Source organism: Mastigoproctus giganteus, chromosome 5, assembly GCF_048544385.1.
Source record: "Mastigoproctus giganteus isolate SK-2022 chromosome 5, ASM4854438v1, whole genome shotgun sequence".
NCBI classification, from domain to species: Eukaryota; Metazoa; Arthropoda; class Arachnida; order Uropygi; family Thelyphonidae; genus Mastigoproctus; species Mastigoproctus giganteus.
Genome location: NC_143579.1, coordinates 231,449,148 through 231,571,612, shown reverse-complemented (window position 1 = coordinate 231,571,612; position 122,465 = coordinate 231,449,148). Strand labels below are relative to the sequence as shown.

At 38.6% G+C, this 122,465-nt stretch overlaps 2 protein-coding genes across 5 annotated transcripts; both read left to right on the top strand.

The window, feature by feature from the left end:
* Positions 1-1,114: 1,114 nt before the first annotated feature.
* On the top strand, positions 1,115-39,622 carry LOC150086268 (uncharacterized). 4 transcript variants are annotated; one of them, XM_090373796.1, is made up of 3 exons: positions 1,115-1,244; positions 13,878-14,010; positions 38,675-39,622. In XM_090373796.1, the coding sequence occupies exon 3, from the start codon at positions 38,697-38,699 to the stop codon at positions 39,528-39,530; it is 834 nt and encodes a 277-aa protein (XP_090229922.1). In that variant the 5' UTR covers positions 1,115-1,244; positions 13,878-14,010; positions 38,675-38,696; the 3' UTR covers positions 39,531-39,622. The 4 variants fall into 4 exon arrangements, with proteins under 4 accessions (XP_090229922.1, XP_090229921.1, XP_090229924.1 ...); XM_090373795.1 differs by lacking the exons at positions 1,115-1,244; positions 13,878-14,010 and adding an exon at positions 18,277-18,400; XM_090373798.1 differs by lacking the exons at positions 1,115-1,244; positions 13,878-14,010 and adding an exon at positions 31,781-31,922.
* Positions 39,623-56,609: 16,987 nt separating this feature from the next.
* LOC150086267 (dual specificity protein phosphatase 3-like) lies at positions 56,610-63,414 on the top strand. Its single transcript, XM_090374843.1, has 3 exons — positions 56,610-56,763; positions 56,872-57,101; positions 63,209-63,414. Exons 1-3 carry the CDS (start codon positions 56,618-56,620, stop codon positions 63,412-63,414), a joined length of 582 nt encoding a protein of 193 aa, XP_090230969.1. The 5' UTR covers positions 56,610-56,617.
* The last annotated feature ends 59,051 nt before the right edge of the window (positions 63,415-122,465 follow it).

The window sequence follows — 122,465 nt, the reverse complement described above, 5'->3', positions numbered from 1 at the left end:
GAGGCATTTGATGCAAGAAAGCAAGTTATGCAGCATCAGCCAAAAAATAAAAATAAAAATAAAAATAAATAAAAAATAACCACTTCCACTTCACCCCTCTGTTCGTTCGAAATACCTGTTCAGCTGAGCCTTAAACTTATTTAGGCTATCAACTTCCACGACAAGGGATGGAAGTTTATTCCACCAACCAACCACCCGCTGGCTAAAGTCAAATTTCCTCACGTCTATCCTATATCTGTCTTTTCTCAATTTGAATTTATGCCCCCTCAGGTGATTATTCTGAGCAAGAGGAAGAATCCCATCAGCATTGAGCATGCTCAAACCATTCAAGGCTTTATACATCTCTATCAGATCACCTCGCAGATGCCTAGTCTCCAAACACTGTAATTTGCTAAAATTAAGAGAACCCCTTTGTTCCATTCACTAATCTTCTTGCCCTTCTCTGTACTCGTTCCAGCATCTCTACATCCTTCTTGAAATGAGGCCTCCAGACCTGTATACAGTACTCTAGGTGTGGTCTGACCATTGCCTTATACAAGGTAATAATCACCTCCTTATCCCTGCTAGAAAAATTCCTATATATCATCGACAATATACCATGAGTTACTCTTGCAGCCCATCTGCACTGCCCAGAAAACTTCATATCTGCCTGCACAACCCCCCCCCCCCAGGTCCCTTTCATTCTCTACCACTGTCAGTGTAGTACCACAGAGTTGATACGTTGCTCTGGGGTTGCTGTTTCCCATATGTAATACTTTACATTTGTCATTGTTAAACTTCATTTTTGTTTAGTTGTTCCGGGAAAGCTCAGCATGGTCAACGTGTTTTCTGTACTGTGTAGATGATACTTCTCTATACGTCTACGCTGGTCCGGCACTTTGTCCAGAATGCCTTTTGGACAAACCTGCAGCCACTGGCTTGTCTAGAGCTGTTGTCTCTCTGCATTGTATGAACTCGTGATCTAAGGCTAATAAACGGAATTTAATAAGAAAGATTAGAAAGAAATTATGCAATTATTATGATTACAGCTCCACCTGGCGATTAGTAACTTTGTTGGTTTTGGTTGATAACGATGTTTGTTGACTTCAGTTCACATTTCTGTTGCAATTATGGAGTAACACGATGTTTTGTGGTTTGATCTCTTTGCCTGTTGCTACTTTTCTTACTTCTGTATTCCCACTCGTGTAATGCATTTCACAGCAATGTTTGTTTTTAACTTGTTCGTGCTAATGACAGTTGATTCGGTGAGTATAGAGATTTCCAACATTTAAAGTCGCGACATAAATCTGATGTATTAGAGTTTCTTGACAAATTGATAAACTTTAATACCAGATTTGTGACACAAATGTGTTTGTCGGATTTATGCAATTATATTTAAAGAAGAGAGCAAGACAAGTTACTAGATTTTGATTTTAGTCAGATAAGAGATATGTAAATGTGTTTGCTTTATAAACATGGTCCCATGGGTGGAATGTTAACCAAATTAACCACCAGTGAGGATTGCATTAGATCGTTTTATTTTTCAGGGAAGTATTTATTTAGGAAGGGGGTGAGGTCTGAATATCCAAAAATTCAGTAGTTACCCCAGCATGGCAATATCATATTTGTATAACCATATTTTAAAATATTGTAATGATTATCCAATTTTTCGACATTAGTAGTAGTAGTGGCATGTGATGCAAGAAAGCAAATGTAAGAGCTTATGCAGCATCAGCCAAAAAAAAAAAAAAATCACACCATACCCTCCAAATGCCTGTCCAGTTCCTCCTTAAATTTATTCAACCTATCAACTTCCACAACGACAGATGGAAGTTTGTTCCAGCAAAAGCTAAGAATAGAAACAGGTGCATGTATACCTGCGTGTACACCAATGCTAGGAGTTTAGTAAATAAATTTGATGAATTTGAGGTATTGCTCAAAACATCAAAGGCAGATATTGTTGGGATATCAGAGACGTGGTGTCACACAGATATAAGTAATGCGGAACTGGAATTTGGGGAATACAATGTGTATAGAAAGGATAGACAGGACAGGAGGGGAGGAGGGGTTATGCTATTAATTAAGAAACACATAAAGTCCAAGGAAGTGAAGCCAGTCGACATCGATGGACAGGGCAGTGTCGAGTCAGTTTGGTGTGACATAAGCATAGGGAAATCAAAATTGAGAGTAGGAGTGTGCTATAGGCCTAATGACTCTGATGAGTATAATAAGATATTGTACAGGGAAATAGAGTGGGCCAGTAAATCAGAGAGTCTTATAATGGGGGACTTTAATTTCCCAGATATTGACTGGAATTTGTGGGTTGGTCACTCGCACACTAGCAAGGCTTTTGTGGATTTATTGGATGATTGTTTTCTACATCAGCATGTTCGTGAGGCAACAAGAGGGAGCAATACTCTTGATCTGATTATCAGTAGTGATTCTTCATGCATTAAGAACCTGCAGATAAATGAACCACTAGGTGGCAGTGATCACAGTGTGTTGAAGTGGGATTTACTCAAGGAGGTAACTACCATCAGAGGTAAAGGGAAGGGTTTTTGTTTTCGTAAAGGCGACTATGATGGTCTGAGACAGTATTTAAATTCTATACAGTGGGACCAACTGATGATGTTACCAACAGCAAACTCAAAATGGGAAGCATTCAAGGAACTAATCTTGGAGGCTACCAGGCTTTACATACCAACTAAGAAATATTGTTCAAGGTTTAGGCCTAAATGGTTGTCAGATGAACTAATGAGACATGTGGCAGAGAAGAAAAATGCATGGGATACATACAAATTAATGGGTGACATGGAAGCCTATGATAGATATAAGTTGGTCTGTAACCAAGTCACAAAGGAGATTAGGCAGGCAAAGGCAGACTATGAAAAATCCTTGGCAAAGGATGCAAAGAAAAACAGAAAAGAGTTCTTTACATACTTGAACTCGAAAAGGAAAGGGATGAATCAGATTGGTCCACTGGATATTGATGGTTCAACAGTTGAGGATCCTGCTCAGGTGGCTAACAATCTAAACGAGTATTTTGCATCTACATTCACGCATGAGGAGTTATTCAGGAAGGAGAATGATGTAGGTAAAGTAAACATTGGCAGTGAGCTGGATGATTTTGTAATAACTGAGAGGAAAGTGGAGGAGAGATTGTTGAGGATAAACATAAAAAAGGCACCTGGGGTGGATGGGATCTATCCAGTTATATTAAAGGAGGCAGCAAAGGAAGTATGCAAACCCCTAGCCATAATTATGAGAGCTTCTTTGGACTCAGGGGAGGTACCCATAGACTGGAGATGTGCAAATGTAACCCCAATTCACAAAGGAGGATCAAAGGCTGACACAAGTAATTATAGACCTGTTAGTTTAACTTCTGTTCCAGGTAAATTAATGGAGGCACTGGTTAAAGAAGCACTGCAGGATCATCTAGACAAGAATTCAGTTATAGCTCAGACGCAGCATGGTTTTGTTAAGGGCAGGTCTTGCCTGACCAATTTGATTGGATACTATGATGTAGTCACAAAAGAACTGGATGCAGGGAATAACTTTGATATTATATATTTGGATCTTAGAAAGGCTTTTGATACTGTTGCACATGGAAGACTGCTGCACAAATTGGAGCAGTGTGGCATTGGAGGCAAATTGCTGCTATGGATAAGGGGATGGTTGAGTAGCAGAAGACAGAGAGTGGTAATCAATGGACACTGCTCAACGTGGACTAATGTTATTAGTGGAGTTCCTCAAGGTTCAGTGTTGGGTCCGTTGTTGTTTTCGGTGTTTATGAATGATATTGATGATGGGATATCAAGTTTAATGTCCAAGTTTGCAGATGATACAAAGGTTGGCAGGGTCGTTAAGGACAATACTGACGCTATGCTGCTGCAACAGGATCTGGAAAGGTTGAACAGATGGGCTGAGAGGTGGCAAATGAGATTTAACATCGACAAATGTAAAGTGCTGCATATGGGAAACAGTAACCCCAGAGCAACGTATCAACTCTGCGGTACTACACTGACAGTGGCGGAGAATGAAAAGGACCTGGGGGTAATTTTGCAGGCAGATATGAAGTTCTCTGAGCAGTGCAGACGAGCTGCAAGAGTAGCTCATGGTGTCTTGTCAATGATATACAGGAATTTTTCTAGCAGGGATAAGGAGGTGATTATTCCCTTGTATAAGGCAATGGTAAGGCCACATCTTGAGTACTGTATACAGGTCTGGAGGCCTCATTTCAAGAAGGATGTAGAGCTGCTGGAACGGGTACAGAGAAGGGCAACAAGATTAGTAAATGGAACAAAGGGTTGCTCTTACGAAGAAAGGCTTAAGTTTTGCAAATTACAGAGTTTGGAGACTAGGCACCGGCGAGGTGATCTGATAGAGGTGTATAAGGCTTTGAATGGTTTGAGCATGCTCAATGCCAATGGGATTCTTCATCTTTCTCAGAATAATCACCTCAGAGGGCATAAATTCAAATTGAGGAAGGACGGATGTCGGATAGATGTGCGGAAATTTGCCTTTGGCCAGCGGGTGGTTGGTTGGTGGAACCGACTTCCATCACTTGTTGTTGAAGTTGATAGCCTAAACAAATTTAAAGCTCAACTGGACAGGTATTTCGAACGAACGGAGGGGTGAAATGGGAGTGGGTTTTTTTTTTTTTTTTTGGCTGATGCTGAATAAGCTTGCTTTCTTGCATCATATGCCTCTGCTAATGCTAATGCTAATGCTAATGCTAATTAACCACCCGCTGGCTAAAGGCAAATTTCCGCACATCTAATCTACATCTGTCTTTTCTTAATTTGAATTTATGCCCCCTTAGGTTCGTAATCTGAACAAGTGGAAGGATCCCATCAGAATTCAGCGTGCTGAACCCATTCATTATTAATTAAGTTTTAATAACAACATTACTAATAATATTTAATAATGTTGTTATTGATATCTGGCCAGTAAAGTTAAACAGGGATCAAGATTTCATAATAGGCTAAATCATATTATGAAAAGACTAAAGAAAGGCTAAGAATCGTGGCAAAGAATTCATAGCATATACTGTATAACACCTGAAGGGAAAGGTATACAGTATATGCTATGAATATACTGTATAATACCTGAAGGGAAAGGTATGTTAATATTGAGTAATGCATATTCTGCTGGTTTTAGCAGCAGAATATGCTTCTACATTTGTTTTGTGCAATTTTTAAACACCATGTTTAAATCAATGTATCAAATGTCATAACTAAAAATGACATGTGGATGTTCATCAAGACTCAACAAATGGCTTTGTCATTCATATTTCAATCTCTAACATGCAATAGCTTTTACTAACTGTCATTAATGTCTAGTAATTTAAGTTGGTTGGAATGAAGCAAAGAAAAACGATTCAGTAGGGAAAAACTTTGTATATTATTTCCATGTTAGTTAGACTGTAAGAAAATGTGTTAACATTTTGGCATGATGGTACACACTTGTTTTCCTGGTAATAGTGGCAGCCTAGGCAGAGTGTTGCCACAATACGGAATTAGTATTAGTAGTGGAAAATGATGCGAATAAAAACATAGATATTAAGCCTGATAGTCCTGCATTAATATCATTAATATTATTGTGGATTATTGAGTGACACGCAATAATCCACAATAATAATAATGTATCCAGAGCGCACAGGCTTCTTTAATCATAATATCATTAATAAATATAGAAAACAACAATGGGGCTATCACCGAACCCTGGAGGCCTCCACTGATAATGTTAGTCCATGAAGAGCAGTGTCCATTGATTACCACTCTGTCTTCTCCCACTCAACCATCCTTTTATCCATCGTAGCAATGCAACTTGTCCGTAATGCCACACTACTCCAATTTGTACAGCAGGCTTTTATGCGCAACAGTATCAGAAGCTTTCCTGAAATCCAAGTATATGATATCAAAATTATTTTTTGCGTCCAGTTCCTTTGTTACTGCATCATAATAACTAAAAATATTGGTCAGACAAGATCACTCCTTGACAAATCCATGCTGTGACTGAAGTATAACTGCGCTCATGTCAAGATGGTCCTGCATTACTTCTTTAACTGGCAATCCATTATTTTCCCTGGAAGAGAAGTTAAGCTAACAGGTCTGTAATTACTCATGTCACTCTTTGATCCTCTTTTTGAATTGAGGACACATTACACATCTCTAGTCCATGTGGTCTTGAATCCAAGGATGGTCTTATGATTGTGGCTAAGTGTCTGCTTACCTTCTGTGCTGCCTCCCTTAATATAATTCGATAGATACTATCTACCCCAAGTGCTTTTCTTACATTTAACTTAAGCAATTTCTCTTCCACTCTCCTCTCGGTTATTACAACATTTTTAGCTTTCTGATAGAGTTTGATAAATTTCTGGCATCCACTCCCTTAAAGAATTCCTCAAGTGTGAATGTAGATGCAAAGTACTTATTCAGCTTTCAGCAACCTGAGTAGTAGTAGTAGTAGTAGTGGCACTTGATGCAAGAAAGCAAGTGTAGGAGCTTATGCAGCATCAGCCAAAAAAAAAAAAAAAAAAAAATCACACCATACCCTCCAATTGCCTGTCCAGTTCCTCCTTAAATTTATTTAACCTATCAACTTCCACAACGACAGATGAAAGTTTGTTCAGGCAATTAACCACCCGCTGGCTAAAGGCAAATTTCCGCACATCTATTCTACATCTATCCTTTCTTAATTTGAACTTATGTCCCCGTAGGTTCGTATTCTGAACAAGTGGGAGGATCCCATCAGAATTCAGCGTGCTCAACCCATTCAAGGCCTTATAGACCTCAATCAGATCACCGCGCAGGTGCCTAGTCTCCAGCCACTGCAATTTGCAGAACTTAAGCCTCTCTTGGTAAGAGGATCCCTTCATTCCCCTCACCAATCGTGTTGCTCTTCTCTGTACACGCTCAAGCAAATCTACATCCTTCCTAAAATGAGGCCTCCAGACCTGTACGCAGTACTCAAGGCGTGGCCTGACCATTGCCTTATACAGAGGGACAATCACCTCCTTTTCCCTGCTAGCAAAATTCCTATATATCATTGACAAAACCCCATGACCTGCCCTAGCAGCCTGTCTACATTGCTCAGAAAACTTCATATCTGACTGCACAATTACTCCCAGGTCTTTTTCATTTTCTACCACCTTAAGTGTAGTACCACACAGTTGGTACGTTTCTCTGGGGTTACTTCTACCCATATGCAGTACTTTGCATTTGTCAAGGTTAAACTTCAGTTGCCACTTCTTAGCCCATCTGCCCAAATTATCTAGATCCTGTTGCAGTAGCACACTGCCATTACTGTCATTAACAACCCTGCCAACCTTCGTGTCATCTGCAAACTTCGACATTAAGCCTGATATACCTTCATCAATATCATTGATAAATATACAAAACAACAGTGGACCCAACACCGAACCCTGTGGGACTCCACTAATAACATTAGTCCACGAAGAGCAGCACCCATTGATTACCACCCTCTGTCTTCTCCCACTTAACCATCCTTTTATCCATTGTAGCAACTTACCCTTAATACCATTCTGCTCCAATTTGTACAGTAGTCTTCCATGCGCAACAGTGTCAAAAGCTTTCCTGAAATCCAAGTATATGATATCAAAATTATTTTTTGCATCCAGTTCCTTTGTGACCACATCATAATAACCAATCAAATTTGTCAGACAAGACTTTCCCTTAACAAACCCATGCTGTGTCTGAATTATTGCTGCAGTCTTGTCTAGATGATCCTGCAATGCATCTTTAACCAGTGACTCCATTATTTTACCCGGAACAGAAGTTAAACTAACTGGTCTGTAATTATTCGTGTCACCCTTCGAACCTCCTTTGTGAATTGGGGATACATTTGCACATCTCCAGTCCGTGGGAACCTCCCCTGAATCCAAGGATGCTCTCATAATTATGGCTAAGGGTTTGCTTAGTTGCTTTGCTGCCTCCTTTAATATAACTGGATAGATCCCATCCGCCCCAGGTGCCTTTCTTATGTTTAACTTCAACAATTTCTCCTCCACTTTGCTCTCAGTTATTACAGAATCATTAAGCACACTGCTACAATTTGATGACCTTCTTCCATTTTCAAACTGTAATGATTCCTCACGTGTGAATGTAGATGCAAAATACTCATTCAGTTTGTTTGCTATCTGAGCAGGATCATCAACAGTCGAACCATCGATGTCAAGTGGACCAATCATATTGAGCCCCTTCCTTTTAGAGTTTATATAAGTAAAGAAATCCTTGCTGTTTTTCTTAGCATCTTTTGCCAAAGATTTCTCATAATCCGCCTTTGCCTGCCGAACCTCCTTTGTGACCTGATTACAGACTAGCTTATATCTGCTACAGGCTTCTGCGTTGCCTGATAATTTATATGCATATCATGCATTTTTCTTCTCTGTCACGAGTCTCATTAGTTCATTTGATAACCATTTAGGCCTAAACCTTGAACAATATTTCTTCATCGGTATGAAAAGTCTAGTAGCTTCCACGATTAATTCCTTGAATGCTTCCCACTTAGAATTTACTGTTTGTAACATCGTCAGTCGATCCCACTGTACAGAATTTAAAAACTGTCTGAGACCACTGTACTCCCCTTTACGGAAGCAAAAACCCTTTCCTTTACCCCTGATGGTAGTTACCTCTTTGAGTAAATCCCACTTCAGCACACTGTGATCACTGCCACCTAGTGGTTCCTTTATCTGCAAATTCTTAATACACGAATGATCACTGCTGATAACTAGATCAAGAGTATTACTTTCTCTGGTTGCCTCTCGAACATGCTGCTGCAGAAAACAATCATCCAATAAATCCACAAAAGTCTGACTAGTGTGTGAGTGCCCAACCCACAAGTTCCAGTCAATATCTGGGAAGTTAAAATCCCCCATTATAAGACATTCTGATTTACTGGCCCACTCTATTTCTCTTTTCAATTGTTCATTGTACTCATTCGAGTCATTAGGCCTATAACACACTCCTACTCTTATTTTTGCTTTTGCAGTGCTTATGTCACACCAAACTGACTCAACAGTGCACTGTCCATCTATATCAACTGGATGCACTTCTTTTGATTTTATGTTTTTCTTAATTAACAGCATAACACCTCCTCCCTTTCTGTCCTGTCTATCCTTTCTGTACACATTGTTCTCCCCAAATTCCAGTTCTGCATTCCTTATATCTTTGTGACACCACGTCTCTGCTATCCCAACAATATCCGCCTTTGATGTCTTGACCAACACTTCAAATTCATCAAATTTATTTACTATACTTCTAGCATTGGTATACATGCAAGCATACATGCTCCTATGCCTATTCCTTGTTACCCTAACACATCCCATATACCCAACTATTCCAGGATGACTGCCATCCGTCCCTGAAACCCCCAACACCCCTCGCTCCAGATCGCTTCTTATTCTAATAGAAGTTGTGCAAGAATCACCTTCACCTCTGCCTGCGGTTACTGTTAAACTATTAGTCTTTGTATCCCCCCAAGCTAGCAGTTTTCCGACCCACCTAACACTGCCTCGATAGCATCAGCAAATATTCTTGCACCCTTTCTATTTAAGTGTATCCCATCCCTGTAGAAGCAATCTCTCCTGTTAAGAAGTACAGTCCAGGCTGAAAAAAATTCTACCCCTTGAGCCTTGCACAATCTTTCCAGGGCCGAATTGATCGACAAGGCTCTCACCATATACTCCCTCCTATCGTGTCTGGGCAGAATTGCAGACACTTTCAAATTCAACCCTAATTCTCGGCTTTTTTTCAACAGTGACCTGTACTTGTTGAGTAATTCTGCCGGTCTCCTTGTTGAGTAAGGTCTGCCGGTCTGAGTAGGATCATCAACGGTTGAACCGTCGATATCAAGTGAACCTATATGATTCATCCCTTCCTTCTAGTTTTTACATAAGAAAATAAGTTTGATATTTTTATTTTTGCATCTTTTGCCAGAGATTTTTCATAAACTGCCTTAACGTACCTAACATCCTCTGTGACTTGATTGCAGACTAGTTTATATCTACCATAGGCTTCTGTGTCGCACAATAATTTATATGTATCCGTGCATTTTTCTTCTTTGCTACAAGATTCATTAGTTCATCTGACATTCATTTATGCCTATACCTTGAAGAGTATTTCTTGGTTGGTATGAAAAGCCTAGCAACTTCTATGATTAATTCCTTGAATGCTTCCCATTTAGAATTTGCTGATGGTAACATAAGTTAGTTGCATTATATAGAATTTAAAAACTGCCTAAAACTACCATAGTTACTTTTACTAAAGCAAAAACCCCTCGCTTTACCCTTGATGGTAGTTACATCTTTAAGTAAATCCGAAATAAATACACTGATCACTGCCACCTAGTGGTTCTTTTATCTGCAGATTCTTAATGCATGACTAATCGTTGCTCATAATCAGAACAAGAGCATTACTCCCTTTTGTTGCCTCTCTAACATGCTGGTGTTGAAAACAGTCATCCAGTAAATCTGCAAATGTCCTGCTAGTGTGTGAGTGGCCGACCCACAAGTTCCAGTGAATATCTCTGAAGTTATACTCTTCCATTATAAGACATTCTGATTTACTGGCCTGCTCTGTTTGTACAGTTTGTTGTACACTCCTTAGAGTCATTAGGCCTATAACACACTCCTCTCATTATTGCATTTGTGCTTATGTCACACCAAACTGACTCAACAATGCACTGGCCACCCATGTCAGCTGGATGTGCTTCCTTAGATTTTGTGTGTTTCTTAACTAACAGCGTAACTCCCCCCCTCCTAAAGGGAGTTGTTGTTGTTGATTGGGTTTTATTGGTGCATTAGCGACTAAGGCTATAATGCACCAACCTATAGGGAGTACACATTGTACTCCCTATATTCAAATTCTGCATTCCTTATATCTGAGTGATACCATGTTTCTGATATCCCCAAAATGTCTGCATTTGATGGCTTGGCCAGCACTTCATCAATTTTTTTTCCCTGTGCTCCGAGCATTGGTGTACGTACAAGTATATATGCACCTGTTCTTACTCTTAGTTACCCTAACACAGGTAATGTTTTTACTTGTTCCACGGCCGACCGGGCTAGCCAGGTGGGTAAAGTGCCTGCCTGGCAACCCAAAGGTCGTGGGTTCGAATCCCGCCTCGGGCTTGGATCAAAGTACTGCAAAAACCTTGGGAGGTGCATTATGGCCGCAGAAGCCGATGCGCCAACAACTACCAAAAAAAAAAAAAAAAAAACTTGTTCCACGATAACTCCCAGTGGTTCTCGAAATCCCCACTACCTTGCTTTCCAGGCTGCTGCACACTGCAATAGAAACAGTGTAAGAATTGCTTTCACTTCTGCCTGCAGTTATTGCTAATCTATTAGTCCGTGTATGCCCCCAAACTTGCAGTTTTCTGACCCATCTAATGCTGCCCCGACAGCATTACAGATATTCTGCCATCCTTTCTATTTCAGCGTATCTCATCCCCGTAGAAGTAGTCTCTTCTGTTAAGCACAGATCACACTGAGAAAAATTCTATCCCACGAGACTTGTGCAATCTCTCCAGGCCCAAATTGATTGGCCAGATTCTCATCATATACTCCCTCCTAGCATACCTGGGCAGAATTGCAGATACTTTCAAATTCAAACCTAATGTGTAGCTTTTCCACAACATTGCCTTATATTTGTAGCAGATCTCCTACTCTTAATGTCTGTAGTGCCAACATGTTCAATATTATCACCTTTTGTGCCCTTGAAGGATGATATATGCTCTACAACATCTTCAACTTTTACTGCTAGCAGACATGCCCTACTCCTATTCACCTATCTTTTTGCTCAATATATTTCCAATTTCCTTGACAATAGAGTCACCAACAGTAACTACCTTTTGATGCACTAAGTGGCAAGTGAGGAATGTGGTGTGCCACTTAGTGCATCAAATCTTCTATCTGACTATTGCATCTGTAGTATTGCATGCAGATCTAAAATTTCCAATTTTGGGTTGGATTTAGACTTTTTGGAATGGCTATAATGAAGAACAAATATAGAACCCCATTGTGTCAATAATGACACAATGGGGTCTGCTTACAGCAAAAACTCATTTTATGTTGAAGTATGAATCTGATATTTAAGGGTTTAAAAGTTGAAGAAACTTTTTTAGGTGACACAAACATATGTATTTAGTTTACAAAAGGACAACTGAAGACGTAATAAATTAAATTTTCTTTTAGCAAAGGATCATTAGCTGTGGATGAAAGGTTACAGGTTGTGTATGCTATAATAGTAATTATTGTATTTGGTATACATGCATATGTGTTTTATTTATTTTTTAAGGCTTAATGTATCATAAGTTCAGCTTCATTATATAGTTTTGTCTAGTCTAATGCTAAATATAAGGAATGATAAGAACTGATTGACTGAACTGGGCAGAAGTCAAAGTTCATTCAGTTAGTTTCATGCATTAGCATGAAAAGAATTAATTGTGTTCATCTGCTTATACCTTGCTGTGCTCCTGAAGTATCACATGTGGATGCAAATTGCAAGATTGAACTTGTATGCCACCAAAAATTGCACAGCCCATTGTTAGCTGCTGTGCTGTTATGTTGGCTGCAGTTAAACAGTTACAATGAAGTAGTAAACTCTTCTGGCTTAGGCCATCTAGATTATAAACAGAAATTTATTTTATAAAGAAATAAATTATCCTTACTGCTGCTAAGTACAGTACACAGTACTAGAAACAATAATACTCATCACAGCGATGGGGCCAGGAGTTTTACATTTAGATAGAATATGATAAATGTGATTAAATATATTGGGACAAGGGTAAGAGTTACATAAGATATTATTAGTTACAAAGTATGAAAAAATGCAAATAAAAAATAGAAGAGAACGAATATGTTGTTGTTATTTGGTTTTTAGGAGCATTAGCAACTAACGTTATATTGCACCCAGGATATGCGGTGGTAATTTCCTGACATTTCCACATCCTCCGTATTTGGTGGTCACGGGTTCGAACCCCAGTCTAATCAAGAAGTGTGTGCTATGCACTGTTGCTTCTGCCCACCTGGCTACGGAGGCGCCCAGAGAACGAATATGGATATAGTTGCATGTTACAACTGAAAACGATGGCAAGGTAAGTGAATCAAAATCAAACTAAGGATTTTGATCTAACAAACAACATGTTAGAAAACAGTTGTTGCTGCAGCTCAAAATCATAGCACAGTATGAATAGGTGATGTGGATGGCTGATTTCATCATTTTGGTAATCTGGCACAGTTTGCACCACAAGATATTAGGAAAGAATTTTTCAGTTGAACAGATGTGATCCAATCTAGGAGAGTGTGGTGGTATTTCTTATCACCAGCCATCTTCTTCAGGTTAATTCCAAGATGCAGGAGTGCCTATATTTTTGGAAGTGCCTGGGCAGGTAAGGAACTATCACATAGTTTCAGACGGTTGTATTTCAGGATTAGTGTGAGTTTAGACCTCAAGGAAGGCAGATAGTCGTGCCACTGGCCGAAATCCCAGATGTTTGGGGCATTTATCACTCCTATGAATGTTTTTACAGTAGTCATTAAATGTCTGATATCAGGGAGCCTGGGTACATTTAACTCTTTAGCTATGTCTGGTTCTCGATTGAATAGGTTAGCAATTCTTATTAGTGGGTCAAGTATTCATATGTGAACACCGGTTTCTGTAATGAATACTGTTATCTGGTTAATAATGTTAAACTAGTCAATAGTTATCTGTTTATCAGTGATTTTAATGGGTAGCATAATTCAGTGATTGTAGTCATATGTTAAATATGGACTGTCATATAGACAGTGAGTATTATTCTTCTGAATTTTGAAAATTTTTATATTATTTTTGGTTATTTTATTTTTATTAATTGTACATTTTCGGTTTTTATAGCTACAGCCACTTTCCACAAATTTTGAAGCACCTTGATTATTGGTTCACAGCCAGTGACATCATGAATTCTTGGCTCATCCTGGACAGTACTAGATGGTTGGCAGACCTACTTCGCTTTTTCATCTCTGTTCAGGTTGGCATAGTTTCCAGTTATGATTCACAATAATTATTTGCTTTTGTTACAGTTTTTATATATCCAGTTTTATATCCTTTTGTTTAATTTTCTTTTTTTTTTTTAAACTTTATTATGATCAGCAATGTTTGTGTAATGTGCATGTTTTGTGACCGGCTGAATATGTATACTGTATCTTGTATATGTACGATCATTTGCAACTCTCCTTCTAAAATTCAGGAATGTGGTGGAAAATCAGTAATAACAAAAGCTCATAAACATGGATCTGAAATTGCCAATTTGTTTAGTTATAATGTGCAGAAATTTTGTTTGTAAAATAAACACTCAAAGAATGTTTTATTTATTGCATTTTATTATTAATAAATTTTTTTAATAAAGTTTGTAACAGGTGCTCAAAATGTTCAAAATTCCATCCTGGATTGTCCTTTAACCAAGTTATTTTGGCATATGGAGTAACAGCTGTGGAATGCAGCGTACCTCTTCAGCATTCTTTATGCAGCTTCCTGAAATCCATTAAATTTTTCCTTGTGGAAAAATAACACCCAAAACAACTAAAATATACACAAATGCATCAAACTTAGGATGAGTTACTTCGTTGTATTTAACATGCTGCTGAATAAGTGTGCCACAGTGGTCCCTGTTATTTGTTAATGCGAGACATGCATTCAGGCTATAAGGTGTTATTTTTTATTACAAAAAAATGATTAATGAAGAAATATAATGAATAAATAAATGTTTGATTGTTTCTTATTTTACTGTAAAAATTTCCAGATAATTAACTCAGAAGTTCATAAAAAATATTTCCTTATTGAACTCTTAAAAAACAAACTTCTAGGTTTAGAAGGAGAGATGTAAATCACTTTGTATAGGAGAGCACACATATGTAATCCTTTTCAAAGTATGCATGTACATATACTGATGAGCCAAAACATTATGACCACCTACCTAATATGATTTTGGTCCTCCACGTGCAGCCAAAACAGCTTGTATCCAGCAAGGCATGGACGCTACAAGATTTCTAAATGTGTCTTGATACCACAAGTTAATACTTGTGGTATCAACACGCAACAGGTTCCTCCGTAGCCAGGTGGGCAGGAGCAGCAGTGTGTAGCACACGCTTCTTGATTAGACCGGAGTTCGAGCCCGTGACCACCAAATATGGAGGATGTGGAAAGGTCAGGGAATGACCACAGCATATCCCCGGAGCAATAAGGCCTTAGTTGCTAATGCTCCTAAAAAACCAAATAACAACAACAACCAACACATAACCAGCAGATTCTTTAACTTCTGTAAGGTCCGTGGTTGAGACACTGCAAATCGCTATTCCAACACAAACCACAGATGCTCGATAAAATTGATGTCTGGGGAATTTGGAGACCAGGGCAATACTCCAGGTATTGCCCTGTTCTGTGAACCAGTTTTGAACAAGCCGGGCAGTGTGGCATGGTGCATTATCCTGCCGAAAGACGGCACTGCCAGAGGGGAAGGCCGTTGCTATGAAAGGGTGTGCCTGGTCAGCAATGATGTTTAGGTAGGTGGTAGATGTCAGAGTGCCTGGCACATGGATGACTGGACCAAGATTATCACAGCATGACATCGCCGCCACTGGCTTGTTTTCGTCCCACGGTGCATCCAGGTGCCATCACCTCCCCAGGTAAATGACGCACATGTACCCGACCGTCCACATGGTGCAACAGGAAATGTGATTCACCAGACGACCTTCTTCCAATCATTCAAGGTCCAGTTTCGATGCTCGTGTGCCCATTGTAGGCGCAATCGCTGGTGAACTGTGGTTAGGATGGGCACTCGGAGCAGCCTGTGGCTACGCAGCCTCATTTTCAGCAGGGTTCAATATACTGTGTGTTGTGACACATTACTCCTGTCACCAGCATTCCAATTACTGACGAGTTGCACCACAGTCGCCCTTCTGTTGCCGTGTACCATCCGGGAGAGCCTTTGCTCACCTGTAGCATCGATGAGCCGTGGTCATCCATCACTTCACTGGCAATTTGTGGGTTCCTCCTCCTCAGACTGCTTTCGGTAGGTACTAACCACGGCTGACTGTGAGCATCCCACCAGCCATGCTGTTTCGGGTATGCTCTGTTCCAGTTGTCTGGCCAGTACAATTTGGACTTTGTCAAACTCGCTTAAGTGCTCTGCCTTTCCCATCTGAAGAACAGGAGTAACACTGATTAACGGAGCTCAGTATCAGGTGTTTTTTATACCGTGTTTTGACCTGCGCATGTGCCGTAGTTCACCTGCAGTTGCTTTGATTTGCATAACGACTCGCTGGTCATAATGTTTTGGCTCATTGGTGTATATGTTTTTTATGTGTGGTCTCAATGTGGTATGTATGTACCACACTCCACTCATGCATAAGACCTAAAATAATTAGTGCTACAGTGGTTACTTCACTGTATTCAATACATTTAACTTACCAGTTAATAAGAAACAGAATGGAAGGTGTAAGATGTTGCAGACGAGAATACTTCAGTGGATACTTGAAATGGTTGTAATCAAGCAGTAGCAAGTTGGGATTATAGGCATTGCAAGCACCAGTAAAGAGGTCTGATGACACTATGTGATGTCATAAAAATTATTGCATAGTTTGAGAAAACAGGAGGTCTAGGAGTAAAGCCAGGAAGAAGATGTGATCTCCCCTCAACAAGAGCAAGTTGAGATATTGCTACTGCAATTACAGAAAGCCCCACAGACAGTAGGGTACTGGTTTTGGCACCTGAAGGCAGAATTAATGCTCATGTGGCAGCAAGACTGGTGGATATCCCATATGTGATAATGTGAAAGATGTGTGGTGTGAAGTTTTGTGAATGGTTAATGTTAAAAGTGAAGTTGACAGCAAATACCGACTGACATTTGCTCTCAGTTTCAGTCAAGTTTTGGCATTACCCACTTGAGTGGCCATGGAATATCCTCTGCAGACACAGGGCCCATTCCCACTTGAATGGGACTGTGAACACCCAAAGCTCCAGGATTTTAGCTATAGAATCAACTCGTGCAATAAAGGAAATCTCTTACATGCACCCGAATCACTGTATAGTGTGGTTTCATAACTGCTTTCATTGTCAGCCTGTTCTCTGAAGAAAACTCTCTTACTGGACTTGTAATATGTTTATTTACTACCCAAAGATGCTGAAACATGTTAGCAGTTATTGTCATTCCATAATTTCAATGGTGAGGAGGTCTGGAAATAATTTTTATGCAAGGTGGAACACCTCCACCTATCAGGTCTGTACAAGAACTGCTGCTGCAGCAGCATTTTATCATTCAAGGGGTAATCAGCTGCTCATTTCCCTCATTATGGCTCTCCCAATCACCCGACTTTACTCCTTGTGCCTTTTTTTGGCTCAGGGGATTACCTGAAGGAGAGTATGTGTCATGTTAACAAACCTGACCTAGCAGCCTTAAAGGATAGCATCACACAACACATGAGAAATATCACACCTGACATTTCATGTTTTGCAGTTGACCATGCTGTCATCCAATTTGTGGTTCTGCTAACCTACAGTGGTAATCATGTGCAATAGGCCTAGCACTGAACCCTGGAAGACTCTGCTGATAACATTAGTCCTCAAAGAACAGTGCCCATTGATAACCACTCTCTGTTTCCATTTAACCATCCCTTTATCCAAAGCAGTAACGTTCCCTTATTGCCACTTTGCTCCAGTTTATACAGCAGTCTTTTATATGCAAATTTATCAAAAGCCTTCCTGAAATCCAAATATATGATATCAGAATTATTTTTTGCATCCAGTTCCTTGGTTACTGCATCATAGTAACCTATCTGGGTACAAGGTTATTACTGTTTGGGCCAAGATTTTTGCAGCTCCGGCGAATGCTAAGTTTTTATATATATTTAGTCATTTTATTGACTTAATTGTTATACTAAATTATTTTCTATAAGTAACTTTATAGTCCTAGTCAAGCTTTTTGGTTTATTTGAATTTAGATAAAGATTTTGAAAGTTAATACTTAGTGTCTGTAGATCTTACCATTTCTAACTTGCTGCCATTGTTATATGATACAGAATAGTGTAACGTAAACACCGAACTTCATAGCGTAGGGTTTAATGTAAATCCTGAACTTCATAGTGTAAGGTTTAACGTAAAACTAATAGTGAAATACGTAGCACTATTAGAAATGTGTTAGATTAGTATAGTATTATCAATTAATCATTAAAATTTATTTTATTTATTTATTTTTTTTAAGGAGCATTAGCAACTAAGGCCGTATTGCTCCAGGGATATGCGGTGGTTATTCCCTGACCTTTCCACATTCTCCATATTTGGTGGCTCATGGGCTCAAATCCCAGTCTAATCAAGAAGCGTGTGCTATGCACTGCTGCTCCTGCCCACCTAGCTATGGAGGTGCCGTACGTAAAATTTATTAATCTTATTAAATTTCATTATTAATTAAATTATACTTAAACGGAATCATGACCCAGACTAAAGCAGCAAGCACAAAGTAGTGGTAGTACTCGGGAGTGGTAGTGCTCACGGGAGAACTGAAGGGGGTGATTCTCCAAAGCATCATAGTCTAAAAAAAATGTGCAAAATGTGAAATGTTTGCAGACCTGTCTAGAACAGAACATGATCTACCCAAGGAGGATGTCTTTGCGTATGTTAGGTATAGAGTTTGTTTGTTTGTTACTTGGTTTTTAGGAGCATTAGCAACTAAGGCCATATTGCTCCGGGGATATGCGGTGGTCATTCCCTGACCTTTCCGCATCCTCCGTATTTGGTGGTCATGGGCTCGAACCCCGGTCTAATCAAGAAGCGTGTGCTACGCACTTAGATATAGAGACTGTGAAGAAATTAGGCCCCAACTTAGTGTTCTGATGGTCATCCATGAGAGTTTGAGGTGTAGGGTATATGCCCTCGAAGAAATTAATATGAGGGACCCATCAAGCTCTTAGCTGCCCAACTCAATGCCAGAGCTCATTCTTTTGCGTCAGGCAACACAGCGGCAATTTCCAAGGCAGAATGTGCTGGTCCCACAGGAAGTAGTTATTGTTAGTGACTCTATTATCAGGGAGATGGGGAATATATTATGCAAAAGGGATAGTTGGAATAGGACCAGGTTATGTCTGCCAGGGGCAGAAGCTGATGATGTAGGGCAGATATCATCTTTTAAGGGCACAAAAAGTGATATTGTTGTACACGCTGGCACTAATGACCTTAAGAGCAAGAGATCTGCAGATTTACTTAACAAAAACAGGTCATTATTCATTTAAAAAAAATTGTGAAAAAAAGTTGAGTTAGGGTTAAATTTGAAAGTGTCTGCAATTCTGCCCAGACACGATAGGAGGGAGTATGATGAGAGCCTTGTCAATGAATTCGGCCCTGGAGAGATTATGCAAGGCTCACGGGGTAGAATTTTTTTCAGCATGGTCTGTGCTTGCTAACAGGAGAGACTGCTTCTATAAGGATGGGATACACTTAAATAGAAAGGGTGCAAGAATATTTGTTGATGCTGTCGAGACAGTGTTGGGTGGATTCACAGGCTAAAAGATTAACAGTAGCCACAGGCAGAGGCGAAAGTGATTCTTGCACTGCTTCAATTGTAATGAGCAGCAGCCTAGAGAGCAAGTTGCTGGGGATTTCAAGAGCTGCTGGGAGTCATCATGGAACAAGTAAATACATGGGCTGTGTTAGGGTAACTAAGAGTAAGAACAAGTGCATGTATACTTCATATACACCAATGCTAGAAGTATAGTAAATAAATTTGATGAATTTGAAGTGTTGATTAAGGCATCAAAGGCAGATATTATTGGGATATCAGAGATGTGGTGTCACACGGATATGAGCAATATAGAATTGGAATTTGGGAAGTACAATGTGTACAGCAAGGATAAACAGGGTAGGAGGGGAGGAGGGGTTATGCTGTTAGTTAAGAAACACATAAAATCTAAGGAAGTGCATTCAGTTGACATGGGTGGACAGTGCAATGTTGAGTCTGTTTGGTGTGACATAATTATTGGGAAAGGGAAAAGGAAAAAGGTAGGAGTGTGTTATAGGCCTAATGACTCTGATGAGTGCATCGAACTGTTGTGGAGAGAAATAGTGAGCCAGTAAATCAGAATGTCTAGTAATGGGGGATTTTAACTTTCCAGATATTGACTGGAACTTGTGGATTGGTCACTCGCACGCTAGTAAGACTTTTGTGGATTTATTGGAGGTTTGTTTTCTACATTAACATGTTTGTGGGGAAACAAGGAGGAGTAATACTCTTGATCTGATTATCAGTATTAATTATTCATGCATTAAGAATTTGCAGATAAAGAAACCACTAGGTGACAGTGATCACAGTGTACTGATGTGGGATTTACTTAAAGATGTAACTACCATCAAGGTTAAAGGGAAGGGTTTTTGCTTTTGTAAAGGTGACTACAGTGATCTCAGATAGGTTTTAAATTCTATACAGTGGGACCAACTGATGATGTTACCAACGTTGAATTCTAAATGGGAAGCCTTCAGGGACTTAATCTTGGAGGCTACGAGGCTTTTCATACCAACTAAGAAATACTGTTCAAGGTTCAGGTCTAAATGGATTCAGATGAATTAATGAGGCTTATGGCAGAGAAGGAAAATACATGGGATGCATATAAATTATCAGGCTACACAGAAGCCTACGACAGATATAAGCTAGTCTGTAATCAAGTCGCAAAGGAGGTTAGGCAGGCAAAGGCAGATTACGAGAAATCTTTGGCAAAGGATGCAAAGGAAAACAGCAAAGAGTTCTTTACTTATGTAAACTCTAGAAGGATGGGGATGAATCAGATTGGTCCACTTAACATAGATGGTTTGACTATTGATGATTCTGCTCAAGTAGCTGATAAATTGAATGAGTATTTTGCATCTACATTCACACATGAGGAGTTATTCAAGGAGGGGAATGCCAGAAGTTTATCAATCCCTAACATGGAGCTAAGTGATTTTGTAATAACAGAGCAAAGTGAAGGAGAAATTGTAGAAGTTAAACGTAAAAAAGGCACCTGGGGTGGATGGAATCTATCCACTTATATTGAAGGAGGCATTGAGGGAAGTTAGCAAACCCTTAGTCATTATTATGAGAGCATTCTTATATTCAAGGGTGGTCCTCATGGACTGGAGATGTGCAAATGCATCCCCAATTCACAAAAGGGGTTCAAAGGGTGACAAATAATTATAGACCTCTTAGTTTAACTTCTGTTCCATGGAAAATAATGGAGTCACTGGTTAAAGAAGTAATGCAGGATCATCTAGAGAAGACTGTAGTAATAGTTCAGACACAGCATGGGTTTGTTAAGGGAAAGTCTTATATGGGTAGCAGTAATCCAAGAGAAATTTAACAACTGTATGGTACTACACTCAGGGAGGTGGAGAATGAAAAAGACCTGGGGATAATTGTGCAGTCAGATATGAAGTTCTCTGAGCAGTGCAGACAGGCCACTGGAGCAGGTCATGGAGTTTTGTCAATGATATATAGGAATTTTGTTAGCAGAGACAAGGAGGTGATTATCCCTTTGTATAAGGTAATGGTCAGGGCACGCTTTGGGTACTCCGTAGAGGGCTGGAGGCCTCATTTCAAGAAGGATGTAGAGTTGCTAGAACGAGCACAGAGAAGAGCAACAAGATTGGTGAGAGGAACAAATTAGTGTGCTTATGAAGAAAGGCTTAAGTTCTGCAAGTTGCAGCATCTGGAGACTAGGCACCTGTGAAGTGATCTGATTGAGGTGTATAAGACTTTGCATGGTTTGAGCAGGCTCAATGCTGATGGGATACTTCTGCTTGCTCGGACCAAGAACCTGAGGGGGTATAGATTCAAATTGAGGAAAGATAGTTGTAGAATAGATGTGCGGAAATTTGCCTTCAGCCAGTGGGTAGTTGATTGCTGGAACAGACTTCCATCTGTTGTTGTGCAAGTTTGATAGCTTAAATAAATTAAAGGCTCAACTAGACAAACATTTGTAGTGACCAGATGGGCAAAATGGGAGGTTTTTTTTTTGTCTTTCTTTTGGCTGATAGTGTATAAGCTTGCTTTCTTGCATCATATGCCTTAACTAATGTTAATGCTATCAGATTGTTTAGACAAGATTGCTTTTTAACAAATCTATGCTGTGACTGCAGTATAATTGCAATCTCGTCCAGATGGTCCTGCATTACTTCGTTAACCAGTAACCCCATAATTTTCCTTAGAACAGATGTGAAGCTCAGAGGTCTGTAATTAATCATGTCGCCTTTTGATTCCCCCTTTATAAATTGGGGATATATATGCACAGCTCCAGTTCATAGGATCTCCCCTGAATCCAAGGATGCTCTCATAATTATGGCTAAAGACTTACCTGTTTTGCTGCCCCTGTTAATATGATTGTATAGATTCCATCAACCCAAGGCGCCTTTTTTATGTTCAGCTTCAACAATTCCTCTTCCACTTTCCTTTCAGTTATGACAAAGTCATTTAGTTCCCCATTGGAGTTTGATAAACTTCTGGCATCTCCTACCCTAAAGAATTCCTCATGTCTGAATGTAGATGCAAGATATCTTAAATAGATTCAAGGCAGAACTTGACAAACATTTGGAACGAGTGGATGGGTGAAATAAGGGGTTTTTTTTTTTGGGTTTTTTTTTGGCTGATGCTATATAAGCTTGCTTTCTTGCATCATGTGCCTGTGCTAATGCTGTATATTCAGTTTGTCAGCAATCTAATTGAAATCATCAACAGTTAATTCATTAACAATAAAGTGGCCCTATATGATTCAATCCCTTCCTTCTACTGTTAATACGAGCATGGAATTCTTTGCTGCTTTTCTGTGCATTCTTTGCCAGAGACTTCTCATAATCTGCCTTTGCTTGCCTAACCTCTGCTGTGACTTGATTACAGACTATATCTACCATAGGCTTCTAAATCACCCGATATGCATTCTATGCACTTTTTTTTCTCTACCACTTGTCTCAAAAGTAGCCCCCTCCAAAGTTTATGCATCGATCCCAGTCTCCCATTGTTAAAAGCATCTCTGGGACTCCTGTTTCACGATGCTGTCTGACACTTTATGTATCTGAGCTGTGATTCAGCTTGAATCTATGATGTCTTCAACTCTTAAATAGATAGGAAGAAATCACGGGAGGGGGATTAGGTTGGAAGAATAGGGAGCTTGTGGGACCATCACCGTTTTGGTCTTGATTAAAAACTTCTGAAATGACAAAGCCTTCTGAACAGATGAATTGTTGTGACCAGAAGGCAATCCTGAGTGCATCGTTTTTCTGGGTATTTTCTCTTGCCATCCTCCCTCAAACACCTTAGTACCCCAATATGGAATTGGTGATTTACAGTTTGGCCTAGCAGAAGGAATGCCTGATGAACAATTCCCTCATTATTGAAGAAAATAAATAGCATGCTCTTGATGTTTTGTTTCACTTACCTTGCCTTTTTTGGATGTGGAAATGAAACTTTTCCATTGGGAGGACTGCTGCATTTCTGCATTATAACCATAAGCACAACTTCCTTCCACTGTTATGGCATTGGAAAGGAAGTTTCTGTCCTATGTTTGCAGGCTGCTGCACATGGAAAGCTGGTTCTGTTTCTGTCTGTCACTGCAAACAGGACACAAATTTTGCCGCACTGCACATGTTTAAAATTTCAATTAAAATGCATTTTCATGTATCACCCGACAGTCATATAATGTCACAAAAAATGTTAATTGTATTCCGTCTGTTCTCATGGATGACTTAATAACTTTCACAACATACTCAGCAGTGTGACTTGATGATGGACAACCTGAGTGCTCAAAATTCTCAATCGAAGTTTGGTTGCCTTGGAAACTTGAATGACATTGAAAAGTTTGTGTTCTACCCATAGCATCACCAAAATGCTATGGGCGAAACACAAAGTTTTTTAAGTCTGAAACTGCTTTTCCAAGTTCGTGACAAATTTTGATGCAAATTTGCTGTTCCTTAACATTCCTCGTCTTACTTGGCCACAAAAATTGCAAGATACTCAACAAAAACACACTTAAACACCAATTGCATGAAAGCATAATATCCCATTGTTATGAAACTCACTACACTAACTCAATGAATTAATTGAGGTGTACGTAATTGTGCATTGCTATGCTATGTGTTTAGTGCTCCATGCAGCTAGTCCAAAATCTTTGGGCTTGCACCTACCATGAGCTTGCCAAGTATGGAATGCATACATAATACAAAATTATACAAATCACCCCTGAATACTTAGGTTACATGCAAAATCTGGCATGTCATGTCCGAGGATATGTCCATATTTATTAGCTTCTTTTTCATGTAATTCTCTTTCATATCCACAAAAGGATATATTAGCCAAGTATTGCTGCATTTTTTCTATTAGACTGCACTCCAGACAGATACTTTGATAGGGATACTTCAATTGTGGCCACCAGTATGATTTTAAGGTCATTTCAAATAATGTGTCCATTAAATATATGAATAGACTTGAAATCATCTGGTACGTGCTGCCAGGGCTGTGCTGAGCCATTTTAGAACCTGAGGTAAGAATGAAAAATTGCGCCCTACTGTTAATGATGGCAACATTGGCAATTAGTTAATCTTTCTTTTGTGCCCCTTTCAGCTTTTCATGTGTGGCAAGAGCCTCATTTGCTTCACCCTCAGCACAGCTCTGTGTGCTGCCATTTCTAGTTGTGTTTCCAAATAATAGTAGCTGCAGTTCATAATAGATAGCAGCATGAAGATATTTTTATGCTGATGGAGGTGGGGAGGTATGAGATTGCAATTGTCAGCCTCAGTTGTTCTGTTTGGACTTATGCAAGGCAGAAATTAAAGGAATTTCTGCCTTGCATAAAGGAATTCTCTGGAATTCCAATCCAAAAATTGAATTAAGCAGTACATAAATCAATATAGATGATGTTATTGCATCAAATAAAGGTATTTTTTTTTTTTTTATATTTTCTTTATATTCTAAAATTTGATTTTGAACAGTAATTTCACTATAACATTGGGCAATCAATTAAGTAAGAACAAATTAATGTTTGAAAGCATTTATATGCAAACTTTTCCTTTTAAAAAATTTTCAGAATTATATGAAGAACAGTCTACCACTATCAGAAACCTACTTCAAATTCCATGTACAGGGACTTCCCGACTTACGTAATACTCGACTTTACGTAAGTTTTTGTGCAAACTTAAAAAAATCGTGGAAATGTATTTTGCATCCCGTAGGAATAAATGGAGGTATCGGTAAAATATCGTAATGTGAACCCAATAACAGATTTTTTTTTTGTAATTTGCTCCAGGTCGTTGGAAGTTGAAAATTTCGCTATATTACTAGCGAAATTTTCAACAAAGCTATTTATCTCTCTAAAAGGTCATTGTTATAATGGAAATTGCACTACCCTATCATTGTTATCATATGTTCCTGTTATAAGAATCAATTTTGAACATCTTTGTGATATTTTTCTAAAGCACGTTTCTGGAGGTCACGACCATAAAACAAAAACAATTTGCACTTTCCGGTTTATTGGGCTTTTCTGTTAGTGCACCTAATTATAAATGAGTAGTAAACACAATCTTATTGCATTTGCAATAATACCGATAACTGCAATTGTGTGGGTTTTTACATTATTATGGTGAAATGTGTTCCCCCTCACTGAAATCTTCAATCATATAAAAAACAAATTTTCAGAAACTTCTCTTCATTCCTATTTACATATTACAATGATGGAGGGAAAGTGACCAACGAAAAGTGCAAGTGGTGGTAATGCCAGGAAATGAAACAAAATTGATTTAGAAATGAAGATGAAAATGATTAAGAAGTACGAAGCAGGACAAAGTTTGTCATCTATTGCAAGGGAATTAGGTCTCGCTGCTTCAACAATGAATACTATTTTAAAGGACAGTGCACGTATAAAAGAACATGTCAAAGGATCAATGCACTTAAGATCAACAGTGATCACAAAACAGCGTTCAGATGCTGTATTGAAGGTGGAACAGCTGTTAATAAAATTGATGAAAAATTAGATTCAGAAGCAAGTGCCCCTGAGTCTAATGACTATTCAAGCAAAAGCAACAAGTATTTATAAAGATATTAAGGATAAGTACGACAAACCCCAAGCCAAGTTTGTGGTAAGCAATGGGTGGTTTAATAGGCTCAAGCATTACGCTGAAGTATGCAGTGAAGTCGCCAGTGCCGATTCTGCAGCAGCAGAGAAATTTTGTGATGTGTTAGAAAAAATTATTGAAGAAGGCAGCTATTCAATGCAGCAAATTTTTAACGTTGACGAGACTGCTCTGTATTGAAAAAAAAAAAAAAATGTCAGAACAAACATACATCGCCAAAGAGGAAAAGACAGTGCCAGATTTCAAGGCATCAAAAGATAGGGCCACGCTCTTGCTTGGGGTTAATGCAGCTTACAGAGTAAAACCACTGCTTGTGTACCATTCTGGAAATCCTTGTGCATTTAAGGGCATCAATAAAGTCATCCTACCCATCTTATGCATCTAGATGATTTCAATTCAAACATGAGTCATATTCCTACTGCCAAACACAACTTCACTCATCCAACCTATGGATCAGGGTGTTATTTTGAATTTAAAAGCATACTATTTACGCACAACATTTGCTCAAGCATTGTCTGCAGTAGACGAGAAAAATTATATGTTAAGAGACTTGGAAATCTTACAGTATTTACCACGCCATCTTAAACATTAAATAAGGCCTGGGCGAAAATTACTTAAAGTTTTTTAAATGGCGCATGGAAGAAAATATGCCCATGGCACGTAAAAGGCTTCAAAGGATTTGAAAAAGACAAATCATATGAAGAGGTTACAGATAAGATTGTAAAGGTTGCAGAGCTACTTCAGTTGGACGTTGATGCCAAAGACGTGGAGGAGTTAATAGAGGAAGAAGAGAAGGTATTATCTAATGAAGAACTTATTGCAGACTGGGCTAGCCGGGTGGGTAAAGTGCCTGCCTAGCAACCCAAAGGTCGCGGGTTCGAATCCCGCCTAGGGCTTGGATCAAAGTACTGCAAAAACCTTGGGAGGTGCATTATGGCCACAGAAGCCAATGTGCCAACAACTACTAAAAAAAAAAAAAAAAAAACTTATTGACTTGCAGGCAGCAATAGTGAAAGAAGAAATGCCGACGAAGCTCAAGATGAACCAAATGAGGAGCTGAGACGCTTTATCTCCAGAGAGATGGCAATGGCATTTTGTGAAATTGCATCAGCAATGGCAAGGTTTGAGAAGATAGATCCTGACAGCGAACGATTCTTAAAAGTTAACAGAGGGGTGGATGATATGCTTGCTTGCTACAAAGAAATCTATGATGAAAAGAAAAATGCCACCGTCCAGTCATCCATTAATGTTCTTTCGTAAGGTTGAGTGGCCGACCCCTTCTAAATCTCCACAGGCCTCACGTCCATAGCGGCATACTTACCAGCTGAAGACGTCGATTCTGGCAATGATGCTCAAGAGGTAAAACTTACTGATGTTATGCCTGTCTTCTCTCTTTTTTTGTAATATTATAATTTTGAAATTTTTTTAAATTGCATGCTTTTGTAATTTTTCTTGCACATGAGATAAAAAATTGAATAAATACAATAAATAATTCTATTTACATATTTGTCAAACATTTTTTGATAAAGTGAGCACAGTTGCGAGTGCTGCGCAAGCATGGGGAAATTCTGATTTACGTAGCTTTCCGCGGAATGCAACCCTTATGTAAGTCAGGGAGTTCCTGTATGCTTCTAAAACTTGCTTATGGAAGAGCTAAGTTTCCTTGCTATAAAAATGTTTCATAAATTTTGTTTGTATCCTTGTATCAAGTAACACATAAATAATTTCTTTTAAATTTTCTGTATTTCACTGGTAAGGAAGCCAGTTCTGAAATGTATGGCCAGCTTTATAATATAACCCATTATACGTTATCGTGCTGTTCTTAACCTTTCACATCCTCCAGAGGACATACCTACCAAAAGTAGTAGTGGCAAATGATGCAAGAAAGCAAGCTTATACAGCATCAGCCAAAAAAAAAAAAAAAATCCAACTGTACAATTCACTCATCTATATCCTCCAAGAATTTGTCTAGATCTTCTTTCAGTTTATTCAAACCACCACTTCCATAACAACAGATGGAAGCCTCTTTCAACAATCAACTACTTGCTGGCTGAAAGCAAACTTTCACACATCTAACCTGCAACCTTTCTTCCTCAACTTGAATCTGTGCTCTCTAATGTGTGTAGGCGCAGCAACAGGAAGGACCATAAACATTTATCTTACTCAATCCATTCAAGGCTTCAAGCACCTCAATCAGATCACCTAGCAGGTGCCTAATCTCCAGATGCTGTAATTTGCAAAACTAAAGTCTTTCTTGGTAATAACACCCTTTTGTAAAAGTGAAGATGGATCCCGATGCTTCCAAACCTATATACAGTACTCAATATGTGGCCTAATCATGGCCTTATACAAAGGGATAACCACATACTTATCCCTGCTAAAAGTTTCTGTATATCATTGACAAAACCCCATCAGATGTCCTTGTAACACATCTGCATTGCTCAGAGAATTTCATGTCTGAACTGCACAATTACTCCAAGGTCTTTTTCATGACTCTGAGTATAATACCACACAGTTGATAAGTTATTCTGGGATTACTGCTACCCATATACAGTACCTTGTGTTTGTCAATGTTAAACTTCAGATGCCATTTCTCAGCCCACTGACCTAATTTACCTAGGTCTTGTTGCAGTAGCTCACCCTGATTACTGCCATCTTTGTATCATCTGCAGACTTAAGCATTAAGCCTATACCTTCATCAATATCATTAATAAATATTGAAAACAACAATGGGCCCAGCACTGAATCCTGGGGAACACTACTAATAACATTAGTCCATGAAGAGCGGTGCCCATTGATAACCACTCTCTGTCCTCTTCCACTTAACCATCCCTTTATCTAAAGCAGTAAATTTCCCTCATTGCCACAGTTTGTACAGCAGTCTTTTATGTGCAACAGTATCAAAAGCCTTCGTGATATCCAAGTATATATCAAAATTGTTTTTTGCATTCAGTTCCTTGGTCATTGCATCATAGTATACAATCAGATTTATTAGAAAAGACCACCCCTTAATAAATCTGTTCTCTGACTGAGGTATAATTATATTCCTGTCTAGATGGGCCTGTTTAACCAGTGACTCCATTATTTTCCCTGGAAGTGTCATTAAGCTAAGAGATCTATAATTATTTGTCACCATTTGATCTCCCTTTATGAATTTGGGGATACAATTGCATATATCCAGTATATAGGGACCTCCCCTAAATCCAAGAATGATTCATAATTATGGCTAAGGGTATGCGTTACCTTCTTTGCTGCCTTCCTTAATATAATTGGATAGATTGCAAACATTCCAGGAGGCCTTTTTACATTTAGCTTGAACAAATTCTCTTCCACTTTCCTTTCAGTTATCATAAAATCATTTACCTCCCCATTAGGGTTTAATGAACTTTGGGTATTCCCTCGCCTAGAGAATTTTTCATTCACGAATATAGATGCAAAATGCCTATTCAATTTCTCAGCAGCCTGAGCAGTCATCTATTAGTCTTTGTATCCCCACAAATTAGTAGTTTTCCAACCCACATATTACTGCCTCAATAGCATTGGCAAATATTCTTGCACTCCATCTATTCGAGTGTATCCCATCCCTGTATAAACAGCCTCTCCTGTTAAGAAGCATGGACTATGCTGCGAAAAATTCTACCCCATGAGCCTTGCACATTCTCTCCAAGGCTGAATTAATTGACAAGGCTCTGAACATATACTCCCTCCTATCATGTATGGGCAGAATTGTAGATACTTTCAAATTCAATCCTAACATGCAACTTTTTCCAACATTGACCAGTACTTGTTAAGGAAGTCCTCAGATCTCCTACTTGTAATATTTAGTTCCAATGCGTAGGCTGCCTCCGTAGGCAGGTGGGCAGGAGCAGCAGTGTGTAGCACACGCTTCTTGATTAGACCAGGGTTCGAGCCTGTGACCACCAAATACGGAGGATGCGGAAGGGTCAGGGAATGACCACCGCATATCCCCGGAGCAATATGGCCTTAGTTGCTAATGCTCCTAAAACCCAAATAACAACAAATCCAATGTGTACAACAATATCACCTTTTGTTGCCCTTAAAAGATAATACCTGCTGTACAATGTCATTTACTTTTGCCCCTGGCAGATATACCCTGGTCCTATTTCACCTATCCTTCTTGAAAACCATATTTCCTGTTTCCCTAGCAATAGAGTTACCGACAATAACTACTTCCTTTGGGGACTAACGCTTTCTTCTTCTTCTTTGGAGATTGCCACTGCATTGTCTGATGCACAAGTGTGAGCTCTGGCATTGAGTTGGGCAACTGAGAGCTTGATGGGCCCCCATTTTAATTCTTTTGAGGGTTATCTACCGTACTCTTCAAAGTCTTATAAATGCCCATCGGAATGCTGAGTTCTCATCTAATTTCTTCACACTTCCTGCACCTAGCACATACAAAGATATCTTCACACTTCCTGCACCTAGCACATACAAAGATATCTCCGTTGGCTGGATCATGTCCTGTTTCAGAAAACTCTGCAAACATTTCACAAGTTGCACATTTTGTTAGGCTGTAATATGTTGGAGAATTGACCCCTTTGGTTCTTTCCGAGTCAGCACTCCTGTTACTTTATGCCCTTTGCTTTGCTGTTCTAGTCTGGGGCATGATTTCTGTTTCAATGCAATTTAATTGATTAACAATGAAAATTAATAAATTTAATCGATTAATTCTGTACATGATCATTTGATTATTGATCATCTGAATATTATGACATTTGATGGCAGTCTGTAAGTATAACTACTGTCTTATTGAGCTAGGATTGATCAAAAGACCAACTCAGAAAGTTGGCCTACAGAAAGTAATTAATCTTGAATGTGGAAATTGTGGAATGGAAAACAGTTGTCGCTACTTGATTGCCAACAGCCAAATATTTGACGTAGCTTTGTTAAGATAAATTCTTGTTAGCATAATGTACAGTTAGTGATCACAAGTTAAATGCTTCTGACAGCCAAAAATGTAACCGTTACCTTTGGAAGGTGGGATTTGCATCCATATAAGTTCTCAAAACTGTTCCCTGTATTATTAATTTAGTTAGGTTTTAGTTTTTTTTCTAAATGTGTACACTATTTTTAAAAAATTACAACGGTTTGCTGGAGCCTCCTTTTCTCAGAATTTTTACTTAAATTTGTTTTCATTTTGTTTTAATTTTAATTATAGTTGGCTTGACTATTGTATCAAGCCAATTTCCAGCATAGAAAAGACATCCTGAAGTTTCTCAAAATTTTGCTGACATAACTGGTTTCAGTTATGTAAGCAAAATTTGTGAGTCATTCCTCACTGAAATTAAAGATGCTAATTATAGTGCAAATGCAATTTTGTCCGGGTATCAAATTCCATGTAATTAGTTGCAGGAAAAATCCTCCCAGGGGCTCACATCTGGTGAGTATGGGCTTGGCACACCCAGGATCCTGTGTTGGATATCATCATTCTTCTCTTTCTTGGTGATTTCTCTCTCTCTCAGGGTAATAGGCAAAGTTGTTTTTTTTTTTTTTTTTTTGGCTGGTGCAGCATAAGCCTCAGGCTTCTTTGCACTATATGGCTAATAATAAAACCAAAACTGAATTTCTGATTGCATTGCATTGTGGGCCAGCACCCTGAAATCAAAACCGAAGATATGATTGCATTGCATTGTGGGCCACCATGCATAAACCAACGCTTCACCTGATGTAGCTCTGTGATCAACAGTACGAAACCATAAAGGACCGGCACCGTGAGGAAACTACTTTGAAAAGCTGATAATTCTAGAAGTACATCTGATTAATTAGGTTATCAGGCGCGAGGGTTTGGTATGTATAATGGGAGATTTCGCTCGAATTCTTTTTGCGTTTTTTTTTTTTTTTTTCGTCCTCCATCCTCTTTTATATCTTCGACGTTCAAGTGTTGGTCGTGATTGTACGTTGTTATGTACTTAGTTTCTTTTTATTCTTAAAACAAGGAAAGAGCAGTTTTGATCATATTAAGCAATATTTTAAATAATTAATACTTTTATCAGTTACTTTGAGAGCCGTTTATATAATTTAACAATTACGTTTACCTGTAAGGGTTTTTAAGTGCAGGTATTCGGCTCACAGACTTGCTTTACATCAGTCATAAACTAGAAACGACCGTCCTCCATGCGCATGCGCAGAACAAACGTCTGGAATATACTATCAATGATATTGCGCGAAGTGACACAAAAAAGTGCAGGTGAATTGTTGCATTCTAAAGAGATTTAGAGAACTGGAACGGTGTTTTTTTCTCCCGCCCCTCTGAAAAATCGATAAAATAATTATTATACATCTAATTTATTTACTTTTTTTCGGTGATAAACCGAGCGCATAATGTGAATGCTTTTAGCGTGCTTTTTAACATGTTTTTCTCGGGGGGGGGGAGTTAAGTCCCTTGGCGATAGAAGATGTTTTCTGTTACGGGAACTGTACGTCGAACCACTTTAGACATTTTATTTTGAACTGCTGTTACCGCTGGATGTTATTAGTAAGTGTTCTGGTATTTTTTAAGGTCATCAGCTGTGTTATTGTGCGGGAATATTTAACTCATGTGGTGGCTTGATTATCAGTATTTGTTTAGCTAAAATGGAGTCTAGCGCATTTAATTAATTGCGCATTTCTTGATCAGTGCACATTTTTCATCTTCAAGAGGAGTGTTTCCATTTACAATGGGTTTCCTCAGCCTACAAGTTATTTCTTGTTAGGAATTTTTTCCCGCCATAAAGTGCGGTTCAAGGTGTTTTGGTCATTTTTCATTAATTTAAAGCTTTTTATGACTTAAAATATACACAAAAATATGATATTGATGAAGGTATATTAGGCTTAATGTCCACGTTTGCAGACGATATGAAGGTTAGCAGGATTATTATTAATGGCAGTGTGCTACTGCAACGGGATCTAGAACATTTGGGCAGATGGGCTGAAGAGTGGCAACTGAAGTTTAACATTGACAAATGCAAAGTACTGCATATGGGTAGGTAGAAGTAACCCCACAGTAATGTACCAAGTGTGTGGTACTACACTCAGGGTGGTAGAGAATGAAAACGACCTGGGGGAAATTGTGCAGTCAGCTATGAAGTTTTCTGAACAGTGCAGACAGGCTGCAAGAGTAGCTCATGGTGTCTTGTGATATACAGGAATTTTTCTATTGGGATAAGAAGATGATTATCTCCTCCAAAAGTTTCAGGCAACACCTTGAGTACTGTGAACAGGTCTGGAGGTCTCACTTGACAAATTCAAAGTACTGCATATGGGTAAAAGTAACCCCAGAGAAATGTACCAACTGTGTGGTACTACACTTAAGGTGGTAGCAAATGAAAAAGACCTGGGAGTAATTGTGCAGTCAGATATGAAGTTTTCTGAGCAATGCAGACAGGTGCCAAGGCAGGTCATGGGGTTTTGTCAATGATATATAGGAATTTTGCTAGCAGGGAAAAGGAGGTGATTGTCCCTCTGTATAAGGCAATGGTCAGGCCACGCCTTGAGTACTGCGTACAGGTCTGGAGGCCTCATTTTAGGAAGGATGTAGATTTGCTTGAGCATGTACAGAGAAGGGCAACAAGATTGGTGAGGGGAATGAAGGGATCCTCTTACCAAGAGAGGCTTAAGTTCTGCAAATTGCAGTGGCTGGAGACTAGGCACCTGCGCAGTGATCTGATTGAGGTGTATAAGGCCTTGAATGGGTTGAGCACGCTGAATTCTGATGGGATCCTTCCAGTTGTTCAGATTACGAATCTAAGGGGGCATAAATTCAAATTAAGAAAAGACAGATGTAGAATAGGTGTGTGGAAATTTGCCTTTAGCCAGTGGGTGGTTAATTGCTGGAACAAACTTCCATCTGTCTTTGTGGAAGTTGATAGGTTAAATAAATTTAAGGAGGAACTGGACAGGCATTTGGAGGGAATGATGTTTTTTTTTTTTTTTTTTTTTTTTGGCTGATGCTGCATAAGCTCATACTACTACTTTAGGAAGGATGTAGAGCTGCTGGAATGAGTACAGAGATGGGCAACAAGATTAGTGAATGGAGCAAAGGGTTGCTCTTACGAAGAAAGTCTTGAGTTCTGCAAATTAGTGTCTGGAGACTAGGCACCTGCAATGTGATCTGATTGAGGTGTATAAGGCCTTGAATGGTTTGAGCAAGCTCAGTGCTGATGGGATTCTTCCTCTAGCCCAGATTAATTGCCTGAGGAGATATAAATTCAAATTGAGGAAAGGCAGTTGTAGAATTGATGTGCAGAATTTGCCTTTAGCTAGTGGGTAGTTGATTGCTGGAACAAACTTTCATCTGTCATTGTCGAAGAGCTTAAATAAATTCAAGGCAGAATTAGACAAACATTTGGAGTGAATGGATAGTGCAATGGGAAGGATTTTTTTTTTTTTTTTTTGTTGATGCTGTATAAGCTTGCTTTCTTATATCATATGCCTATGCTAATGCTCTTTTTTTTTTTTTTTTTTAATTCTGTATAAACTGAGTTGGTTTATACAGAATTTTAAAAAATTGCTCCGGTCCCATATATAATAAATAAATAAAATAAATTTCTGTAATATTCATCTGAGGAGTGGAGAGTTTACAGTTGTAACTTAATTATTCTTACTCTTACAATTAAGTTTTGAGAGTTAAGAACTTATAAAAATGAGATTGTAAGTAATCTCATTTTTTAGATGTGGTTGGCTTCTACAAGAATTTCCTGTGTATGTTCATGTTGTAGCTATTTCATTACAGCTTATTTATCAGTGCAATAGCTAACAATGGGCCATGCTCATTTTTGAATGGGTATTGGCTCAGTTTGGTTTCGTGCTAATTGTACCTAACATATTACCCCAGAACTGCAGCCATATTTTGGTTCCCAAGATTCTGTTGTACTTAATTGTTATTAAGTATTTGCTATTAACAACCCCATAAGAAATAATTCTTGGATGGAGAGTTGTTAAAATAAGAGGATTAAAATGTTAAAATAATGGATGCAGAATTTGAATATGGAGAGTACAATGTATTCATACAGGACAGGAGGGAGGATGGATTATGCTCTTAGTTAAGAAGCACATTAAATATAAGTTATTGCATCCAGTTGATATGGGTGGCCATGTTGAGTCAGTTTAGTGTGACATAAGCACTGGGAAAAAAAAAATGAGAGTAGGAATGTGTTATAAGCCCAATGACTGTTATGAGTACAGTGAATAACTATATACAGAAAAATAGTGGGCCAATAAATTAGAATGTCTTATAATAGGGGATTTTAACTTTATAGATATTGACTGGAACTTGTGGGTTTGTCACTCACACACTGACAAGACTTGTGGAATTATTGGATGACTTTTCTACAGCAGCATGTTTGAGAGGCAGTAATATTCTTGATCTGATAATCATCAGTGATTATTCATGCATTAAGAATCAGCAGATAGAAGAACCACTAGGATCCAGTGTATTAATGTGGGATTTACATAAAGATGCAGCTGCCATCAAGGGTAAAGGGAAGGGCCTTTGCTTTTGTAAAGGAGAGACCACAGTGGTTTCGGACAGTTTTTAAATTCTATATAGTGGGACCAACTAGCAATGTTACCAATAAATTCTAAATGGGAAGCATTCAGGGAAATAATTATAGAAGCCACTATGCTTTTCGTGCTAACTAAGAAATACTGTTCAAGGCTTAGACCTAAATGGATGTCAGATGATCTAATTAGACATGTGGCAGTGAAGAAAAATGCATGGGATGCATATAAATTATCAGGCATCATGGAAGCCTTTGGTAGATATTAACTAGTCTGTAATCAAGTCATAAAGGAGGTCAGGCAAGCCAAGGTGGATTATCAGAAATCTTTGGCAGAAGGTGTAAAAAAAAATAGCAAGGACTTCTTCACTTTTGTAAACACTACAAGGAAGGGGATGAATCACATTGGTCCACTTGATGTCGATAGTTTTACTGATGATCCTGTCCAGGTCAGCAATAATTTAAGTTGCAGTTAATTTAAGCAATAATTTGGAATTCTTGCACACTACATAACTGCTTCACTGCATGTTCTGTAGTTTGTTGTCTCAAGCAAGCACTGCACAGTTCTGAAGTAAGGCTTGCAATATTGGTATTACATCACTGACATGAATAAGTGGGATGATGGAAGAGCTAAAATATTTAATACATAGCTTCACTTACATCAGTTATGTCACGAACTTAGCAAATAACATATATTTTTCAGGTTGCCTTCAAGATATGACTTCATTACTGGATTGTCTAGTTTACTTGTTCACACCACAAAATGTCACTAACAGTTCCCCCCCCCCCCCAATGATTGTTAATAGTGTTTTCCTGTTTGTGTTTATACAGAGAAATTTTCAGATGTTGTTTGCAGCTTGCATCCCATTTGTTGTTAATTGGAATACTAAATGTTGTATAAAACAGTTTATCATCACTTTTGAGGAATTTTACTTTATTGAGGTGTATACTTAAATACTTTGCTGACCATTTCATTGGTACATGCTTGCAAAGCAAAAAGAAAACAATTTGGAGTATAAAAAAATGGATTCTTATAGTTGAGAAAATTGATGACACTGCTGATTGTTTTGATTGACGGCAGTCATAATCATTTTAAAAATTCATTTGACATGCACCCGTCATTCAATCACTTTGAATCACATGACATGCTCCTATCACTTCAAGTTTGTTTTATTTTTAGAGAGAAAGTCACTGGTAGATAGAGATCACTGGTAGAGATCTTTTGAACCGGTTTTGATCAATGCTTGATGTTAGTTTCTGTACTATAATGTTTGATGCAGTTTTGATCATGTGATGAGAACCAGGTTATGAATATTAAGTCCCCTATATTTTCTCTGACTTGTTGAAATAAATAGGCCATATAGATAGTTCAAGAAACAGTTTCTGCATGCCATATTGCCAATCCATGACTTTGAACAGCTAGGTTAAAGTTACCTGCTGTGAGGCAATCACTCTTGCTCACCCATTCAAGTTGACTAAATAGGTTGTTGTCATTCTTCTCAGAATCATTTCACCTGTAACAATATATCCACTATCATCTTCCCTTTATTGCAAGTAATTTCACACCACAATGATTTTCTCTCCATCGTATGAACCTTATTTGATACTGGGAACAGTCAGCCACTTTTAAATAGCTTTTGATAAGATCACGATCCCCACTCTCTTCTGAATACACTATCTCCCATACTGAACTTTTTAAAGCCTTTCTTTGGATGGTAACCATGTCTTAGTTAACTGCATTATTTGAAGTGATAAAAAGCTCATTCATTTACATAGATCAAATATTGCAGTTTGCTTTTTAAAGACCTTTCACATCTTTAATAGCTACTTAGGTATGTTTTTTTTCTGTGATGCTTGACTACTGATGGTTTTCGCTTTTTTTTTTTTTTTTTTTTTTTCTATACATAATATAAATAGAAGTTGCACACAGATGCCCCTGAGGAGGATGCAGGTGTAATTTTGGCCCATACCACTAACCTGTGCTATTTCTATGACACCCCTAATGTCTCTCCCTCAACCCATATTAGCAGTTTTTCTGAATCCTTAAGGCCTTAAATTATATTTATAAAACAAATTTATTCTACCAACTTACTCTGCTGAGAAACTTGTCCCCATAACCTTTGAAGATTATATGTTTAATCCTCAAGGCTTTCATCTTAAAATCTATCCTATGTGTTTGTTATCCATAATTGCAGGCACATGAACATTGCCTTATTTTGCAGTGTTTTTTCAACATGATGTTATATTTCATTACCAAGTCATTAGGTTGTTTATACTTTATATCATTAGTTTCCACGTTGATAATCATTTAGTATCTTTAAGAACTGATCAGGGGTTTATTACTACTTTGATTTTTGCATTAGGGAGACATAGTGATTCTATTCCATATTTCCTTTTGTTTGAAACTACCTCCTTGCTCATCTTTTTATTCATTTTCATATTGGTTTTTTATCTTGAACTGCAGTCTTCTAACCATGTATATTTGAAGAATGTAGAAATTATATAATGAAATCACTCTGACTGTATTTCAGAGTATTCTTAATTAAAGAGAACTGATTAAAAGAAAAGCACAAATTTCAAAAAAAGTTAAAAGTAATTTTACATCAAAATATCATAATTATATCAGTTGTATGACTGAATTCAGTCATATAATTTTTTTATCGTTCTTAAGGAATTTTCATTATAGATTATTTGCTCCTTATGTAAGAGAATATATCAGTTGTATATCACAAAAATTGAAATCTTGTAATTTGCTTTTTGTAGCCTTTCTCTTTATAGCTACTTAAGCATGTTTTTTCCTGTGGTGTGTGACTACTGATAGTAGTCATACATATTATGTATTAAATATTTTGTTAAGCCCACACAGATAAATAGTGAATTGATGAATTGATAAATATAGCCTTATTTTAGTATGAACGTTTGCACATTATTGTGATAGTTATTAATATGAAGAGTTTAATTTCATATGATAAAATCTCTGCAGCTCTTTTAACAGATAAGTTTATTTCTGAATTTGACCATGTATAACAATATTAATATTGCTTATTTGGTTTTGTGTTATAGGTGGCTAACAATAAATCCCCTAATGGCTATGAAATGTGATGTATGTACAGTGTTTTTCACCGGTCAGTCATGTTACGAGCAGCATATGGTAAGTGAGAAGCACCGAAAAAAAGCACTCAGGGTAATTGATCTCCAAGGAGGAAAAATTCAAGCTGCTGCTGCTGCCCTCTCTGTCAATAGCAAAGTTACTGATAGCACTGCTAATTCAAACCAGGAATATAAAAGTTTAGGGAATGTCATTGTTGCTAATAACCAATTGTGTTGCAATATATGCTGTGTATTTTTCACTGGTCCTGAAAATGCAAAGGCTCATATAACAGGCAAGAAACATAGAAAAATGGTTGAACGGTTAGAAGCAATAAGAATGTTAAAATCTGCTGGCCATTTACCTCCAAATTCATGTGATATGGATAGTAAGTGTGCTCTTAATGACTCTGTTTCTGTCAATAATAAGCTTGAGAGATTATCACTGAGTGGTCCAAATATGAATGATGCATGTGTACCTGATCAAAAAAATAAGCTACCACAGGCTGATGATAATGTAAACCTGAAAGTTCTGGAAGAAGGCAGTATTGCAGACCTTGAAATTAGGCATCAGAGTGTCATAAAAGGTGATAGTAAATATTGTTTTTCAAAAGACCATAGTTTATTTAATAGTGAAATTGAGGAGAACCAGCAGACTACAAGTATACCTGAAAAACAGAATGGTGAACATTTAGAAGTTGTACAACCCTATGAAATAGGACAGAATAGAGCTCTGAATTATTATTATTATTCATCATATGATTCACAGTTGGCTGTGGTAAAATCTTTTGTACATATAATTGAAGAAAATCAAACATTTAGTTTTAATTAAAGAACAATATAGACTTTTTACAGTATGAGTTAATTTTTTATTTCTAAATAAAAGTGGTGATCAGATGCAGTTGGACTAAGCTTAAAGCTGCCTGTTAAAGAAAATTGCCAGTTTTAAAACTATTATCCATACAAAAGGAATAGATTATTATTTTTCATTAAGATGTGGCTAATCAGCTAATCTTTTATTGGTGTGTATATATAATATGGTTATAAATAACAGATAAGTATAAAATGAATGTGTTTGTTGCCAAAACTGTAATAAATATTTATTTATACATGTTTAGAATTCTTTTAATTTTCGTGTTATCAATTTAGAGAAATTATGACTGGAAGAGAACAATTTTTTCTCCCCACACAATTAAAGTTTGATTATTGTAAGTTATTACTATTGATTGCTTTTTCTAATAGTTTGAGTAGTCATTTTAATTTATTATATTACCTAAGATTTTTAAGGTTTTAAATAACTGAATTTTCTTGTTTTAAAATATCCCCATATCTTCTGATATTTACCGAAAATAATTTTCAATAAATGTCCGTAGATAGACAGAGGGACATGTCTTCAACTACACATTGCCTAAGATAACACTTCTCTGCAGAATTCTTGAAGCAGTGCAGACATTGAAGAATATTGCTATGTGGTTCAAATATGTACCTTTCAGAAAATCATTTTTGACAAGTTTATAAAAAATGGGAAATTAAGTCGTAATGATTATGATTCTGTTTTACTATAACATTAAATGTATTTTCAAAAGGAGTTCAATTGAAGTTTAACATCGACAAATGCAAGGTAATGCATATGGGTAACAGTAATCCCAGAATATCATATCAACTGTGTGGTACAATGCAGAATAGTGGAGATCTGATTGAGATGTTTTAAGGGTTTGAATGAATTCAGTAAGCTAAATGGTGATGTCATCTTTATTGTTAAGACAACGCTCATGGGCAATTCATAAATTTAAATTGAGAAAGGGTGGTTGCAACATAGATGTGCTGAAATTTGCTTTCAACCATTAAGATGAGGAATTATTCAGGGAAGGGAATACCAGAAGTGTATTAAACTATGATAGTGAGTTAAATGATTTTTTAATAACTGAGAGCAAAGTGGAGGAGAAATTGTTGAAGATAAACATAAAGGAACTCGGGGTGGATGGGATCTATCCAGTTATATTAAAGGAGGCGGCAAAGGAAGTAAGCACACCCTTAGCAATAATTATGAGAGCTTCTTTGGACTCGGGAGGTACCCATGGATTGGAGATGTGCAAATGTGACTCTAATTCACAAAGGAGGATCAAAGGGTGACACAAGTAATTACAGACCTGTTAGTTTAGCTTCTGTTCTGGGGAAATTATTGGAGGCACTGGTTAAAGAAGCACTGCAGGATCTAGACATCACTTCGTTTATAGTTTGGACACAGGTGGATTTGTTAAGGGGAAGACATTTGTGACCATTTTGATTGGATATTATGATGTAGTCACAAAGGAACTGGATGCAAAGTATAATTTTGATATCATATATTTGGATTTAGAAAGGCTTTTGATACTGTGGCACATGGAAGACTGCTGCACAAATTGGAGCAGTGTGGCATTGGAGGCAAATTGCTGCTATGGATAAAGGGACTGTTGAGTGGGAGAAGACAGAGTGGACTAATATTATTAGTGGAGTCCCCCAGGGTTCAGTATTGGGTCCATTGTTATTTTCTGTATTTATTAATGATATTGATGAAGGTATATCAGGCTTAATGTCCAAGTTTGCAGACAATACAAAGGTTGGCAGGGTTGTTAATGGCAGTACGGTACTGCAGGAGGATCTAGAAACGTTGAGCAGATGGACTCGAGAGGTGGCGAATGAAGTTTAACCTTGACAAATGTAAGGTACTGCATATGGGTAGCAGTAACCCCAAAGTAACATATCAACTGTGTGGTGCTACACTCAAGGTGTCTTATCAATGAGACGCCTCCGTAGCCAGGTAGGAAGGAGCAGCAGTGCGTAGCACACGCTTCTTGATTAGACCGGGGTTCGAGCCCGTCACCACTAAATACGGAGGATGCGGAAAGGTCAGGGAATGACCACCGCATATCCCGGAGCAATATGGCCTTAGTTGCTAATGCTCCTGAAAACCAAATAACAAACAAACAAACATCTTATCAATGATATACAGGAATTTTTCTAGCAGGGGTAAGGTGATTATCCCCTTGTATAAGGCAATGGTCAGGCCACACCTTGAGTACTTTATACAGGTCTGGAAACCTCATTTTAGGAAGGATGTAGAGCTGCTGGAACAAGTACAGAGAACAGCAAGATTAGTGGATGGAACAAAGTGTTGCTCTTCTGAAGAAAGGCTTAAGATTTTCAAATTACAGTGTGGTGACTGGTCACCTGCGAGGTGATCTGATTGAGGTGTATACAGTCTTGAATGGTTTGAGCAGGCTCAATGCTGATGGGATTCTGCCTCTTGATGGGTGAAATGGGAAGGTTTTTTTTTTTTTGGCTGATGCTGTATAAGCTTGCTTTCTTGCAACATGTGTCTCTACTGATGTTAGAGATGATGCTATAAATGTAATATTTTAATGGATATATATATATATATATATATATATATGAAAATCTAAGTTGAAATACCAACTTCCATGTATGAAATAGTTAAATAAGTTTCAAATTTATGAAAATGTGCTTTTATTATGAACTGAGAAGAGATATTAAAATTAATATTCCTGCTCTTTTTTAGAGAACGCAATTAATAAGCCATCCTATATCTTGAATGAAAGCAGAACAATAACTAAAGGTAATAATAAAAAGCACAGAGGTGAAGTGTAATGTGAAAATGTAACTTATTAAACTTTTGTCTCTTAAACGTTTTTTAACAAATTAATTTTTTAATCTGTGCAAATTACAGTGTTTGCTTAAAAATCATAGGAAAAGTTGTGACATCCAAAATTAAATCACATATATATTAATATTTACAAACAATATGAAGAGAGAATTAACCAAAGAATTACTGTGCAGTTATTTAATTCTCTTGGTTTAAATAACCCTGTTTAAAAATCACAGTGAAAGTTAATATTTATGGCTTGAGAACAGAAGGGAAAATAAACATAAATTGAATTTTTTTTTTTTTTTTGATAGTGTTACTTGAAGATTAGTAATGGCATAATTAAGAGTTATAATTGATTATGCAAATCATGAAAGAAAACACAATCGAGCAATATAAAATAAATTTAATTTGACTCCGCAATTTCTTAAAGAAAGGCATCAACAAAAATGAAATTCACATTTCTGGAAATCTGTACAAACCATAAAAAACAAAATGTTAAAATCAAGAATCAGAAAAGGGTTAAGGCTATAATGTAAACCAGATTGGTAGGAGTTCAGGTGCAATACTTTTTTTTTCCCACAGAGTATCGACACCAACTATGAAATGCATGGATGCAATGTTTCAGAGTTCAAGAACAAATTCGGATGTTATGTAATCACTTTACCTGCAGAAATGGCAAGGAGCCGTAGTGCTGATTACAATAAACATTTTTTCTGTGTATTCATGTTTGATTGGGACTAACAGAAGTGATAACATTCTGTTATTATAATAAGCAGCATGCACCAGTGTATATGAGTCACAGAACCATCATGCCTGAGTGGTAACATTGCTGCTCTATGCCTAATAAGCCATCCTGTATTTGAAAACACTTTTCCTAATGTTTGTTGTTTTTGATTTCATAATTAAATGATTTGCTTAATTGATTGTTGAAATAATTATTAATGATTCAGCTCATCTCTGAGGATAAGAAAAAGCTCCACGTAAACGGGAAACAAAGACCAAAAACATTAAGAGTAGTACATTTTTGTCCGAAATCAGTAGTAGTATAAGAAAACTGAAGGTGGAAATCCCGATTAGTATTCGTGGATAATGTTTCAGTTCTGTTGAATGACTGATGACTTTATGGGAAGGGAGAAATTGGACCATATTTTAATGCCACAGTGCTTGTTTGGTCACTAGATTTTTTGAACAATTGGATTTTGACTTCAAGTTGTGTAATTCATCTTTGTTAATGTATAAGTGGAAATCCTGTGGTGATGAGTGCATTTAAAATGGGATCCTACTTTGGATTTACATAAAGCTGTTGCATATTAAAGAGTTAAAACATTCTGTTTTTGAGATAAGGCCTTGCCCGATCTGGGTCAGAATCTTCAGCCCCTCGATTTAAGGTAAGGAAAGAGCTTTTAACAATTCTTGTTTGTTCCAATGCTAGTGGGGGCCACAAAATGACATTAGCAGTAATCGGCAAGGCAAAAAAACTACGTGCTTTTAAGAATATGTACATGAATTATAATTTACTGCCTGTAAAATATGCCCAAAATAATGCCTGGATGAACAAAGAAATTTTTACAGTTTACAGAAGATTTTTATCCCGAAGTTCTTTCTTACCTTAAAACAAAAAACCTTCCAGAAAAAGCCCTTTTGATAATGGGCAATGCTTCTGCCCATCCCCTTGACGATTTATAAGAATTTTCATCACATAACATTCATTGCATATTTCTTCCAGCTAATACAACCAGCCTATTACAGCCAATATATCAGGGCATTATAGAAAATTATTCTTACAGAATTTGGCACTATGTGAAAATGATTTAGAGGTAGAACAGTTCTGGAAGGAAGATACTATAAAGGATGCTATCTATAACGCAACTGATGCGGGGCAAAGTGTTCCTGAAAAGATGCTAAAATCTGCCTGGAATAAGCTCATGTTTCATCTCAGCATTGAAGCAGTTTTGTTTTCCCTGATTGCAATTGTAATTTTTAAACGATTATTTTAAATTTAAAAATTCTTAGTAAAAATAAGTAGAATTAGCTGCACCTTGAGCCTTTTTGTGTAATGAAATAAAAATTTTCAAATCAAATAAATGTGGCCATTTCTATATTAAAAAAGAAATCCATGAATTGAAGTGACAGGGGCATTAATCCTGCACCACCCTATCAATATCCAGACCCCCCATATGATGGGGTAGGATGGTCACATCCTACCCAAGTACCACATGTTTGAGAACTATAAATATATGCATGTAGTCCTTTGAAGAATCACGATTTTAAATGCAAGATTCTGCTTTCAACAGATCTGTGCAGAATGATAATAGGGTACCACAAGCAATTGGTCTATATGTGACATTTCATTGCACAAAACCTAAGTAGACAACTGGCTGGTGATGTGATCTGCAAATGGAAGCAGACTGCCACTGAAACTGTCACAAAGTTACTTTGAAAAGAATTGTCTGCTTGAAGTGCAGGTTGGCGCTGCAGTACACTCAGCCCCTCAGTGGCACATAGCACCACTAGTATCCAGGATACTGCACGTTATGGGTTTCCATAGTCATGCAGCTGCCCACAAAACACTAATTCTAACAAATGCCAGGCACTGCTGTCTAGCTTTGTGTAAGGTCTGCTGTTCATGGACTAAACCAGTGGAAAGCTGTGTGTTGGAATGAAGAGTCATGGTATGTGGTCTGTCACTAACGGTTGTGCCTCTGTAGTGGATGCCTGGAGAAAACTACCTGTTTTACTGTATCGTCCCAACAATGAAGTGTGGTAGAGGCAACGGGATAGTTTGAGGCTGTTTTTCATGTTATGACCTGGGGCCTTTTTTTTTTTTTAACACCCATGAATGGTGAGGTCTATACTTCCTGGACAATAATGCATTACATTGGGAAAGGCTCATACTTTTATCAGCAGGATACTTTGTCATACTGCTTGCATTGTGATGGGCTGGTTTGAGGACACGAATGTCAATAAGTTGGAGTGGCCAGTGCAAAGCTCTAACCTCATTTCTTTAGAGAACTTGGCTCCTGAGAAGTACTGACCAAAAAACAGCTGGGTCCTCGGAAGAGAGCCTAAAAATCTAGAGAGCAGTTATAAAGGTTTCAGCATATATTAGTTTTCCTGAAAATAAAGATTATTTGTAGATACACTGGTGTCCAGATAATTGTAGGGCAGCGTGTAATACACAAAACCAAATGCTGTTTTAGTGGGGGAATATTTCTTATTTCAGACAATGTCACCATCTAAAATGAAAGCATATTTATTCACTGGAACAACTAGCAAATGGAAGTTCAGTATCTTAAGTTATCAAATATTTCCAAGTGATCAGTCATCATATCTAATCTAATAGTACATTATTCTTTGTAGTGTCAGATGCAATAAATAAATGTTCATTATCATTCTACAGATAGTTCCACCCTCTGGATTCTCAGTGACCCTCCGGATGGTTGAACCCTACTTCCCTCAAAGCAGTGTTAGCTGTGGTTCAGTTACCATGTGCCTATTGAGGCTGGAACTTCTACAAACTCTTCCCACAGCTTGATACCACCAAACCTGTGTGTAACAAGTCATCATGGCTGGACCCTATCCCAGGAATGACAAGACCACACATGATTTAGCAAACTAGACTACTCACCATGGGCAGGACCATGTCCCATGAATACCCTGCCCAGGCTACATTCTTTGAACTGGACTCTCTGCTCTCTTCAGTGTTCTACCATTCACTTAAGATGTGAACTGGGCCTTCTCACCTAGTTCACTTTACATTCCCTTCCCTGGGAGGGGAGGGGAAGGTCTGTCTCCTCCTAGCCCCCTCTTTCTCCTGGCGGGGACTGCCTCTGGGGTCGCCTTCCCTATCCCCGTATTTCTATATTTCCCCCAGCCTTCAGTCTCTCCCTCCACTCCAACTGTTCCGACTGCATGCCCCTAATTTAACCAGCTAAATTCAACTTCACTTTCGTTTCGTCATTCGGCATTGTAAAATTTCCTAGCGTCAACCTTTTTTTTATAGGCCCTAGCCACCGAAATCTTTGGGAACTAGATGGCAACTGCCAGAGTACTAATATAAACTTCTACTGGGTACCTGACCTGCCTCATGGCAAAGTATGAGCAATGGCTAAAAGGTAAGAAACAACACACACCATGACATTACAAACAGAACAATACCCCTAAAAACAGTACACAACGTGGAGATGGGGAACCCTGTGCCATTATACCCTAAAAACTTTACACTTCATCCTTCTGAACGTGCTATCACCTCAATTTTTTTCAAGCACTGAATTTCTGATGCTTTTTTTTTACAAGAGTCATCCATATCGGAATCACTTACTATGTCACTAGCCTTCTGTTTTTGGATTGTCTTCCCACTGTTCACAGGGACTGATTTCTTCCTCGCTAATGTAATGTGCAACTGGATCTTTCACATTCACCTCAATCCAAGCAGCCAGGTCATTGCTCCAAGACTGCCACCATTCCAAGCAGCCTTTGCTTTTTGTTCTGAAAATGCTGCTAATTCAAGATTATTAGGCTTTGAAGGCTCGAATAATGGGCTGAACTAGTGCAGTTGTTGTTCCTTAGCAGAAACACGACTCTGATCTTGCCATCTTTTCAACCTGCAGAGCACGGATATTGGATATGATGCACTTATGAATATAAGCAAATGTTTAAGGGCCGTTAAATAATTTAAAAGATCTAATGAGTAGGGAGTCATGACTTTAGATAAGGAGATAGTTGCAGTTCACGAGTAGAGCAATGGATGCACGAGTACAATAAGTTACTCGTACACATCACCCCACCAAGGCAGCCAGTCAGAGTGGCCCTAAATTATATTTTGTTAGCAGCTTGGTGTATCTTCATTTAAATTTTAGTTTAATCCCCATGTAAACATCATTCCACACTGCAATGCTGATGTCTGATTTGTTCAGGTGATGTGGCATAATGCTTTATTGTTATGCTAATGAATGAGGTGCCACTTCTGGTTGTCTATTGGGATAAGTTAATGTATGGGGTGAAGTACATTTCATTGTGTTAACAAATAGTAATAATTCATGATTAACTAGTTAAATAGTAATAATCATTAAATAGTAATAATTCATGATTATGCATAACTCACCTAGGCGCCTTCGTAGCCAGGTGGGCAGGAGCAGCAGTGCGTAGCACACGCTTCTTGATTAGACCGGGGTTCGAGCCCGTCACCACCAAATACGGAGGATGCGGAAAGGTCAGGGAATGACCACCGCATAACCCCGGAGCAATATGGCCTTAGTTGCTAATGCTCCTAAAAACCAAATAACAAACAAACAAACAATAACTTACCTAAAAGTGAACAAATATTAGTAAATAAAACAACTGGTGCTCACTCCAAGCATCCATCCGACCAATGATCGCCAATATAAATTCCACAATGTTAATTCACGGTAGTGTAGTGGCGTATGTTAATCATTTTTGAACAAATTCAGTAGAAATGGTTAGTGAAACAAGCAGTTGAACTTCACATTCCTATGGATTTTGATCGTGTTTGGCATAACATCCGGGGGCTCACATTTGGTGAGCCCCTGGATATTGCCTTGCACACCCAGGGTCCTGAGCTGGATATCATCAGTCTTCTTTTTCTTGATGATTCCCTTCTCTCTCTCTCTCTCTCTGGGTAACTCAGAAAATTTTTTCGTCTGGTGCAGCAAAAGCCTCAGGCTTCCTTGCAACATATGGCTAATAATAATAAATGACTGATAAAGAGTTCATCCTATGGACTCCCTCTTCTATGACAGTAAAGCGGTCTCACCACTTTTCACTAGTTTGGAGAGCTCGAGGTTCAATTCCCATATATAACCCCAGGGATTCACATCTGGTGAATATGGGCTTGGCACACCCAGGGTCCTGAGCTGGATATCTTCATTCTTCTCTTTCTTGGTGATTCCTCTCTGTCTCTCTCTTAGGGTTACTCGGAAATTTCTTTCGGCTGGGGCAACATAAGCCTCAAGCTTCCTTGCACTATATGGCTAATAATAAAATATAACGCGGAATTTCTAAAGAAAAGTTTAGTGAAACGAGCAGTCTTCAATTGAGGCTGTAGCTGGTTGATTTCAGGCAGAGGAAGTAGGTTTCTCCCTTGGGTTGTTCTGGGTTTTTAAGCCCGCACAACATGCAAATCGACCAGTGAACGCATTTCCATAGACTATGTACAGTGGTGCAATATGGTCTAATTTGTTAATGATGGCTGGCACACTACATTCCACCTTCCAGTTTCAGAAACCTTGCTCTGCTCAAACAACTACCTCAATATCCACCACAAATTCTCTAACAGCATGTCTCTGTGTATTTTATCAATAGTGAAGAAATTTCAATGCTGAAACTCAGTTCTGTCTTATTCCTTACAAAAACGAGTCTGCAGCTTCTGTGCTCATCTGCAATGACACTCAGATTTCTAGACAGATCACATTCCTTTAGGGGATTAGGTTACCCCCGCTTTTCCCATCTCTTGGCATAAGCACATTACAAATATTACTTCCTCTGCATCAAAAAGGTTTTCTTTTTCGTTGTCATCCTTACTTTGTTTCTAAACAGCTACCAACTATATTAGTCTTCCAATCCACTACACCACTTAATATTGTTCCCACATCTCGGGCAGTTCCCCTTAAAATTTCTCACAAGCTCTGAGTCCATTCAAAGGACAGCAATAAGGTTAATTATTGCCCATTTCTTACAAAGTTTCCATTTTTTTTTTTTTTTTTGCCTTGTAGATGGCCAGTTTTTCTGTAGATACTTTCATTGGTATTTCTGAATTGGCATATGTAATTCCTCTATTCTCTTCCAAATGCGTGGGTAACAGCATCCATTCCCTCTCCACTTCTTAACACACAGAACGAACGTTTACTCGTTTATCCCTTCTACATTGTTTTCTCGAATAACCTTCCTTCATATGTATTTCCTGAACAATACAGAAGTTCAAGTCTAACGTTAAAAAAATGTCTGCTCTCTCATCCTCCAACCCATCGACTGTACTAATACTGTAGGTTGTAATACTTTCTTGTTTAGGGTTTCATAAAAAAATTCAAGGTAGTTGTAAAGTGAAGGACCTCTGGGTAATTGTATAATCTGATATCATATACAGTGTGCTGCCACTTTATTAGGTACATCTACCTAGTAGCGTGTTGAGCCTTCAAAACAGCCTGAATTCGTCTAGGCATGGGTTGAACAAGATGCTGAAAACGTTGTGCAGGAATGGAGTACCATGCAGACATGAATGTGTCACGCAGTTCCTTGAGATTCAACGGAGGTGTAGGCCTGCAGCGAACAGCTCATCCCAAATATGTTCAATAGGACTGAGATCCAACTTGGTCAGCAACGATGTTTAGGTACGATGTGGAATTCAGATGTGAATATATGGGTATCAATGGACCCAACGTGTGCCAAGAAAACATTCTCCACACCATAACACTGCCCCCACCATCTTGCACAGTAGTCAGACATGACAGGTCCATGGATTCATGTTGTTTTCGCCAAATTCTGAGTCTTCCATCAACATAATGTACCAGGAACTTCGACTCGTCAGACCAAGCAACTGTTTTCCAATTCTCGATAGTACAGTGCTGGTGTTGCGGTGCCCACAGGAGGCGTGCTCTCTTGTTCTTCATTGATAACAAAAGTACGCGATGTGGCCGTCTGCTGTTGTAACCCATTCGCAACAAAGTGCGACTAGTGGTCCGTTGCGATATTTTCTGCGCACCAAGGTTGTATTCTGACGTGATGTGCGACATTGGGGCCCGTCTGTTTGCTTGCACAATTCTAGCCATCTTCCTCTGACCTCTCTCATCAACAAGCGATTTTCTTCCACAGGAGTGCCGTTGAGAGGATGCATTCAGTTCGTTGCACCATTCTCGATACATCCATGAAACTGTGGTGCGTGAAAACTTCAGGAGAACTGCCGTTTCAGATATGCTTTGTCCAGCACGTCTTACACCTACTACCATACCACGTTCGAAGTCCGTTAGATCACTCCTTTTCCCCGTTCTTGCTATGGTTTGTACGCTTAATTGATACTAGAAATGTTGTTCTGCTGCATTTATATCCACAACTGTGGTCACGTGACTTGCAATGTTTTGCAAACGTTACTGAAGAATAATGCCTGTTTGCATTATTCTTCAGAAATGCAAATAGGCTCCTATAATAGCCCATGGGGTTCTGTCTGATAGAGGACATTGTAATAAGATAATATTTAGGCTACATTTGGAATCCTGAATACAGTATAGGTTTTAAACTCATTTTAGAAGTTATGAGTACAGAGGAGATTAACAAGATTATTGGGGGGGGGTACAAAAGGATATTTTACCAAGAAATACAAATTAGGTGTCTGTGTGGTGATCTATATGAAGTGCATAAGGCATTTAAAGGGTTGAATAAACAATGCTAATGGCATCTTTACTCTTTTTCGGATGATACGCACAAGTGCACATAAATAGAGTAATTGCTTGTTGGAATAAACTTCCACCATGTTTTGTGGAAGCGGGCAAATTTGCACTTGGGAAGGTACCTCCTAGTTACAGCTCTGGGTTGGAATAATTTTAGACTTGGCCGAATATGATTCAAAGAACCTCTATCGTTTTAAGTGATGAAAACACCTATTATAAATTCGTCAAAATGGCCGCAAAACATTCATTCATGAATGTTTTGCAGGTTGAAGTTTACAGATCTCTTGGAAACAAATCAACAGAGAAACACAAATATCGAGCCTCCATACATGTTAGGGAACCAAAAGCCCACAAGGTTGTTTTCCCAACCAAATCCATTATGGACAGAAAGTATCATCCATTTAAGTCGTTCAAGTACCAGGCTATTTGAACTTTACACAGTCAAAATGGATATTACATTTCTCAGCAACATGTCTAATCAAGCGATTATAATATTCACTGATTGCAGTAATTGCTTTGCAACACATATTTCCTTACTTTTACCCTATTTGAAAGAAATCCGTGCAAAAAAAAGAATTTATGTTCTTTTATTGCACCAGTCCGAAAATTTTTTTGCCACACCTCGTATATATGCCCTGGAAGGAATTAAATTGGGAATCCATCAAGCTGTGGCTGCCGATGTGTTGCACTTGATCATCAGGCAAAACAGTGGCATCCACCAAAGCACAATGTGCTGGTCCCACAGGAGCTATTGTTGTCAGAGAAACGGGATATATATTGTGCAAATAGAATAGGTGGAACAGGACCAAGGTAAAGTACTGTAGATGAAGTTGATGACACTGTAGAGCAGATATCATCTTTCAAGGACTCAAAACGTGATATTCTTGTATACGTTGGCACCAATGACATTAAGACTAGGAAATCTGCAGACTCCTCAACAAGAACAGGTCAATGTTTGAAAAAAGTAGCAACTGCCCAGACGTGATAGGAGGGAGTATATGTTGAGAGCCTTGTCAATCAATTCCACCAAAGGCTAATTGGGTAAAATATTTCTCAGCATCGTCTGTACTTGTTAACAGGAGAGACTGCCTCTGTAGGGACGGGATACACTTAAATAGACAGGGTGCAAGAATATTTGCTGATTCTATGGAGGTAGTTTTAGGTGGGTCGGAAAACTGCTAGCTTGGTGGCGGGGATACACAGACTAATAGATCAACAAGTTCCACAGGCAGAGGTGAAAGTGATTCTTGCACTATTTCTATTGGAAAGAATAACAGCCTGGAAAGCAAGACAGCAGGGATTTCAAGAACTGTTGGAAGTCATTATGGAACAAATTGTTGCAATAGGGTTTTAGGAGCATCAACAACTAAGACCATATTGTTCCGTGTATAGTGTCTGTAAATTGAGTATGTTCTGAGGTCAATTTTCTTTTTTTCTGGACAAAAAACCCTAGTTTCCGGGAGAAAAAACCATGCTACCCTCGCCTGAAACCAACTAACTCAGCCACGTTGTGAAAAAGGCCCATATAAATTCCTCACTTCATCGACAGGACTCAACTCAGGTCTGTTCCACCGAGTGTGGGGAGCACTGTGATCCTACCAACTGTGCTAACCACAAGAGCTATGGAACAAGTGAATACATGGACTGTTTTAGGGTAAGTAAGAGTAAGAATAGGTACATGCATACTTACATTTGCACCAATGCTAGCAGCATAGTAAATAAATTTGATGAATTTGTAGTGCTGATAAAGATATCAAATGCAGACATTGTCATTTCAGAGACGTGGTGTCACTCAGATAAGAGTTGTAGAATTTGAATATGTGGAGTACAATGTATACAGAAAGGATAAACAGGGTAGGAGGGGTTATGCTCTTAGTTAAGGAGCACATAAAATCTAAGGCAGTGCATCCAGTTGATATTGGTGGGCAGTACAATGTTGGGCAGTTTGATGTGACCAGCTCTAGGAAACCAAAAATGAGAGCAATAGTACAATGAATAGCTGTCGGTGAATAGAGTGGGCTAGTAAATCGGAATGTTTTATAATGGGGATTTTAACTTTCCAGATATTGACTGGAACTTGTGGGTTGGACACTTGTGGACAAGCAAGACTTTTGTGGATTTATTGGATGACTGTTTTCTACAGCAGCATATTAGAGAGGCAACAAGAGGGAGTAGTACTCTTGAGCTAATTATTTTATCAGCAGTGATTATTCATGTATTAAGAATCTGCAGGTAGAGGAACCACAAGGTGGCAGTGATCACAGTGTATTTATTTGAGATTTACTTAAAGATGTAACTACCATCAAGGGTAAAGGGGAGGATTGTTTTTGTAAAGGTGACTGCACTTGTTTCAGTCACCCACAAAAACAATATGAACCGAAGCCTTACCAAGAAAGGCTTCGGTTCTGCAAATTGCAACGTCTGGAGACTAGGCACCTGCGAGGGGATCTGATTGAGGTGTTTAAAGCTTTGAATGGATTGAGCATAGTCAATGCTGATAGAATTCTTCCTCTTGAGACCACACACATAAGGGGCTCAAATTCAAATTGAGGAAGGACGGTTGCAAAATAGATGTGTGAAAGTTTTGCCTTTAGCCTGCGAACGGTTGATTGCTGGAAGAAATTTTCATTTGCTGTGGAAATTGATAATTTAAATAAAATTCAAGGAAGAAGTAAAGAAACGATTGGAGGGATTGAGCCTGGGTCGGTAACACAGTGGTGTTGTCACCGTCCTCTCTGCACCGAGTGGTAAAGGACAGGGTTTGAATCCTGTAGATGACGCGAGGAACTTTTATGGGCTTGTTTCACTCCGTGGATGAGTTAGTCTGTCTCAGGCGTAGATAGCAAGGTTTTCCCCCCGAAAAACTGGGGGTTTTCGTGCAGTATAGCAGGCAAATTGACCAGAGAACACTCACAATCTACAGATTCAATACACAAGGGTAGAAATAACCTTCTGGGTGACCCTAATAAATAGTTTTTTTATTATTATTGTAGGGAATGAATAGGTACAATCGGAGGTGGTTTTTTTTGGCTGATGCTCTATAAGCTTGCTCTGTTGCATTATTTGTATATCATGAAATTTCTATATTATAAATTAAAGAAATTGTAAATATTCTAATCTTGTTATTATGATTTAACTTCGATTATCGGAGAGGTTGTGATGCAATGTCCCGAATCGCATCCCTGCTGGCAATATGCTACTGATAATGTTCCCAAGATAGGAAATATAGCTAATTAATAAATTTCAATATGATTGCGTTGGGAATTAAGGTAATTTAATTAAGTAAATGTTTTACCTATGCTCATTAAAGTGTTGTTTCACTCTTACTATAGCACTGTATATATAACCACAATTTACAATTTTTTGTAGTTTTGAGAAGATTAAAGATATGTATAATATCGGAATATGGATAGATTATTAAAAACAGCCGTCTATCTACAGAAAAATCATTGTGATCTTTTTGATCATTTCGATAATCGGTGTAAAATATGTAGTAGATAAAACAAGACTCCCAGATACTCATAATTGGGTGCTTGAAGAATTCTTTAATCGTATTTCATGTGCTGCAGTCTGCCCTATAAAACTTCTCCCTTGTTCGTTGGTTTCACAGTCTCCCTCCTTCACAGAAGAGGGTAGAGGGGAGAAGATTATACCCTACAATTTGGCCAAATTCTTGTGTATAATCAAATACTCGACAGCTTGACCAAGTTTCTGAGTTCATATGAAAGAACTCCCCACTTTTGGAGGGATGGTGTAGAATTCTGAAGCCCATATACAACACTGTTTTAATTTCGAGTTACTGTAGCAAATAACTTGTATTTTTAAATTATATTTTATTTTTGCTGTATTTTAACGTAAAAATTCATATAAAGATCCGCTTATTTTCCACCAGATGGCAGCATCTTCCACAATCTAGAATTTTAGTAATCGTTTGGAATTAGTTAAATTTGTTACTTTGTGTGTTTTGCATTCTATTTTTCTGTATTCTTTTAATTTTTTACACTTTGTTACAAATTTCTTCTACATCTGTGAATAAGATTTAATCACATTTAAGACAAACTGAATAATAATCTTTACTACAACAGCATTTTTAACACTGTACAGTTTTTATTGGTATGACCAAATAAAAATTACATTTTGGTGGATATCATCTGTATTATCCACACGTTTATTTTTAATGGATCCATATTCTTTTTTTTGTCCAAATAAAATCGCATTAATGGCTCTGCCTTTGCTGCCAAGAGAAGCGTTCTTTGGAGGACGCGAATGTCTATATTTAGGTTATACAAGGTAGCTGCAGCTAATAGTTGTTCTGACTATTGGAGTAAAGAAATATAAAAATAGGAGAGTTAGGCTTAGCAGCATTGCTAGTTAAAAGGTAAGTTCGTGTTGGTATATGTCCATTCTATTTAAAATAAAATAGCATAGAAAATTTTGTATAAAACTGAACTTTTTAATAGAATAAGCAGACAACAAACTTACCAAGCAAATTAATTTGTTTGAATTTCACTGAAAAAGTTTTGTCCACACTATTTTCTATGCCCAAATTTATTAAAAAAAACTGAAATTGTTAAGTATAAACAATCACAATTAAAGTAGGGGGAAAAAAACAGGCTGCTCAAGGTCACTTACTTGGCTTCCCACTCCATACTAACGCTTTTAAAGAGAGGGCCTAGTGAGTGACCTTCGGCTGCCTGTTGATTTTTTCTCTACTATAATGTTTGAGTTACTCCTTCCTTAAAGAAAATCGTCCAGCTGTATGAAAAAAATGACTCATTGTCCCACTTCTTTTGGACTCGTATCAAATGAAACTTTTTAAAAATTACATAGATATATTATGATTTATGAACAGCTAACTAAAAACTGTTTCCGCACGGTGTGGTGAATAGTATTGGCCAGTTTGCTAACTACAAGAATACTTACTTTTATTCACCACTGGCGTATCTTTGGGTTGGGCTGACATCATAAGAAAATTTAAGGAAGGAGAACCATGCCTGTACATAAGGAAGTTCCTTCTCTGAAAATACCTTCATTATTGAAATAGTAATTTTTAATGGATGTTTGGCACTGTATTGCCCAAAGTAACAACACACCTACATGTTTCAAAGAATGTATTATTCATGCAATATTTGAAATAACATCTCGGCCCACCTTTTGACTTTAATTTCGTGCTGTATCCTCATCAGCAGACTCTGGACATTTTTGATAATTGGAAGGTGGTATTTTGGTGCATTCCTTCTTCAACACTGGGATAACTAATCTACTAATGGTGTGTTGGCTTGGCCCAAGGCCGACATTCCAGTTTCTCCCAAAGGTATTCAATGGGATTAACATCTGGGCTCTGGGCAGGCCAACGAAGCTTTTACACGCTCATAACTTCAAAGCAAGTCACTATAGGCTACACAGTATGACATAGAGCATTGACATGCTTTAACAGCAAAGTGCCAGTAGTACAGAGAGGGTTAAAGCATTGAGTTAAAGCAAAGTACCACATGGCATTCATTTTTATAAGAGTGGTACTCAATGATTGTAGCCCAGAACACACAAACTAACCTCAAAGTTTGTAGGACATACTGGTAAATAACGTTCCCCATATTTAGACATAAACACGGCCATAACATAACGAAAGCACTCAATAAACGCACAAAAACTTAGACCGCTGTAACGATAGATGAAGAAACACAATTCAACAACGAACACTGATAGTTTTGTCTTTGGTCGCAACAACAGTGCCTTGCCATGCGATTCCTAGAACTTTGTAGCCGTACTTCTTATAAACAGATTTCTGTTTTTAATTATCGGCAAATTAAATCGTTCTTCTACGAATAAGAAAACTCTCCATGCTACTCTGATGTTTACAGGATTTCCGAAATTATGTGCAGCTGGTCTTCATCGAAAGACAATCGTCAATGCCTTCCATCTGAACTTGCAGCTATTATCACAGCACCATCTGGTGGTATTTACGAACTACCTACCGATGCATATAATGAAGTCTATCCAGGAATATTCCTTGGAAACGGGTAAATTCATTTTCATTATTCCAATTTTTTTTTTCACTGAGAATTACTTTCGATGGTGCCACAGTCTTTCTTAGAGATTTTCATCCCTACTTTCTCTTTTCTTCGTAGGCTGACTGCTATGAACAAAGAAATTCTGAAGAGACTTGGCATTACCCACATTCTGAATGCTGCCCACGGTACGGATATCAGTCTTAACCTCATTAATACTTCTGCTGAATTTTATCGCGACATGGAAGTTCAGTACTTGGGTGTTCCTGCCTTGGATCTCACCAGTTACCAGTTGCATCCCTATTTCAATGAAGCAGCCGATTTTATACAGAAAGCTCTGGATGGAAATGGTAAATAAATATTCTGTTACTGTATGATTCAGTACTTATCATTTGTAAAGTTAATGCGAAGTACATGTACTGATGACCATCATTTCGTTAACTATTATACTGAAAAGTCTAATTTATTTATTAGTACTAGCTAGTTATCAAGTAGATCAGGTGTTCAAATTTTCGTGATCTAAGTATGCCCTTTTATATTTAAATTTTTTTTCCGGACCCTTCCCCCTTAAAAAACCGAATTATATTTTTATTTAAAGAAAAAAAAAAGTTTTAAATTCCAGGTTTTACTGCTAATTTCATATAAATACACGTCATTTTACGTGTATTTATATGAAATAATGCCATAAATTGTAAATTTTATTATTTCTTAAATATTTATATATTTTTTTAAATATTTATTTATATTTATGTAAAGTATTAATTTCAAAATTAGTGGTTTATTCCTGTAGATCTCCGCGACCTCTAGTTTGAAAAATGTGAACCCAAACCGTCATTATTTTATATCATTATAATTATGTGACTAAATCGTGGATATAGCTTAGCTTAATTTTTAGCTTAATTATGTGATTAAACATAACATAAAATTTATTTTAGTTAACGTTACCGATAAGCTGATTTTTCTACCAGCATTCAAAACTATTTTAAATGGTAGAGAAATAATTTATTAAACTTGAAATACAGCTGAACTTACCTAAATATATATTTAAGATATATATTTAAGTTTGTTGAAAATTGTTTTCTTATTATTAGAATTGCGCAGGTCAGATATTGATCACTAGATGGCGGCACAAGTACATTCTCAAATCGTGTTTTCTTACTCTATGAACTAAACATTTATTATACATAAAAAAAAAAACAATAAACAAAATAATAAACAATAATAGTCATCAAATTAGTTGATATGGCTTGTTATTATTATTATTGCTGCTCTTATATTATTTCTCCCTGATTGGAGGTTCCACCTCGTTACGGGTATTGCTATCAAGTACACAGGGTGGTTCTTATGTCTGGTGTTACTGTTGGTCGAGGAACTCTCTGACTATCCTACAGGTGTTCAGGATTGCTACTTTCTGGAGTTCCTTGTAGGTATTCGCTGGAGACATTGCTTGCTGTTATGTAGGATCTTTGGCACCTTACCTGTGGCTGCCACGATGATCGGGATGGTCGTAACTTGTTGCATACGCCACATCTCTTTGATCTCCTGTTTTAGGTTCGTGTACATCCTGATTTTTTCCCATGTGTTTTCTAAAGTTTGCCAGTGTTGGGTACCGCTACGTCAATCAGATAGGTAGTCTTTTCCTTCTTGTCCACAAGGCAAATTCAAAATGGGAAGCATTTAAAGAACTTCTCTTGGAAGCTACTAGTCTTTACATACCAACTAAGAAATATTGTTCAAGGTTTAGGCCTAAATGGATGTCAGATGAACTAATGAGACATGTGGCAGAGAAGAAAAATGCATGGGATACATATAAATTAATGGATGACATAGAAGCCTATGATAGATATAAGCTGGTCTGTAACCAAGTCACAAAGGAGATTAGGCAAGCAAAGGCAGATTATGAGAAATCCTTGGCAAAGGATGCAAAGAAAAACAGAAAAGAGTTCTTTATCTATGTAAATTCTAGAAGGAAAGGATTGAATCAGATTGGTCCACTGGATATTGATGGTTCAACAGTTGAGGATCCTGCTCAGGTGGCTAACAAACTAAACGAGTATTTTGCATCGACATTCCCACATGAAGAGTTATTCAGGAAGGGGAATGTCAGAGGTGAAGTAAACTCTGGCAGTGAGCTAGATGATTTTGTAATAAATGAGAGGAAAGTGGAGGAGAAATTGTTGAGGATAAACATAAAAAAAGGCACCCGGAGTGGATGCGATCTATCCAGTTATAATAAAGGAGGCAGCAAAGGAAGTAAGCAAACCCCTAGCCATAATTATGAGAGCTTCCTTGGACTCAGGGGAGGTACCCATAGACTGGAGAGGTGCAAATGTGACCCCAACTCACAAAGGAGGATCAAAGGGTGACACAAGTAATTATAGACCTGTGAGTTTAACTTCTGTTCCAGGAAAATTAATGGAGGCACTGGTTAAAGAAGCACTGCAGGATCATCTAGACAAGACTTCAGTTACAGCACGGACACAGAATGGTTTTGTTAAGGGAAAGTCTTGCCTGACCAATTTGATTGGATACTATGATGCAGTCACAAAAGAACTGGATGCAGGGAATAACTTTGATATTATATACTTGGATCTTAGAAAGGCTTTTGATACTGTTGCACATGGAAGACTGCTGCACAAATTGGAGCAGTGTGGCATTGTAGGCAAATTGCTGCTATGGATAAAGGGGTGGTTGAGGGGGAGAAGACAGAGAGTGGTAATCAATGGACACTGTTCATCGTGGACTAATGTTATTAGTGGAGTCTCTCAGGGTTCAGTGTTGGGTCCATTGTTGTATATCAAGCTTAATGTCCAAGCTTGCAGACGATACAAAGTTGGCAGGGTTGTTAAGGACACTACTGTCGCAATGCTGCTGCAACAGTATCTGGAAAGGTTGAGCAGATGGGCTGAGAGGTGGCAAATGAAGTTTAACATTGACAAATGTAAAGTACTACATATGGGAAACGAAGAGCAACGTATCAACTCTGTGGTACTACACTGACAGTGGTAGAGAATGAAAAGGACCTGGGGGTAATTGTGCAGGCAGATATGAAGTTTTCTGAGCAGTGCAGACGGGCTGCACGAGTAGCTCATGGTGTCTTGTTAATGATATACAGGAATTTTTCTAGCAGGGACAAAGGAGGCGATTATTCCCTTGTATAAGGCAATGGTGAGGCCCCACGTTGAGTACTGTATACAGATCTAGAGGCCTCATTTTAAGGATGTAGAGCTGCTGGAACGACTACAGAGAAGGGCAACAAGATTAGTGAATGGAACAAAGGGTTGCTCTTACGAAGAAAGGCTTAAGTTTTGCAAATTACAGAGTCTGGAAACTAGGCACCTGCGAGGTGATCTGATAGAGGTGTATAAAGCCTTGATTGGTTTCAGTATGCTCAATGCCGATGGGATTCTTCCTTTTGCTCAAGATAATAAACACTTGAGAGGGCATAAATTCAAATTGAGGAAAGACAGATGTAGGATAGATGTGCGGAAGTTTGCCTTTAGCCAGCGGGTAGTTGGTTGGTGGAACAGACTTCCTTCCTTTGATGTGGAAGTTGATAGCCTAAATAAATTTAAGGCTCAGCTGGACAGGTATTTTTCGAACGAAGGAGGGGTGAAATGGGAGTGTTTTTTTTTTTTTTTTCCTTTGGGCTGATGCTGCATAAGCTTGCTTTCTTGCATCATATGCCTCTACTAATGCTAATGATAAGGGTTATATCCGGTCTGTTGTGCGGGATTGCCTTATCCATTATCATGGCGCGGTTCCAGTACAGCTTGTGGGTTGGGGTCGCTAATACTGCCTGGGGTTCGTACTTGTTGTACGATACACTTTCTTTGATCAACTGGTATTTCCTTGCTAGCTTTTGATGTATTATCCTGGCTACTTGGTCGTGTCTATGAGCGTACTCAGTCTGGGTGATCACCTTGCACCCCAGGGTGATGTGTTGGGTCGTTACTGAGGACGCGTGTCATCGGACACTGGGCTCTTTGGCGATGTATTTTCTATAGTTTCTGGTGTTGAATCCTTCAATCTTGGGGAAGAGCGTCCCGTTCGTGAGCCATGCATTGGAAGCAGTTTTATCTATGTGATCTTGATGGATATCATTATAGTTTCTACCATGGAGTGTCTTCTCTGCCCATCTTTCTAGCTTCGTTTGTGCCTCCTGGTTGGGAGGAGACTCCTCGCTCTTAGGTTGAATGGAGTATACCGCTTGTCTATTTTCCTTATGGCCTGGTGGAGTGCTGCTGTGTGTTTTTGGAAGTAATCCTTCAGGTTAGCAATCGCTGTTTTCTGTTGCTCGAAGAGGTCTCTCATGCCCCTTCCTCCTTCTTTCCGAGCAATTGTCAGTCTCTCCACTGCTGACTTTGGGTGGTGTTGGCGGTTCTTGATCATCATTGTCCTTGTCTTTCTCATGATATCATCAACCTCGGTGTTAGTCCAATCTATTACCCCGAAGGGGTATGTTAGCAATGGGACTGCATAGGTGTTTATGACTTTAACTGTGTTCCCTCCGTTCCGCTTTGCTTTCAGTATGCTTCTTAGTCTCTGATGGTATTTTTCTGTCAGGCAGGCCTTAATTTCCTTGTGCTGCAACTGCTGAGCCTGCATCATCCCCAAGTATTTGTAGGCCTCTCCCTCCTCTGCCATGGCTTCGATCTCTTTACCAGTTTGTAGCTGGTAGTTTCGATTGACTAATTTTCCCTGGTGCAATCCGTGGGTCGTGCATTTGTCTAAACCAAATTCCATCCTAATATCATTTCTGAATTCTTCGGTGATCCGGAGTAGTTGCTGGAGTTGCTTCTCGGTTCCCGCATAGAGCTTGATGTCATTCATGTACATTAGGTAGGTGAGGGTGTACAGGTTCTTCCTTCCTTCTTTGAGGTTATATCCGTACTTGCTGCTGTTGCTCATGGTGGATAGCGGGTTAAGTGCTAAACAGAACCACAGTGGGCTCAGGGTATCTCCCTGAAAGATTCCTCTCCTGATGGGGATTGGCCTGGTTGTGATGTTCTCAACCTTAATGATGGTACTCCATTTCGCCGTCGTTTCTCCTAAGAAGTTTGTCACAATCGGATTGATTCTGTAGATGTTCAGCGCCTCTATTATCCAGCTATGAGGCACGGAGTCGAAGGCCTTGTGGTAATCGATGTAGGCTTATTCTATAACCGCAGCATCTATGGTTAATTGCTCTTTGCATCCTTTGCTCAGCCGCTTGCATTCTTTCTGCTGTTTGCCCATTATGTTCCTGGCTCTCCAAGTGGTCTGATAACTTCCTGGTTATGCAGCTGGTCAGGATCTCGTACATTGTTTGGAGGCAGGTGATTGGCCTGTATTTCGCCGAGTTTCTTGTATCTTTGTCTTTAGGATTCAGATATGTGATTATTTGAGTGAGAAACTTCGGTATTGTCTCTGAGTGCCTTATCATTCGGGTGAACTGCTCTGCCAGGTGCTTGTGTGTGTGCAATTGAGTTTCTTGTACCAGTAGTTGTGAACGTTATCTATTCCTGGAGTTCGCCAGTTGTGAGAGTTCTTTGTCGTCTGTTTTACTTCTTCTTCCCGAATCTCCCACTCTCTCATCTCATGTACGTCCATGGTTTTCTTTCGTTCTAGTTCTATCCAGGGGGCTCGGCTGTTATGTCTTACTTCCCTGCTCTATTTGTTGCCCCAGACCTCCTCAATCGTCTTCTGCTCATATGGTCCGTTACCATTTTTCCCGTCTTCTCCGAGATTCATATAGAAGCATCTTTGGTCCTCATCGAAGATTCGGCTGTTTATTTTCCTGTGGGAGCTCTCTTTGTATCGTCGTAGTCTCTTGCTGATTGTGAGGAGGTTCTGCTTCAGTGTGTCGAAGTACTCTCATATTCTCTGATTGTTTGTCTCATGTTTGCTGTGGATGCTCTTCGCTTTTACAATCAATTTCTTACTCCTATTACCCCGTTGGTATTGGATCAATTGGCCTATCTTGACTCTTAATTCTTCTATCTTTTGCAGAAGTCTTCTTTCCCAAGCTGGCTGTTCCTTTTGTCTCTCGTTTCTCTTCCATTAATCCTAGTGGCTGTTATGGCAGCACAATACACGACTGTGTAGATGGCCTCCAGTGTTGCACCATTGTTGTCCAGGTAATGTGGTATTATTTGCCGATTGAGGTGGTCTGTGACTCTCAACAAGGTTCTATCGGCCTCTGCTTTGGTATCACGTGGATCTTTGTGGGGTCCATACCTTCGAATTCTGTTAGGACCTTCTTCCACTCGTCCTCTATTCTGGATATCATGACCTCGTCTCTTTCCACTTCAGCTGCTGTGGGTTGTATTTCTTCTTGCTCTTCCTCCTCTGGTTCCGTATTGACCATATTCTTTTTCCTTTGTAGTTGATCGTCCACGTCTTTTTTATTAATGAACTGTCTTTGTTTTGAATGGAAGTTTATTGCCAATAACTCAGATTTCTTCTGTACTTTTAGGTCAAATACTAGTTCACTGTCGTCAAGGGATCAGCCGATCAGCTGCATTAGTCCTTGCTTTTCTGATGATTAAACTCCATCTAACGGCACAAGAAGCCACACGAGTTGTAAGAAGGCAGAGAGAAATCAATCCAAATGAAGGTTTTTTAGAACAACTGTGTAACCTAAATGAGATTCTGTTTAGAAAGACTTCAGATTCAGAATAAATTTGTATTTAAATTCCCCTTGTTTCGAGCTTTTATTAGTATTAATTATTACCTGCCTGTCCATTTTGGGCAGCGTTTGAATTTCAACAAATCAAGACAGTGCAATGTTATCTTGAGATCCGAACAGAAGGTCCAGCATGAACTTAGGAGACGTCTTTTATTGTCTAACCATGATGACAGTTAATTTTTATATATTTTCTGGATAATTGATGTTTCCCAGATGCACACGACACCCTTCTGGTGAGCCCGATTGATTTTTCTGGAAGAGGAGGGATAGAAAAACGCAAACCATGAATACAGTTTCTTTAGAGGCAAGAAAAATAAATGTGACTATTGAAAAAGTTGGACCATCTTTTTTACTCTTTCTATCGAAATTCTCAGAAGCGTTCTTTGTGTAGATGTGTTTATGCACAAAAGGCATTGTGTTATTATCCGTCCATGCGCAGTAGTGCATTCGGTTTTACATTTATCCCATAACGATGTAGTCTGGTTGCGTGTTAAGTGTGATTGGCCAGCAACACTTGAGTTTTCTACAAAAAAACCCAGGCAAATCTGTGTTTATAATTAAGTTTCAACTGCATGTCGAGTGATAGAGGATGGAAAGAAAAGAAAAAATAGCTTTTATTTTTCTTTTTCACTTGTCAAATGAAAAAGGGGAAGATTAAGTGTAGAATAGAATTTTAAGTCCAATCTTGTTAGTGAACTGGAATCAAATACGACACAAGAAAAAGCGCACACATCAGACTAGAATTAATGGAGTTGTTTCAGGAGATGGACTGATGGGAAAAGAAACATCCATTGTACACGTTTAGGATGAAATGCTATAAAAGGAAAATTGAAAACAATTGGGTAAACACATACCCTGAAGGTGTTAGTGTATTTAATTGGATTGTAGCTGTCTGATAACGAACTAGGAGAGTTTTTTATTCTAATTTCGGAGCGAACGAGAGGTAAAGTTTTTAAAGGGGAAAAGGCTCAGTAAAGGGGAAATTGATTAAAAATCTCCTTTATTCGGTTACCGGTTTTGTAGTTAGGTGTGATAGGCCCGTCTAATTAAATTCACAACTGGAAGGAACAGCAGCGGGTGATTGTTTTCTTCTGTGGAAATTACTTAAATTACTTAGAATGTTTTGGTACATTTTAAAGAATCTTTTCAACAGAGTTAAAATTTCAGCTACGTAATACTGTGTTCGAGGTGTGATCAAAAAGTTTGGGGACTGACTTTTTTGCAGCATGTTTGTGACTCATTTTGATATAGTAAAGTGATTTTACTGAGCAGCAAGTATTTATGAAAACCTTGCGAACTACTGAAAAGACTTTTCAATAGCTAGCAAAGTCTAAAGAGGATCGTTTATTCGTTGAAGGCAATCCTTGCTCTGGTCTCTCTTCAATTTCAATGCCCAATGATTTCGTTGTGCTCGTGATTTGATCGGGACTGATCGACTTTTAGTTATCCACGAACTTGACAGTGAAATTGGTATTTCTTGTGGCACACATCAATCAATTTTAACGCAAGATTTGAAAATGCTACGCGTTCAGCCAAGTTTGTGCTTCGCATAGTCACTGATGATCCCAGAAAGCGGCTCTAGTTCTTGAATGTCAGGATGTTCGTCAATGTACTGCTCTGACTCATGTCTCTTCAATCATTACCGGTGACAAACCACCATGACGTGGGTGTATGGCTATGACCCGCAAAACAAAGGCTTAGTCCTCTTAATGGAAGATTCTGTCCTCTCTAAGACTCAATAAAGCAAGACAATCTCGATCAAATGTGAAGATCATGCTTATTGTATTCTTTGACTTACAGGACATTATTTACAGAAGTCCTACAGCGATTGCCTGATGTTGTTCTGAGAAAATGTCCGGAAAAGTGTGCTTCAGGAAATCGGGGCTTGCATCCAACTCTGCACACTCAGCACTTTCCATTTATTTCGAAGCACACCATCACTGTGCAACCCCCAATCCAAAGTACTTAAAGGATTTATCTCTCTGTAATTTTATTTTTGTTTTACGAGCTTAAAGGTCCATTAAAAGGTTACAGATTTGCAACGACGAAAATGTTCAAAACACAATACAGGAACTTTTAGTACTGTATTTCCAAAATATAAGTCTATCAGAAATGCTCCCAAAAGTTGCAGAAGCGTTGGAATCGGTTATACAGAGTTAAGGACACTACTTCCAATGACATCCATCCGAACAGCGCTTTCTCTCCCTTCTCTGCAGACTTATTGAAGTTGTGGATGGTGTTATTGATCATTCAATCTATGAATTCTTCTGGTTCTTCCCGGCTATTGATTTCCAGTTGGAGCTTGATTGTTTACATACTACTTAGGGACAACATCCAACAGTCCATTTCCGCATATACACCTTAACATAACAGATAGCTCTCATTCCAATTTTTTCCCACACCCTACTAACTCCAGCCCAACTCGTTGCAATCTGCAGTCCATCTCTTAAAGAAGAACTTGCCAATCAGTTGATAATGAAACAGACCACACCAGAAATCCAATTTTGGATTGATGGATTATACCGAGAAAGGTATAATCCATCAATCCAAATTTTGATTCTGAGCTGTTGCTTCCAAGCTTCTGTAAAACTTTCTTTGCAATTACATCGTGTACAGACACCTCGTGTACAATTCCTTTTAGCCACGTGGAATATAGCTCTGGACATCAACACATATCTCGCGTTTTACATTTGAATTAATTCGAGAAGAATCTTCATTGGAGTAGGCATGCTAGGTACTGCCTTAAGTTCCTTCCGGCATTTTAATAAATAGTGGAGCTGACAGATATGGCTGCACAGTGGACGCAGCTGTGAATTTGCTGACATGTTTACACCCATCTCCATATTCATACCGAAACAGAGAAGTCGAGAATGTGAGAGTTTTCTTTACCACTACTGAAAAGTTGGTTTCGTAAACGTTTCCAGAAGTAGAGCACATTTATCTTAGCATGCATCTGGTGTTGAAGAAGCAGGAAAAATTAGCACAGAACGCTAGAAAACTGTTAAAAACAACCTAGCTAAGGATGTTATTAAATAAAATGCTTACAGAAAAATGGTAGATTCTTAAAGGCTGCCTATACTCTACAAGAAATCGTATTTTGTTCTCTTTGAACTTGGTTACTGACTAGTCTATTATGTTAATGTGGAGATAAACCATTCCCACGATTTGGTGCTTAGTTTTTTGAAAGAATCAGTGCTTCGTTATCTTTAGATCTTTAGAGGTACTTCATTATCAGAAGAGAAATTTTGCCCTCAAAGATGGTCGCTAAGTTCAAGGAAAAGGTGAAAAATCTTCGAGCACTCATCGGAGACTTCGTATTTCGAAGCAGCGGAATCATCTGCATGTTTGGGCGAAATTTATTAAATCTGTCTTCAATTTCATTGACGCGTTCGTGGTTAAAAACGGTGTCAGGTATATTGAATTCTGAATAATCTGCATCGGGGCTGCATCGTCCCAGAAGAAGTAAACAAAATTGATTGAAACTATTTACTTTTAAAACACACGATACAGTTCATTCCAACAATCAGTTACTCTCTAACTGAAAGCAAATTTTCACACGACCATCCTACAGCCATTCGCTTCAAATTTAAATTCATGTCCCCTAAATCTATAAGTCGTTTGACCAAGAGTAAGGACTGCATCAGAAATTAGTTTATTCGATCCATCCCTTAAACACTTCAATCAGGTCTCTTCTCAGGTGCATAATTTCCAGATGGTACAATTTGCCGAACTAGTCTTCTTAGCAAGAGTACCCTTTTGTGCCCTTGACTAATCTTTTGATCTTCTCTGCACCAGTTCCAACGCTTTTACATCCTTTTTCAAAATGAAACTTAGACTTGAATTCAGTACTTAAGATGCGTCCTGACCATTGCTTTATACGATGGAATAATAATCTCTTTGTCCCTGCTGGCAAAATTCCTATATATCATTGACAGATTCCATCAGCTATCCTAGCAGCCTGCCTGCACTGCTGAGACAGCTTCAGGTTGGTCTACACAGTTACTTTTAGCTACGTTTCATTCTCCACTACTTTGGGTGTGATCCATCCAACTGATTTGAGAGTACTGATACCCACATTCAGTACCTTGCATTTATCAATACTAAATATCCATAGCCACTTCTCAGACATTGTTAATTTCTCTGGGTTTTGTAGCATACAATTCTTCATGTCATTAACCACCCTATAAACATGTTTACCATCAGCATTGAAACAGTAAGGAGCTCAGCATTGATCCCTGAGGTATGAGGGTGCCTACACTGCTAGACAAAATTAACAGAACGCGTAAAAACGTGGTGTAACTCGTGCAGCTTGCGATGAAGCTGGGCAAAATTTGGTATGGTGGTGTATCACAGAATAACAATGAAATGAGGAGATAACGAGAAACTTCGAGCAGGTATAAGGGGCATTTATAGGGTTGTATAAGAATTACCAGAAAGGTTATATTACAGAAGTCCATGCAAGAAGCTCAAAAATATGGTCACATGACATCAGTACGACGTATGATCCCTTCTAATGGTTAAACAGGCCTGACAGCGGTGATATATCTATAAGATTCTATGGCAACAAATCCCATTCTTCCACCAGCGTATTAGGGATCGTTCTCGGTGTGCAATACGACGCCCAAGGGCATCCCAACATGTTTAAGTGTGGTGATAATGATGGCCACGGTAGTCGCTGGATACCTTCAGTTTCAAAATATTTCTACACCACTTGGGCGTTATGTACAGTGGTGTTGTCCTGCATGAAAATAAAATCTGGGCCAACTACATCCCTAAAAAGACGCACATAGAGTTCGAGGATCTGTTCTCGGTACCTCTGCGCAATTATGGTACCCATATCAAAAACATGAAGAGGGGTACGGCCATTGATCATTATTCCTCCCCACACCAGAACACTGCTTCCACCATAAGTATCCCTTTCTCTGACGTTTGAGGGATGGTACAGCATTCCTCGTTGTCTCCAAATGAAATAACGTCTAGAATCTGTTTGTAGGCTAAAATGGGACTACTATTTTTATTATAAACAGCCGAAGACACTGTTCACATTCACGAAAAACATTTTGAGCTGTTAATTTTGTTGAGCAGTGTATTTTGTAAACTTATTAAAAAGACTTCTAATATTCTCTAACTATTTTGCTTTCATTGGGGCAGCAATTAATGTCCAAAACCTGTGTACTTACTGCATACATCTGAACTTTCTTTTGTTAGCAGTCACCCCTTACCCTTCGTCTTGCCTTAATCAAGGTTTCTTTTAAGTTACTTGGCCATTTGAAAGTACTACGATGACGTATTTATCTTTCATCATTTGGAAGCTAAGGGGAGAACCCTAAAAAAAGGGATCTGGGTATAAATACTAATTACCTAATAGAAAAATAGTTGAACAACACCAAAACTCTGCTAATTCGATTCAGAGAAAGGCAATTATCCTAGAGAAATATTGTATTCCGCTTTGTGATGTCTGTGGAAACAAGGACCAAGTGCTGTTGCGCCATTAGTTTTCTTTCTAAAGACATTTGAACCCGGGCTGAGAATGTGGCTACTTTTTTGAAACATCGAAAACCGTACTGCCGGTGTCTTTTGTATTCTATCTGAACTAATTAGAAGCAATTGTTTATTTCGGTGTAAAAATGCAATTAGTGAGCCTTGCTAATTAGGTCAGAGCTTCTGCGAATGACAAGAAATATTTCAGGATTAGTTCAGTGCATTCTAATTACCATTTCGAGACAAAAGCTCACATTACTTAGAGGCGAAAATAAAAGAACACTTCTCAAAAGACTAACTTGAAATGCGTTAATTATAGCTACTCAGCCAAAGTGAGCGAGCGAACTTTACACTAGAAGGGGGTTGTGGCAATCCCCATATTTGGTGTGGTAAATTAGCTACTTACAGTTAAGATTGGTGTCATTGAAAAATAACAGGTGTTATTGAACTAAAATAACCAAGTAGAGAATATCTTCTTAAGAAGTTTTAATTTCGCATACGACAAACTTTTGAAAAGTGCTCCTTGCTATCAAAAACAGGCAGTTGGCCTGGATAATTGGCAAATTTTGGCCTACTGAATCTCGAAAGAGTATCCGGATACACGTCGGTTTCATATTGGTTTCATCCAGGACTCACTCCTGGATATGTTTTCTACCACCGGACAATGAAGTGGATATAGTCTTCCATTCCTTCTGCAGAACAGTTACCAGTTGAGCTACTGATTGGGTATGTCTTCATTTGGTCCTCACCTGATTCACTCAAGCTCCAATCTCATAGACGTTCTGCAAGATTCTGTGCTGATTTCTCCAATTTTTGTGCAAGGGCGGCTCAATAAGTAATGTACATTGCTCACACACGGGCGTGCATATGGAAGAGGGAGGAATTTATGATCTACACTTGTCATACTACCAATTAATATTAACACATAATATAAATTTTCTGATATTTTTAGATCTGAAGATATGGATGGAAAAACAACGGTGTCTCATGGAGTTTCTGTTCAAATTGGGTGATTAGTCGGCCATATCTATCAATCAACAACTCCTGGCAATCTATAGGGACTAGACAACTGATCGACGTAATGTCCAGTGGTGGCGCCGATGGCTTTGGGAAGGTGATTTTCACATCAAGGACAAACCAAGAAACGAAAGAACAACGTCTGTCACAAATAGCGAAAATGATGAACTCATTGACTAGCATATTCGAAATGACAAGTGCATAACCTCCAGACAAGCGATGCGAAAATGTCAAACAGAAGTGTTTTGACCATCATCAACACTGGGGTACAGAAAAATCTGTTGTCGATGGGCGCCTAAGTTGCTCACACGAGAGACGATAGCTGTAAGGAAAGAAATTTGTGAAGATCTGGAGAGGTTTGAAATGGGCATACTCGACATTATCTGTAAACAAAAAGGCCAAACTTTCCAAATCATCGACAAAACTTGTGGTCATCTTATTCTGGGATCAAAATGGCATAAAGTTTATCAATTTCTGGAAAAGTGGAACAACCATCAATAAAGAAAGATACTGCTTCTCCCTGGAAAATCTTAATCGAGATCTGAAAACCAAATGACCTGACCCGAATCGGCAGGACATGATTCATCAGGATAAAGCAAGGCCGCACACAGCACAGATGACACTGTCAAAAATCATCCAACTGGGATGGAGCTTAATGCCTCACTCACTTTATAGTCCTGAACTCACCCCATCAAATTTTTTTTGTTTGGTAGACCGAAGGCATGGTGTTTGAGAGTGATATGGAACTCATTTATGAGATTAAACATTTGTGTAAACTTCAGCCTCCTGATTTTCATCAAAGTCCATCCACTCTCCTGAAAGACAACTGGAGAAAATGTAAGAAGTGTGGTGGTTCTTACATTGAGTGATATTTTCACAAAATGAAAAGTTTGTATTTTATATGTGTGAAGCATGGGTACAATATCTCAGGTAATAAAGATGTTACAGCTTATAGTGCATTACGTATTGATCCGCCGTTGTGCATTCTCGAGCAGCACTGCATCGGGCATGGGGCGATATGGCATGAGCATTATCCTGTTGAAATAAATATGGGTCTGTACCAAAGAACTACCACATCTTAAGGAATTGTAAGGGGTACAATCGCTATCTTCCCCACACTTGTTGGAAAAGGTCCCGTCGATGACTTGAGGAATTTTTATGGGCCTTTTTCACAACGTAGCTGAGTTAGTGGGTAGCATGGTTTTTTTCTCCTGGAAACTCGGGTTTTTCGCCCAGCAAAACAGACAAATCAGTCTTAGAATATTCACAATTTATGGACATAATACACATGGAAAGTTAAGATAGCTGTTTGGTCCTGGTAGGACAGCTTTTTGTAAGTAACATGCTCAGAACAACTAACTTTCGTGGCTCATAAACGTTCTTTATATACCGGTCTGAGTCATCCGAGGTTCAATGGTGTATGATATATAGGATGGGTGGGGACATTATCGCGCATCAAGAAAAAGGTGCCTTTCACTCGAAATTACAGATGATGTTTCTTTGAAGCACCTACTTAAAACGCAGCATTGCCTCTCGCCCCTTCAGGGACAATTTCCTTGTGAATCACACCCTGTTTTTTGAAAAACATGAACAGCATCGCCTTGAACCTGGACTGCATGCTTCGATGCTTCGTCTCAGCGTCGTACTGAACACCGAACGCTCATCTCCAGTGACAATACAGTCGAGGAAATTAGGATTGTCTTGACACGTGTGGATGAAATCATCTCACGAAGACACTCTTCCTTGCTTCTGCTCATCCGTGAGGCTGCGCTAAACAAATTTTGCAGAGACCTTCTTTTTCTCTAAATCTTCATGGAGAATTTGACGAATTGTCTCTTCCATCCTCATTTCGAGAAGTTGACGGATCCCACTTCTTGGGTCTTCGCTAACGGGAGGTATTTTTAAGGGCTTTTTTCACAACGTGGCTCAGTTAGTCGGTCTCAGATGAGGGGAACATGGCTATTTCTCCCTGAAACTCAGGTTTTTCATCCAGCAAACAGAAAATATGCCATAGAACCCACCGAATTTACAGACAATATACAAGGAGCAATATGGCCTTAGTTGCGATGCTCCAAAAACCGTTGAAAATAACAACTTCAGAGGGCGTTGTAGTCGCTTTTAATTGCTAGAATCTTATCTCCTTCCTACAATTTTCCTTTGGAAAAAGTCTAGCTTTAATGAATGGAGATTATAAAGGATTAAAAAGAATTATGAAAATATGCACTCAGAAAAACAGTCACTAATGGGAGATTACTGATCATACAGAAAAGCTGTTGCATAAATTACTTCTTTTGTTTTGCGAAAATGGCTTTTAAATGTCTTGTTTATGATGTACAAAAGGCTTTTGTTGTTTTTGCATTCTCTGGCTACCTGAAATTGCTTATTATTATTTTTCTCTAATGTGAACAAGATGTTATGGTGCTTGGAATTAAAATTAAACTTAATTAAAAGTTTAAAAATCAAAAGTAATGGAATCATTAGGAAAGATTGCAATGGCAAGAAATAGTCTGTAATATTATTTCGCATTTCGATCATTACTGTGGTCCATATTTTAATTAAATTATCGTCCAGTATCCAAGATTTGTTTTCTCAACGTTAATGGCACAGATGCAATAATTAATTGATAGCAAAATCCTCCCTTTCCTTTCACAGTAAAGTATAAATGATTATTCCGGTCCAGATGGTTATATTTGAAAATAATTGAAGACATGCTAAGGCATTCAGGGTGTTGCAATTTAGAAATAAATAAATTATATTTATTGTATAGTACAAGGGTACACGCATATGCCATGACTATACGAAGTCCAGAATAAACCACTTCCTCATAATTTGAATTTCTGGCCCTTCGTTCATTTTACATTCTCCTTCCAGAGCCTCACACACCTCAGTCAGGTCTTTTCTAAGGTGTCTAGTTACCAATCTCTGCAGCCGACATACTCGAAGTTTCTCCTCATCTGGATGCCCGTTTGGTGATCACACCAGGCGCGTTACCCATCTTTGAATTCTTCTAAGAAGAGTTCAAAGATTTCTCTTTTTTAGATGCAGTCTCCAAACATGGAAACAGTATTCCAAGTGCGGTCGAAACTGTCTTATGCAATGGGACTGTGGCTACCCTGTCTCTACAAACAAATGTTAGATGATCGATAGGACACCACAGCCTTCTTTGTCGCCTGTCTACACTGCTTGCAGAACTTCATGTCCGATCGCAACTTAACTCCCAAAATCCCATTATTCTTCTACTGGTTTTAATTCACTCCCATTGGTCATCAACTAATCTGCCGATCTTTATTTCATCTGAAAATGTTGACATCACGGCCTGAATCCCTTGGTTGATGTCATTTAAGACAATCAGAAACAGTGGTTCCAGTGCGATCATTTGGGAAACCCAGTTCTTCTGTTGGTAGGCAGTCTGAAGAGTAACCATTAGTCATTAAACCTTCTGCCTTCTACAGCCTACTAAATCTATAAATCTTAGTCCATCTTTGAGCTCTGCGTTCTGCCCAAGTCCACTTCAGTTCTTTAGTTTTGATAAGAATGTCCTTTACTTGTGGTTGCTGCCTAATCCTTGTTGATCCTAGATGGTCCAGTGATCCATCTAGGGTTTTTTCCTGTGATACCAACATGTTGCAGCTTATACAGCAATCTCTCTTGTGGGACTGAGTCAAATGCTTCGCTGAAATCCAAGTAAACGATATCAAAATTATTTCCTACATCCAGCTCGTCAATGACTTCGTCAAAATAGGTAACCAGGTTAGTTAAACATGATTGTCATGTTACAAAACCATGATATATTTCCTTCAGTGTTACATTTCTATCTAAATGGTCGCATACTTCACTCTTGATCATTAATTATATGATCATTAATCATTGAGGGGACTAGAACTTAGGTCTTTTCCATCCGATGTGGGGAGGACGGCGATCCTACCAACTGTATTACCCATGAGGGCACTTGGGTTTTCAGTAGTGCTCACATTTTGCATTCTGGTTGATTGTCTTAATTTCCAGAGCTGGCAATTTGCACAGAATTGAATTTATGGATATTAAGTAGAAGTTCCGTTCAAATTCACTCTTGTAATGTATACTGCGTCATTGTTCCTTTGCTTAGCTTTTACCCTCGTGGGTCTCACAGTTGGTATAATCACCGACCTCTCCACACCAGGTAAAAAAGACCTGAGTTCGAATCCCTTCAATGACAAGAGGAATTTTATGGTCTTTTTCATAAAGGCTATTGAGTTAGTTGGTCTCAGGCGAGGGTAGCATGGTTTTCCCCTCCAGAAACTCGGGTTTTTTGTCCAGCAAACAGCAATTCTACCACATGCATTTTATATACAGCGTAATATGGCCTAAAGTTGTTATGGGTCTAAAAACCCTACAACAACCAGCTTACCTTTTTTCTAAATGGAAACAACAAACATGGCTTCCGTTTTTCCTTGACCACCCTGTAAAAAAGAATTTTTATAAATAAATTCATCAGATAGGAGAGGAGTACGTCGACCTGTACCCTGCTTTTTTAGTTGATTAGCTTTAGAAAGTGTCGTTATTCGGAAGCGAGTCACGATTTAGATGGGATGGGTTGGTTTCGTTCTTGTCCGAACATCATAATGGCCACTATGTCCTCTCAAAAGCAAATTCCTCTCACGAGCCTCATGGTAACGCAATTTGCTTCTAGGGATATGGTGATTCTTGCTGTTACTTTAGCGCTGCGACTGATAATTCTCTTTTCTTCACAATTCTGCAGTTAAGATGGCCCTTTCGATGTTAAAGCTTTATGATTGTGAAAAATTAATGAGTTCAATATCGAGTTGCTATCGAATCAACCGCCCTTATTATTTATTAATATTACATGGATCCGAGGGTATTAGTGACCACGTGACTGTAGCGCGGTACATAGCGTCTATAACCTCCTACGATCATTCTCCCGTATTAAGTTTATGAAGGCACGATAGGCGCTTTCCAAAGAGGAGCCATAGTTTTAGTAGATCTTATGTTTTGCTCAGCCAACAGAACACTACAAGGGCATCATAAATTTATTATTTAAAGGCAGTGGAAAATGCTTCTCGATAAAAGAATATCAGCTTTCAGAATTTGTAGACTGATAAAGAGCTAAGGCATCGTTTTGGAACTCCAGCAAGTTGAGAAGAGAATTATCAGTGGGAGGAAAGAGTAGGATGAAGATGATTTAATAACAGAGGAGTTTCCAGCAGATTAATTTATTATAAAGCCAACCATAATGAAGCTAACTGACACTTTGACGAAGGTATTCCAGTTTTTTTGTTAAATTATTACAATGGGCTGTGCCATATTGCTCTTTAGTATATTTGCTTGGATTATGCTGGAGAATATTAATTTTTCATAATTGATTACTGCAATTTATAACTGCCATTTGCATATAGAAAATCTTCCAGGAATTACGTCAAACCGCCTGTTGAATAATGCATCAAAGAAATTAAGCTAGTGTGATAAAACATTAATGGCAGCACGTCGCATGAAATGAAGAGTACTTTTGCATAAAATAATATTTTTTATACTCAGTGTATATTTAAACAGTGAGCAGAGACCACTAATTCAACATCAGAAGTAGATGGATGACCATTTTCTTTATTAAGATAAAAACACAATTTTCCTTTATATAAATACAAAACACAATTATCCTAACGAAATGAATTATTTCAAAAGATAATTATTCAATTCGAAGATAATTCATATAAGAATTTGAAAGAGGATAATTCATGTAAGGATTTCAAAAAATTTTCTTTAAAAATCTTTAGTGAAATACGTTATTATTTACAAAAATACAAAACAAATAAATAAAATTCTACATTGTGAAATATGAAGCGCTAAACGGGTATCTAGTTTTCTCTCTCAACACTCACTGCGGTTGATGGTGGATGGCTCTCTGTCTTCTAACTTCTTTACTAATACAGGTGTTCCCCAAGGTTCAGTTCGTTCTCCCACTCTTTTCCTCTTGTATATTAATGACCTTTACTCCCATTTACCAGATATCCTATCCATAATTTTGCTGATGACAGCACATTGCATTCCACCCTCCACTTTGAGAAACCTTGCTTTGCATAAACAGCTTAAACTTCTCTACCATCCACTACCAATTCCCTAATTGCTGTTCTCTAGGTAGTTCTCCAGTGGAACAAAGATAACTTATTTGATTTCAATCCTTCTAAAACTCAGTCCTATCTTATATCTTACAAAAAGGATTCTTCGACTCCTACTTCGATGACACTCAGACTTCTAGACAAGATCACATATCTCTATTGGGGATTACCAGAGTCTCTCCACCCTCTGTCGTGACGCCTTTTCCATGGGCACTGTTCTGAACTGGCTTATATAAATCTCTCTCTCTCTCTCTCTTCCCAACAAGTCTGAACACGTACCGCAACCAATCATAATCCTTCTACTGTCCAAATTCAAACTCACAGAACCAACTTTTCTTCTTCCTCATTTATTCATTCAACTTCCGTTTTCTGGAACAACCTCCTTTCATACATATTTCCTGAAAATAACAATCTACAGAAATTCAAATCTAATATTAACAGATGTCTTCGTTCATCTTCTCAACCTTCTACCCATGCACAGTACTAAGCACTATACAGTAATTATCTTTTATGAAATACAGTTCTCAAAGGATCCTTTATAAAATTGTACACTTGGGATTTTAATTCAGGAAGGCTCAAAGAAAGAGTGAGGCGTATTGAACGTTTTTCATTCTTGGAATTCTGGTTTTTCATCCAGGATGTAGATAAATCTACAGTCAAATACAAGCAAGGTACAGCCACGATATACTGGCTTCTCATGGTCATAATTAGTTCTGAGCAAACTGTATTCAACTCTGCCCAACCTTTTTTGTTTTCCTGAAATATTTTGAGATCAGAACATAAGTTTCATGAAAATAAATATATTTTGTAATTTATGTATTCTTTACTTTGCAAGTATATCAATAATTATCATATTTCTACGAATAATTATTCGTAGAATAAAATTTCCCTGCACGCCCCTTTCCTTTACGATTATAGCTGGAACTTGCATAAGCATTAAAAATGAAACGGACTCTGAATCCCAGATGGAATTACAGTACCAAGAGATTTGTGATTCTTAATTTGTTTTCGATAAAAAGTAATGAAAAAAATATTCTTTCAAAATATTATTTCTTTTAGAAATTCTATTTTTATGAGAGTGTTTCTAATCTATAAACATTGCTTGCAATTATTTACGAATTCCAATAATTTATTCAAAAGTTTCATGCATTTATGACTAGTTCTTAATGATGTGCAATAATAATTTTTCTCAATGTTTTCATTAAAGTTATAAAAGAAACGTCCCCCTTTATAACGTGGTTTGTTCCTGATGCAGTGTGATTTATTAATGTTTCTGCTTGTAAGACATGGAGTTTTTATAAGATTCAAGAGAACAAAGTTTATAATTGAGTATCTTAATTAAATACAGTACGATTACAAGCAAAGTTCATCTATGACCTTTATTAGAATGGATTATAAATACAAGTGTAGTACTCATTAAACATTGTCCAAACAAAACGTTGGAAATAAATCAGTATATACATTAAGTTACCAAAAGTATTGGGGCATTTAGGGACAAAAGGACTTACAGGTCATATTTTAATGGGTGTAAAGCTCCTTTTGGTCTGTAATACAATAGGAAGCATATTTTCATTCTTCCAGCAGAAGTTTCAAATCGACCATGGGCTTTCATGGAGGACTATATGAGTCTTTCCAATTCGTCCGGCGGTGATTGTGTTATGACCTGGTTGAGTAACTTCACCAGTGGCCCTCGCGGTAGCACAGTTGATATGCTCCAGTAAATTCACGTTTTTGTCCAGCATAAGAAATTAAGGCTGTGATTCTTCACAGCCTTAATTTCTTTGGCGATTAAAACACATCGGCTTTGCGCCTGCATGCCACTTTCCAGAGGGAAGTGTTGGTAACATTAACAAAATGGTCCCATGGACTGGAGCATTAAGCGTCAGACCTTGATGTTAATTTATAAATCTATTTTCGGTGCACCAGAGCCACACTCTCAAGAAATCGCGGTAAACTAAACTCCATCCAGAGAACATTGCTACTTACAGTTACCAAGGGGGGGGGGATACCGTACAGTTAGCATTCCTGCACTCCTGCTCCTTGCAGGCTGCCTGCCCCTTCACTTGGAGGTCATCCTCAGAGGTCTCTTTCAACGCTTGAAGAGAGGCATTCCAACGACAATAGCTGATATTACCCTTGACCTCACAAATGATCCCGGGCATGAAAAGAAGAAAATCACTGAAAAACTTACCAGAATCTGGCAAGACAGTTGGAAAAAACTCTGGCAAGGGTATAATTACCAGGAAATTCATCCCATCAATTACATTTACTAGTCCGAAATCTCCTCCCTGGTATTCACCAGTCCTGACAAGCTGCCTTCCTTCTTACCGGACATGGGCCTTTCAAGCTCAACCTAACAGTGCACGGGATAAAAAATGATTCTCTACATACATGTGGAGATGAAGAAAGTTGGACCCACATTATGTACACTTGTCCTAAATACGAATACCCCAGAAGCAGGTTAATCACCGAAATACAGGAAAATCCACAGAATAATAAGAACCTCTTACTGCAGGATGTGCTTTTCTATCTTGCCTTTATTGAGTTTGCAAAATCAGTCTTTGAAATTAGACGAGCCAACTGTCAAACAAACCTATAATAGACAGATGACAATCAGACCAATTAATCCCTCCATTAACCTTCCTATGGAATTGCTCTGGCTTTGCAAACTTTTACTGTCCCTGGGCTCGGGCGGACTTCCCGGCGTCCAACCCTTCATTCCTTCCCTGCCTTCCTCATCTGGAGGACGCTTCTTTCCTCGTCCGTCCTTCTTCCTACCCGCTTTGATTCTCATTCTTCGACTTGCCCATACTTTTTTTTTCTTTTACTTGGACTTCGTTAAGGAAGCTCAGGCGACACTGGCGGAGTCCAGCCAGGGTCGCCTGAGCAATTGGGCAACCTGGCTTACCTCCTAGTGGTGGTGGCGGAGAACGTAGGGTCCAGCTAGGGGTCCTGTGGCCAAGTAGCCACAGAAACAACAGAACCGAACATGATACTATACACGTACAACGTGGCACTCACACTTCTGGCATTTACAGAGTTGAGAGTTGTGGGAGACCACCGGTGGCGCCTTACCCTAAATACTATGCCATTATGTTCCAAATCTTTTGGTAATACATTATATTATTTTAAGAAGAACTGCGTTCCTAATAAATTGTAGGATTTTTTCAGTGCTTACAATATCCATAGTCCAATCTAACTATGCTAATTTGTTCGAAATGTAATTTGAAAATTTTAATCTGTGCGTGGGGAAGCGAATATTAACAACCATTTTTATTTCTCATTTTTCATGTTTATTAGAAATGGATGTGAGGACACCTATCTTTAATTATATAACATGATTATCAGGCGATAACGCTTACTTGGGCTCTAAACTAAAATATTCAGTTCTGATTATCTTTGCTTTGACTAATTTGCAACAGAAATTCACCATATTGATGAATTCCCTTCGAGATTAGCGAAGATGGTACATTGGAATTAATCCTCGGAGAATTTTCATTCCATCTCTTAATAACAAAATTCTCTGGTTACCAATCTGTTAAAGACGTAATCATGTTAGTTGACGATGTCTGTGAATATATTCAGCAATGTTATAATTAGTTTGTGGGAGCACCAGAAAGGTCCGTGAATGGAATAATAAACAGATGCAGATTTTCAATCGAAATGTCGTGATGGCAATGTGGCTTGGTGTTTTAAGAATTTCTAGAAGATCGAGTGATACCTTAGCCGAGGAGGATCTTTAAGTGTTCAAGAGGGAATTGCGCAGTGTTAAATTTAGAAATAAAGGGAACAAACAACCTAAGAGAAAATAAAAATTATTTAATAATTCAGGCTATTTTAAAGCAATTAATTTAATTCCTCTTGTATAAACAAGAAGCAGCTAATCTCATTTCGTTTGTATTCTCAATCCCTCCTTGTATATCCAATTAATAATCGTATATTGGGATAAAATGTTGTAAATACCTGATTTGTCGTTCACATTTTTCAAGAAAATCTTTGGCGTAGATTTAAAAAAATATCCCCCTTCTCACTGTCTTTCTCTTTCTGTCCTAATGTAACACGATGAGTTATTCTTAGTAACCATGGTTACCAGACTTATGGCCAGTCACTAGTCCCTTCAGAATATTTTTTAATTTTAAAGCCAAGGGTTGTTCTGGCAGTGAACAATCAAAGAGTCATCTGCTTTAAAGAGTGTCGCACTCTTGTGCTCAAAAGCTTTTCTAAAGTGGTTTCAAAGATGAAACGAAAATTTTAATTTATTTTTTTCTTAGGGGATATTCTTCTGCATGGTTGGAAACAAAGTTTCCACAACTTTTATCCACTTTATGCGGACAACAAATCGAGATCTATTCGAAAAGCACGTGCAGTCAGAGATTGGTAGTGGTGTGTTATTCCCATTTCTTAAGAAAGGCTGCAAAGTCAATTTTTGAAACTGCTAAGGAAATTATTGTTGGATAAAAACTATTTATTTATTTTATTATTATATTTATTTATAATTAAAATTAAATAAAAAATAATTATAATTTCTTATTGGATATCTATAGTACACTCATTTTGGGAAACAAAGTTGTATTACGATAGATTTTTAAAGAATTTTTATTGAAAAAGATTTCATTGGCATCTTTATTCGTTTATTATTTATTTGTTTTGTTATGGAAGATTTATATTTCTCTCAGCTGTATGTAATGTAGGCTCGCTTTAAGAAAATGACAGTCATATGTAAGAAAATGTGGGTGATTACGCAGATGCACAAGAACCTATAAATTTCCAATAAGGGAAAAGCACATTTTCCGGCAATCAGCCTCTTCCAATCCTCTCCCCTGCTAGCAGATGGAGGGGTAACAAACATCAAACTAAAGTGTTTTCTTATTTCTCCTAGGCGTTATAAGAATGTTACGGGAGGCAGAAACAAATGGCGAATTGCACTCCGGTAATCATCCCACTGGTTGTAGCAAATCACTGCCAACCTGTGGGAAATAAACCCTCTTTGTTTTCCTTCCACTTTCGTTCGGTGGTCCCTCGCTGCGCGAGCAATGGAAGTCCTTTGTTCAAATTTCGGGCTCGATCTGTCTTTGTGGGTAACACTCCAACTCATTTGTTTCAATTGCCTGTGCAAACTTCTCTTTTGGGTGATTACTGGGATGGTAGCGCCTCCTTCTTAGGCTAACGTTTTGCTTCACGAATTTTTCAATCCAGTTAGGCGGATTATATTAATCAGAACTAATATTACGTTCACGTGATGTGCGTATGTTATTGAAACATTATTAACCAATATCATTTATCATATGCTTAGCATTATAAAAAACAGAAAGTAATAATCTTCTTAGAGAACGATAACCACTAGAAGTAGACAACGAATAAATCTTCAATTAAATATTTTAAGATATATTAAAAATTTATTATTTAATTGTAATATAAATTTGTAATGAAATTTTGTAATAAATTGTAAATTATTATATTTATATTGCGTTTATATTTGTACATATAAATATAATTGCAATAGATTTTTAATGAAACAATTAATAGAGCAAAATCGTCTTAAACGTACAATTGCTGTATTTTAAAATGAATTATTTATTATTTTTTAACCTTTCGTTGATTACAAATTTCTGCAAGGTGGCGCAAGTGTAGAGTACATATTTAATATTTAATTGTAATATACATTTTTAACGAAATTTTGTAATAAATTGTAAATTATTTTTGTAAATGTAAATATAAATATAATTGCATGAAATAAATCATAGAGAGAAATCACATTAAATGTGCAATTGCTCCATTTTAAAATAAATTATTATTGTGTTTTTAATTTGATTATAAATTTCTGCAAGGTGGCGCAAGTGTAGAGTATATATTTAATTGTAATATAATTTTTAATGAAATTTTACAATAAATTGTAAATTATTATTTTTATGTTACATTTATATTTGTAAATATAAATATAATTGTAATAGATTTTTAATGAAACAATTAATAGAGCAAAATCGTCTTAAACGTACAATTGCTGTATTTTAAAATGAATTATTTATTATTTTTTAACGTTTCGTTGATTTTAAATTTCTGCAAGGTGGCGCAAGTGTAGAGTACATATCGCTTCATTGTCAATTTCCATCTTTTGCAAATATGAAATACGATAATCAATTATTTTACTTGTACAGTGGCGCCACCTGCTCACTTGCAATCCACTAAATGTAGCAGACAAATTGAAATTATTAAAATAACATTAAATTACATATAAAAAATGTCCAAAAAGGTTCTATTTATCTGACTTTTTATGAATTTTGGTATGCTGAATCCGAAAATGATACCAGTTTTTGCATAGCATCAATGGTTGCCCAGAAATGAAAGAAAAGTAAATATCCAATCAGTCTATATCAGATTTATTAACAATTCATTTTCTCTAAACATATTCTTCACATTTTCATAGTCTTCTAGAAGAGCATGGTACGCATCAGGAATCGATGGATATATATTCTGATTTGGAAGCAAAACAGCTTTAAATACAAGCAGAAGAATTCCACAACAGTATAAGAAGATGAATAATTGATATGATTTTTCTGTATCTTGAAATCTTGCGGCTGGATTGCACTGTTTTAAACGAGTCGATATGAGTTCTGCTATGGATTTAGTTAGATCCTCACTAAGTCATTCAATTCGTGCTGATTGGGAAAAAGTGCACTTCACTCGAAGGCCATCGTGGGTAGCACAGTTGGTAGAGTCTTTTCTACCACACAGCAGGTGGGACAGACTGAATTCGGGTCCAGTCGATGACGTGAGGAAATTTTATGGGCCTTTTCACAATGTGGCTGAGTTCGTCGGTCTCAGGCGAGGGTAGCATGGTTTTTTCCCTGGAATTTTGGATTTTTCGTCCAGCAAACAGAAAATCCACCACAGAACACGCAATTTACAGGCAGTATACAAGGGGCAATCTGGCCTTAGTCGCTAATGCTCCTAAAACCCTACAACAACTTCACTTGAATAGGCTTCTGAGGTGTAGTCCCAATATCTTGTTCACAGATTCATCATTCGGTTCTGAAGACTTATTTTCCAACTTTGATCCTGGGTGGTTACACCTTAGAAAAAAGGTGTCTAAATTAAATTTTTATTTTCATGATTTGCAACTAAATTAAAGAACCCTGACCTTTTCTACAGAATTATAATTCTCGTTCCGCCCTTCTGGGTCACAACAATGGAAATCCCCTCGTGATCAAACTGCTGCCAAGTTTTAATCCATGTTTCTAACCAACGTGATGTACGTGCAGTGAAAATTTAATTCGTGGGATGATTAATGACTATTTATTGTACTGCACTCGTCACTGAAGCGTAGTTGGCCTTTAATGTGTCCATTAGACAACAGACAGTACACAGCGAGAATCATCTCGGATTTACAAGCTGTAGTTTCATGGCGACACACTAATACTTGAAATATGAGACCACAGCAATCCCAATAGTCCCGAATTTCATTGTTAAACACTTGTAACCGTGGATTTGTTTAATTATGAACTGAGGGATTTCTCGTGGGAGAATACAATGCATGCCGAGTCGCACATCCAATACAAACCACAGCAAATGACAGATACAAGCAGATTGGATTACTCGTATGGCTAATAAAGGATTCATTTCCGGTGTCAGAATGCACAATTAAAATACACTTCTAAATGGGTTGTGATTGCCATTTGGGTAGTAACCATCTTGTTTCAAGCTGACTTATCAAGACTCCTGGCGTAGCCCAGTAGTCAAAGTGAGGTGCAATCATACACGTGTTTAAGTTGATCCCACTTCGCTACTAAATACAGCAATGTTCTTATTAGCTACCTTGCAAACCCCTTTGACCAAGTGTGGCCGTCCAGTGTAAACAGAAAATTTATTTATCAAAACCATCTTGTGAATGCAAGATCCCCGAGTGGACAGAAGACTGTGTGGAATGACTGTAGGGTGCCACATAAGCAATCCCAAATCTTTATTTAAAATAGCCCAGGATGTGTCATAATAAATGCTCACCATTTCACGAATTGGGAATCAACAGAATGTTCAAAGTTCCATCCTGTGTTCCTGAAGTTCCTCAGTCTCTCTTTGCGAATAGGACGACAAATCACGTGACAAATCTTCATGCAGTGGCTGCAAGGTAAACTTGGAGTAAAATTTCAAGATTATAATATTTTCTTTGTGTAATACAGGCGGATTTTTTGTCCATGAGTGCGCATGGCACTGTAAAAACCTTCTTAAGAATTAAATCCTTACGAAAAACATTTAAAGACTCCCTCGTGACATTCCAAATCCTTTTGGACGTAACGTCTGTGCTTTAGTTTGTCAGTTTGACACTTCGAAAGACAAACAAGTGCATTTTTCTCTAAGCACATCAGAAAATGAGTATACTGGATTCTCTCCTGCCCAACAATTCTCCTCCACCCTCTGTCCAACCTCAATTTTTTGTTCCTCGTTTCAAACCAGTTTCTTATCGAAATTAATACTTAGAAGTGCAATTGATTATTTTTTGGACAAGGTGAGACAATCAGACTAACATAAAATTATTCTAGTACTAAATAGTGGCGCCATCTAGGAGAAAAATATTTATAATGAAATTGTTTTTTTTTTAATATCTTGATCATTCTGGGTTTTAAAAAATTTAGCAGCCTACTCAAGAAAAAAATGCTTTTTCTTTGATGATAAATTATCATTAAACATGTTTTGTGGAAATGTTCAGTTGGAACCGGTCAGCTCAAACATTTATACTTTGTACTTTGGCATTGGCCACTCGGCTACATCAGCCCATATGGATAGATGCTTTCTTAATTACACACCTTTAACTTTCTTAAGTTTAAGTTATTAAATTTCTTAACTTTATTTAAAACTCGAGATGCTAGTTTTTATCCTCTAAGATTGCACAGTGGTTACGATGGCCATTCCACCATGTGTGAAAGAAGCCTGGATTTGAATTCCATCGAAGCAAAAAGGGTTTTATGGGTTTCTTTCGCTGTGATCGAGTTAGGCAGTCTCGCGCGAGTAGTGTATGATTTTTTTTCCCTGCAGAGAACTTGGGTTTTTTATGTGTGTGCTGCGACAACGTCGACCTGTGTTCCGAGTGGACGATTCTTTGCAGGGCTTTCTTATCGTCAGATTCAGAGGTTTTCCAAGTAGATTCGCGATGGTTTCAGCACCATCGTGCTTCATTTCTAGATCTTCAGTACTTTGAAATGCCAAATGATTGTCCGTCTTTGAGAAGACGGACAAGCATATTTATAGTTGTGTCTGACACGTGACAAGTTAAAACCGAGGATTTCTCTTTCTTTTCAGATCTTCTTTAAGTTTCTAACAACTATTAACTCTTTAAATCTGAAATCCAGCAGTCATGGGATTTCTCCTCACATCTTGGAAGACGTCCCAAGATATGTCTAAAATCCTCGACACCAAAATAGAACAGATTAATTAATATCACTCTTATTGCGTGTCAAGTGTCACGTGTACAAAATTATAAGGATTTTTCCTTAAGATTTTCTCCTTCATCTTTTTGATTTGAAGACCAATGAAGATGTTAAAAGAGAGGTGGAATGTAGGACATCTGTAGGCGTGGCCTAATAGTTGAGGCACACAAAGTAGGAGAAAGATTATAAGACTCGATAAATGAGCAGGTAATAAATCATTACAGATGACATACGACCTTACCGACTTTGGAAAAAACAGTGGATGAAAAACTTTTGCAACAAGAAAATTTTCGTGGCAAAACTGTCACGATAGCAAAATGAACAATCTCAAAATAAATTATCTTACTTTCTCAGAGACATTTTTATTTTCTCTTCATTTTTTCTTCTTTATGATCCTTTTTTAGGGGAGCTGAAGAAAGAATAGTAAGAGTACCAAACCATTTTTCATCCCAAGTACAGTTAAGCGATTTCTGAAATATTAAAAGAAGTCTGTAAACATAGGAAGGATAAATACTTATTTTCAAGTTCTGAGGATGTCAAGAAAAACAACTTCTTCATCTTTAGAAGATGAAGAAGTTGTTTTCTTATCTTCATCCTAGATTCCTTTGAAATTTCAACCAGATACTTTAAAAAGTGGGGATTTATTCCTTCCCTTTATTCGATATCTAATAGGGCCACCATCTGCCCAAACTACAGCCCATAGAAGTTGTGGTATGGATTCCATCAGGTGTTTGAGGGAGTCTACCTGCAGTTTTGACCATTCTTCTGATATTTGTTGATTGGTGTGTTGTGGTTGGTTGAGAAGTGCAAAGCCGGACTGCCCTTTCGAACATATCCCAGACATCATCAAATGGATTCAGATCTGGATAATCAGGGTAGATTTTGGAAATATTAGAAATGTTCCTGGAACCATTCAGATACAGTTTTTCCAGGGTGGATGGTTGTGTTGTCGCTTCGAAAGGATCCTTTGCAATATGGGTAGAAATGAAGCATTGCAAAGTGAAGTTCATCCCATACAACAGGATATTCATTGGTGGTAACACTTCCTTCTAATTGACTTATTCCGTACCAAAAGAACAAACCCATGTCATGATATCCCCTCCAGCCACATTGGTGTACATAACGTTTTCGGTGGTGAGGCGCCACTGGTGCCTCACCCCCGAAAAGGAGAAGACATTCCCCAAAAAGGAGATGGAGAAAGCGCAACAAAGAAACAACAATGCTGTTGCTGTTGTCCCTGAGGTGGAATCTTCGCCTGGTGAAGAGCTCTTAACAGAGGCACGTGAAGGACTTGATCTCTTTGTCGCTGTCCATTAAGCGTTGTTCCTGATCTTTTGGAACGAAGTTGATTCTTGTTATGAAAATACAACGAAGGTCCTCATACAAGGGACAGTTGTACATGAGGTGACTCCAGCCTCCCGCAGTGAGAGAATGGGTCCTCAGTAATTCCAAGGTCGTGAGCTTACCTTTAATAGATTTGTGTCCTGTAAGAAGGAAAATGGACACAGCTGGATGCATCGGGTTCACGCCACACTTCCATCCTACCATTGGTGCAATAAAAGTTTAATCGAGACTGGTTAGACCATATGATCTTTTTCCACCGTTCCCCAGTCCAGCCTTGACTTTGGCACCCCCCACTCCAGTTGAATCTCTTGATTTTTGCAGAAGTGTCCTTCTTATAGGCACACGACTACCAAATCCCAGATTCTTCCACTCCCACCGCATAGGTTGGTTGGAAATGGGTCTTTCTTTGCTTAAATCGAAGTCTTCGGTTGTTTGCTGGACATGGACCTTGTATTGCAACGGAAAATTTGCTTTAAATTTATTGCTGCCATCTCGTTCTTGGAGTACCAACTTTCTGAATTGTTGTTCTTGCTAAACGTGCTCCAACAAGAAATCGGAAAGATCACGTCTTCTTCATGATGAGGTAAACTAAGAAGCCCCAGTATTCATCTAAAACTAAGGAACATCCACATTTTTTATCAGTGAGTGTAGACTTGACATAAATGATGTCTAACTTACCCTTAAACAAATGTCTCTTCAAAATGGTCTTTAATAGTTGGAATGTTTTGGAGAAGAATGAAGGAAAGTAAAAGTGGTTTTGAAAACAAAGGGTCAGTCTTTTTTTCCAGGTAGTTTCATTAGGAGTAATCCGGGAACTTATTCTGTAGTTCCATCTTGTCCTCTAAGAAGCGTGTTTCCAGACGACATTAACTCCACTTCGCTGCTGTCAGAAGAAGACTGTCAGCGCACTTCCTGAAGAGACCGATTAATGGTACGAAACAACGAGCGATATTCGGTCACGTTTCCGGGGAAACATCGTCAGACAAAGCTATACGGCCGGAAATAGAAGCTGCAAAAGACATCAGAGCGTCTTGTGTGGAGTTGCTGCTGGGCACGAGACTGTTAATGGACGTCGGGGGATTAGCTGGTGGAAGGGGTAAATGAAGCCGATACGTTGGCAACATTGTCACGTGCTCAGAGAGCTCACCGCAAGCTGCTTCCTTCACAAGTGCGATCTGCCTCGCAGGTATTTAGGGTAAGCCTTTAACAAATAGGTTTCGGGTCACGGGGACGCGGCACCAAGCGCCGGCTCTCGACACCACCTTTAAGAAAGATTCTGATCAATAAGAGAGTCTAACGGTGGAGAAGACATAAAAATGCGTCTGAATGTCCCTCGTGGTCAAACGTGAAGATTTAAGGGTCACGTACCGGGCTCCCTGGAATGCGGGCGACTTAATAAAGTTAAAATTAATTTGAATAAATTTTTAATTTTTCTCTCATTTCTTTTCTTGTCTTCTCTCTAATTCTGTCTTTCTGCCTCTCCCCCCTCTTTTTCTGTTTTTCTCTCTTTTTTCTATTTCGCCTTTTCTTTATCTATTGTTTTTTTTATCCTTTTTAAGCGTGTTCGCAAATGTATAAGCGCCTCATATCATCAAGATGTCTGTCTGGTCGTCCACATGTAACAACTCGTTCCATGAATTTGGAGATGCTATCATGTCAAAAGTCCATTCCAAAGATTTAGGAAAAGCAATTCAGACGTTCGAGACTTGAAGAAGAACTTTTTCAGACGTTCGAGCGAGCGTCTGAAAAGTTCTTCATAAGGAGAGAAGAGAAAATTAATGAGAGAAAAAGGAAACAGAAAACGAAAACAGAAATAGAGAAAAGAAAGACACAGAAAAGAAACAGAATGACAAAAAAAGAAAGAAAAAAAAAGAGGGAGAGAAAGAAAGAGAAAAAACAAAAAGAGAAAAACGAAAGAGAGGAAAGAAACATAATATGAGAGAGGGAGTAATCAGTAAGATTAGTTAAGATAGAACAGGGAGAAGAAACAGACAGAGAGAAAAATAGAGAAAAGAGAAAGGTAAGTACTAGAAAGATAAATTTGATGAAAGAGAGAAAATGAGAGAGATAGAAAGAGGAAGAGAAAGAAATATGGAAAAAAAAGGAATAAAGAAAGAGAAAAAAAATCAAAGAGAGAAAAACGAAAGAGAGGGAAGAAATATAATGAGAGAAAGAAGAATCAGAAAGATAGAAACAGAGAGAGAGAGAGAGAATGGCAAGAAATGAACAGAGAGAAGAAATGGAAAGAGAAAAGGAAAAGAAACAGGCAAATAGGAGGAATAGAAATAGAAAGAGAAATGGGACAAACAGAAAGAGAAAAAGAAAGACAGAAGAAAGAAACCAGACACATAGAAAAAATAGAGATAAAGCGAAAGAAACAAAACGAGAGAAAAGAAAGAGAGAAAGGAGAAACAGAAAGAGAGGAAAGACAAACCGAGAGAGAAATAGAAGAAACAGAAAGACAAAATAGAAAGGAGGAAGAGAAGAAAGAGAAAAACGACAGAGAGGGAAGAAACAGAAAGATAGAAAGAATCAGAAAGAGAGAAAATAAACAGAAAAACAAATTCTGAACAGAGAGAAGAAACAGACAGAGAGAAAAATAGAGAAAAGAGAAAGGGAAATACTAGAAAGAGAAATGTTATAAAAGAGAAAGAGAGAGAGAGAGAGAGAGAGAGAGAGAGAGAGAGAGAGAGAGTTACGAGAATCAGAAAGAGAGAGAGGAAGGGAAGAAACAGAAAGAGAAAAACGAAAGAGCGGGAAGAAACAGAATGAGAGAGGAAAATCAGAAAGATAGAAAAGAATCAGGAAGAAAAGAGTGAGAGAGAGAGAGAGAGAGAGAGAGAGAGAGAGTATGACGAAAAAGAAAGAGAAATAAAAAAAGAAAGAGGGAGAGAAAGAGAGCGAAAAAAATAAAAAGAGAAAAGTGTAAAGGAAGAAGAAAAGAAATGAAAGAGAAAAAAGAAAGAGTAAGAAAGAGAAGAAACAAAAATATAGAAAAGAAAGAGAAGCAGAAAGTGAGAGAGAGAAATCAGAAAGACACAGAGGAGGAAAGAGAAAGAGAGAAAAGAAAACGGAGAGGAAGAGGGAAGAGAGCGCCTTTCATCTTTCCCTTTGTGCGTGTCTCTGCAACAGATGTTGAGCCGCTCGTCTCAGAACTGCGAGCGTAGTGTGTCCCGGGGGCACGCTGGAGTGAAGGGGGGGGGGGCAGAGGGGCAGCAGCATAAGAGATATGTCACAAGTGGATGGGTTCCAAACAGCTGATTTGATTACACTTAAAAGAGCCATCAATTGGGCCCCGCTGCAGAGGAAACTGCTTAACGCAGATTAAGGGAACGGTTCCGACGTGCGTACACCGACGTCACTTCGGCAAACGGCTTCAATTAATCAAGCGCGTCTGTGCCGGAACGCGGAATCAATCTCGTTGTAATTGCCGCGCATGTGACCTCTCCGCTACAGCATCAGTCGGCATCGGCATTGCGTTGGTCACGGAGAATAATTTAAGTTCCCGCACCGATCCCGAAGTGTTCACGAGAGGCGGAATTCAGCGAAATCGTCCGACTCCCCCCTCTTACACAAGGGGGGGGGGGTAAAAAAGAGTTGTGGTAGAAATATGAAATTTTTTCCCCTAAAGCCACGTGCTGTTATAAAAGAAAAAAAAAAATACAGGAAGCTGTCAAAAGAGCGCTGCTCCATGACAATGCTCCTGCGCATTCTGCAGTGAGACGTACCCACGAATTATACACAAATAGACTAAACGTTCGTCAGCTCCATGACAATGCGCCTGCGCATTCCTCGCATTCTGCGGTGAGGCGTACCCACGAATTACACGCAAATAGACTAAAAGGATTCGTACACCCCTCTACCAATATTGAGCACTTTTCAAGGTCCTCTGCGCATGCGTATTAGCCCATCCGTGAACTTAGGCACATAACTGAGCGATATTTTACTGTATTTAATAAGTACGAGTTATGTACATGACAAAGGAATGGTAATAGACTCTCGAAACGTTTTGCTTCATCTGCTTTCTACGTCATAAGAGTTAGGTTGAACAATATTTGCTCTTATGACCTCAACAATATTTCTCCACTGTGTTTCCTCTTTCGGTGTAACCTTAACCAGGATTACTACTCTAACAATAACATTACCAGAACACCATTGTTGATAAACTATAAAAAGAACAGCGCATATCAGGAGAGTGAAGGAGACAGACAGGTCTGTAGCTGGTTCCAATGTTCATTGATAGAGAAGAAATAGGATTTTTGGCTACCATGACCCGGGTTGGACCAGTGTTCAATCCTGGCCATGTTGGCTCCCGGGAGTTAGCAATATTAACTTTAATTAAAATAAACAGACTAAAACACTAAGATTAATTAAAAAAATAAATTTAAATTTAAATGATTATTGGAACTGGAGGACAGTTCTGAGAGTGTCGGTAGGTGGAGGTTTCATCTCGGTGGCAATCCCCTGTCTTCAGTTGGTAGAGTAGGGGGTCCGGACGGTGGGGTCGGCTGGAGAACTCTGGATTTTCAGGATAAAAAAATCTCTTTTGGGATTTTTTTTGGTAGGCTGTGGGCATTTGATCTGCAGCTGGTTGAGTAGGGGGTCTGGCTTGGTGGGAATTGCCAGGGAACTCTGGGACTCGACGAAGGCTGCTGGACACAATTTCTGCTGGCACTTGATCATTGACGAATTTAACGAGTGGTTTGAGCTCCGTATTGGAGCCAGGAAGGATGAAGTAGATTGCGCAAAGATTAAAATTAAAATGTGAATTTAAAATTAAATTTAAAATTGAAATGTCTTCATCAGGTGTGAACAGGATTGCAGTCGGCAGAGTAGGCTGATGACAGAATTGTTTAACCGGATGACGCAATCACCTACAACCTGGAGGTGAATGGGGCTGGCTGGCGGGTTTTTAATAATGTGATGACCCTGTTTACGTACAGGTGGCGTGTTCGTTGAAAATAAATTGCAATAGAAAATATATTCTCGACTCTGACCTCTCTTTAATACAACAAATCGAGAATTTTGAATTAATATCCTCGATTGGGGCCTCGATAATATCCTCAATCGAGGATAAGAAATATTTTTTCTTGAATCATCAATTTTAAAAGTATTTCATTGGCATGTGCGAACTTTTGGCACCTACTATACTTGAATTTGGGCTGAAATGTTTTTATTTGATGCTAAAAGTGGTTTAAGTATTACAGGTTGAGATTTTAAGATCTTAATAAAAATTTTACCTAATTAGCAGTGTTCTGCGTGTGAGAACTGGAGGACTGAAGGCAGCCTTTGTGTGTTGCGACTACGTCGACCTACCTTCCAAGAGTACGTTACTTGCATGGCTTTGCTGTCACGTTCTGCCAGCTTCGGAGGTTTTCTGGGTGGTTTCATAACGGTTGCACCAATCAGCTTCCATTTGCAGATCACCTCACTAATTGTCGACTCAGAGATCGTCATTGTCGTTGAAGTCTATTGGAAGATTTGAAAGCAAATACTCTTTAAAGAAATCAGCACACGTTCAGTGGAGGTTCAGAGGAGAATTTTTGGTTAAATTTATCAATTTTAAAAGATTGGTTTAGACAAGAAAGAACCAAGAAAGGAGTTTCATGATAGAAGAGAACAGTCGAGTAGTCCATCATCGGAAGGTAAGGGTAGTGTCCCGTATGCAAACGAGTGAAGTGTATGGAGAAATAAACCTAGTCCGTAATCGGAAGGTAGTGAAAGTGGCCAGGTGAAAATAAGTGGTGTAAGGAGAGAAATAACCCAATCCATCATCTGAAGGCAGTGATAAAGGCAAAGGCGCAGATAAGTGAGCTGAGAAGGTAAAGTTGTAATCCCGAGTCCGCCAGAATAGCTGAACCATATGCTAAGTAGCAGCATCGAAGACGAGCCCATAAATTCCTAAGAGACTCAGTGATGCCCTATCCAGATGTAGACTACAGCCCATTGAGAAACGAAAAGCCCTAAGTGATGCCCTTGGCAAAAGATGATGACAGTCCCAAACAAGAAGCGGAGGGCCCCAAGAGAGAGAAGCCCGATTCGTAAAATTAAGTGACTAGTTATAAGGTATTCTCACTTACCTATAGAGGACGGTAGGAACCCTAATATCAGATTAGTAGAAGTTTAGAAAGATGTTAAAGGAAGGTTGTACAAAGGTATAAATAAAAATACATAAATATAGAGATAATTCAGATAAATCAGATAGGGGTTTTGATTAATGTATAATTAGACATAAGTAGAAAGGCAAAAGAGAGAAATTTGTGAAATTATATTCCACAAGGCAAAAAGGGGTTCTAAATAAATCAGGAGTTAAGAGTGAAATTTCTAAATCAATTTATAAGGTAAGAATTTGATTTACATAGGAGAAAGGGTGTTAACTAATCTTCTTAAGTATTTATTGTTCATGTGTGAAGAAAGAAGAAACTATAGCAGTTTTTGTAAGGATATTAAGTTAGTTGTGTATAAAGAAATAACCCTTCTAGTGTTATTTCCCCAGCGCACCTCTTAGCTCACCAACTTACCAACTCCTTGGTAACTTGGTGAGCTAAGAGGTGCGCTGGGGGAAGAATGAGATTTGTTGCTATAGAATCTTGTAGACACTTATATCGAGGTTGGTTGACCATTGTCCGGCCTGTTTAGCTGTTGGAGGGGACCATATTGATGTCATGTGACCATATTTTCGAGCATCTTGTGTCGATTTCTGTAATGTGACCTTTTTGGTAATTCTTATACAACCCCTATAAATGTCTCTCATTCTTCCACCAAAGATTTCATTGAATTTCATCAAATACAGAGCATTTTTTCAAAGATGGCACGATCTGATTGGACAATTACCGTCCATGCCGATTGAGGTTATTGGAGGTTTTAAAACTTTCAAAATTGATACAAACGAGATGTAAAATTCGATGCATCTGCACATAGTAGACAACCACCGACACCAGATGGAGCGACTTCGTTTGCCTGTTTGGTCGATGTCTTTCGGTGTATCTCCATCGGAGTAAAATTTCGTTGTTTAAAATCAAATAACGTAAACATCGCGACAATGTTTCACCATCACAAATCGAATGGTAGGAACACAACACAAACACGTTCTCAGCAGAGACCTCTTCTATCTCAGTACATCGGTTTATTCGCTCTTTTGGTTTGTACACGTAAGTGGTATCTACCAAGCGATCCCAAGATTGACGCACGAGCCTCTTGTGTAAGTATTCTCCGTGTTTATTGACTTCCTTGCATGAGGCACGATTTAATATATTCGTCTGTCTTGCCATTCTCTTTCCATCTACCCAAACAGCATAAGTAGATCCACTGTGAGGCCACCAAAATGCGTCAGAAGTGATTGCCTGCCCTTTGAATTGCATGGAAAAACAAAAACAGCGATTCTACCAACTGTGCAACCCACGAGGGCAACCCAAATACGTGACAGAATTCATGGATTCAGCATGCAATAATTCAGGTAAAAATCAAATAGCAACGATTCCAAAGACGATCCCCAATATTTATGGTAAACCAAGGAGAGAGGGTACACTTTTTTATGGGACTATATCGCCTATGCTATTACCACAAATAAATACCATTTAAAACAGTGTATGGACTTATTGTTTTTACAGGTATAGCCAATCTACATTCATTTTCTCTTTGTTACCACGTCGCTTGTGTCCCTCGCATCATCTCCTTCAGTCCAGCTGTAGACCATCCTGTTATTTTAATACCACGTTTGCAAAAAGAAACAGCTCTTATCGCACTAAAGTTCGAGGAAAATGATGCTTGCGTTTCCATTCAGGGTAAAAAAGACCTGAGTTCGAGTCCCTCGATGACGGGAGGAATTTTTATTGGCCTTTTTCAAAATGTGGCTGAGTTAGTGGGTCTCAGGCGAGGGTGGCACGGTTTTTTTCTTAAGAAATCTGTGGTTTTTCATCCAGCAATGAGACAATCGACCACAGAACACGTAATTTACACGATTAAATTTTAATATTCAAGTCCATCTTGCAAATCCCTCACCAGTTTAAACCATTTAAGTGGGTTTAAACTGGTGAGGGATTAGTTTTTAGACTTGTTAGTAACGTAACAGATCACGTGATTTCCTGTATCCATGTCATTGTCCAACCATTTTCCTGGGCACTTGACGTCAAAGGTTAGAGCCCGGGGAAAATCAAAGAAATATGTTTAACTCGTGCAATCGAATATTGCTGGGAGATTGATGGATTTGTTTCATGCACGCGACTTGAAGGAGAAATGCTGAAAAGGTTTTCAGAATCGCATTTGAGTCATGCATCTTTCCCACGTGCCTCGTTCGACAGGAGTGGATTACTTCTTATATCTCACACACCCCCAACTCACCATGACCCGAGTCATGGTGAGTTGGGAGTGAGAGATACACCAATTTTGCTGTATCTAATAAGTACGAGTTATGTACATGACAAAGGAATGGTAATAGACTCTCGAAACGTTTTGCTTCATCTGCTTTCTACGTCATAACAGTTAAGTTGAACAATATTTGCTCTTATGACCTTAACAATATTTCTCCACTGTGTTTCCTCTTTCGGTGTAACCTTAACCAGGATTACTACTCTAACAATAACATTACCAGAACACCATTGTTGATAAACTATAAAAAGAACAGCGCATATCAGGAGAGTGAAGGAGACAGACAGGTCTGTAGCTGGTTCCAATGTTCATTGATAGAGAAGAAATAGGATTTTTGGCTATCATGATCCGGGTTGGACCAGTGTTCAATCCTGGCCATGTTGGCTCCCGGGAGTTAGCAATATTAACTTTAATTAAAATAAACAGACTAAAACACTAAGATTAATTAAAAAAATAAATTTAAATTTAAATGATTATTGGAACTGGATGAGAGTTCTGAGAGTGTCGGTAGGTGGAGGTTTCATCTCGGTGGCAATCCTCTGTCTTCAGTTGGTAGAGTAGGGGGTCCGGACGGTGGGGTCGGCTGGAGAACTCTGGATTTTCAGGATAAAAAAATCTCTTTTGGGATTTTTTTTGGTAGGCTGTGGGCATTTGATCTGCAGCTGGTTGAGTAGGGGGTCTGGCTTGGTGGGAATTGCCAGGGAACTCTGGGACTCGACGAAGGCTGCTGGACACAATTTCTGCTGGCACTTGGTCATTGACGAATTTAACGAGTGGTTTGAGCTCCGTATTGGAGCCAGAAAGGATGAAGTAGATTGCGCAAAGATTAAAATTAAAATGTGAATTTAAAATTAAATTTAAAATTGAAATGTCTTCATCAGGTGTGAACAGGATTGCAGTCGGCAGAGTAGGCTGATGACAGAATTGTTTAACCGGATGACGCAATCACCTACAACCTGGAGGTGAATGGGGCTGGCTGGCGGGTTTTTAATAATGTGATGACCCTGTTTACGTACAGGTGGCGTGTTCGTTGAAAATAAATTGCAATAGAAAATATATCCCCGACTCTGACCTCTCTTTAATACAACAAATCGAGAATTTTGAATTAATATCCTCGATTGGGGCCGTATATATATATATATATATGGCGGCCCCAATCGAGGATAAGAAATATTTTTTCCTGGAATCATCAATTTTAAAAGTGTTATTGGTGTGTGTGTGAACTTTTGGCAGCTACTATACTTGATTTTTGTCATATTTTGGATGAAATGTTTTTATTTGATGCTAAAAGTGGTTTAAGTATTACCGTTGAGATTTTAAGATCTTAATAAAAATTTTACCTAATTAGCAGCGTTCTGCGTGTGAGAACTGGAGCACTGAAGGCAACCTTTGTGTGTTGCGACAACGTGGACCTGCCTTCCAAGAGTACGTTATTTGCATGGTTTTGCTGTCACGTTCTGCCAGCTTCGGAGGTTTTCTGGGTGGTTTCATAACGGTTCCACCAATGAGTTTCCATTTGCAGATCACCTCACCAATTGTCGACTCAGAGATCGTCATTGTCGTTGAAATCTATTGGAAGATTTGGAAGCAAATACTCTTTAAAGAAAACAGCACACATGTTCATCGTAGGCTTAAAGAAGAATTTTTGGTTAAATTTATCAATTTTAAAATATTGGTTTAGACAAGAAAGGACCACGCGAAGATAAAGTAAGCAGTGAAAAGTCTTGAGAGGAAAAAAGGCGAAAATTTCATGTTTTTGATAAGGGTACATTAACCCTCGAACCCTATGTGCGTCTTTTTAGTGGTGTGTTGGCCCAGATTTTCTTTTCATGCACGACAACGCCACTGCATATAAAGCTCAAGTGGTGGAGAAATATCTTGGAACTGAAGATATCCAACGACTGTTGTGGCAAGCACGATCACAAGACTTAAATCCGATCTAACGTGTGTGGGACACCTTTGTGCGTTACATAGCCAACTGCTTGGTCACTTGGTGAGCTGAGGGGTGCGCTGGTGGAAGAATGGGATTTGTTGCTACAGAATATTGTAGACACTTATATCGTGGTTGGTTGACCACTGTCCGGCCTGTTTAGCTGTTGGAGGGGATCATACGCCATATTGATGTCATGTGACCATATTTTCGAGCATCTTGTCTCGATTTCTGTAATGTGACCTTTTTCGTAATTCTTATACAACCCCTATAAATGTCCCTCATTCTTCCACCAAAGATTTCATTGAATTTCATCAAATACAAAACTTTTTTTTCATCTAGGTTTTCTGGTTGTGGCTTAGATCCCCGAGGTTGACAGCTTTCCAGAGGTCCTCAACCCATTGCTAATTTCGCAGAACAGCTAATGGTTGTAGCGGTATTTAAGACTATTTATGGAAAGACTATATTCTCTTTTCATTTACCCAAACAGAGTAGGTTAGATTCACTGTCAGACCACCAAAATGCGCCAGAAGTGATTGCCCTGCTCTTTGAATTGCATTGAAAAACAAAATATTCCCAATTTGTTTCCTAATATTTCCCCACCGGAAGTAAGGGCCAGAAGATGCTGACAGTGGCGTGATTTTCTGTCGTGAAATACTACACTCTGTATTTTTCACGCATATACACACACGCGCGCACGCGCAGGGCAAACACACCATGTTGTTGTCTTAATAGGGTTTTAGGAGCATCACCGACTAAAGCTCTTTTGTTCCGTGTATTGCTCTCTTCTCAATTTTCTGTTTGATGGATAGAAAACTCGAGTTTCCGAGAGGAAAAACTATGCTTTCATCGTCTGAGACCGACTAACTCAGCCATGTTAAGAAAACAAAGGCAATAAAAATTCCTGACATTATTGATGAGACTCGGAAGTCAAGTCTTTTCCACTCGGTGTGGGAAGTTCTCAGCGATTCTACCAACTGTGCTACCCACAAGGGCAACCCAACTACGTGACAGAATTCATGGGTTCAGCCTGCAATAATAGAGGTAAAAATCAAATAGCAATGATCCCAAAGATGATCCCCAATATTTATGGTAAACCAAGCAGAGAGGGTACACTTTTTTATGAGACTATATCGCCTATGCTATTAGTACAAATAAATACCATTTAAGACAGGGTATGGACTTATTGTTTTTGGTGTTGTTTTTACAGGTATAGCCAATCTGCATTCGTTTTCTCTTTGTTACCACGTCGCTTGTGTCCCTCGCATCATCTCAGTCCAGCTGTAGACCATCCTGTATTTTAATACCACCTTTGCAAAAAGAAACACGTCTTATCACACTAAAGTTGGAGGAAAATGATGCATGCGTTTCCATACAGGATAAAAAAGACCTGAGTTCGAGTCCCTCGATGACTGGAGGAATTTTTATTTGCCTTTTTCAAAATGTGGCTGAGTTAGTGGGTCTCAGGCGAGGGTGGCATGGTTTTTTCTCAAGAAAACTGTGGTTTTTCATCCAGCAATGAAAAAATCGACCACGGAACACGCAATTTAGAGGATTAAATTTTAATATTCAAGTCCATCTGGCAAATCCCTCACCAGTTTAAACCATTTAAATGGGTGAAACTGGTTCTTAAAGTTGAACAGCATGCAGTTTTTAGACTTGTTAGTAACGTAACAGATCACCTGATTTCCTGCATCCCTGTCATTGTCCAACCATTTTCCTGGGCACTTGACGTCAAAGGTTAGAGCCCGGGGAAAACCAAAGAAATATGTTTAACTCGTGCAATCGAATATTGCTGGGAGATTGATGGGTTTCTTTCATGCACGCGACTTGAAGGAGAAATGCTAAAAAGGTTTTCACAATCGCATTTGAGTGATGCATCTTTCCCACGTGCCTCGTTCGTCACCCTAGGGGTAGCGGACAGAAGTGGATTACTTCGTGTATCTCTCACCCCCAACTCGTGTACATCCTCCTAGCGTGGCGACCGCTTTTGTTGTCATAGCAACGTTCTTTATCCGCTTTACTTTCGTTAAAGTTTTGTAGTCGCTTCGTCTCATGACACCCGAAATACTCTCTCAAGAAGATACGAAGGAAGGATCGATGGATGTTTACCAGTTTCCAACGTCTTATGGTTTATAAAGAAACGCAGAAGCTACCAGAGATGATCCTTGCAATTTATAACCCTTGATCACTACCCAGATGAACAACACGCTACTTGTTGCATCCCACAATTTATGGAATATTTGAAATCTTGTCCTGACTAGTTAGATTGCTTTTCAATAACATTTTAGACCATAATCCTCAAATGGAAATAAAGATTAAAACCAGTTTTCCTTTTAAAGATTTGTTCTAAAAATAATTTTAAAACCACGAAATTCAAATTTCTTACCATTTTCTTTTAAATTTATTGAGTTCAGCGATTCAGTGGTGGATTATTTATTTCTTCCAGGAGCCATATCCCAGTTTCTTCAGATTACTTTTCATTTTGAAAAGAAAATCAAATTAAAAACATTGCTTAAGACCTTCAAATCCAGCTTTATTACTATTGTGATACACCATCTGGTGTTTATTACTCATGGAATTTTATTTTATTTTTAGTTACTGGGCTAAAAATAAAATAAAGAAATGGAAAAAGAGTTCTTGGTTTGATGAATCAAGGAAAACGGCCGGTCGCGGTGGTATTATGGTTTTGGGATATTTTCATGGACATCACTGGGTTCGCTCATCCACATTGGACATTCCCTCACTGCTAGATCCTACTTGGGCATTGTTTCGGACCAAGTTTTGCCCTAAATGGCAACTGTTTATCCTTATGACTCTTCAACAAGAAAACTCTCTGTTGCCGAACTGTAGGACATCCTTCTGTCCAGCTGATCAAAGATACCTGAGGACATCTTCTGTGGTCTCGTGAAGTTTATTCCACGCAGGTAGCAAGCTGTTGTCATGGCGAAAGGCGGTTCAACGTGCTATTGGATAGATGGTCATAATGTTTTGACTCATGAATATAAGCAAAATCCCTATATTCATCTTGAAATCTGTAGAGTATGTATTTTTGACTTCCTTCATCATATCTTTAATGACATTCTGAGAATGGGTACGATACCAAGTACTTTCTCAATGTCAAATCCTCAACGCAATCCTCAATCTATCTCCGTTAGATGGGTTACTTAAATTATATGAAAAAATAATTCTACTCCTCTAGGATGACCACCAGGGATCCCACCAGATATGGTCGGGTGGTCCCAATATGTTGAATAAGAACCTATGGACCAATAGGAGGTTGGGTTATCATCTGGATAGCTAGGAAACTGGATTTCTCACGGTCCCCTAGCTGGGCTCGTTCTCTTCTTACAGTTACATTAAGACAGATCCCTTTCTTTCATCTTTCCTGTCTGATCTCTCTTGTGACCAAATGTTGTTTGCTTCCGACGCTTTAGAGTATTCGAGGATTAGTGATCTTTCTTTTTCCTATCTAAAGTTCTCTTTCTATGGGGAAGAAAGAGCTCACATTCTGGGTAAAGTCTGTTCACATAGGGGTAGAACGTTTTGATGTTAACTTCTCTGTGCTGCTTGGTACAGTCTGGGGTTGGTTTCTTGCATGCTAGGAGAAAGTACATTCCGAGAATAAATTCGTAGTACTTCAGGTTGGGGGGTTGAGCAAAGGGCCAGCACCACTTTTTTATGAAAAAATTTCTGCTACTGGTCCCCAAAAGATGAATGGAGGATTACAAGGCAACCACTGAGCACTGGAAACACCTTCAAAAGTAAAGTAAGTAATTCTACCACACCTCAAAACGCACTGCTTTTCTCAGGGACCTTCCTATCCTCATCAACCATTCTAACAGATCAACCCAAACAAATTTGTTGGTTCTCAGACAGTTACTAAACAATTTTAACCAGATTCAGATCCTCTCGTGAAGTTAAAGAAGCTGATTTCATGTCTTTTCTCCTTGCTGCTGTTTTACGCCTCCAATACCAAACTACCCCAATTTAGCAGATGATATCAAGATATATTTTAACGTCTGTAAGTTAGGATCTGCCTTAATGATTAAGAGGCGAGGGAACTGAAATAGCACAGTGATTTGAGATGACGGTTATCCTTTGAGCACTACTTCCTACACTGAGTGGACAGAAATCAAGGGATACCTACCTAGTAACGGGTAGGCCCACCTTTTAAGGGCAGTAACACGGCGAGGCATTGAGTCCACTAGTTCAAGAAAGCGTCCACAGGTATTTCCATCCATTCTTGCTGCAGCGCTGTCCATAATTCCGTCGCATTCCTGGGCTGAGGATCCAAAGCTCGAAAGAACCTTTCCCCAGCATCCCTAAAGGTCATGTCCGATGAACGGGGTGGCCATTTCATGGTGGTAAAATCTGCGGAATACTCTTCGAACCATGTTCTAGTCACCACGAGTCTGTGGGGAGGTGCATTGTCTTGTGGGTGCACGATGTCAAATGTGAAAAATGTGATGGTCTGCAAGGATGGACACGTAACCTCGGTCTTTCAGAGATACATCTAGACGTACCAGAGGTCCCAACGTGTGCTAGTTGAACACGCCCCAGACCATTAAAATAATACTTTTGACACCTGCTATTACATTCGTTCCATACGATTTTGAAACACGCTGTATACCAGGTGCACGAGGTGTGGGCAATAAAGTTCCAGGGATTGGTGCTGTTGCGGTCATGCTCGATAAGTTTCAAAATAAACCAAAGTGTTCAAACTTCCTCCAACAGATGTTTGGAGGAACTTTCGGGTACTCAGTCATTAATCCAAACGACAACGTAAAATATCGAAGCTAGAAGTACCAGTAGCGCCCTCTTACAACAATAATACAATGTTCCCTCTTTCGTGGGATTATTTCACGTTTCCATTTCTAAGCCAATAAAGCACTTTCATTAAGTTCTTATTCAATAATTTCTTTAGTAAGTTGTCCAAAAAATTAAAGTATTTATTATTAAGTAAAGAACTTTAATAAATATAGTTCAGAATAATTAATTATCTTAATAATTATCTAAATCGATCTTGTTCACACAATGCTTGACAAGATAACCTAAACAACTTAATCCTTAGTTTCTGACGTATGTCTGGTAAACATAAAAAAAGAACAAAGAATGGGGGATTAGAGGGTCTTGTGTTCTGATCCCCTCAAGAAGGATTATCCTATTTATATAGGATATAAATTGGATAATATAAAAAAGACAAAGAATGGGGATTAGTGGGAGATCATCTTACGGAAGATCCGAGTGCTCAAAGTAGGGAGGTGATCCAATAATCTACAGAAAGTTCTTTTTATGAAGACATTATTGGATCAGCTGGAAGACAGACATTTTTGAGGCTTTTCTTATTTGTTTACTTCTATAAAAAGAACACCTCAGTTCTTGAAAGTTTTTAACGAGTTTTTAATCACCTTAAAGATGGATGTCTTTACTGTAGGTCAATGAGCCCGAGTAAAGACAGGCTCGAATACACGGGCAACTGGGAAAGCGCAATTTATAATTATCTACTTTTTTTCTTAAGAAAATTATAAATGGTAGACGTTGTGAAGGTGGCCAGAAAGGAGGTAGAGGTAAAGTTGTTGTAGTAGGGTTTTAGGAGCATTATTAACCCGCGTGAGGTCGATTTTCTGTTTGCTGGATGAAAAACCATAGTCTCCAGAAGATAAAACCATGCTACCCTCGCCTGAGACCGACTAACTCAGCTACGTTGTGAAAGGGGCCTTTAAAAATTCCTCACATCATCGACAGAACTGCAACTCATGTCTTCTCCACTCGGTGTGGGGAGGAACCGATTCTACCAACTGGACTACCCACGAGGGCAGACATAGGACAATCACATCTCAATAAAGCTCAGTCAAACGCAGCCACCCTCCTGATACGCTTGATTTTGACTTTAAACAGTTCTTTTTAGTAAACGCCACAATGGGTAAGATCGCTGTCCTCCCCACACCGGGTGGAAAAGACCTGAGTGCGAATCCTGTACAAAAGGAATTTTTATGGCTATTTTTCACAACGTGGCCGAGTTAGTCGGTCTCAGGTGAGGGTGGCATGGATTTTCGTCCAGCAAACAGAAAATCGATCTCATATACACGGAGTAACATGGCTTTAAGCGCTGATGCTACCAAAACCCAAACAACAACAACAACAAACTTCACAAGTGGAGTTGACAGAGCAAAGATTTAATGAGGGAGTTAAAATGAACTTCTGAGAAACATGCTGGTATCCGTAATGAGAGGAAGTGTTCTATTTGTACAAGGAATCGATACGTCTTTTAGGCATAGAAAGGTTCCTTTCGTGGTACCAGTCAGTTTGCCTCTGCAAGGTCTTCATTAACCTCTAATGACTATAAATCTCGTGTTTCTGGCAGTCTCTGTAACAATTTTGCCAATTTCTGTACCAGTTCGTGCTCAGAACTTCTCTTTAATTCATTATTAACACCATCATTTTAGCAATTGATGCTGCCTTTGGTTCTTAGATTTTTTCCCAAGGTTTTTTTTTTGGATTCTTGGATTCTTTGGTCTTTGGTCCTAAACGTACTGTTTCCTAATTTTAAAAAGATATGGTACGAAGTCAAAACTGAAATAAATGACAAAAGAATTGATGAAATTCTAATCAGAAAAGAAGGTCCCTTGGGGTATTTACAGATAATCAAGAGACCCTGTTTAATATGGAATTGTATGAAGTATTTTGTAGTCATGTTCATGGATAACGGCTTTAGTATGGTGGATGGATTCTAGCAACTGCTCGGCATGATCAAGAACAGAGATGATTCTCTAGGGTCCCCAATTTTGTACAAGGAACATAAATGGAAAGGCAACTGCTCTTTTAAGTGATGTGTTGTTCTTCAATCGAGAATCTTCACTATCTGCGCATCTGCCATGATGATCAATAACTGAAATTTGGCCTAGTGTACTTAATCTGCAACGTCATCAACATTGTCACGTGAATGGTTAATCTGTTATACATCTGTAAGACCAAAATGGTTCTGAAAACATCGGCCTCTGCTGTTCTCATGTGAGAAGTACCTAAATAAATGTTCTATGGTAAGGAAGTGATCTTCAGGGATCACAACATTCGAAGATGATCACTCACCTTAGCGCTATATACCATCTGCTTATAGTTGGTAGGTGTACTGCAATAGCTTCCGTGAGTTTACACTTTCTTTTATGACCAACAGGGGGAGCTACGCAGTCACAGTTTTATCGAAGCATTCCAAAGACCTTCACATACCATTTTGATGCCCAATAAGATTTAACTTTCTCCTTTCTTTCCTCCAAAGGGAACGTAACCTTGGTAGCAGAGTATCGAAGCTGTGTCCATTACGAGTAAAGTACCAGCACTGTGGACCAGATGGCGGTACAGCGAAATGCCATTACGACAGGGGTTGCCGTCTTTACTGGACTTGACGACAGTAAATTCGGAGAATGACGTCGGATGGATAGAAGGAGGTCAGCGGATGCAGTGAGTCAAAGAGGAGAAATATATTCTTGTATACTCAGGGATGGAGGACTTACTTTCTCAGGTTATTTTCCCAGGATTCACTGCACCTTTATGGTTGAGTTTGTTGAATATTCGAAACAATATTTTTAAAAATTTTAAATGTGTACACTGCATTGCCATAAATAAGTTCTCACCTCAGACGAAATAGTTTACTTTGGGACATTTGAGGATCTTGAATTGAGTAAGTCCTCGATGTTAAAATGAGCTTTCTTGAATTTATAAGTGGGTGGATATCACCGGTTTATTCGCCTGAAGATAATCATCCATCTGGTCTCAAAGGACGAAAGAGAATTTAATTCTTTCTTAGGAGAAACAGCTTTCTTTGAATCAGTCGAGTTTACGCTACACGGTGGGAATGCTAAGAAAGTTGTCTCAACTTTTAACCGCTTTCGCAAGACTACAAATTAAGGCTGGTCAGAAGCGCGTGCAGTTGGAGGTAGTCGAACATTCGATTACAAAAAGATAACCACAGCTGTTTACCGGGTTGGAACATGGACGCTCGCCTTTGGAGGATCATTGATCAAGCCATCACCATAAATCCCCATCCCACCCACCCGTCTCTAATGGGGGACACAAGTTTTGTTCTCCAAAACTTTCCCACTTTGAGAAATGTTTAAGTTTCTTAGGTTCTGTAGATGTTTGAGCACGAGATCAACATCTTACGTCACAAATACGCGATTTTGATGTTGGAACGAAAGGATCGGTTTCAACTTTAAGATGTTGACGTCACTCATTAAAAAAACAAAACAAAAAACATCAATTATGCCCTATGGAATATAAAATACCACGATGTTTATGAAGTTACTGTTTTATTTGAGTTTTACGATGTGTTCTTCATATACTATGCTATCAAAAATATTGGGATAACGCAGGGGATGACCCAATATTTTTTGTACCATAAAATCAACAATGTTAGTGGTACAGAGGACATTACTGCACTGCTCGACAAAATTAACAGAACACGTAGAAAACGTGGAGTAACTGTTCGTGTAGTTCTGTTCTCTGATGAGTCTGGAGGAATGTGGAACCATCCCTCCAAAATCAAAGAAAGGGACACTTATGGTGGAGACAGCGTTATTGTGTGGTGTTGTGGTAGTAGGGTTTTAGGAGCATCAGCCAGTAAAGCCATATTACTTCGTGTATATTGTCTGTAAGTTGTGTATATTCTGTTTTTCTGGATGAAAAATCCGAGTTCTCTGGAGAAAAACCAAGCTACCCTCGCTTTAGACCGACTAAATCAGCCACGTTGTTAAAAACGCACATAAAACCACACACGAGTACGGCCCTCGTGAAACCCACGAGGGCTGTGCTCGTGTGGGGTGGAATAATGATCAAAGGCCCTTCATGTTTTTCATAGGGGTGCCGAAACTGCGCAGAGGTACCAAGAATAGATTCTCGAACCCTATATGCGACTTTTTAGTGGTGCGGTTGGCCCAAATTTTCTTTCCATGCAAGACAATGTTACACAGAGGTCAAGTGGTGGAGGAATTTTTGAAACTGAAGATATCCAACGAATGCCATGGCCAGCACGATCACCAGACTTCAATCTGATCGAACACGTGTGAGACTCCTTTGGGCGTGGCATTGCACGTCGACAGTCAACTCCTGGATCACTTGGTGAACTAAGGGGGAAGAGAGGGATTGGTTGCCACAGAATCTTATATCGAGCATGGCTCACAGTTATCAGTCCCGTTTCGTCCTTTGAGGGCATCATGTGCGGTACTTATATCATGTGACCTTGTTTTTGAGTACCTCGATCGACTTCTGTAATGTGGTCTTTTTGGTAATGCTTATGCAACCCCTATAAATATCCCTTATTCCTCTCTAAAGTTTCTAGCAGTCTCCTCATTTCATCGTTATGATGGTACACCACCATACCAAATCAACTCGCTTCAATGCACGCTGCACAAGTCATACCACATTTTCTACGTGTTCTGTTAATTTTGTAGAGCAGTGTACTTTTCGAAGTTTATGTTTCCACCTATTTAAGATAACAATCATTAGAGTAATGATCAAAGTACAAAATCCACCTCAACATTCAGGGATATTAATGATGCCTCCAAAAGAAAAGCGTGTCAACCTGTTTGTCTGCTCACTTTTAGAAATTCCCTAGACACATAAATGACGCCCCCTTTCCTTTATTTATTCCATGATTGCAAAATAACAGACGAAAATGGTATTTAATTAAACACCCTAATTTGATGGTCTTGCTACAGAACGGTTCTTCCAGGGCTCATCAACTGCATTTACATTTTGAAGATGAATAACCCAGACGGCAATACATCTACTTGGGCGAAGCTAATGAGAATCATTGCAAGGTAATAAATCCATCCAGCAGATAATGATGGCTTCTTTACGATATGAAACCTAATTAAGGTCCCCAGCGTGGCTCATTTTGCTTCTGGAAAATGGACTTGCCTGTCTTTCCCTCAACATTACTTGGAGTCGTTAGAGACAGGAAGATGACCTTGTAATGCTCTTAGATTGAAGAGATGAGATTGATGAAGTGGACGGGCGATAGGAACCTATGATGAAATCTAACCGATAAGAACATTTAAACTACCCTCACTGGTCAAAAAATTAGAACAGTTTAGTTAAAAGCTTAAACGGATAATTAAACGTACATTATGCAAATAACTTGTCACGTGGTATGATCAGTGGATCTTTAGCATCAGATAAATACTGTACATTTTATTGAGGCTTCTTAGTCGATTTGGCCATAGAGAAACAGGTGATCCTTCCGATTTTCGGAAAGGCGCTATTACTGGAGCAGGTTTAGCGGGCACCACAGTTCAGAAAAGAAAAGAAATCGCTGGTGTGTGGAACCAACCATCTCAAAAGTATACAAAGAACCAGATCGAGGCAATTTGAAAGGAATTGTGCATCAAAATACAAGGTCCAGTTTGCAGCAAATTATTGTAACGTTAATTTTAGACAAAGACCCATTTTGGACCGAAATATGTGGCAGGAGTTGAAGAATCTAGGATTTGGTAGTTGTGTGCCTATAAAAAAACAAAACAAAACAAAAGAACCCAAAAGATTCGACTGGAATGATGCTGCCAACGCCAAGATTGCTCTGACGACTCTCCATTTACAATTTATTTTACACAAATGGTAGAGTGAAAGTGGCGTGAAGCTCATAAAGTCATGCATCCAGGCTGTCTCGTGTCTACCACTCAAGCTGCTGGAGGTGGTATCACGGTATTGGGCATGTTCTGTTGGTACGGATTGGGTCCTCTCATATCGTTAGATCGTGTTACCTCCAATGAATATCTATCTGTCTTATCGGACCAACTGCACTCTACAGTGCTTCATTTTTACCAGGGTCGCGATGGATTCTTTCAAGACGACAACAGAACTACCCCCCATGCAAAAATTGCCTCTGAATGGGTCCAGGAATAGTCCTAAACTTTGCAACTACTCTGATCGCCTACCCTGATCTGAACCTGGCGATGTTTTTGAGCCAATCTTCGTGATCACGAGTTTGATTGGTGTCACTACGGCGATAATCTTAAGATGGCATGCCTTTTCTTAGAATACAGTCTGTTCTGTTGAATGGCTGTTTTCTTCGAATAAAGATGGTTTTGGGAAAAGTTCTAGATGGTTTCGGAAAGGCGCTATTACTGGAGCAGGTTTAGCGGGGACCATAGTTCAGAAAACAAAAGAAATCACTGGTGTGTGGAACCGACCATTGAGAACGTATCTTCCACACAGCATTGGGTGTTATTTTGGGGTTATTATACATTTAACCGTTTTGTCTCTTAGGACATTAAAGTTGGGGGCGCTTCTAATAACCATGGCAAAGTTGGTGATGACTGAAAGATGAGCGAAGGGATCATCTTCGAATACACATGCTGAAAATTTGTGATTACTTCGAAACATTGAGGTGTAGTTGAGGTCGAATCCACATAGGATTCGACCTCAACTCTGAAGACATTAAGCCTGGGGAAACCGGCAGTAGCTAAGCAGATTAAAGAGGCATGATCAAAGTTCAAGCCACGTTTCTAAGAGACAGATCATCAATGGCTTGAAGTTCTGCATCTGACTTGTTCCAAATGGACCAATGGTTTGAAAATACATTCTTCAGATAGTTGTCCTTTGAACTTAACGAATATGATGAAGCGACATAACTATAACTTGTGGAAAACCCAAAGAAATTTGCGACAGAATTATCGGAGAACACCTGAGACGATTCCTTTAGATCAACGAAACAAATAAGAACCGATTTCAATTATACCAATCATCTGAAGGAACAAAATGACAGTCCGTCAGAGCCTTTGAAATTAAGGATTAAAATGGCGGTTAGCAGGCGCCGTGTGATTGTTTCCCCGCATTTACTCTTTCGTTCAGTGGTCGTTAAAGGCCGAGGGACGCAAGGTCGGCAGAATTGCCCGGTTTATCGTTCCAATTTCCACTCGCACCACAATTCCTTTTACACCCCGAAGTTTTCAATTTTCTGACCTGTTGGGTTTAATTCCTCGCTCGATGAGTTACGGGCCACAGAATGATGAGAAAGAACGTAACCTGCGAGCTGTTGGTAGTGCAGGTTGGTAGAATTAGTTCGCTTGGGGAGACTATAAAACGCAGTGAGGTCATAAAGCCCATGAGCGGGAGGAATTTAATTAAAATCTGTCCGTTGGAAGGTCAACACTCAGATCGTTCGTCACGATAAAGCTAACAGGTGTTGGATGAAATCAGGCGAGAGATTGATTTTCAATTAACACCGAACTGGTTCCTCGTTTTGAGCAACGAATACGCCTCTAGTTCTGACTCACGACGCAAGGAGGAAGCACCAGTTAGCAGACGTTAATAGAGAAACTTCTGACTCAACTTTCCTGCCTGAAGTTAATAATCAATAAATGTTTTATTGTGTAAACATCACCCGGGAGGGGAACACGTTGTCCATTGGAACGGATTTGCCTGATGGGTGATGTTATTCGATTGAAAATGATATTGGTTACTTTTAGGTTGGGGAAGTGGACGAGTGTAATCGTTTCTAAAGCCCATAACTCCAAGCGCTGCCACTGGAGGGATAACAACCTTTCCAGCTTTATTGAAATGGTTTTATTTTATCAAAATATTTAATTTTTTTCAATAATCTACGTTGAAATATTACCATACATCTTTATTATATCCTCTAGAGTGGTCAGACGAACGTGGATGTCAATCAAGAAGAATGATATCTTCACTGTGTTCATCGAACCATTTGTGTGAACAGTGCAGGCCCATGGCACGCAAATTATCTTGGAAGATCCAGTTTCTGTCAGGAAAAAAAAGGCAACAGAGTTCTTATGGTCTTTTAAGAGCTGCCGGTAGATCTCACCAGGGAAACATTGGTCCATATGCACCAGGGGTCCTAGTTCTTGGCCGCAAAACATGCCCTACATTAAACAACCACCACCACCTACCTGGACAGTGGACACGATGCACAACGGGTCCATGGTCTGAGTGTGCGGCACATCGTCCTTTGGGATATTGCGCTTGCAATTCCCATTTTGTATTGCGATGTCAACTGTTGCACAGTGACCTTTGCGCACCACAATTATTCTACCTTGTGAAATCCTTTACAGTACTGTCGTTGGTTTATCCCGTTCGACACCACTCTTTGTACACCTTAACCACAATGGTCCGTGAGCAACCGACGAGATGTTTCGTTTCCGGTCTGGAAGTACTCGACGCACGAGCTCCTATAATCCTGAACTTCCGTTGTATCTTTAACTGGAACTTTATAATTTTGACTTGCACCACCAGATGCAAATTGCCATTTCTACCAATTTGTTAAAAGTATTAAATGCTCAAGATTACCAGTTGGCACTTGCACATCCTCTTTCCAAAATTGTGTGATGCAAAGTGAAAGGTGGTACATGGTGGTACAAGTTAAGAAGATGAATTCGCAAGAAATAAAAGAAAAAATAAGCCTCATGAATTGTGCTCTCACGTGGAGTTTCCAGACCAAATCCTGGAGATGCAATTGAAGAGCATGGAGAGATTCCACCAGGACAAGAACCCAATGAAGAAAAGAAAACACGGAAGCTATATTGAGTGACTACATCTAGTTTTAGTTCGGATTAACTACACTGACCACCAAAGAGCTGCTGTATTGTGGTCAGTACAGAACTATGATGTCGAATTGCCCTTTTTGATAAACATCGCAGACATTTTTAATCGGATTCAGATCTCGAAAATTAGACAGCTATGGTGGATGTTCAAAATATTGAGAATGTTCCTCGAACCATTCAGATATCCTTTACATACAACAGAAAGATATTCATTAGTGGCAACAAGGCCTTCTTCTAACGGTATGGGCTGTTGTTGTAGTAGGGTTTTAAGAGCAAAACCTTTCTGTTTGCTAGACAAAAAACCCGACTTTCCGGGAGAAAAAGCCATGCTACCCTTGCCTGAGATTGACTAACTCAACCAGGTTGTCAAAAAGGCTCATAAACATTCCTTACGCCATCGACTGGACTCGAACTTCGGGTCCGGATCCAATAAGAAGCCTCAGGAAAGCAAACAATATTTATCTAATACCAAGAAACCTTTCATGATACCATGCCACAACTTACGTTTGCATACTTGTCGACACCATTCCCAAAAGGATTCTGATTTTTTGGTCAGTGAGTGTAGTATTTCTACATGTTTACTCTTCTTAACTTTTCTTTGGATTCTGCACAGCTAATGGATGAAACGATTTCCACAGTCCGTACAAATAACATTTCATGGTGTCCGATAGGACATTAAACTGGAGGAAAGTGGTTGCTAGGAGACAAAGATTATTTTCTCCAAGGAAAATATTAAGAATTTTTTTATAATTCTAGCACACTCTTGACAGTTGTGCATCTCGTTAGGGTTTCCCAAAAGAATTAGTGCTAAAGGACCAGCTGCTTCTGTTGGGGACCAAGTCCAAGATGTTCTTCTCTCAAGTTTGGTAATAAATTTTCGGCTGGCAGAGCAGCGTGACACCAAACACATAAAATTTATGCTTGCAGACATCTTAATCTACCAGTACGTGTAATCGATGAACTTTTTTTCCTCCTGGTAACTGAACTTTTAACGACAGCTTTCATTTTCAGCAACGTTTTGGACACAATTCTCCTTCCTTCTTCAACATCTACTACAATCGTCCTCGCGGGAAGCACGTTGGTTGCAATCTACACTGTCTGGAACGGGTCTGGGTTCGAATCCCGTCATGTGGACATGTGGACATGTGTGTGTATAGGTAGGGTGGCTCCTAGAACGTCCGTTCAAATCCACCTCGTTTCTTTGTAGGTTGAACAGACTCTGCAAAACAGGCCAGCGTGTAATATAGTGCAATGTTCGTGTAGTTTAATGCATGTTATGTTGTTGTGTTATGCTGACCTCTTGGCTACCGAGAAGCAGCTATCACCAGGAAGGCTGCTTCTAGATACTCGTCCACACCACGGGAAGGTGGGCCAGTTCCAGTAGATGGGACGCATAAGGTCTCAGGTTATGAGACAACAACACTTTAAAAAAAAAAACAAAAAAAAAAAAAAAAAAAAAACCTCTGGGGGCCCAATCCAGAGCTAGAAAAAAAAAAAAAAAAAAAATATATATATATATATATATGCACACATATATATACATATATATAAATAAATAAATAAAAAGAAAAAAAAAATAATAATAAAAAAAAATAATAATAAAATAAATAAAATTAAATTAAAAAAAAATAATAATAAAAAAATAATAATAAATAAATAAAATTAAAAAAAAATAATAAATAAATAAATAAATAAAATAAAATAAAAAATAAATAAATAAAATAAAATAATAATAAAAAAAAAATAAATAAATAATAATAATAATAAAAAAAAATCCTCCTCATCATTACCATTAGTTTCTTGGGCATTCTGGACACACTTCGGTAATATTTTCAACACATTATTTTGGTTCAAGTGTTTAACAGGCGTTTCCTCAGTTCAAAGGCTCCCTTTGCAAACTCCTGGAATAATTGAAATACACTCCTATTAGATACGAACACCTCTTCCCGACCTAACTCATTTTCAGCAATGATTTCCCTGATTATTTCCCTGACATTATCATAAATTGTACACACATATAATAATGGTGCCAACTTTCAACCTCACCACAAAAACAGAGATCTGTATCCGAAAGTCCCAACTGAAATAATTTCGCTTTCATCGAGCCGTGACCTGTTACTAAAAATGATGTTTGTAAACTTGGTGTAAACCAGCTTCGAACTGTTCTGTCACTTAAAAAGGTAACATCAGGAATAAATTTCTTTGTCACTCGACCAGAAGATACAGTGTCCCATCGTGTTTGCCACAAGTTAACAATCTCATTTAAACATCTTCTCTTCCCCCTCTTAATGTCAGAATTTATGTCAACTTCTATGCCAACAAGTCTAGTAGATATTTTCTTCTTAATGCATAGCACAGCCCTCGATAAGCCACGAACAAATCCAAGGGGACTGCCCCAGCCATCACTTGAAGTGCAGTCGTAGCTACAGTTCTACATACCCTTAATATACTGAGAAGCATTGTTCTTTGTAGTGAGTTTAATTTAGCCTGAAATCTAACAAGAGCCACTCTGTGAGACCAAACTCCCGCTGCATACGTAACCATAGGCAGAAACACCACCTTATAATATAAAAATAAAGTTTTATTGGACACTCCCCAATCTCCTCTTGATACTCTTATAATATAACCGGCAAATTTCCTGATCTTGCTATGTAGATGTGTTATATGCGCATAATAAGACAACTTGTGATCAATAAGGAGCCCCAAGTATTTAGTTTCAGAACCCATAGTCAACTGTCTCCCATTTAATTTTATTTGCGGCGGTCGTCCCAAATCAAGTTTTGTTTTAAAAAGCATCATTTTGGTCTTTTGGGGGCTAATGGTAAGCTTAAATCCTTGTGCCCAGGTATTAATATCATTTATTACACGGTTTGCATTTTGCTCCAAATCGTGTCGTGATCGACCTGCCACAATTAATGTGACATCATCAGCAAAAGCTATCACGTGACAATTTACTTGTGGTCGAACCAGCCAGTTCTGTAGCACCAAATTCCAAATTGAAGGACCTAATACAGAGCCCTGAGGGCAACCTCGCGTGATTTGTCTTTGAAGGAGAAAATGTTTAGACCTTACAGTCACATATCTCTCAGAAAAATAACTCCTGAACAGACTGTATAACTGCTTAGAACACTCAGCACGACACAGTTGAGAAAGAGCTGCCTCCCACCCCATACTGAGTCGAACGCACCTTCAAAATCTATATATATAGCGAGTTCATATTTTGAATCAGAGTTTGAAATGTATGTATGAAAGTCCAGAAGAGCATCCTCGCACGATTTCCCCGGTGTAAAACCATACTGATTAGGTGTAATCATGTCATGGCGTTCTAGCAATTCTTGTAAACGTATTGCCATTAACCTCTAACACTTTCCCCAGATTAGCCAACAAAGCAATTGGACGGTAGGACTTAGGCTCAATTAAAGGTTTCCCAGGCTTCCTAATTAGCCTCAATAAAGCAATCTTCCATTTCAATGGAAACAGTCCTTCCTCTAGGCACTTATTATATAACAAAAGTAACATGTTAGGTATCAACTTAAAAAACCTCACTATAAATGCATTCTCAATCAAATCTATTCCTGGACATTTTGCAAAATTAAGTTTCTTTAACACCCCTGCCAGTTCATCTATTGTAAACGCCATGGTATTACCTCTAGCTACATAATACTGATTTTTTCTCCGCAGTTCGGATTGGCACTGTGAGTCTAAGATGGGATCGTCAACCGGGAACAGCCTAGTTAATATTGCATTTACTGAATCCTCCCAGCCAATAGTCTCAGTAGAATCCTCTTGAATTGTATTAAATACCTCCAAACTTCTCAGTTTATCTCTTGACAACTTATATAGCAAACCCCAGGGATCGTTTCTCCCCGATTCTTTTACAAACAATCGCCAGGTTTCTCTCTTCCGAGTTGCCATGGTTCTCTTGTAATTATTCTTAAGAGATACGTAATTTTCATGCAATCTAACTACCTCAGAATGACCCCAGTTCCGATGCCGCTGGTACTGTCTCCTAGCTCGATATACAGCCCGTCGTAAGACAGTCAGTTCGTTTGTCCACCATGGGCAGGATTTTAGTTTAATTACCTTCTTCCTACCTGACTTATATGCCGCTCTTACTATTGAATCCTCTATAGTATTAGCTAAATATATTGCAGATTCACGAACTATCTGTTGTTGTTTATCCGAGGAAAAGTCCCGAAGAACAGAAGCTTCATACATGGACCAATCAAACGATTTCAATGAAAACCGTACAATGTGCGGTATCCGATCTTGAGTACCAGTTAAATCCGGCACATTCTTCACATAAAACAATATGGCTCGATGATCACTTGATGTCCAATCAGGCATTACCTTCCAGTTACAAATACAATGTCTAATACCAGAAGTTGTTATAGTTAAATCAATATTAGATTCACCCATTGGTCCACAGAAGGTAGACAGTTGATTTGATTTGTTCATTACAAATAAATTATGGCTCGATAAAAACTCTTCCAGCAATAAACCTCTCATGTCAGATGTTGCACTATACCACAACGGAGACTTTGCGTTAGCGTCTGTCGAAATAATCACTTGTTTAGGTCTTAAAATGAGCAACACATACTCTAAATAATCCACGCAATTATTAAAGTCCATTGAAGGAGCACAATACAGAGATATAAAATAGAATTGAACATTTGCCGAGGCCACCATAACACATGTAGCGAACTGGTTGCATAACCTATGAACAACCACTACGTCTAGATCTCTATTATTGACCACAATTCCAGTTTTAGGCTCTTCCTGCACCGGTTGTATTATTCGTGACGTTAAGGGATAACCAAATATTCTAGATGTTTGCTCACCCGGATCCAATAAGAAGCCTCAGGAAAGCAAACAATATTTATCTAATACCAAGAAACCTTTCATGATACCATACCACAACTTACGTTTGCATACTTGTCGACACCATTCCCAAAAGGTTTCTGATTTTTTGGTCAGTGAGTGTAGTATTTCTACATGTTTACTCTTCTTAACTTTTCTTTGGATTCTGAACAGCTAATGGATGAAAAGATTTCCACAGTTCCTGCAAATAACATTTCATGGTGTCCGATAGGACATTAAACTGGAGGCAAGTGGTTGCTAGGAGACGAAGATTATTTTCTCCAAGGAAAATATTAAGAATTTTTTTATAATTCTAGAACACTCTTGACAGTTGTGCATCTCGTTAGGGTTTCCCAAAAGAATTAGTGCTAAAGGACCAGCTGCTTCTGTTGGGGACCAAGTCCAAGATGTTCTTCTCTCAAGTTTGGTAATAAATTTCCGGCTGGCAGAGCAACGTGACACCAAACACATAAAATTTATGCTTGCAGACATCTTCATCTTCCAGTACATGTAATCGATGAACTTTTTTTCCTCCTGGTAACTGAACTTTTAACGACAGCTTTCATTTTCAGCAACGTTTCGGACACAATTCTCCTTCCTTCTTCAACATCTACTACATTAGTCCTCGCGGGAAGCATGTTGGTTGCAATCTACACTGTCTGGAACGGGTCTGGGTTCTAATCCCGTCAATGACATGAGAACCTTTATGGACCATTCTCACACCGTGGCTGATACCCACTTATAAGTGAAAGATTTCTTTCTGTCTGAGGGCCAGCCATCCTATGATAGCGCCTCTAGTGGGCATGACGACAACTACAGCAAACCGAAGCTTTTGTACTCCATCATGGAGTTACTTCGAACTCAACAATATTTTACGCGTCTTCTCTCTTGTAGTAACTATAGTGGAATATGAATTTAAATAAAAGTGTAATAGATGGTGGTTCTGTACCAGGGGTCCCCTTACTGTCTCCCCCCCATTAAAATCAGGAGGGTGCCTCAATATTAGTTTGTGTAGCGCGTCTCTCGAACGCCATTTAACTCCACGGAGAGACATACTTGAACTCAGTGCGCCGTTGGTTGACAGCGATGCAACTCTGAAGAAACGCCCGCTAGGTAACGTTGCTGTTGACGCCAAGTCGTCTGCCGTGGTGAATGCTGTACCGAGAGTACAGCGGGCGATTCCCACTAACGTGCGCCCGTTACTTCCGCCACGAGCTCGGAGAAAGCGGTCGTTGGAAATAGTTGAGGAACGCTTCAATCGAGCAGTTTCTTCGATTACTTCCAGAAATGTGGTGATAAGATTTAGGGGTCATCAAGCAACCGGAGTCCTGGATGTACCTCAGAGGGTGATCGTTCCTTGAATATCCCGTCTATGGCAATTGAAAACGCTGTGTATCATGTGCCGAACACCAACGGTACACAAGTTCTTGTGTACCTCGTCTCTTGTTGATATTCCAGTTGACACATGAATCCCTCGAATGTATGCACCTTTCCAATTAGGACTCCATTATTTCTTCAGAATGACCAGCAGGTGATTGTGTGTGTCTGGTAAGTGGAACCATTCATTACCATGCAACACAAGATGGCTGTAGATTACTCAACTCTTGGAATTAATTAAACTGTTGTAAGTCTAGTAGAACTCATCATCGAAAGGACATAAAACAACTCAATGGATGCGTTCCTGAGTAAGGTCTTTCGCTATTACTAAGACATTGGGGACTGTGAAGCTAAAGTAAGATGGTGCGAAGAAGATAGTCCAGAATCGAGTTTTGATGTTAAAGATTGAAGATGTTGCCATAAAAAGAAATAATTGAGCTATTGTCAATCAAAGACATCAATCAATACCTCTTGGAAGACATCGCGAATGCTTTTATTGTTATTCCACAATGTCTGAAATTAAAGTTACCACGACTCTTTCGCTACAATCATAAAGATGTTCAAACATGGTCTACGCTGATTAGAGGAACTGATGAAGCAGTTTTCACACCACACTGATTAACCATTTTATTAGGACACATAGCTAATAGCAATTGATTGCCTTTTAGTCCTCAGAAGAAACTGGATTCGTGCTGGCATTGTCTGAACGAGGAGTACGAAGTGAATTGAATAAATTACTTCCCATAGTTGTTGAAAATTGGGTGGGTGCGCACTTGTACTCTGAGATGCGAGTTTTACCTCATCCCACAGATGCTCAACTGGACTGAGAATGGGGAGGCCACTGCAGTAGGTTGAATTCACTTTCATGTTCTTGAAACCAGTTCTGTATAATTCTGGCTTTTTACATGGTGCATTATCCTATTGAAAGAACCCATTTGCAGATGAATACACATTGCCATGAAGGAATGCGCCTTATGAGAAGGTTGGATATATATAGGTGCCTAGTTGGATGGGATGGATATGAAGGAGGAGATGATTTATCAAATTCTGCATAAAGATTTATGGCAAAGAATGAATCCTAGTATCCTCTACTGTATTGTCACTGGAGATGAGTGATGGGTACGAACAAGAAACGAAGCGTCAGTGCATGCAGTGGACTTCAGTATCATAATCAAGGACCAAAACGTTTAGTTTATAAAGGTTCAGGATCAACACGATGCTGATCATTTTTTGTACAGAACAACTATCCACCCCACTCTTCCGATCTAGCACCAGCAGACTTCTCCTCTTTCCCACAGTGTAAACCGCCCCCAAATGGAAGAGATTTCAGGAAGTTGAGGACATAAAGAAAAACGAAACCACCGAACTGAAGATAATCTCTTTGGATGCCTTCGCTGACTTTTTCCAGAAACTTTTAGAATGGTGTAATAAGTGGATTCAAAGAGTTGGTGATTACTTTATTTAAAAGTAAAACCAATTAAATCTCATGATCATTCTATAACGCCCCTATTAAAGAATAAATCGAAATTTTACTCGAAACAGGAGCACCTCAGGGCTCTGCACTAGGACCGCTAGCCTTGACATTTTGAAATCAACCATACACGCATAAACATGCAAAAATGTGCATCTATTGGACACCATTGTTTCTGTCCCCCCTGGATACACTGCTCAGAGAGCCACTTTTCTAGCTGCCAATTTTCTGACCATTCTCGAAGACTGTTAACGTCATCCTGAAGGAGTGCTGATCATTAATGAATCTCCCTGCCTGTCCATCTGCAAAATTTGACAACTTGCCCTCTGTCCCTTCATTATGAAAATCGGAAACATCAGTGGTCCAAGAACCGATCCTTGGCGAACCCCACTTCTCAGATTACACCAATCTGAAGAATATTCATTAATCCCAACCCTCGATTCTCCTAACTAGCAATTTTCCTGAACCCTTAAGGTATCCGCAATGATACTGGCAAAAACCCTTGCACCACCTTTGTTCAAATGTATCCCGTGTCTACAAAACAGATTCCTCCCACCTACAAGTGAGATCCACTCTGATAAAAATTTATCCTATTTGCTGAGTCTCTGAAGTCTTGTGTTAATCCACAGAGCAGAAAGCTGTGGATCAACACAAGATTACTGAAACAAAATTTAAAAATTACAAAAATTAAATTTAAACAAAAGGTTTTCCTGCTAGACACTGGTTTTAATCCCATTCAGTTAATCCGTCAAAGCCAACTTAAAACCCATCTGCCTTCTTAGACTGCCTACAGTAGAATCCAATCTAACGAGGGCTGTTTGCAAAGTAAGGTGTTTTTAAGAGACATTAAAAAACCTTACTTTACAAACAGCCCGTGCACTCTCTTGGGCACTTTAACTGTGTTTGATCGTTCTGTATATAATTTAAGTTAATATAAGAGAAAAATAAAAGCAGTTTTGACCTATTGGGAGCTCTTAAATCATGTGTCAAGATGAAGTAATAAAATTAATTCGAGATATAATTGTTTCCGGGTGCCCTTGTCCCCAATAATAGCGTTGTACTCATATTTCATCTTACCCCACATCTTAATACACCACAGTCACGCAATCAGATAGTTTCCTCCTCCCTCCAATCATATTTATGCTTTATGCTGCTCACAAATCACCTCAGGAACGTCGAAGTTCATGATTCCAGTCGCATATACAGGGCCGGTCTTTTCTACTGGTAGATCTGTAATTTTTAAATTTCTACAGGGCGACCATAAAAAATAATTTTTGTAAATGCTCTGGCGTAAATATACACTATACGACCAAACGTATTAGGAAATACACACACACGCACTCAGGTAGTTACGAAAATCTTTGGCCTGTATGATACAGTAGTAGAATACCAAGGCAACTCGTGGTGAAATGCGTCCACAATATGAGATTGTGGTTATATCTCGTCCCATTACTTGCGCTGAAAGTAATGAAATTAACCCAGCAGCGGTGGCGCAAGCCTTATTACACATACAGTGGCGCAGCACCTGACAGGTGCCTTTTTTCAATTTTTAGAAAAATGTTTTGAGTATTTTTGAACTGTCCATGGATATACCCATATTTCAACTGTTCTTAAAAGATTGCTGTATTTATTGCTGGGTGTTTTTGTATTTAATAAAGAATAAATTTTGCAAAATCAGAAAAAATAGTCTTCTGAAAATTAAAAAAAAAAAAACGTCAAAAAATAGATTCGAATCTATTATTCTGTTCCATTTTCTGGCTGAAAAAACCGTTAATTACCACGCAAAAACAGAAAGCAAAAAACATAAGCTGAAAATAATGAAGTTAATTAACCCAGCAGTGGTGGCGCAAGTATTATTACACAAATGGTGGCGCAGCACCTGACAGGCGCCATTTTTCGATTTTTAAGTGATTTTGAACTGTCCATGGATTATACCGATATTTCAACTGTTCTTAAGATTCTTATGTGGATCTTTTTATATTTAATAAAGAATAGATTTTGAAAAATCAGAAAAAATAATTACTTTTCTGAAAATTAAAAAAAAAGACAAAAAAACAGATTAAAATCTATTATTCTGATCCATTTTCTGTTTGCAAAGATTGTTAATTACTAAGCAAAAACCGAAAGAAAAAATATGCATGAAACCAATAAAGTTAATTAACCCAGCAGCAGTGTCCCAAGGCTAATTATATAAACGGTGGTGCAGCACCTGACAGGTGTCATTTTTCAATTTCTATAAAAAAAATTTTGAGTGTTTTTGAACTGTCTATGGATTAGACTCATATTTCAACTGTTCTTAAAGGATTGCTATCCTCATTACATGGGTTTTTTTGTATTCAATAAAGAATAAATTTTGCAAAATTAAAAAAAATAATAATTGCTCTTCTGAAAATTAAAAAAAAAACGTCAAAAAACCAGATTCGAATCTAATATTCTGATCCATTTTCTGGTTGAAAAGACCGTTATTCACTATGCAGAAACTGTAAGAAAAAAATCAGAAAAGTTTGCTCAGCAGCGTTATCTTCGAAAGGCACCTGTCAGGTGCCACGCCACAACTTGCTGGTTCTATTTTTATTAGTTACATCTTAGAAAAAAATTAAAAGTGATCATACACGGAGGTTTCTCATTTAAAATGTGCACTCCATCGAAGGAGAAAAAAGAAAATCGCCCACAGCAAGGAGGCTTAGGAGATGGTGTTCTTGCATCCTGATCAATATACAGGAGCTCAGACCAAACTGAAGAAAAATAAAAAGTTATCTCAGATCTGCCCGTATAGTAAGAAGCTATCTACTCTGCTTCATGATGGAAAGTGTCTACTTTATTATTGAGGAGACATCTGCGCCTGAATTTCCATGAAGAACAACATTTGGTGTGCTGAGGGATTAGGGGGAGGGATATACAGTGGGAGGGATCTCTGTTTACAGAGAAAAGTCTAATCTCTGCTTGCTTGACAAATAGCTTCTGTTGTTTCAAGCAGGAGACTGCGTGTTTTTCTGGTGGCTCAAACGGAACCCATTTGTTTCTTAGCCTCCCTAGCATGTCTCAAGCTTGACATGTCTTCGGCTTCAAAATTCTGCTACAAATTAGCTTTGACAAGTGAGGGCCGGCTTGCTCAACAGAAAGATTTATCTACTGCAGATACATCGTTACCTCTGATAAAATGGCAACAGTAAAACAGTCTCGTTTCTTTCTATTCATCTAACTAATATCATTGAAATGCTTGTAATTTATTAGCTCAGCAACAGCCAGGGCCGGGCGAATAGAGATGTCACCCAGATGTCTGCGAATATCCTCATTATACCACTGAATTGGCACTCAATCATTCACATTTAAAAGGAACTGGACGTAAAACATAATTCTGATGTCATATACTTGGATTTCAGGAAAGCTTTTGATACTGTTGTTGTTGTTGTTGTTACAGGGTTTTTAGCAGAAGCAGCGACTAAGGCCATATTGCGCTGTGTATACTATCTGTAAATTGCGTGTTCTGCGGTCGATTTTCTGTTTGCTGGATGAAAAACTTGAGTTGCCGAGACCGACTAACTCAGCCACGTTGTGAAAAATGTCCATAAAAGTTCCTCACGCCATCAACTAGACTCGATCTCAGGTCTTTTTCACCCGGTGTGGAGGACAGCGATTCTACCAACTGTGTTACTCACGAGGGCCTTTTGATACTGTTGCACATAAAAGACTGCTGTACAAATTGGAGCATTGTGGCATTGAGGGCAAGTTACTGCTGTGGATAAAGAGATGGTGAATGGCAGAAGGCAAAGAGTAGTAATCAATGGACCTTGCTCAATATTATTAATGGAGTCCCCTAGGGTTCTGTGTTGGGCCCATTGTTGTTTTCTGTGTTCATTAATGATCTTGATGAAAGTATATCAAGCTTATTGTCCACCTTTTCAGATGGTACCAAGGTTGGCAGGGTGGTTAATGACCTGGGGGTAATTGTGCAGTCAGATATGAAGTTTTCTGAGCAGTTGAAATAGGCTGACAGGAGAACTGATGGAGTTTTTTAAATGTTATACAGGAATTTTACCAGTAAAGGTGAACAGAGAGTGAGGGGAACAAAGGCTCTTACCAAGAAAGGCTTCAATTCTCCAAATTTC

Bases quoted from the DNA above. Each gene is read 5' to 3' on its own strand.
- LOC150086268 (XM_090373795.1), top strand. From the start codon at position 18,324: ATGGGCTCAAATCCCAGTCTAATCAAGAAGCGTGTGCTATGCACTGCT. The intron at 18,401-38,674 runs GTACGTAAAATT...TTTGTGTTATAG, and splicing joins CACCTAGCTATGGAGGTGCC to GTGGCTAACAATAAATCCCC.
- LOC150086267 (XM_090374843.1), top strand. From the start codon at position 56,618: ATGTGCAGCTGGTCTTCATCGAAAGACAATCGTCAATGCCTTCCATCT. The intron at 56,764-56,871 runs GTAAATTCATTT...TTTTCTTCGTAG, and splicing joins GGAATATTCCTTGGAAACGG to GCTGACTGCTATGAACAAAG. The intron at 57,102-63,208 runs GTAAATAAATAT...CTGTACTTTTAG, and splicing joins GAAAGCTCTGGATGGAAATG to GTCAAATACTAGTTCACTGT.